We start from the raw sequence: 123,812 nt of genomic DNA on the forward strand, positions 1-123,812 counted from the left end.
TTAAATAATAGACAAAAAACTGCCCAAAGGTTATTGCTTTCACATTTGGCTTTGTTGGGCGACTGATAATATTTCTGTCTATTGCTTCAGACATCAGGACTTTACTGCACTACATTACTTGAAAAATGAGATTTTGGGAGCCCAAACCAAGCCACTGGTTGGGTTAGCTTTCTCCTGTGCTGGTGCAGTCGATCAGCAGCCGAACACAGTGGGATGTTCATCGAAGGGAACATCTGGCTGGCCACTGGCAGCACGTCCCAGGGACAGCCCAGGTGTCACCTCCAGAGACAGCCTCACCTGAAGGAAATCACAATCACCTTCATCCTTCATTTTGCAAAACCGAATTGCACCAAAGGTGGTAATACAATAAGCCTTCACTGGTATAGCAGAAAAATTAAATTTGCCATTATTATGCCTTTGCACAAATCCTCGTGGAAGACTTGGCTTCTATTTGCATTAAGCAACTGTATTTCATATTGCACCAGTTAATACCAATGTCTTTAGAGGTCATCAAACTCAACAGTTAAAAAAATTAATCTGAGAATTTACAGCAGTTAAATACAGCTAAATAATTAATGATGAGGAAATTGAACTTCCCATTGAGATTGGATTAGGAGCCAATGTGGGACACCACTGCTGTAGAGCCTATTTCCCCAGGGAACCTCCCAGCAAAAAATCAGCTTCTTTATTGCTTTCCATATCACTAATAAAATATGAAAGCAAAGAATACAATGAGATTTTCATATCATATTAATGACCTTCAGAATGCAATCAGACTAGCGGCTCTCACTGAGCAATTTGCTAACATAATATAAAATTGTTAATATGATATGAAGGTCACTAAGACAGTACAAAAATGAGTGTAATGACAGTGTCTAACCCAGACCTTGCAGCAAGAAGAACAATTAACTCGCGACTTCACTTTTGCAACTTGTACCTCGTATGCACGCACATCAGGCACAATGTCAACAAGAAGCTGCCCAGTGTCATGAGGCTCAGGGGGCTTTGTGCTCCCTGGAGTTTCGCTGGCTCAAACCTGGCATAAGAAGAGGAATCTCACAGGCTTTTAGCTCATGTTTCCCCTTCTGCAGAACTGGAAAAATACTTGTGAGAGGTCCTGCCATGCTGACCAGGCGCCCTGAGCTCCCTGAAGGGCCACGGCTGCAGTAATGTAAACCAGCTTTCTAAAGGAGGAGATGGACATCTCCAAAAAACTCGTTGTTAAGGAAAGCTTTTATCGAAAATAAAAGAACAATATTTTTTAATGGAATCGTGCATTTTAAAATTAAAATATTTCAAAGTTACATTAGTCATTTTCCTCCTGAATAGAACTGATATGTCTAGAATCTAGTTTTAGTAGGCTAAACATAACATCCAACTGAAAAGTTCTGCACAACTTTAAAATCGAAGATTTTTTAATTTAAAAAACAAAGCCTAAAGAAAACCACAAAACTTCACTTTTAAGGCATTCCTCTGAAGTAATACAACAAGAGCCTTCTCCCACATTGGTCTCCTCTTCCAGACCAACCAAAACTCCTCTCCTCCCCCGAACCCACCAAAATTTCAGCATACTCCATATCCTACGATAAAGCCATCTACAGTTTAACAACTTGTTTCATGACAAGTCATCTTGTTTTATTAACTTTGGACATTCTGGCTTCATTTGATGCCTCTTACAGCACTGACTCTACAAGGGACCTTGTCAAAAAATCTTTGGAAAAAATTAACCGCGGAGTTATTCTTTCCTCTGTAGAGTTTTGTCTAATTATCCCAACATAACCATAACAAAGTGACGATCTGATTGAAATAAATGGAAAAGTCTCTGTGAAATCTCTTCTGAACAGCAGGAACAGGCCAGATCAGGCTTTGTTTAAATACACAGAGCTTTTACACAGGTACTTCAGCATTTTGAATGGCAAATACAGTGGGGAAAAGCGTGTGGGAAGTGATTCTTCAGCTACACAGTGTGCAAGAGGGTATCTCCTCTTGGAGACTCATTTTACTGTCTGAGTCAAAGCCCCTTTTTATGTATTTTATACTGGAATTGATTGGTATTTAATTAACCTACACTTTATGCCATAGTCAATCTTTAATTAAATGCATCTTTAAGCATAGAATTTAGAGCGTTACCAGAATGACTTTAAGTGCAAGAAGCATTTTATGTTTTCCTCATAAACAAGAAACAAGGAATGAAGTGAATAGCTGCTTGAAAGGAGCCTCCTCAGCTGAACGCAAAACTGTTTGCAAGGAACCACCCACCTACAGAGGGAAATATCCCAACATCTCCCATTGGGTGCGCGGATTTACGGCGGGTGAACGTTGCAGTAGCAACGCTTTGAAGGAAGGAAGGAGAGACCCTTTTGCTCCCATGAGTTCTTTGAAGCCTCAAAGCCTCATGTAGCCTTTGAAAAACAAATTCCAGAAAGGAAAAAAAGAAAGGTGTTACAAAAACCTTTCTAATGTAAACTGCAGTGATTAATTTTAATATCTTAAGTAGCTAAATATTGTTGAAATAAGGCCACCTAGCAATGAAAAGAACATCTTACTTATAATTTGCAACAAAAGCCTCTTTCCATGCAAGCCTGCATCTGCTTCCTCTGCAAAATTCTAAGCCTTCCTACCAAAAAACCCGCTAAACATGACAAAGTTTAGAATCAACTTGTTTTCCATTGCCTTGTAATACTCATCCTGCTCTGTTTACCTGAACTTTACTCCATAAATACAGGCACTTTACTCCATAAATACAGGCAAGCATTGTATTTGCTACAAGGATCATATCACAAATCTCCTGTGTCAGGTTCCCTGTCCCCTCATCCTCCTTCCCTGCCCAAAACCTGATCTCTCCCTGCCAAAATCCAGTTGATTCCCACAGATGGAGGCTCAGATGCTGATAGTGTTATTTGTGCACAGTCTTCCTACCTCTAACTGTTTTCAAACATAACCAATTTGTCTATTCTCATTAAAAATAAATATACCCCAAAACAGTGATTCTACAGTTATTATCAATGAATGCCCATGACTATTTTCACATTGATAAAATGCTGGCTATCAGTGAACGACAAATTGTGGCAGGTGGCTCTGAGGCCATGGACATGGCCAAACCCAGGGGGGTTGCAGGAGGCCCCATGCCCGGTTGGGGTCCCAACCCCAGCAGCTCCTGGAGCTGCTTCCGCAACCTCCAGAGACCGCCAAGGTGTTTCCCTTGTGCTCAACCCTTCGTGGCTGAGGGAGATGCTCATCCCAGAGCATCCCAGCACCTGACCAGGACAGGGCATGCGTTGTCTGAGCATTAAAGTGAAGAAAATGATCTGGAAAATCCGTTCTGTGTGTACAAAACAATGGTAATCAATTTTAATAAATTTTGAACAAGTGATCAAATTTCCAGATTTGGGCAAGCAGAAAAGGACGCAAACGGTAAAAAAAACACAGGAAAAATCCATTATTTAAATCTATGTTGTTAATAACATTTACAGTTATTCAGATGCAGTCATTTTCCAAATCTCGTTTACTTTTCAGCATGAATGTTGCTCGTTGCACTATACAATGAAAATTAATGATCTAATCTGCTCTGTGATGCAGTGACGGGGTCCAAGGTTTCAAGGATTATCATTTAAATATTTCTTCCCTTACAGCTTTTGTTTTGTGAATAAAACCACCTCTTACAATAAATTATATGTAAAGAGAAACACTTGCAACTGTATCCGGGCTACATTTGACCACCTGGTTTAGGGAGTTTGACACTAAATACAGGTTGCCACTAGTACGTGTCTATGTAAGTGTATTTTTTGTGTGTCTGACCTGCATCAGTTGGGCCAAGTCCATCCAAAGCTGATGCTGTGAAGGTTTCGGCGGTGCAGCTGGAGGGGAGAGGAACAGGGTCAGGGTAGGAGGCAGCTGGGAGGTTTTGGTCGCATCCAGCTGCTCCCGAGCCCTTTGGGGAATGCAGCCAGGCTCTTCAGTCCCTGAGAGGCTCAGCAGTTCAATGCATCCCAGTGCTGTCACCTAAGAGAAATGTTAATTTTTTAAAACCAACTAGCAAACAAAACCACAACCCCTCCAAAAGACCCCCAACACAGAAAAAAACAACTCCACATCCAACAACCTGACTTGCAGACTCATGGTCTATAGGTACAATAAAATCCCACCAAACAGCTATTGAAGAGACCTGTTACAGTGTCACAACCATCACTGGATCGGCCTTGATAACTAGATGTGTCCAGGCTCAAAACATCACTTCAAAATGAAGTATCGCTTTTTTTTTTTTCAGTTAAATAATGCGTCAAAGCAAGCATGTATTTTTTTCATTGTTTTCCCCACCATCTGGAGCATAAAATAATTTACAGCCTTTAATGCAAATAACTCACTCAAACCTAAAAGTTTTCCACTGCTCAGGAAAAGATGCAGTGAAACCCACACACGAGGCACCTGCCGCTGAATGACGCAGGTGTCCCTGCTCAGCCGGTGCCCACGGGCTCTGCCATGGACTGCGGCCCGTACAGGTGCTAAAACCATAGTACGTTTAGAGAATATGTAGGAATTTGCTACGGTAGATCTCTGAAAAGCCAGAAAAGTGAAGTACAGTGTCATACACCCAATAGTTCTTTCCATTTAATGACGCAATAATGTTGCGTGTGCCAGTTACGCTGCTCTCGGGTTCAAGCCTGCTCACAGGGGTGAAGTCTGTTGGCCAAAAAGCAACATCCATGTGGGATGGAGGCTCCTAAAGTGTAAGTAATGGCAAGAATTAACTTCCCTTTATCTCTTAAGAGTGCTTAGAGTTCCAAGATCTTACTTAGGAAACTAAAATTTGTTTTTTATACCAACTAAAGTGAGAAAATAGATATATTTGCATGCTGTATTATACTTTCAATAAATCATCTGTAATAGAAAGCAAACATTGTATACTTACATACAGCAATACCACTATACTTCCCCCACCAAAGGAGGGGAATGGAAACTTCCCTCCCTAGCTCTTATTAAAGGCCAAGAGAATGCTAAAGGCTTTGGCCAAGTTCAAAAAAGATTTCCAGTATGTTGTTAACTCATAGAAGGAAAAGTGAAAAAGGTTCTGGAGAATTCAGATTTGTTTTCTTCCATTATTAAACAAACTAAAGCATTAGAAGGTTTTCAGCATAAACCTATGAAAAAAACAAACAAACAAAACCCCCAACAAAACCAAAACACCCACCCCCTCCCCCAAACCAAAAACCATCAAAACAACACAAACCCCCCAACAAGACTTTTGATCCCAAGAGCTACATTAAAGTCCACTTTTGTTTTCCCCCCTAGATATGTTGAAGAAATTTATGAAACTTTCCAAGAAGGTGAAATCCTAGGTGAAGAAGTAACGGAAGATGTAGATCAAAGCACAACGGAGGAACCAGACTTCTTAGATGCAGGCAATAATTCCTCTCCCATGGCCACAAGTGGTTCTTCTGAAGAGCTAACCACACAACAGGGAACCACAGGAAATAAATCATGTAATACATTAAACCCTTATTGTAGTCTGACAAAACACAGAAGAATAAAAAGTTAACTTTCTTAGAGATAAGACCAATTCTGTTGCAAAGCTCCCTGTGAAATCAGGAATGGTCTGGACTGTGTAAGACAGAATACATTCCAAATTCACAATTTATAAAATTACCTGTATAAAATACCAGGTCTACTTCCCTGCTGCATTAAAGCTCTGTTTTTTAAGAAAAACCTGATATACAACAAATCCCAGCAACCTCTCCCACTGGGCTGTGGTACCTTGGGTAACTCAAAGCTCAGCACAGCTGAAGCAGAACCCATTGAGTTTACTTGGGCAGAAATGCTAATGGTTTATATAAACTGGGCCTTTTTCCACAGCGATGACTTGAACTTTTAATTTTGGATCTCTCCGGAGCTTTTAGAATCTGTTCTCTGCAATGTTGTGTTAAAATTTCTCTAATGAATAACATTTAGAATATGTCTCTCAAATTGAGAAGTATTTTATACAATGACAGTCAAGGTGTGACAGTAGAAGAAACACAACATTCCTCTTTTGGAAATGTTGCTCTTTTCTAGCCCTGGATTCAATTTTTGGGGAGTTACCACCAAAGTCACTGATCAAGACCAACCTTCTCTTCCCCAAACCTGCACCTCCCAAGACACTGACAAGATATCGTCCACCTTTCACTCATGAACAGGTGAGCAGCTGACACAGACTTTGTGTAGAGGAAGAATATTCTTGTTTGTTTTGTTTTCTTTTCTTCTAAAGCTGATCACAACCTGCATTGCACTAGAGAGCAGCCAACGAAAGGACTTTAAGTAAAACATAAGCAAAGTTTTAAAATTACAGGTCAAGCTTCTCCTCCACTATAGAGAAGACAATCTCTTCAAAAAAGTCATCACCATTCACGTGTCTCAAATAAACACTGCAAACTTAGCCTGGAAAATCCCTCATGGAAATCCAGGTCTTCTGCTCCAGCCTAAGAAATACCAAAGATGCATTTGCAGATCTATAACACAAGTAACGGAACTCCAATGCTGTGTGCAAGACAGCATATTTCAACGTAAATATATAGAAATAACTCTTTTCTTGTAATGTACTTGACATTAAACATACAAATTGTCCTAAGTACAAACGTCTCAACTGACCAAAACCTCTGATTGTTTGAATTAAAAAAAGAAAAAAAGGAAGAGAAAGGGGTGGACAAAATAGTACTGGAAATTCTGAAGATGTTTGTAAGGGTCACCAAAGGCGGTAAAGGAGCCAGAGGAAGAGGGATGACCCAGCTGGCTGCTTGTAGACCTGTTTCCCACCCTGTTGACTTTGAGCTGTAGGATGGTGATTCTCACCACATCCAATGTACAAACTCACAGTGATCATGAAATTCTCTCCCTGCCAATGGCAGCTGTTGATCCATGAGTCTCATCAGGCTCATCACAATCTCAGTCATATTTAGAGTTTGTGCTTTTGTCATTGTCATAAACATTTTGCAGCTGTCAAATACCTGATCACTAAGGTGAAAAGAGACCCATTAAATTGTCTTGAAGCACACTTCCCAGCAGTCACCGTCCTCTTTAAATGAGAGCAGTGTACCAAGCACCTCTGGGATACCAGTGCAGTCCCATAATAAGCACTCATTTCTGGGCATGCTTTGAAATTTTCTTTGTACTATAGAAGGAAAAGAATTGCTCAAGTTTTAAACCCACAGAAGCTCAGGTTTCAGTACCTTATCATAGCCCTTAACAGACTTATTTTTTTTCTCTGAAATCCAAGATCTTTCTAGGTGACAAAATAGGAGACCAGAAGTGAACCCGGGAGTCCTGAAAAACACCAATAACACCATTTCTGCATGAAAACATTCGGTGCACGTCAGTGGGATGTTCTTCACTGTATATAGGAATACAGCTTGCCAAGTGCAACAGGCTCACAGGCTGAGCAGCAACACCAAGAACATCAACGTTACCCTGCTCTGTTCCACTGCTACTCTCCCAAAAAAACACCTGCTGGGAAATTCCAATCAGACGCCATTTAATTCCAACATAACGAGTCTGAATAAATGAAATGACCTGCCTTTGTGAAGCATTTTGTCACGCTACAGGTGTCAAGTGCTAACCGTATGTGATTTTGGATGAGGTACACGAGATTTGGAGACAATGCCTGAGAAACAGTGCAGGTAACCAGCAGGTCATCTCATCCTGCTTGGTATTTGTCAGGAACACGTGGTTCCTACCTCTGTGGATTATTTGACGAACAGAAGCTCTAATTTGTGCTCAGCATCTGGACACTATACATCCATACACCATACCCACTTCAGGGTGTTCAGTATTCTGGTCTACTAATAACATTAGTCTTACTAAAAGTTTCAAAAATATTATTTTCCTTTACTATGGTTTCCATACAAGGAAGCAAAACTGCTTATTTTTTTCTGTCAACTATTAATTTCAACCTGCTAGCATATGCTAAGCAGAAAATTGCTTCTTTTCTCATAAAACACAGTCAAAACCTTGTTTTCCCATGCAGGGATATAGGGTCTTCTGTAGCCGCCTCTTCCAGGGACAAGCAAATCCAACCAGGATCAAAGACTCTTTGATAAAAAACCCCCACTCTGTTCACATCACATCCTATTTTCAAACAACATAAAGACGGCTCAACTCCTTTTCCTCGGACTGCTGCATTATGTAGAGGTTGAGAGTGACCATGTGGGTTCTGAGTCATTATTTGCCAACTTACTAATATTGACGTGATGATTTAGAAGGAATTAACACTACGGATCATTTACATGAGTAAGTGAAGTTCTTGCTTACAAACCCAAACAAGGCAGTTTCTAACCAGGCCTAGTACTTTGAGAAAAAAACCAAATAAATCACAGTATCTCACACAGGAAAGAGCCTCCTCTACGCAGCAGCGTATTTCTTCCATTTTCATACAGATTTTCTTAAAAAGACATTTCTCAGACATCCCACGGGCAACTGTTCAACGCTTTCCCTGGCTGCAGCCTTGCATACAAATCAAATCAGTGCCAGTGCACAGGACAGCCGAGTGGCCCTGCTCAGTTTGCCCCAGAGCAGCAGGGTTTCGGCATCACACCAGCCCTACTGTGAACCCAACTAGCGCCCACCCCTCCTGCATTTCAATCAATAAACCACAAACATCGATTAATGAGTAGAAACTTAAAGGCTGGCATTAGGTCACAACAAAGCGAGACACCTGTTTTCTCAGGTTATCTGTACTGATGTAACAGGGATAAGTGAATTTTGTAGGTTAATCTTGCTGTATTAACAAAACACTATATTATGGACAAACTAATTTTAATCCAGTTTTGACTTTCAATTGTTCCACCGCTTGTGAAAGGTTTGCATCCCCTAATTTGCAGCATTTGAAGAGCTGTGATGCCCAAGCACCACGTGCAGCATTTGCACAGCAGATGCAGAAAACGGACAGGATTCCCTCTCTCCTTATGACATCATGTGTGACATAAGCAAAGCAGAAGATGCCCACAGGAGCAGAGTAAGTGCTTGAGGACACTGAGCAAAGGGAAAAAACAGGTTTTGGACAAAACAGTAATTATTGAGTATTGTAAATGACAAGCAGGAATCTTATTTACTGGAAATATGTGCTACACACTAATGTTAGCCCACAGTTCAATCTATGGTAACATAATATTTTTTTCTGTGTGTGTCAAGAATGGGTGTAGGAAGGGAAAATAAAAAAAGTGGTAATTCCCAGTTTGATTAGCTATCTGTGCAGGAGGAAAAATCACCATTTTTTGCCCAGTCTAGGATAAGAGGTTATAAGAAATTACTAACCCCAGAGTTTCACCTGACAAAGAACAAGCGACGATGCTCATCGGCCCAGATCCTGTCTCTGTTAGTGGAGAAATGCCTTTGGGGCCGGTGGCCACACGCTTTTGTTGAGTTGGAACCTGGGGATTTTCCTCTCCGGACTGGTGCACACCACTCCCTACATGGGAGGCCACCAAACCGAGTTCTCATATCAAGCATTTTTCACACTTTTTCTTCCAGTATCAAAAGTCTATTTGTGCAGCTTCTAGAAAAGTAATTATATGCAGAGCTCACCTCACCCAGATTAAAAATTAAAAAGTTGCGCTGGTTATTTTCCTTAGAATATTCCAAAGCGTACATGCTCCAACTGACTTCCACATTCTATTTCAAAATGAAAAGAAAACCTATGTGTCCTGGCAGATCCGTGCTAAAATCTAGCCTCACTGTAGCTCCATATTGATGATTTTTTTCCTAGGAAAGCATCTCAAGTACAACAGCTTCCTTTCAAAACGTTGACAAACATTTCTATGGCTCCTGACTTACAGTGGTGGAAGGTCACCAGCTCAGTTCACACTATTTGAGTCTCTTTTCCACAGACGAAAGGTCTCACTGAGCACTCTGCTTGGAGACAATGATCCATGAAGAGACTCATGGCTTTCCTAGAAAATAAAGTCTGTCTAAATCATTTAAGCAGGAGAACGCCTTCTTCCTTCGCGGAAAAAAGTGTCTTTCAAGGCCTGTCTTATCTTTGTTATGAAAAAAAATGCCTTTCATTCACATTGCAGTACAATGATCTGTTCCTACCAGTACCAGACATTCCCTCTCTCCGAGGCCATGTCTCCTAGCATTGGGTCTCCAGCATGAATAATTGCTCGGCGCGGGCCTGGCAATGGGCAGAGCGCAGGTTTTCTTGACGTCTCCACAAAGTCACAGTTCACCCCGGCTGGCTCCGTTCCCTCCTGACAGGCGGGCGAGCTGGATTTGGGAAATGGTGCGTTGCAAGGGAAGGTGTCGCACAAGGAGAGATTTGCAATGCGGTAGCACAGGATCATACAGCGAGTGTTTCTGCCAGGATCCCATGATCTGTCAGTGGTGAAGCTCTGAGACTTCAAGATACCTCCAGCTGCCCCGTGCTTGGGCATCCTCCAGCCAGCCTGGGGCCACCTCCACATGCTGGTGACAAAGTAGCGCACACGGACCAGAGCCGCTGGCTGGCACTCTCTGTGGCTGCAGCCATCTCTTCTTCAGTCCCTAAAATGATCTATCAAGTGTTCAGCTTCACGTTCCTCTTCCAAGATCAGCTAGGAAAAAAAAAAAAGCCATTTTTGGCAGAGCTAATAAAAGTAGGATCAAAATAGTTGGTTAGTTAAAGGTAAAAGGTGGTAATAACAACAACAAAAATTTACATCAGTTGGAATTGCTTCACATAGCTGATACATTTACAATACAACCCAGACAGAAAGGTCCGCATTTATAAATCACCAGGTAACGTACCAACAAAGAGGGTGTGCAGGAACCCTGGTATTTCGATATTTGAAATCTTTAAACTGAAGAGAATTTATATGAAAATGACAGCTTTAGTTCAACCAGAAACTCAGCACTTGCCGGAGCAAACACGACTGAATTCAACACCACCTTCATGATCTGGCCTTAAAGCACATCATCCACAACTACTACAGTGTCAGAACACTAAAGAAAAAGAGCTTTTTTCCAGTAAACCAGCAATCTCCATGTCACTGCAGCCAGCTTCAGGAAAGGCCATTTTTTCAGGGCCAGATTGCAGCAAAACAAAAACTTTCCATCTGCCTAAAACAAACCTCCTGGGTGAGCATCTGTCTCTGCTCATGTCCTCAGTCTCTACAATATACTCAGTTATTTGCTTTGTTTTCATGATATTTAGGATTAAGTTATTACATCTCCAGGTATTTCCCAATAGACATTTTCTTAAATAGCTTACGTTGAAATAGTAATAATCCTTTGGATGGTCCGGCTGATTGTTCCCCTTATTTCTTGTCACTAGGGTAGGTCTGTAAATTAGATCTCTCTTCTCCAAAGTTCTCTTGGATGAATGGTTTCATTAATAAGAAAAGAAACAGAAATCGATTCAAGCATTCAAAAGGCTCTGGAGAAAAATAATTTCAAAGGAAAAAGAATTTTGGAAATTTCAAAGTCCAGAGAAAAAAAAATGACTTTATCTCTTTTCCATAAATCCTAGCTTAAAAAATAAGGCAAAAAAATACAGCAGGTTAAAGAAACTTGCCAAGAAATGCAAAATTTCAGAGTTAGACATGCTGATTCTCTAATGTGTCTTTCCTGACAATGTCTTTTTTGGATAACTTCATCCTGTAAGCCATTAAAAATTTTGTTTGAGGTTTTACTTTAAATTTCCCTTTCCAGTTTCATGCAGCCACTACACTGCATATGGCTTTTTATCTTTGCATCTCAAATAATCCCTTCCTGTGACACATCTTTGGAACACACTTGGCAGGGACATCTTTGTCACACCTCTAGCCTTGTTGAGCATCTACATTTCTGGTTCTCAAAGGTTTTGTGTCTTCTGCTGCGGAGGAATGGCGGCTGCAAGGTGTAGTAAATCCAGAGGTACCTCCTTGTAGAAGAGACGCTGCAAAGTACATGCACCGTGTGCATTTCTGCACACTCCAGAAAGGAAAATGCAGAAGAAATGTGTGTTTTATTGACCCCATTGATGAGCAGGACCTTCCCATAACAAGATCTGCAAGCAAACACTTTTGCTGAATAGTCTATAAAGTGTCAGCGGCAGCAAATCATCCTATTCTCCGCTCTGTATAATTTGTAAGGACATTTGAAGGCATGTGCTAGGGCATAAATCATTTACAGTACACAATTGATTCATGTGAAATTTAAGTGAGTTCACTCTGAACTCCAAACAATTACCACTGCGGTGATTTTGTAAAATGTCTCTTCCCTTGGGAAGAAAGCATCTAAATCAAGCTGGGTTTCAAGCCACAAAAATTAATGATAGGTATTCTCATCTCATTGTGCAGGAAGCTCTGCACATAAATCCCCACATCAAGATGAGGCCTATATAATTTTAAGCATTACGCAAGCCCCACATTCAAAATTTAAATTAAAAGCTCACCTAAACTAGGAAAACCTCTCTGTTCTTACAACTAGCTTTTTCACTTAAATAAAAGCAAATACATTAAAACGGCCTGAAAAAGATGGGCTTATAAAATAACATATCCTTGATGTCATACTGTTCCAGGAAAAGTTCAGTTACAACAATTGTAAATAGAGTGAACTGTCATTCATGCACCTGGCTGTGGTTCAGAGCAAGGCTGGATGAACGTGGGCACACGGACTGAGCCATCCTCAATCTGAGGACGAGGAATCAGGTGTCTTCTCCTGGGTTACAACTTCCTACAGACCATAAACGACTTACACAAAGGTCAACTGCACAACACAAAGCTCCGCAGCTCTAGACTGAGCTCTGCTGGGGCATCGTTACCACAGATTAAACAGAATGGGGTTTGCAGCAGGAGAAGGTGACAGCTTAGCAGATATTTAGCCAAAAGTGTAATTTTAAATCAAAGTACGTTTAAGGGTTGTTATGTTTACTTACAAAAGTATGCATGTATTACTTTCATTTGCATCATGGTCATTAGTGGTACAGGACTTGTTGCATGCTTAGAGCACATTAAAAAAAGTGTAGAATGAAGATATTTTTTTTTTCCCTAATTGACTTACAAATCTACAAGAAAATGTTCACCATTCAATATGTCTAGACTTGAGTGTAACGTGCAAGTCAAAACTTCTTTTTTCTGTGCTTGTCTCTACCATCTAACTTTCAGATGTCGCAGGTTTTCACTTAACACGACAGGCAGGGATGAATTTTTCTCTGGCGTTTCCAAAGCCGCGCCGGCCAGGGACAAAGCCCCGATCTAAGCCCTCAGAGTTACACAGCTGTAAAGCTACAGTAAGTATTTAAAAGGTGCTTCCCCGATATAAAACCAAGCTCAGAACACATGTGTCTCCCAGGACGGCGGGGAAGGGAGCGGGTCTTCATGCCCAACACTAAATCGAAAAGGCTGTTGGTCAATACAAGGAGCCTGGAGATGCTTAGTGACAACAAATAAATTATCTTCCAGAACCAGGACCGTCCCGAGACCCCAGATGGTCAAGCAGCCTCCACCATGCCAGCGTTTCCACCCCAGGGGCTGCCTCAGCAGGGACACGCTGGTGAGAATCCCCCTCCCCAGCCGCCTGGGGGCAGCGCGACGTGGCCATCAGCACCGAGCCCGTGGCCACCCCAGCCCAGCCAACAGCACCCGCTGGTTTTCGTCTATGAGCAAAAAAAGTCACCTCCAGCTCTGGCCACCGAGACGGCTGCTGCTTCGGCCTCACATCCGACGGCTGCTGAGGCCACGTCCCTTCCCACACCCATCCCGGTCACCACTCAGGCTGCTTCAAAGGCAAATCCTCAGGGATTTTTAGACAAAAGCAGCAAACCAGGGTGTGCAGCTACCCCATCTGACCACAGCACCTTCGCTCCAGCTGCACAGCAAAGCCCATGCATGGAAAATTGTCAGCAACGCTCCAAAAACCCACCCCTGCTCCCCTTCCCTCCGGTCCCTGCCTGGCTCCCCGTGACCCCTGAGGAAAGCCAGGGAGCGACAGGAGCTGGTGTCCCACCTCCCTGCCTGGAGATCATCTCCCTGAAGGAAGGATTCACCATCACGACATTTCCGAAGTCAAACCAGAGTCACCCACCCAGAGTCGGCATCACCGCGAGAGCCCAGGCTCAGCGCCCACCAGGGGCTGCCAGGAGGGACCCCTCCAAAACACTGGGTGCCCATGGGGGCACTCGCAGCTGCACAGAGGGCAGAGCACCCAGGTCTGCACCCTTGGTAAGGTGGCTTCTCACTACGGGTTTGATTGAAAGGGTGAATTAAAACTTGTTTTTTTCTGTGGGTGACCCTCACTGATGATGGTGGCAGCCAGGTACCTGGCTGTGCCTGAGGGAGCCCCAAATGTCAGCACTGACCAAACTCTGCTCCTCCCCAGCACCATCCTGCAGCAAAACATCCCTTCTCACTTAGGCAGAGGATGGAGGAGCTGGTTTGCCATGCCCTGGGTGGGTACAGAGGGTGACCCAGCAGTGTGGGAGGGGGATCCCACCAGTGGCAAGGCTCAGTATCAAAATACAATATGTAAAGAAGAGCTTGAAATCATGAATCTGTGCCCACTTCAGCATTAATGTCATTAGAAAAGGTTGCCATCTCTTGTTTTACAGCCTGGAGCTGAATGGGTCCACAAAATCCTGTAGAGCGAAACCTTCCACAGCACCAGCAACTCAAGAGGACGGCAGCAGCTCTTCCCCAGCGCTCAGGAGAATTTTCCCAAAAAGTACACTTCCGTTTCAAAGCAACCTTGTAAAGATGCATTTCAATAGTAAAAAAAGTATCTTCTTGTCAGGAAAAAAAAGGTAACTGTCCCAGCTGGAAAGAAGCATCACAAGAAGGATATTTCAGAGTTCAGTGGGAAGCTTGCTTGCTTGACTCAAGCCAAAATAAACTACGAAGTCAGCCCCAAAGTATGAGATATCCTAGAGTGCAGCTTTCCCAACAGCACCGCGAGGAAATGATGCAGAGGGCACTGTTCATTAAAATCAAGACAGTGAGAATTATCTTGGTGTTTCAGGAAATGTTTTGCCAAATGCTAACAGGCTGAGGAGCATCCCAGACCCAACCCAACGCTGGGAACTCTATCAGGTAACTGCTGCAGAGCGAGTGCTGCTCTTGAGTTCCAACCTCACCCCTCTCACTCCCAACTCGTCCCCTGTAGCAAGGTGACCTGCAAAAAGCAGAAGATCAGGCAGCAAATAGTGGTACGAGTCACCCAAAAGGCAGCTGAATATTTACAGGTTCCGTATTTTAAAGGTACATTCAGGTATCTGATACCCAATAACCTCCACCATAACCTCAGTTGCTTTTCTTATTCGCTTCTGTGCACTAAGCCATAGGTAATTTCCTTGTGTGTGTGTGAACACCCCCCTGTACAGACCTGCCCTATTTATTTATCACAGCCAGTCCTCAAATCGCAGTCTTCTACACAGCCTACACCAGCAATCCAGCCAGATGCCTCATCTGGAGAAAATTTATTTTCCCATCTAATACACAAAAAAAAAAAAAAAAAAAAAAAAAAAGGATGCTTGCAATAATCTTTTATTGATTTTGCTCCATTTTTTTTTCCCAGTCTCGTTGCTAGCACCATCTCAGCAGTTCTTTATGTGACAACACTGAACCAGGGCAGCGTGCAGGGATGCAGGAGATGCTCGTGAAGTTGAGCTTAACCCCACACAGCACCATGAGCTGGAGCCTCCGCACCCTGAACAAAGTGAAAACAATTTGTGGTTTAATCAAAACTTCAATTGATCCACTTTGTATTTGCTTTCTCTTTGCTTTCCAACAACTTAAGGCATTTTAAAAAATTAAATACAAAGGCCTTTCCACACTTCAGAAAATTAATCACTTTTGGCATTTATTAGTTATACATTTCTGCTTAAAACATGTTTTATAATTCATTAAAGTACCTCAAAAATTAAACTCTTAACAGCCCTAGGCCCAAAATATGTTTAAGTAAGAAAATTAAGCACAGTAATAAATAGCAAAGAATTCTGAAATATTAATTTGGCCTGTAGCATTTCAAATGTTTATTCTCAATAATTAATTTGAAACCAAGTTTACATTGGCCTTCATCAGTAGTTTGCTGGGAACTTTCAGTTATGTTACTAATTTCCTCAAATTTGCCCTTCTGGTGGCATATTCTATCATTAACAACCATTGCCAGTGCATTTAAATCAATTCAGCTATTTTTGAGTTTGATCATTTTCCATGAGGAACAGAAAATTAGCAGGAATGCTAATGGACACACTCCTGGTCTGGTGCGGGGGGAATTCGTTAGCTGAAGCTGATTATTAACGCCGGGTACATTTTCTGCTCTCCCACCTGAGTCCGAGCAGCACAATGGAAACACTTATTTTCAGACTGGCACAAGCGATGCCATACTTAGCGTCAGAAGTAAACGCACGTGCCCCACACTGAGGCAGCCTCTGATAGAAATAAGTATAAATCAAGATTAGAAAAAGTCCCATACATCCAGGAGAAGTCTCAACTACCGAGTTATTACATTTCCCCCCCAGCCCTTACAGGACACGGTGACACGGGGCAGTGCTGCCTCTGCATCACCCTTCAGCAAAACAGATAATGCAGTTTGTTTGCTGGTTTTGTTTTTGTTTTTTAACTTGGCAAGGCAAGCTCTGAAATAATTTTTATTCCTAAAGCGTTGCCTTAGTAGCCTGATTTAATGTGAACTTTTCTATTGTTGAATTTGTCCCGGATACTGAACCCTGGAGTACCGTAGCATACTACACTAGAATAAATTCCCTAATTAAAACTGCAAACATGTACAAAGTTGTATATATAAATATACACGTGTTTACGTCCTTTTTGTTAGAGTTCAATAGCTTTGAAAGATCACTAAAAATATACACCTGCTCTATTTAAATCTCAAAATATTTATCTCAAAGATCTGTGGCTGCCAGAGAGCAGGAACGCAGCCTTCCGAGCCCTTTTTTCTGAGGTACAAACACCGAAGCGATCGCACAACGAGAACAGCAAATTAAAAATATCACTAAAGCACAACGGCACTCCAGTACCGTGCTGCTGGCTGCTCACCCTCCGGCCCTGGCGGGGCTGTGGGGGCTCCGTACCGGTACAGCCCCCGCCGGGGTGCCCAGGAGGCGCCGCCGGGGCTGGGCCTGGGCCGGGCCGCGCGCCGCTGCCGCCATCTGCTGGAGAACCAGCGTAGGTTTGTCCCGGCTTGAATAGACACTGAAGGTCGTTAAAATCGTAGAATCACAGAACCATTTCAGTTGGAAAAGATCCTCAGGATCACCGAGTCTAATCACAACCTAACTCTGGCACTAACTCATGTCCCTAAGAACCTCGTCTAAACGCTTCCTAAATCCCTCCAGGCATGGTGGCTCCATCACTGCCCTGGGCAGCCTGTTCCAATGCCCGACAACCCTTCCCGTGAAGAATTTTTTCCGAATATCCAATCTAAACCTCCCCTGGTGCAACTTCAGGCCATTTTCTCTCGTTCTATCGCTTGCTGCTTGGGAGAAGAGACCAACACCCTCCATGCTACAACCTCCTTAAAAGGTGTCCCCTCAGCTCCTGTTTTCCAGGTTAAATAGCCCCAGCTCCCTCAGCCGCTCCTCATCGCACTTGTGCTCCAGTCCCTCAGCAGCTTTGTCGCCTCCTCTGCACTCTCCCTAGTGCCTCGGTGTCCTTCTTATGATGAGGGGCCCAAAACTGAACAAAGGATGTGAGGTGCAGCCTCACCAGTGCCCAGTACAGTGGCACAATCACTGCCCTCGTCCTGCTGGTCACACTGTTCCTGATACAAGCCAGGACGCTGGTGGCCTTTTTGGCCACATAGGCACACTGCTGACTCATGTTCAGCCAGCTGTAAATTATTTTAAAGTAATCCTTTTTTGTACAATTTGGTTATTCTTTCCTACCTACCTTCAACAAAATAGAAGAAATTACCACCAGCTTGGAAACTTTTTTGACATATTGCCTCCTATATAGCTTCAGTCACTTTCTTCCCAGCTCAAGGCTCTCCCACCAGGAATCACCAGGACTGTGACCACCACCATTGCTCCCCAGAGCCCTGGGACTTAGAAGAACTGAATGTACTCGCAGAAGCCCTGAGCAGGGGCAAGGGAACTACTCTCTGCCACAAAGAGCTTGGTCCTCATTTAGCTCCCTTTCCTTTCCTATTTCAGTTATCAATTTATTAACCAAAACATTTAAAGAAAAATAATCCCCCCCAAGCCAAAACGCAACCCAACTGAAACACTCAATCCTTCCCCAGTCACTGGGGTTTTGCTCACGGGCAGCTCCCTCCTCTGCACGAGCTGCCTGTGCCAGCCCACTCCTGGCGGCCTCAGCACCAGCCAGGCCTCAAAGTGCCTTATTGTGCTTTATGGTGTGAGCAAACATGGTCTGGGAGATGGACTTTCTTCAGGCAGCTGTGGAAGAATCCTCACTGTGTATTTGGCCTGCAAGAGTAACTGAAAAACATGGTATCTGTAACAGATTTTGAAGACAAATAACAACATAAGTTACCAAATAACTTAAGAGTCCAGATATTGCAATTAACTTCAACACTATTGTGGAATCATGGAGTAATTTGGCTTGGATGGGACCTTCTCAGCTCATCCAGTCCACCCCTGCCATGAGCAGGGGCATCTTCACCAGCTCAGGTTGCTCAGAGCCCCATCCAGCCTGGCCCTGAATGTCTCCAGGGATGGTTCATCCACCACCTCTCTGGCCAACCTGGGACAGGGTCTCACCACCCTCATCATCACAAATTTCTTCCTCATGTCCAGCCCAAATCTCCCCTCTTTTAGTTCACACCAAAGCATCTCCCATTCTTGTCCAGGGATGGGGATCATTACCTGCACACTGAACTATGTCACTTACCAGTCAGGAGATCAACCCCATTTGGCTTCACAGTTACAGTTCACATAGAAGACAGAAGAGTTCAATGATCTGCAGCAATTTATCAGCTTAAATCCAAACATGAAGCAGTGTCAGGACACAGCTCCTGAGATCTCATAGGGCAAATGCTGACACACATAAGCAGCTCTGAACAGGTTTGCATGTCACTGTTTTTAACCTGATTACTCTCACTTGTTACCTAAGTGGCTCATTTTCAAAGGACCAGACCTTCGCAGGAAAACTATTTCCTCCTTATATATAAAGTCAAAGCTAAACAGATACCTAAAAACATATAGAAGGCAGATCATCCCACCCTAAAGTAATACATCAATCCTAGCAGTGAATGTATGTTTTATTGAAAGTGTGGCATGAAACACTTGACTGTGAGTATAAATTTGTAAACAGCGCTTGACTGTGAGATTTTTTGGCAAGGTTTACCAAATAATGCAATTGACAGTACATTTAATTTAGGAATGTTTGCTCATTGGTTTTTATATCTATTTTAAAAAAAGGAGTTGATGAACTTCCAAATCATAAATGATGGATTTTTTTGGTCAATTATAAAATATTATGAATTTGCAACCTTTTTATTCTAGTACTCAAGGAACTGCCAGCTATTTAAAACTGTACCTTTATCATTATTCACAAAGTTTAACAAAAATAAATACAATTTTGAGGTTGTCTTTGGCATGTCGCAATTCAAGGCAATAGTATCTTTTAGCAGCACAGTGCAAAGAAAAAACAACATACCATACAATGCACTACTAGATTCAGCCTTACAAGGAGAAGAGAACGTAGTACAATGCAAACTTTAATGTCAATATATACAGAGCTTTAAAGAAAACATTTTCTTTTTAAAATTAAATGAAATAAATACAATATGATACAAAATCCACAATATGCTTAGAGAAAGAAATGACAGTTACAATATCTGATAACGGGGACCTTTTGTATAGTTCCATCTTTGAAGTACCTCAGAGAGCATGTAATTCATTGCACACTTGTTTTCAATTAATGCCCGTTCATATTTTGAGATTTATAGCCAGTCACGTGCCAGAAGAGTTTTAGCTCTAATCAGAGTAACAGTGCAAGATGCCAAAGTGCTTGGGATATCATGACAACACAATTAGCAAATGCTGCTCATAAGCCTAATGGAAAACTCACAAAATAGGAACACTTTGTCCTGCAAAGGAGATCCACCTCGAGCATCTTTTCAGTTCTCACATTAAAAACCACCAAAACAGGATTCGATGTTATTCAAACTCACTATTGGTAATAATTAAGATTTGGGCAACAGCTTATTAAGAGATATAATCAATTAAATATCTTTTAAAGCTTTCAAAAAAGTTTGCTTTTGTTACATAGAAAAAAATCTCAAGAAAATCAGTCACTGATTATTTTTAGGGGAGACTTTTGATTACATAAGTTACTATAATACTCAAGTCAGCTTTAGCTACACATTAAGGGTGGTGTTTTAAAAAAAATTGTATTAATTCTTCTGTTCCTCAAGGAAAATGTAGGCTTATCCACAACATAATCTGAGGGAGTAAATGTTTAAAAAAAATACACTGAAGTAGGGACAAAGAGTATTCAGAATGTACTGAACTAAAGGCATGTTAATGCAGAAAGATGCTATGGTATAAACGACACCGTAGGCGTGTTACCAACACATATCAAGAAAGTTTTTGAATAAAGGTTTGAGGAGATTTTTTTCTTTTAATCATATAGAGCTCCCATAGGATTACATAAGGACTCTATTATTGCAGCTTCAGAAGCCTTCTGAAAACTTGAAGAAAAACCTGCTCCTTCCTTTCCTCCCACAAATATTTGCAAACTGGACAGGACTGAAAATTTGAGTGCTACAGAAATACACAAAACCCCATGTTTGCATTGATGCTTTAGCCTAATTTCATTGATACAAATCAGAATAATTACTGTAATATTGTGTAATTCATTTAACTCAATTCTTACAAGCTATCTCAACTGTAGCATTTGAGGGCAGAGAGCTGAGTACTGGACGCAGCAATCTGTCCCTGGAAATGACCAGTTTGTAAGCATACTGCAAGTAACTGCCAATTGTTGAAGTTTGCTAGAGGTAATTTTAACTATTGGATAGACAAAGATTAGCTTTGGACAATGAATTAAAACATGGAAGAATTCAAGCTTGATGTGACTAACTTGGGTGAGGTTTTGGATGCAAGGAGAACATTTAAACCGTACTACAACATAGGCCTAAGCCAGACAGTATGCTTAGGCTACCTGCACATTAGGCCCTTCGCGTGGTCAAAGAGAATTTGCTAGTTTTCGGCATAATGGGAAGAACCACGCAACATGTTAAAACAGCATGTGAGGCCACACAAGCCACAAACCAGCAGCTTAACTGGATGCACCACGGTGATGCTCTGGTGTGCAGGCACCCTTCGTATGCACCACTGGCTGATACCAATGCCATGGCATAGTTTTTGGATATACAATAGGAATACAATAGAAGTCCTTGTTTTTTAATCAAAAGGATAGCTGAAAATGGAAACTGCAATATCCACAGGGTGAAAAACAACCATGAGCTGGCTCCAGCTGTAGCCGATGTACATCTACTTGCTAGCACCTAGTTGTAAATGCCATTACCAAATATCCCAGTAAAAGATATTTTGCTGGCAGGAACAGGAGCCTTATCCAAAATATTGTATTATTTAAGATATTAATTAGATCTCTGGAAATTCCTTGATAAATATTTCATTTTTAAAATTTTTTTTTTAAATTTAAGTAAATCAGTGAGATAGTAAGATCCTAACTAGTTTGTAATCTTGAACTGTGCAGAGATGATATGAAACAATTGACACTAACCTTTCACTCCAGCCAAAAGCATGTTGAAAATAACTGTTCTTCCACTTCAAATATTTAACTGGTTACTCATGAGCAGACTGTGCTACTGTTATATAATTGCTTAACTGAACAAAACCTAAGTTTGAAACAAAGGCATGAGAAATAAACAAGAAATTCCAAAAGACAACAATGAAATGCTATCTAGTAAGACTGAACTGCAAGTGAACTCTTTTGTATCCCTGCATATCCAAAAAGTTTCAAAGACTGATATGCTGAAATATTCATATTTTCCCCCCAATTAAGGATTAAAATTGGCATACCAGGGTACACTGGCCTGTCAGATATAATCAAGGTGTTTGTCCATATGTTTTCCTTGCGGTAAGACAACTTTGTAATGTTGCAGTCACTGAAACCTTGCTTTTACCCCACGAGTACCACTTGTGCTAAGGGCTAGTAATGATAGAAAAACAGCCAGGATAACTTTGTTTAAAATTCTTCGCTAAGAATTAGAACACCCATCTTGTTTGTGTACTTCTCTTACTGCCTTTGTTTTGCACACCAAGAACTTAAGTACCTTCAGCTGCTTTTGTGCAAAGTGCTTTTAAGGTGCTTATAATGTGGTACTTCTAAGCAAGCTAAAAGAAAATACCAATCTAAACACTGTTAAAAGATTCATGAATAAAACCATTAAAGACCAGCTGCTACCTTATGGGAAAGCTGAAGACAATTCAAGTTTGACATTTTCGTTGCGTTCATGCCTTGCATTTCCCTCTATTCCCAACACAGTTTTCTCTACCGCCTTTCAACCCACATTATACCTTGACCTTGGCTAAGGGGGCTTTATTTCAACCACTTTTGAGTTTTTTCTTAGACTGAATTCAAATTCTTCTGGCAGTCATTTGTAAATTTACAAAAAAAAAAAAATTATACTGAGAGATTGTAGACAAGAGGTTTACAGGCATTCTTGCTGGCAAAGGTCTTCAGTAATAAAAAGAAGGATGAACCAGCTGCATAAGGGGCAGATTTTGTACTGAACAAGAAGCTTTACAGGAAGCAGTTGTGTTCTTTGATAAGCTTTCAAGCATTTCAAAGAGACACCTCGAAACTAGGCACAAATGGCCCCTACAGCTTCCAATATCTACCAAACACTTGAGAAATTTAGTATGGCGTATGTTCTGCGCAATACAAATAGCACACTTACGTTTGCTATATTCATTAAGTCTCAAATCTACATATATTCTACCTAACTATTTGGCCAGATGATTTCCATCTTTCCCCACCACACCAAAAGAAAGCGGTTTATCTAATAGTGCTTCTAATGCCACCAAGTTCTTCACCAGTATAAGCAAAAACCAGCTGGCACCCTTCACCTTTTAAGGTCTGAGTTACTACCACCACTCTTGGCAGCTGGGACAGAATTCTCCTGGAAGCATTTTCCCTGTCTCAAAGTGCCAAGTTCTGCCATCAAAGGTGTCTTGTCTGAAACAGGAAATTCCACAACAGCAAATCAGTCTCAAATACATCTGAATTTTGGTCATTTGGATTCTCTAACTGCTCACTGTCTAACAGTTAGTCACTAATATACTTAGTATTTAAAATGCTTGTCATCCTACTATGATAGCACAATTGCATGGTACGTCTAAGACCTTGAAAATACTTTTAAGCTCATCATTGCTGAATGCATTAGTTCCCAGTCTACTAGCAGTTAGCACTGGTTTTGAGTCAGAAAACTTCAAGATAATTCTGGCCCTGAAATTAATTTCCTCTTTGTCACAGCATTCAGAAATAGCTGAAGTCCCAACACCACGAGAGGGAGGGTGAGTGAACGCTGGAGACAGGACAGGACATTGTCAGTAACCTGTCCAGAACTGTGAAATTTCTTGGTCAGAATTCCCTTATCTGGGCACACTGCAAGGCTTATTTATTTTCCCAAGCTACCCCTACACTTAGGCAAATAAAATTTTGCATTTATGTTCTGTAATATTTGTACATGCGGCAAGAGATTCAGATAGAAGCAAAGTTCTATAAAAATCAAATAAATATAAAATAAAATCCATGTACCAAGTTTGTTATAATAAAGTGTCAGTTTTTCTTATATGCCAAACAAACAATATTTGGTATATTCAGTGGAAATGACTGCTGAGAAAACAGCAACATAGTCATTGTACAAATGGATAGATGATGAAAATAATTTTGGATTGCCTGATGTTCAAGTCTTAAAGTGGTACCAATGTTATTTAGATCTCTAATTTTGGCAGTTTATACACACACTTTCTCCAGCTCAGTGCAGGGCACAATACCATTTGTGGTAAAAACTGGAAATGCTCATTTCCCTGTAAAGGCCATTTGTTAACCAGCATTTCTTTCGGGTCACAAGCGATCAAATTAAGTTTCTTGGTAAAGCGCAAAATTTTACACATCCCTTTTGTTTGTATTTTCACATAAACTTATCAGTTACTGGCACCATGCAAACACAGCCCTTCCAAATTAACACTAATGCAGTTCACACTGGCACATTAGTCAGCTTTTCATATTAGTAATCAACAAATTATATGAACTGAGTGAATTAAGTGCCCACTTACAAAATTAGGAATTTGTCCTTCACAACAGGATCTAAAGGTGTGGAGAAAACTTACACTGACACTTTATATACAACTTGGTCATTGGCAACGGTCCCCTAAACCATTTTTTAAATGAACCCAGCAAAACTATACAGAACGTGAAATAATATTTGCAACAGATCTCTTAAAGGACAGTGTAAAGAAATTCATTATGGTGTACCTGATGTTTAAATTAATTTAACAGATACGGCCTGTAAAACAACACAGTATGAACCTGTGGATTTTTTTTTTTCTTTTTTAAAAAAGGACTTTTACAGAATTCAAGTAGTGTAGCAGGAAACCATAGATGCCTTTTGATCACAGGTCAGGCAAAATAGAGCCACTTATTGGATTTTCCCCTTGCTTCTGTTTGCTAAGGTGTCCCAGTGGATCTATAAGTCTGTTGATGTTAGTTTTTTCATGCTCCGTCGCTGAGCTAAACTTGAGGCTGCAACAGGCTCCAACACCGGCTGAAATGTCTTGTGATTCAGTGCAGAATATGTAGCAGCCATGGCTCCCTAGAGAACAACGAAATACAGAAAAGGCTGTAAAGGTCATTTTTATCAGAAAATAAAGCAATTGAATAGTAAATTCTTAATTAACTCTATGAAAACAAACCCATGACTTGTGGCAGGTCATGCACATTCTCTAAAGCCTGTTCTGAAAAAACCCAAACATTTATTGCTTAATTCTTCAGGTTTCTAAGCATGGGTATCTGACATTTCTTTTTCTTTCCTATGTATTTCTTTTACATACCTTAGGTGTAGGAGTAACCTTTAAATGTGAGTCAGAATTAGTATCTTCCAAGCAACACTAGCATCAATTTACCAACTGTAGACGCTTACATGGATATTCAGGTCCTGACTTACAAACACAATGTAATTAAAGACCAGCTATCACAGGTCCTTGGTTTTGAATCCAACAAAACTAATGAAGTCAATTTAAAAGCTGTCTGCATACAGTAGAATGTTTTTGTAGGTCAGAATTACAGAACGAACATAAAATACTGGTAGAAAAACTGTAACGCAGCTTATTAATTTGTGTTAGGAAAGCATAATATGAGCCAGTCAGAAACAAATCCCAAAAGATTTCTTGAACCTGTGGAAGGCTTAGTCTCAGAAAACTGTCTTATCAGGTTGCTGTATGGCCAAAGCTACCTTAATCTTTGAAAACAAAACATCAAGAAAAATCTCTTCCTTTACACATAGGTTAAAAGAAAAAAAAAAAATAAGAGTTTACCAATAATTTGTCTGCTTACGTAACATCAATATGTATGTACGAGGGAAAACAAAAGAAAGCTACCTGTGACTCTAAAAAGTGACCTGATTCACTGCACATCCACCAGCTCAAGTAACAGTCTTCAGGTGGTTTTACCTTTACTAGATGTGGTGCATCTTGCCTGTTGAGTTGATAATGCGGCAGCTGGTCCCTGCAGGCTATCCACGAATGCTTCAACACTTGCTCTGCTGTGTACCGCTGATGGGGATCTACATGAAGCATATGTGATAACAAGTCCTAGATAAAAATGAAAAATACACATATGATTCAGTTAAAATAATCTTATGCAGACTTTGAAGCATTAATTATGGCAGCAAAGAGAAAAGGAGCCTATGCAGCCAGTAGGGATTAACACAATGCAAACACACATTAATCAGCAGATAAATTGGATCACTCTGTGCCTTGACACCACAGAAGTCTGAAAACAATGTGTTGCACTATTTAATCAGTTTAACAGAGCAAGCCTTTATTGTAAAGAAACTTACTGTTGCTTGTGTGTTTAATGTTTCAGTTTGTTTATTATTAATATAAGCTTTAAAAGACTAGAAATCCTATTAAAATTTAGCAGACTGATTTTATGGAAGGAAACTATCTGCAAACTTCTTTCCTCATTCATACTATACATTTGGGGTCTGCTGACTACATATCACAATTGAATTTGTATATAGTGATATCCTATCAAAGATTTCCCCTTCAAGGAACTACATAAAGAGCAAAGCCAAGAGAAATGGGCACTTGTTTTTGCCTGTGCAGAAGTATTAGCAATAAGCTACTAATTACAAAGTTGGTGAAAAGAAAAGCTGGGTGGGACAGGCACATAACAGAGACAGGAATAGCTTGAAATAAAACAAAATATGAATAAGCTGACAGAATGTTCCCTTTAAGAACAAAATGCTAAGCATTCTTAAATATACAGAAGTGAATGACTTGTGCTAAGACAGCATCAGCCAACAAGTATTCTGAATTATTCCTACTGAAATGAACAATTAGTGCAGTTCAGGAAAAGATGTAATATTAATGCCAAACTTTATGAAAGGTAACACTGGTGACTAAGATGCCTTTATTGCAATAAAGTTTACAGGTAATAATAACAAACCACCGTGTTAAAATGGTCTATTTTATGAAGTCCAGTAGATGTTCATTTGAATACTAGAAAAATAAAAGAGCAAAACAAAACACATTTACACCTTTGCTGCATCTGAAACAGTGTCCCAGTTGCCTCCACTCAAAGAGAATTTTCCGCTGCCTATCCGTACCAGGATCTCCTCTGGAGTATCGTTAGGACCATTGGCAAATGGAGTATAGCTGTCGGAAGGAAAAATAAAATGAAATGCCTCGTTATAGGTAAGAAGTTGCAAGATATTGGTAAAGTCTCATGAATCACTCTGATATCCCACTGCTGACAGAAACACACTATATGCTATTAAATACTTCTTAGCTTAGCATTTCATCTTCTAAACTATATTATTTTATTTTCCCCCATAACTGTGGTTAATCAAGTAGAATAAATGGGAAATGCAGACTAAAAAGATGTTAATATCTTAATAATGCATTCTAATCAGCGCAGACTTCCAAGTTAAAGAGAAGCGATTCATAAACACAAATTACACTGGATTACCAGAGTCTGTAAAATAATCCAAACCTGGAACCCAACAGAATGGCCCAATAAAGCTGGAGTAATATCATGTTTAGGGTATGTACATTCAATCAGAGAACGAGCACAATGTGCACACATCTATTATTTGGGGAAAAGCTACAAGAAAATTTTCATGATAGTTTTTTACTTAAGTGAGTTTGGGAGGCTTAAACCACAAGATCATTAGCTTTGGAGGCTCATAACCGTTTACAGGGTTCCCTGTAAACTGGGTTTACTTTCTACAAATCCTACTGCGAGAACTAGAAAGAAATAATATGGCAAATCTGAAAACTGATCTGAATCACTTAAACACACCTTTTAACAATGTCAAGAGTATTAGTATATCCTGGCATTTCCTAGGGAAAATAATCTGATATTTTTCTGTTAGAGCAGAATTCAGAAAATATTTTATCACTGAGCACTCTGTAGCGCTTAATGAAAGCGTAGAGGTTTAGGAAAGTTAAGAGGTTACAGGCCAGTGTGTTCTACAGCTCCCAGTCAAGCATTATAGACGAGAGAAGCCTTGAACCTACCTCTAAGCTAAGCCTAGTTTGGGTGAGCATTTACTTACAGCTTCCTGTTCCACTTCAGTATCTTTGTCATTCTGCATTCAAACCAATGAGGTAATATCTTACCTTTTTAAGGAAAGCACGGATTCATGCAGCATGCTGGAGTTTCAAGTAAACAAAAAAAGCTAAGAAATGTTTCTCACCCCGCCAGCATTGTGTAGAGAAGAACACCCAAGCTCCATATGTCACAGGCAGCATCATATCCCTGTCTCATGAGAACCTATGAAACAAAGAGTGCTAAAGACTTTTCATATATTAAAAAACCACCCCAAACCAATACCACTACACACAGCCTAAGGAAGGGTAAGTCAACCCCAGGACAATTTCAAAGGCTTGATTATTTATTTTTTAATATACAGGTTACAGTAACTATCCACGAGACTACTTGCTCCCAGAACATCTTTTCTCAACATTCTCAGGCTTACATCTTATTTTTTGAGGGTGGTTTCTGCTATTTTTAAAGCAGGTTTGTTATAAACAGATGCATCAGTGTTTAGAAAGTATCCATAATTATATTTAAGGAAAACTAGAAGAATTTTTTTAAGCACTGCTAAAAAGTATTGGACGCATCAAAAACAGTACAGAGGAAGCTCATGACAGTTTAAGATACCTCTGGTGCCACAAAGTTTGCAGTGTAGCACGGAGTTAGAAGAAGTCCATTTTCTCCTCGAAGTTGTTTTGCAAATCCAAAATCACAAATCCTGATAGAATCCGCATTATTTGAATCATCCGTATATAAAATATTACTAGGTTTAAGGTCTCGATGCACTACCTTTAAACAAAGAAATTTTAAAATCTATAATTTAGAAGTTGTGTGTACCTTTTTCTAGGTAATTTATGATTCATAACAAGTTTATTAAAATAGAGAATAATTTTTAACAGTTCTACATATTATATAAGTTTCAAATAACAAAAAATTCTAGTTCATGTAATAAAAACACCTACTGGCTCATAATGCAACTGGAACTGACATAACCACATGTCAACAAGCACAAGAACAAATATCTGCTGTTTCATAAACTGTAAAAGCACAGTTGAAAAGGTTTGCCAGAATAACAGGATGAGTTATTTACATTATTCACCTTTGTCATAAAACGCTCACAGATCATCTTCCCTTCTGCCACAAAAACAAGTCAACCAAAGCACGTAACAGGAGACATTTGTTATTTTTAAGAAGTGTGAATGAAGCTACGTCACAGAGGAATTACTCACTCCTTGGCAGTGCAGGTAGTCCACAGTCTTCGCTATTGTGTACAGCACAGCACTCGCCTCCCGCTCCGAGAAGAACTTCTGTCGGAGAATCCGATCGAGTAGTTCTCCTCCCTTCATCAGCTCCGTGACCAGGTATATGAATCTACCATCATCATACACCTGATGAGAAATTTAACAAGTGTATACAATGTAAATACACTCATATATATTAGCAAAATATCATCTATAATTATACATCCTGATATATGTAAAAATTACAGACTAAATTGTTCACATAGGAACATAAAGCACAAACAGCAGAGACTAAAAAAATGTAATTCTGCAACTCAAGACCTTTAAAGCATGAAGTATAAGAAAGCTTATGTGTCATTCTGTGAGATGCTGAGGTAACTGTCGGTTAATTTATGACTTGGCGTTTTCAGTCTAAGAACTTCTGTAGTAAGAAGAGAGTAGCACTACTGCTCCCTATCACTCTTCCCCTCCATGGGCAATTTTTAGCTGCTGACACTTTGCATATACAGGACAACACTAACTGCTTTTTCAGATTCAGATTACCAATACATTAGCTACTCATTTGAAATAAGAGGAATAGGACATTTCCAACCTTTACATCGTTTCTCACTTCAAGTTTACTAAACAGCATTTAAAAAAAAAAGTAATATCAGGGCAATGTCATATTTGGAAATACCACTTTACTATGTGTACTGCTCTCCCAAAAAATTTGCAAATGTAAAAGAAATTTAATAAAGCCCAATCAACCCCCCACACATCTACATCTATCTACTGACTACTGCGTAGTAAGAGGTAGCAGAGAAAAAGTAGTACATACATCCTTCAAAGTAATAATATTTGGATGTTGTCCATAACGCATGAGAATCTCAATTTCTTCTGAGGGATCTCTCTTACTTTTATCAATTATCTGCAAAAGATAGCAAGGAAAAACAACTTGGCTAAACAAAATCTATTTGATAAAGAAATTTTTTTTGTATTTATATTTTAACTTCAACAGAATAAAAAATGCTAGAGTTCATTACTACGTGAATTAATCATGATCAATTAATCTTCCACCTTCACCCCTTACTGTTTATTCATTTCTTTCTCTATTTTTGCAACCAGTTAAAACTGTATCATGAATGCAGTCTTTTCTGCTCCAATAGCCAAGGAAAGGCAATGGACTGTCTGAAGCATCGCTCCTTCCCTGCAGCCCAGCTCTGGCCTCACAGATCTTATTTTCTGTTGGGTGTGTTCCTCACACAATATTTCCAGGCCTCAAGATTGTAATTGCAAAGCCAGTTCTTCAAGGTCATAACTTTACCCACCAAAAAAAAAAAAAAAGAGCTAAAGAAGGCAATACTCAATTTAAAGAAGTGAAGAACACACTGTTTTTCATTACTAGAAAATTGATGCATTTAAATTTACAAACCTACTACACAATTTCCAAACTGCCACAGTAAAATTTATTCAAAGTACCTTTACAGCAAACTCCATATTTGTAGCTACGTGTATACACCGCTTGCAAACAGAGTAGGAACCAACACCAATATCTTCCTTCAGTTCGTAGACATCAGTAAACTGTGCGCTGCTTCCATGAAGTTGCTTTAAAAACAAACACATACAAGCTGTCATCTACAGTAACAAGATGCTCTTCACTATAACACTGTTTCCAACAGCAAAAGTTTCTTCTGCCTGCCCATACTGTCCCGTTTGAATTCTGCCTCCAGAAAAACAGCAACTCACCTTCTAAATTTCAAAAATATCCCATGCAAGGCATTTTAGTTATGCACATTTTATAATAGTCTCCCCAGCCAAAAAAGAACAGACCGTAAACTCTAAATGTTGGTCAACCTCTGACATGCCGAAAAAGTTTCCCCCAAAAGTAATCGTTACCTGTACTATAGGCAGTATGTTGGTGAGTGGTGATATTTTATTGTCTTCTACAGCAGTAGTTGCAACAAAACTAAATCCTTTGAAGAGCTGATGTGCGTTTGCACTAGGTGGGACCCCTGGAGAATCTGATGGCACAGACATTCAATTAGCGTGGTGAAATCCTAGCAAGGCTATTTCTTAGAATTCGGGAGAGATATGTTGGAAAAAATATTTTGAGGGAAGGGAAGCAAACACGGGCAACACTAGATATCAAATAAGACTTCTAATCGGTTATCTGCCTTATTTCAACAACACACACAAATATACTCCCGAGGTTTATCTAAAAGTGCAAAACATTGCAGAACTAATGTTTGCACACATTTTTAGGAAGAAGGTTATTGAAGCACAATGCTACTTATGAGAAAGAAATAAAGATCGTAGCCTCATGTTCAAAGACTGCATCACCAAGAAGAGTGCCCGCAGAGTTTGTGTTTCAGTGGTGTACGTGCTGCTGGCAAGGCAGAAGTGAGGCAACACAAAAATATTCAGTAACTAATACTACTGAATAATTAGAACCAATCTTTCCTCATATTATATCATGTGCACCTCTGAATTAGCTGTGTGAGATTTCCCAGTAAGCACAGCTTGATAATTCTGTGTAGAACCACAGACATTCTCCAAATAAACATGACAAGTGGCTTTAAAAATTGGATGCAGCAATAAAGAAAAAAATTCACAAAAGAAAACCTGAAGTGTAACTTGACGAATACTAAGCAATAAGTGTTTGCATAGGGCAATAATCTAAGGGATATTTTAAAGCCCAGTTTTCATAAGCTGCTTAAAACCTTTTGAGATGTCTTGGGAACAAACCCAGTACAGGCCCCAGCCCACTGCACATTTTCTCCACCCTCTTCTGCCATTGAAACACCATTTTCTCCAGAGTAAAGTCAAACCCAGCATGGATAAGTGAGGGGAACAGCTCAGTGAAAAAACAACTGTAATGCTACTTTTAAGATTTAATTTTAGTACTGATAGTAATGAACAGGTTCAAGGAGGTTACTTAAAGCATGTCATTGTCAGTAGAATACTGATCCTAAAAATAATCACTGCTGCAATCAAGTGTCGTTTACTTTTAGTATTAAATACTTCTTCCCCAAACACTGCATGTCTGACTATAAACCATGACTAAAAGCCATAATTCAGTTATTAATATTCTGGGGTGTTTTGTTCATGAATCAAAGTTTAGTAGAGTATTTCAAAGAATAGGAACCCACCCAGGGGAACATACTACTCTGAGGTACTGGAACCCTGTTGCATCCTTTCCTTTTAATTCTGTGACTGGCTTTTTCTCTTAGTAAGCTTGTTACTGTAACGTGAATTTGACCCCTCTTGTCCCACGAACCTTGCCCATTTATAACCATGCACAAGTACCTTTTGGTGTTTTTGCTGTGAATTCTGGATCAAAACAAAAGGTATCTTCTGGCTTTCCAGAAGCAGGTTTAAATGGGGGTTGAATTTCTCTTCTGAACAGTTTCTAAAGTAGAAGGATAAAGTCAGACAATTAAGAGTTAATTAAATTTGGGTGCTATAATTTTGCCAAGCTGAAGGGTAAGGAACTCAAGTGTTACTGTTGCATTAAAATAGTTTTCTGAAAGAATGAATAATGTACAGCAAGTAGAAAACCACAAATATATATGGAAAGATTGATTTACTTTCATCTACCTTTGACTTGAAATGTTACCAAAAGAGTTAAAACACACAGAGGTCTTTTTCCTTATTCTTCTGAATCTACCATATCAGTACTTTTAAAACTACAACAGCAGGCTGCTGTTATAATTATCACTAGTTCATCTTTGGCTTATTCAGAAGAACATAGAGCAGCCATAGTGCAATGTCACCTTCTATCATCAGACCTGGCTCACTGCTGTTCTGTCAGAATCCTGAAAAACCCACCCCAAAGAGAAGACATGGAATAAAGTCTTTACATTTCTAATCTGGGTCTCAGACAAGAGTGCTCTCAAGTGCCAGGCACATCCCTCTAGGCAAGGAACTGCCAATTCTCAAAGCTCTACTCCAGGTTTTTCCTAATCTACAGAACTAAGTTAGGGGCGGGAAGGGAAAGCAGAACGATGGTTCCTCCTTTTTTAATCCTTTCCGCAACATGCTTTAGAAAATTCATTGCCCAAGTGATCTCAAGTCAGCAACAAGTCCCTTTTACAGTTAAGAAAAGAAAAAGAAGATTTCATGTCAAATACTGTTGCAGCCCCATGTAAAGTTCAGCAAGTTCTGAGAACATTTTCTTGGCATTTCTCTCAGCCTTTCAGACTTCTTTTTGGTGGTTTGTTTCATTTAATCTTCCTGCACGCAATGTGTTTTAATTAAAAAACAAACAAACAAAACCCCCAAAAACCCAAAACCAAACCAAACCAAAACCAAGACCAACAACCAGGGAAGAGGGACCCGAATTATCCCAAAGAAATAATGAGATAAAATACACAAGTGGTCATCAATACCACCATAGTGAAATAACTACAAAGCACTGCCAAATATATGAATTTAAAAAAAAAAAAAAAAAAAGAAAAAAAAAAAGAAAAACTAAAGAGTTAGAACTGCAGATCTTTCAAAATTCCTTGCTGGTATTTATTTCAACATCAGTCCCTTACAAAAAATAAAAAGTAGATAATCAAGCAATAACAACACAGCCTTGTCTTATGAAGTGTACTCACATAAAAGAGTGAAGACCTGCTGTTACTGAAAACTCTACTTGCTAATCAGGACTCTGTGGCAGATGCTGCATGAACACAGCTAGAAAACCACCTTCTCAGCAGTAAATAAAGAGAAGGATCATGCCAAGAGGCTTTAAAGAAGCAGTTGAGCCCGGTCTTGGCTGGCATTGCAGGTAGTCCCATCAGCACAGCAACATCTTTTTTATTGTGTCTATCCCTTTGTAGGCATTATAGCAAAGAAGTGTTTTCAGAGTGGATTTATTCAATATAGAGCATCTCGGTTTTATGAATGTTACAGGGGAAAAAAGATCTCAAAAGCTTAGAGAACCGCAGAGGAAAAGTACCATGTTGCTTGTTAAAAATTGAAGCAAGCAATCATGAATTCATAGGGACTTCTGATCATCTTGGAGCACCAGAGTCAATACTTTGACTGTGAAGGGAATATGACTGATAAAATAGGAATGTGCCGTGGTTAACCAGAGAGAAATCAAAGAGAATTACAGCAAAAGCGAGTTGCTGCACCCTGCACGGACGCACCAGACGGGCACTGACTGAAGAGCAGGATTCTGGCACACAGGGAACACCAGCATCCTTCTCCCACTACAAAGGCTCTGACAGGCAATTTAAGTTTTAGAATGCTGCAACTCTTAATTATTTAAAAAGTAAATGCTCAATTTATAATTAATACTCTCTATACCATAAATACTACAGCTCTAGGTGCCAAGTAAGATTACAGTAGAAGGCAGAATGTAACAGTCTGTAACAGAATGTAACAGTACTGCAGCGTTTACTGTGTCCTATTCAGATGCAAATACTTATAATGCTACAACAAAAACTAAAAACAGCTTTATCATTCAGATAATTTGTTACTTACATTCCAGTCAACAGTAGAAAAAAAAGGATGTCTCTTGATTTCTTCAACTCCATCTGAACCAGCTCCTGAACAAAGAAAATACCATACTTAACATACTTTGGGGTAAAGTCTTTGAAGAAGATTGCAATAAAAATGAACCCACCTAATCTATTTGATGGGTTCCTTTTAAACAACATCCTCAAAAGACTTTGTGCTTCAGGGCTGAGGAACTGAGGCATTCCAAGTTTTGCTCTAAAGGAAAACAGAAAACAAGTAAAAGGAAGAAATGTATCTTTCTAAAAATTGTCTACATAGACTTCATCACACAACCTGAGGCATCAAGCATCTACTTCCAAGTCTTGTAGAGTGTGCACATTTAACTCATTAGCTTTCAAGTTTCACATTATGAGTGGTTAAAAGAAAAAACAAAACAAACAAAAACATAAAAAACCCAAACAAACAAAGCCACCCCCCCCAAAACATAAAAAACCACAACAAACAAACAAAAACCACAAAACGCCCACTAACTAGAACCACACCAGACCAAAACCCTCAAGCCCCCAAAACAAGCTTTATGCTAAAATAAAGTAAACCAATACTCTCAGGAATACATCTTTTCAGATATCTTCATGTCACCAGTAGGTTATCACCAAAATACCTCTACCAGAATCAACACCAGAAGAGACTCACCAAATCCCAAATTACTTGCCCCTGAAGTGATTGCTATTAAATAATAATATTTCTCTAGAAGCAAAAGCCTCAAACAGTAGAGCTCATTAAGCCATCATGTAAAAGCTTACTGACTTTCCTAAGCTGATTTTAGGAAAACAATTACACTTAGGCAAGAAATTCTTCTACAGAAGTGCAGCATCCCTAAGAGCTCCAGGTGAGGCCAGTGATCTAATCCTTTAACAGGTAATATCACTATAAGTTCAAACCATCATACATTGGTAAGAACAGAGTTTCTCTCTCACCCCCTTTCCCTGACCATCACCCCACAAAAGGCACAAGGCTCTTTCACATGGTCTAAAGGAAATTATTTGCTAGCTAAGCACAAAGAAAGATGAGAACATGTTTGCCCAACAACTTCACTTACTAATCACCAGTTTACCCAGTTTGTCTTGTTAGACAGCTTCTGTTGCAACTCAGGCAATTGAATATGGAAAATGCGAGCATGTAAGGGCACTCTCCACATATACGTACACAAATAACATCAGATTAACTATTGCTTACAAAATAAGCTGTGCTGGAACAGCAGCAAGAGAGTGTAATAACAACATGAGTGGTAAATCATGCTGGTCTAATTCACTGTACTGATTTTATCTTAATTACACATCTACAATAAATACACAATTTCATCCCTAAGACTTTCATTCCTGCAGACACTCAACAGCAGTTCCTTGTTCTGGGATCTGAACATTATTGGGATGATGGGACTCAGCTGTTTTGTTTCTCTTTGCTTAATGCTCTTCAAGTACAAGGAGTTATAACAAGTTGCTAAAACATCTTTAAAAAGTACATTTACTGACTTTCCAAAAAGTAAGAAGATATACTTACTTCAGTATCATATTCATAGTTTCATTTCGATCTTTACCTTGAAATGGTAGTGTACCAGTAAGCATTTCAAACTGAAAAGAACAAATGTTAATTTAAATCAACACTTCTTGCCACAATTGCTCAAATACAGTGTTAAGTGTTGTACTCTGCACTCGCACTACATTAGACATACTGGCTTGAGCTTGTATAAGTTATCAAAAAACTTCACAAATGTCAAATTTTGCTTTCATTGGCAGTTTACGTGATAACAACAGCAGCAAGTGCAATGTAACAATGATATAGGAATATTTTACATCCATAAGCTACTTCAATTAAACTAATAAAAATCCTCTCCATAACCTACTTTTAGATGTTGCTGTACTATGAAAATAGCAGTATCCCTAATACTCAAACAGTATTTTAATTTTAATGTCAATATGCAGCCTGATGCTCTGATACATCATGAAAAAGCCTAAGTGCTAGCGGTGAATGGCTTATTTCACTCATTAAGGGGCTTACTCTTACAAAAATGCAATTACTATTCCATCAAACGAAGTATTCAGTTTTAACTATAAAGTACCATGTGAAATCAATATACGAACTGACTGCAACTGTTCTAAACTACTAATGGACTACACGTATCATCTTTGTGGTTCCTGATGTGTAATACTTACAGTGCTAAGCAGGTGAAAAATAAAATTTAATCCCATTACTTGCTATTTCAGTAGCAATTCAGTTATTGATTTCTCTCTTACCCAACCATTCATATCTGGCCAAGCTTATTCTAAACACATTATTTGACAGTCCCATTAGGCAAACACAGTGTATTTGTGTTGTTAAGCGAGGTGACAGTACCATGAGAACCCCAAAGGACCACCAGTCCGCACTCTGGTTGTGCCCGCGCCTGTTTACCACTTCGGGTGCCATGTACTCTACAGTACCACAGAAAGAATACGCCTTCTTCTCTTGATCTACTGATTCTTTGCTGAGTCCAAAGTCTACAACAACAGCATTACAAGAATATAGCCAGTAAAGAACTTTAGGAATAACAAACAAACCACAACACACACACCAATATTGCATATGGTATTTAAAAAAATCAAAGCGTTGACAGCTTTTGTTTTCTTTCAGGAATACTGTGCTATCCTAGATCTTCATGAAATTAGAAGCTGGAGATATCTAGAGATACCTCAGATGTTTAGTTTACTATATATCACCAAAACCATTCTGTAAGTTGCATTAAATCAATGGTTAGGAATTAATAAGACTACTCAAAATAACAACAACTCAATATTTGAAATTTTACATATTTTACATATTTAGAGCCTTATGATAACCAAACGTTCTTGTTTTCTCTGTTTATTGCCTGCTTTATTCATGCAAAAAACTGGATACAAGTAAAAGTGAATTTCAAAGAGAACCCAGTCTGCATGGTCTAGCATTACTGCATGATGAATAAATAAAATCAGACTAAAAATAATGTTGTTATATAAGACAACATGGTTCTGCATCCTGACTCAAGTTCTATAGTTTGGCACATCTGCTCACTTTACTCCCAGAACACTTCTCGTTTGAACGATGCCACTGAAGACACAAACCCTTGATCTCAGCCCGACTCGCAAGAAAAGGCTCTCACAGTTTCCTTTTTTCAAAGGGGAAAGGATCGCTAATCAACACCACCATCAATTATGCTTCCCACTTCCAGAAGGAAGGGGAAATTTTAGGATTGACTTGGATTTTAATGTATCACGCAGAATTTTAAAAATGACATTTTATGAACATGTTTTCCGTTGCTATTATTCTATCAATTCTTTGAAATTTTTTTTTTAAAAAAACACCTTTTTCCCTTAGAATCTAGTAGCAATATTTATCGATTAAAATATATAATTAAATTTATATTCCAAAAGTATCACCTGAACTGTAATTAAAGCATTCAGAAATTCATCGTAATTTGTGTTCTGAATAGTCAGTCTTTCCTATATATCATTTCCTACAATATATGTATTTCAGTTGTTCCTCACAGAACATTTTTCTGCAATTTTACATGCATCTAAAAATGATAATCCAGAAATGCAAAAAAAAAAAAAAAAAAAGGCGATGTTTCATATGTCTTATTGTGCACTGAAATCTCTTTAAACCAAAAGCAATTCTGCTCCCTTTTAAAAGTCTCACAGTCAGCAGCTTCCAGCCTGGTCTATAAAATGTTGATCTTCAGCTGGTAAATGGCCAAAACCATCACATACAGTCTCTGACTACCTGAAATACTTCAACAAAAGTACTTAATGCTATATAAAGAATCATTATATAAGGAAGGGATACAGATTTATTATTAAAAGTCTGTCCAATAAAAAAATTCCTAAAGAGCTAACTACTGGCTCACACATATTCCAGCCATCACTACATATCTTAAGCTTATAACTCAAATCTTATACAGAAATTTGTTCAGAAAATACTGTAATAAGTGTTACCCACCTGTTAACTTTATATGTCCTGCTTCATCAAGCAAAATGCTGAAAATTAAAATTCACATTCACCAACACACATAAAAAGGAATGTTTACATATAACATTTAAAATATAATAGTTTGCAATTTTCATCTCAAGCTTGTTATTAATTTAACAAGCCAATATTATTTCAATTAATTTACAGGGTTTTTTTTTTTTTACATTTTATGTTTGTTTACATAGTCTCACAAAAGTATTTTTAATTTTTTACATCACTATAAGTAGAAAATGCAAAGCAACAAGCAAAATACACGTAATAGTGGTAAAATACATTTTACTTTACTTTTCTGGCTTCAGGTCCCTGTATACAATTCCCAAGCTGTGCAGGTGATCCAAAGCAAGGGCCAGTTCTGCGAGGTAGAATTTCACATCTTCCTCTGTAAACATAACCTAATAAGAACTGTATAGATTTACCTTCTGATCTTGTCTTCAGTTTTAAAACTGCAATCTAAACAAAACAGTCCTGTCTGCCTACATTTCACAATAAGTTTCAGAAGCACCTTATGAACTCCTAAGTCATGAATTCACCTAACAGAAATTAAATACTAATAAAGGCTAATCATCACATTTACAAAAGCACTACCTGCAATACTTAAAGAAAAACATCAGCAGTTACTGGAAAGCATTAGCTAACTTCTAAGGTAATAAATTTAATTGTTATATTTGGTGTTACTGACCCCAGCACTCCTTCTGCCACAATCCTATACAGACTGTTTTCCACTGCATTGTAAAATTTAGTATATGACTGCAGTATTGGGTGACTGTCTCTGTGAATTCACATTATTTAGAAGGAAAAAATAATAATAAAAGAAAATTTTGAAAAAAGCATGCAAAATAAAACACTTCGGTGAAAATAACAATAACGTGAAAATCTGCAGTGGAAGTTGAAGAACCTCCTCTGCTCTTCTTAGGAAAAGAAATTTGAAGAACCCAGATGAGATACTGAAAAACTGACCGATGTTGCATATGGAGCATTTGAGAGACGCATTTCTAACCTAAACGCTTAACAGATTGCGTCTCATTTTATGTATAAGAACCTGCTTTGGCTCTTGTCATGTTCAACAAATTACTGCAGCAGCTAATAATCTTTAAATTACTGGAACTGAATTTGCAGTTTAAGTGAACTATGCCTTTATTTGTTGAAAATACCAGGAACAAGGAGAACAGCCATCTCAACTGCAGATTACAGTCTCCTAACAAGACTTAAATTAAAGCAACGGAGCTTATTGCTTTAGTAGTACACTGATCTGTACTTCAAATTGCACAGATGTAATCTGTTCCACTGGCAACAGAAATATTCCTAATTTCCATAATGATGGGTATTAATGTTGTATGAACAATAACGCTGTTACACTACACAGTTTCACCTTGATTTTCCATAGATCAATGTTGATAGTGTTTTTCATCTATAACCAGAAGAGCAAGGGGAAACCTGTGATAGCATTTGGAGCTGCCAAAATGCACGTCTCAGAATGATGCTAAAATGGTAATCTACAACCTCCCCATAACAATTTCATTTAAAACTGCTTTCTGTGTCAAATTAAACATGATGCAAGTCAACTTCATTAAATGTTACCAATGAAAACTTCATTACACACTCATTTCACTACTACAGCTGAAACTCTCATACCTGCATCAGAAGTGTTTAAATAACCTCATACTAAACCCAATTAACGTAAAATAATCCTTGTGCGGAAAGTATGAAATGCTATGGGGAGTTTACCCTCATGTGGATTGTCTACTGCCCTTGTTTTACCAGGTACCTTTGCAAATACATTTTCTTCCTACCAGAAAATAAAAAAGTCTGTTTTGTTTTTTCTCCTCTATAGACAAAATAAGTGTTTAAAAGCCATCACAGAAGGAAAAAAAAAAAAACATGTAGAAACTTAACAGTGAGCAAACCTGACAATTATTACTTCTTCATTCACAAAGGAATTGTATTATAGTATTAGGAATTGCATTATAGTAGTATTATGGACAGGCTTGCATCCCTTATTTAAGAATGTTGGCCACTCGGTAATCCCAGCTGTGTCAGTGCAAAGAATCGTTCTTCCTGCTATACCAGAATTTCCTCTATAATTAGACATCCTATATCAAAGCAGAGATTGACCTCTTTCCTGCCTACTGCTCCAATAACCCTTTACAAGTCAGTTTGTTTAAGCTTTTAACCTCCATTCTAGCCTGAAGGTTAATTAATTTTGAGCTCAGTTCTTAAACATGATCGCTGTTTTACCAAGATCAGCTTTTTATAAAAAAGGGAAACAAAGATCCCTTTAAGTTCTTCCTTCTCTTTCGCCCATTCCTAAAGTAAAGCTTTATTTTTTACAAAAAGCATATGGGGAAAAAAACTAGCTCATGGCCTTACATACTGGGGATACAACAACGTCCTTCATGTCATGAAAAATCAAAACCAAAACCAAACCAGTCAGATATCCAGTTCTCTCGTTGCTTTTCCTATGCATTAGCAATATAAACGTATTTACACTGCTGAAAACACTGAAAAACTCTTACTGTGAAGCTGTTGAGAAATTGCCATTAAAAATTTACATCTTTTATAAAAGGTTTGCAGAATGAAAATCAAAGTCTTATAAGTGTGCTCATAATACTTAAGGTAACATATAATAAATATTTGATGACAAACGTTTTAAAAAAATAACTGGCTGAATCATATTCCCTCCTCTGAAGCTCTCTCTCCAGAAAACAAAAATAGAAATGAAAAATTAAAGTTCCAGTAGTATTCCAATGTTAGATGAAGGGAAGTGGTCTCAAAAATACTCAGTCTTCATACTTTGTGAGATTAAGCATTCGGATTTGTGGTTACAGCACCATCCAATTTTACAATGCAGCAGAAATCTTGTAGGGATGTGGGATTCTAGGAGCACCTAAACCGACTATGAGCATCAGAACTACCCATCCGCTTCCTTTATTGCTAAATCTTCATTTACTTCAATCAGGTTTCCAAGCAACAAAACATTTTTAGACAAAAGAGCTGTACTTTGCAGATACCAAATTAAAACTTAGGCTACTAAACAATACACACTTATGGTTCTTAACGTTGCAGAATATATTGCAGGATATGTAAAGGAAGTCCAGCTAAGTTAAAGACTTGACTATGACAAGGAATATGGGGAAAATAGCTACAGAAGACAATCCTATAGTGATAAAAAAACCCAACTGTCTAAAACTGAGTGAAAATAAAATGTTAAGTACTTACCTCTTTGGATAATCGCGTGAATACATCTCCTCCCCTGAGAAAATCCAATATTAAATATAGCTTCCCTTCAGTCTGAAAGGCTTTAAGAAGAAAATAAAAATTAAAATTAAAAAAAACCAAGAGTCGTATCACAAAGATGATCTACAAAACAGATCTGAATGCTTTTACAACCTGGAAATGTCAGTGAAAGGCAATACTTTTGTTATGGAACTGAGAAAATTCCAAAGCACATGAGGTAATTTATGGAATGATTACTTGCTTCTTCACAGAAGACAATCTTAGTCATAGGAGATCATTCAAATACTGTTCTTTTACTTCTCCTTTTGTCAGACAGCGAAACACCAAGTATGTGAATTACTGTCTTTGGGTTTTACTCAGTGAAAAGTAAAAAAATAAAAAAAAAATCCCTTCAGAACTTGCAAGAATTTTCCAAATCTTTTATTTCAAGAGAACCTAAAACTTGTCTACACATGTGTATTTACATTCCTTTTTTAGCCCTGCAATTTGAAGTTGCTAGAACCTAATTTAGATACTAAAAATTGACCCTGTAAAACTGAGAAATGACAAGATCAGCTACACCTCCAAGTAATGAAAGAAACTGTACCAAAAAAAAGAAATACCAACCATAGTGCAGTTTGACGATAAATGGATGATTTACTTCTACTAATATATCTCTCTCCATTTTTGTACGAACTCTATCCCGAACTGAGGGGAAAAAGAAAAAAAAGACTAGTATCAAACAAATGTATTTAGTGTAATACAAATGGAGCAGAAATTAGCACATAGAAAGCCTTTGCTGTCTAAAGAAATACTTTTTCTTGTTACCGTATTTGTTTGGAACTTTCAGGTGTCCCACAAAGCACAAGCCTTCAGACAGCAAAGCTTCCTTATCGTCTTCGTTTTTTTCCAACACATTCCAGTATTTTGTGAAAATCCATATTATTACCAGAAAAATGCTCATATCTTCCAGGCAGCTAACTTCAACCTCGGAATTAACTATCTGTACTGAATATATATTCTGTCTTTTAAGATTACTTTTTCCTCTTCCACTAGTAGAGTCCCTGTTTACACACAGTAGATTTGCACCCACTCAAGTGTCTTCTGAAAGCCAAACCAGCACGTTAGCTTGCTATGGCACCTATAACTAAAGGGAATGACTTCACATTTTTGACCAGAGTAGAGTTCTAACTTAATGAAAGGAAAAAGGAAAATGGTTTGTGAAATTAATTTGGTTTAATGGAATGAAAAGACTAAACAGAACTAAATAATGCAGTTTGAAACTTTGAAAGAGTACTTTTTACCACATTATTAAAGTTATTTGGCCAGATTTAAAATAGTTCTTAGACATGAACTTACAAGTTACTCTTGAAAAAGCTACTGTCAGAGAAGACTTATGAACTCACTGAAAAATATTTAAGATTAAAAAAAAGCTCTTAAAAATAAGTATTTGCAAGACTCATTGAAGATATACAGGTGCACTGAAAACATTTGCTGAAGTTCCAATTCAAAAGGTGCACATACCTTTTAAAGAAGCTTTTTTCAACACTTTCATTGCATAAAGTTGCCCAGCATCAGGACCGATTATTTTCCGTACAAGGAAGACCTGGTAATATAAAGCCCATTTTGAAAATTACTGCTAAAACAACCTGAAAAAAAGCATTACTACAACTTTACTTTTAGCTTCATTAACACAGACAAGGAGATAACACATCCCTGGTCCCATCCCACTCCCCAAAAACTCTGAGGAATAAAATACACCAAATATTTATAGCAAGTCTTTTTGCAAGAGTAAGCTTAGCAATCCTACATGCAACTATCACATGGCATTTGCAAACCTCCTATGAATTTCAGACAGCTTTCAGTGCTCTTTCCTAAGAGCACACCTTGAAAGGAAGAGCAAAATTGCGTTTCCTTAATCAGATTAGATTACACGCACCACATTACACTGAAGCATTCAGATTGCTCATAAACTATACATTCTTTCCTACAGCAAACAGTTTAAGTAAGTACTTATCAATTAAGTTCTTATATAAATGTGGGGGTTTTTCACATTACTTTCTCAGAGAATGACAAATCTGCCTGCTCTGCGACTTCCTAAGAGATTTTTGAGGTTTAAGACCCAAGTCTCAAATACATAACAGGCTATAGTAATGAATTCTGTGAGAATGGCAGGACGAAAGCGAGGAAACATCAGCGTTTAAGATCAAAACACCTTTCCTCTGGAATAGCAACTCCAACAGGTTTTTCTACTCTTTTCTTTCCAGAGGAGTTTTAAAGATAGATGGTATATAACTTGACACTAAGAAAAGCATAATATTAGAGTAATGCAGTGCGAACACATGTACCTCTACTGACAAATATTCTAATTACTAGGCCTTTCAATTTACAATGTCTAATGTCTATTTTTCCCCTGCTGTGATCATACAACTCTATGCAGGTTTGTTCCTGGCATGAGATAGAAAAAAAAAAAAACAGCAGAAGAACAGGAACATGGAAACATACGTAAAGCTGATTGTTTACTTTCTAGGTGTTTTGAAAGATCTAGTTGAGAAGTCTGGTTTTAAAAAAGAAATTAGTTTCTTATATACTAGGATTAATATTTTAACTAATGTGTTTCGAACTAGTGACTAAGACATTTGATTTTTAATTTCACTTCTGCAAAGTGACACCAAGTGGCACATTACAAAAAGAAATTACTGTAACAAAAAATTGCCATATTTCTTCTGCATGCTATTTGAATAATTGTTTGCTTTGTCTTTTTAGCTGTAGGCCACTTGACAAATAGAGCAAAATAAAAAACCTGAAATACATTTCTCAGGTTATTTACTTCATTGTTACTTTGGTTCCAGTTCCAAACCACCACAATCATTCTTCTGTATCTATGTCAATACAGACTTTATATATTGAAAAAAGTCAAACATTCACAGCATGTCAAGTACCATCATTAAAAGACAAATTGCCATCTCCTCCAGAAGTGTCTGTTGATGTCTGTACCACCCTGGTGCCTCCCAAGCATCAATCTGAGCTACTGAAGATGTGAGGCAACCTCTATGCCACAGATATATTGTCTATTCTGATTTCTCACTAGATGCTGCAAAAAAGTCTTGAGGCAGTTGAAAACACTTATTTTATTTCAATTTATTTCAAACATTAGGTGAACAGAGCTTGTCAACACTAGAGCTGCTGCATAAAACCCCCCCTAGTTCTGCACCAGGTGAGATCCCTGGCTGTTGGCACCGCTGGTCTCACAGAGCTGCAGATGCCACTCCAGAGGAACCACAAATGTGTCTCTTCAGTTCAAACAAACCACAGCTCTCCATGGCAGACCTCTGAAAATGTGCTGCTGACTCACCCCTCTGTCTTTGACACAAGCTGGTGTGCTGCTATAAACAGTGCTCTCTTGGCACCAGAGCAAGACTGCAAAAAAGATTCAATTTGTCAATAACTTCTCAAACGTTCCCGGGGACTCGACTACAGCACTGCCTCCCTTATCCAAAAATGTTCTTGAGCTAACCCCTCCCAGGCTGACTGTCTGGAAAGGTCTATGGCTAAAGACACTGCTTTTCCTCTAAAAAACGCAAAGTCAGAAATGCTGTCATAGTAAAAACAAGCAACAAATACCCCAGACCAGCCAGCTGTAAAACAGGACAGATAACTTCCTCCACAACAACGTGATTTCCACAAACACACCTACCTATGCTCAGGTTTGTTAGGTTTATACCTAACCTTGTATTACAGAAACAAGGGAAGCAAAACATCAATAAGACAACGCTGGTTCCAAGTGGACATCAGATAAAACCAGAGTTAGTTATCTTACCTTTCCAAATGATCCCTGCCCAAGAACTTTAAGTAGTTCAAACTGTGCTGGATCTGCTTTCTCACATCCTTCTTTCACATGGTGTGTAATAGGAATTTCTTTTACACTTCCTACATCCTATTGTTTCAAGGCAAACAAAAATACAACAAAGAACAAGCATGAATTAAGCAGCTCTTGTTACAAGTACATGTAAATTCCCCCTCTTTTTGTTTGGGTTTTTTGTTTTATATATATAAAATATTTTAAATTCTAATAAGGCGCAAAAGAAAGCTGTTTAAATTAAGAGTTTTCTCATCCATTCTCTCAAATAACTGCATCTAAGATTTCTAAACTTAACATAAAATTCTCAAAGAATGCTCATTTCCTTTTGCCACAAATATTACAACTACAGCAAAGACCGATTTTCTTACATGAAAGAAATAAATACACATTTTTAAACCAAGTTTAAAATGATCCTTCTGCACTTCACCTCTGTTTTATCAGCCTTTAGTTTTTCCAGTTATTACTTTTTTCATCTTTTTCTTCCCTGAAAGAGTCTTAATGAAAGCTAAATTGGATTTCATCATTTTAGGTAACTGTTGCTTTTCACAGCAGCAAATAGCAAATATGGTCACCCAGTTGTAGCTAAAGGAATACACCTTATTTGAAGAGCATAAATACGATATGAATAATCTTAAGAACTCTGCAAATTCTTGCATCCAAGAGAAGCAACACAGCTCTGGGGTGCAGAGCTCATGGAAAGGCTCTCCCGTGTGGAGACCTTCAGAAAGCCGAGGGTAATTCTGAGGCAGGTAAAAGATTTAGTGTCCTGTTGACATTTTCCCATTAACGTCATCTTTATCAAAGCTGGGCACAGCAGCTGCAGTTGTGAAAAGACAAACATCCATGGTGAAAACAAATCAGATGACGTATTGCAGCTTTTGTGGTGCAAGAGGAGTTTCTGCGAGCCAAAACAAATGAGGTGTCAAAATAAGCACCCTTGAAACTAAAAACTGCGTGCCAAGGCCTACACCAGCAACCTTGGCTGGCATGTAAAAACAAAGCAGCATCCCTTAGCCTGACTACAAATACCAATGAATTTCTTGTACACAGCAAACACAACCCAGTCACAACAGAAAATCCCATTTGATTTGTGGTACTCTGCTTTTAAGGTATCCAAATGATTAACTGTCCTATCCTCTCTTTATATCTTCATCTTGAAAGCTGCTCTTAGTAGAGACCAGAAAAATCAGCCTCCCGACCTACTGTGTCTTGCTCTCCCTCAATGGCAAGTACAAACACCACCAGAAAAGCACCTGGCCACCTGATAAACAGTTGGGTTGAGGGAAGAACATGAGTCTATGGTCAGGTTAACTACACACAGTCTTGCTGTCCACAACCACACATTAAAACTTACAATCAGCGTTATCAGACTTGATACAGAAGGATCTAGATGAAAGTCTCTTGCTGGGTTTATACAGAAAATAAGGGTAGAAATCTGGTCATCTAAATGTGTACATACTTAATGCAATAATTTTTAAAAAAGGAGGCAAACATAACAGTGCATTAGCTGTCTATGCCTTGATTGCTTTGTTTGTCCTAAGGGGGAAAGGAAGACCTCAAACTAACATCTTAGTATATTCACAAACTGTAGTATATTCACAAACTGCAGTCCAGCTGTTACTGCACAAGTCCTTTCCCCTTCCCTACATCTCTTCTTTCACACTCTTTCTGGAAAAGTCCCGTTTGTTCCGCCTGTTTCCCATGCAAAGGTAGGTATTAACAGATGACACTGCTGAATAACACAGTTAATTCTTTAATTCACACTCTAAGCTACTTTATTTCCCTATTCGTTCACAAAAGAACAGCTGACATACACTGATGATACAGTGTATACACCCCAACTGCATCTCATCCATTTATCTTGTTGACTCTGCACATATGTATTCACAGGAAACATGCACAACTTATCATTTTTTAAACTTTTTGAAAAAATATACCTGGAATTTAAGGGAGGTAAGAACACTAGAATGTCAAGTCATCTGACAACAGATGAAAGCAGCAAGTTGTCTAGTTTTACACAAAGTTGTACAACTGACTTGATGACTGGTTCTTTCTACGAAGTATGTAAATACTCCATTTAAAAGCCTTTTCACTTCATCGTCTTAATTTGTATTCCTTAACACTGTGAACCTTTGCATGAGAAAAGACCTTTAAGACTTCACCTGCTCCTCCTGTTTATCACCCAGCTCAAGTCGTTAGCTCTGACATCACATGTGGTTGCTGCGGAGACTGACACAGGATTTCTAAATGTGAACTGAGAAGAAAAAATGTTTTCCATGCAAATAAAGAGTAACTTGAGATGTACTAAATGAGTTATTTTTTATGAAGTGTTTTACTTTCATAAAAGGTGTCTGTATAATTTCACCTACTTAACTATCATTAAAGTACTAAAAATCGGCATGACTGAAGTATAAAAAGACCTCTGCATCATGAGCAGGTAAAGTTGAACAGATGTATAAGCCAGTTTAATCCTTGTTTCTCATTTGGCCTTCAAGGGCTGCAGATTTGGTTATCTGATTTTGTGCTTGAGCAGCAAATCCATTGGAGGGCTCAGGTACCAGCTCCCAGGGAGTCACCTTGCACGAGAGGTAACAACTCCCAGCACGTTCGACAGAAGACAAAGCTCTGTAAGAAATCGGTGACAGATTCGTGCCACACGACCTGGTGACAGCGGGACTGGTTTGCAGCTCTGAGCACCAAACAAACACGATCAGCAACATTCTCTGGTTCAAGTACAGAGACTAAGACAACCTATTGCTCATCTTTGCTAAGTGGAAGATGACTTTGACATTGACTGTTAATTTGCTTACGCCACACCAGGAGATGTCCAAGAACCACATTTCTACTCCCAAGAATTTATTCTCCAAATCACTTCCTTAAAAAGTTATTATTGCAGTACAAAGCAGTGGTTACAGCTGGCAATAAGATCTACTTGATACCTTCTTCCATGATCCTGTTCAAAAACATATGGATATATGTGTGTGGGAAAACAATGGCCAATTTCTCCATGCCAAGTCAGGCATTTCACCACAAGCAGAATTAGCCTGGAGTTTAGTCCAAGATTTACCCAGCACACAGAACACGGATCTGCACATCACCAAGGCACTGGACAAAAAAAAAATATCACACGCAGCAGGGTCTATCTAGGATATTTTTATACAAAAGTCAAACTAAAATACCGGTGTAAAAACTAATTCTGTTCTAAAATAGCAGGAATTATGTACTTCTAGGTGAATGTACAGCAACTACATTAAAAAATAAAAAGGAGGAAGCGTCAACAGTGTAGTAAAAGCAGCATTAAGTACTCTGTTTAAAAGGTTCAAGGTTGGACTGAACATTTTTGGAGGGCGAGGGATCTGCAAACGCACTCTCCAGAATGCAGGATCTGTTTTCCACGAAGCATCGCCTCATGTGGCAAACCTTCCCAAACAAGGCACTTGCAGGCCCTACCCAGCTACTAATTTTCAGAATCAGCTCTGAGACTTGGAGCCTTTTAAGAACTGGTCAAATAAAATCATCGGTTGAAAAGTTGTTAAAGAGCAGGGAATGCATAAATTTTGCTTCAAAAGGAACTCACACTAGTGAGTGTCTAAAACCGACATTCATCAAATCTACTTACATGGTAGGAATATGGTTCACCTTCCTCCATGGGCTCATCTGCCATTTTAAGGCCATTTAGCTGGAGAGGGGAAGGAAGAGGAATTTGGGAGAAGAAAAAGAAAACAAAACATTAAGACCAACAATTTCAAATAAGCAGAGCTCATAATTGAACCAATTTACATTTCAGAGCACACAAATGAAAACTGGTGTTCTTGCTGCTCTAATTTAAAACTGTAGTTTCAGACAAGTACTTCTGCTTAGTAGTTACATTTACCATCTCCCTTGTGTATCATTCAACCTATCCCTTTGCAAATGCCATTCCGTAGTGTTACTTAATTGGAATGAATTAAAAATTCTTTCTTTAAAAGCTACAGATACCATCCGTACAAGATGACACTAATGTAAAATTCTTCTGCTATGCACAAAATTTATGTTGCAAATGCTTTTCATAAGCCTAAAATCTACTGCTGAAAATTAATTTGCAATTTAAGGATAAAACACTCAAAAGTGATTTCAACTATTTTTGGGCAAGAGGGAGAAGTGCAAGGACCGGTAGAATGGAGAACACATACCACAGAACTCTTATGCATGAATATAATTACCTATTCCCTTAAATAATTAGATTCTTCTAAAAATTTGCTTGCATCAGAAGTTATTTCAATATCCAACAAATGGAACACTTAAACTTTAATGAAGTACTTTAGAAACTGTAGGTCTGTATACTAAAATATTTGTGGATCAATTTAAAAATTACACTTTTAAGAGGCAAAAAAGTAGGATATGCATCTGGCCAGAAATTACTAAGTGATTTGCTCTTCAACAAGCACAATACTTGCCAGCATTTGCCTACCCCCCTTCACACACTTCAAACAACAAAGATGTCAAGCCCACAGTAGCAATAAAAATAGCTAAATTTCTAGATAAAGTTATTTAGTTTCAGTTCTCCTTAAGTAACAAACAGTTCAATGCTTTTTAACAACTGAAACAGGAAAAAAATACAGAAACATAAAGGGCATGCTCTGTTTCAACAGGTAAAGCAATAATTAAAAACTGGAAACGCCTGACAAAATGGGTGAAGCCAATTATGGATTTTGCTAGTGATAACTGCTAATTTATTTATACATTGTTTGCTATCGCTACCTTCACATGGCACAGATCTCGAACAAAAAAATACCAACTAGAAAAAACATAAGGAAACTCAAACTACTTTTTTCCTGCAAGCAGAAGTTGAAGCAATTAAGTTCTTAGGCTGAGTAATTACTTTTTTCCTTGTACTTCTGAATTTATCTCAAATACATGTCTGTGTGTATGTATACATACTGCAATGTGGTATGATTATCAGTATGTGAACTGGTAAAACACAGGACCACAAAATCTTGAAACGCCACATAGACCATGCCCCTCTTTAAAAACAAAACCAAAAACTTGACAAACGAGTCAGGCTGAAGGGACAGGTTTGTACAACCCCGACTGTGTCATCTAAACAAATCCAACCCTTCCAAGCAGAGCTTTTAAGAGCTAAGTCCTAAATTGGTGATTTTGATAAAACTAAATCTCCAATTCTTCAATTCTCCATTTTTTAATCAAGATACTGGCACTTATTTTGGACTATATCCTCACTGGAAAAAAATACATACATAGATACATATATATAAAGAAAAGTATCATGAGGCTTTGGTTACTTTCACTCTAAGTTTCTATTTTTTTTAGCCACAATTGACACAGATACTCTTCACATTAACTATAACCCATCAGTCTAACCCAGTGTCAGCATATCCAGCATGTGTTCATCAGGAATATATATCACACATTGCTACCCTAATTTCTCAAGGCCAAAACCTATTACCCTATTACCTATTAACCTATCACCCTGGATTCCGAAAACTCCATACACTTATAGAAATCAATGCTACTAATTTGCTACATAACATTTCTTTTTAAAGACATATTTTTTTCCAAATTTGATCCCAGGAGGGACAGGACACCCACTATACTTGTCATTGGATGAATTAATTGAATAATACCAAAGTTTGGATCAGAGATGAGCTCCAACATCATTTCAGACACACCACTGCCATGCAATTTCTTTCCACAGTATCACTAGATTACTTTCAAGCGTAAATCAACGTGAGACAAACTAAAGTTGTTCCAAAAACTTGTTCAGATCTAGTAAGAAAATGGGTTTCTACTCCAAGTGCTCAGAAATATGATCCAGTTCCTCACTCATGAACTTGAATTTGGTGTGCATTTCACCTTTTCCTTCTTCAAATATGGTCAGTTTCCAAGGGTTTTTTTTTTTTTACTTAAATTTAAGTTCTGAAACCGATACCACCATCTAGGAGAACTGCAGATACACTCAAAACAGTAGTTAAAGAGCAGGCAATCGGTCACAGAAAACTGTGGCTGCTGGAGTGGGGTTTTGAACCCCAAATCAGTGTGTTATTTGATGTACATAGCTCCTGAGCACGCCACGTAGGCATATGTTCAGCTTTCCGGCAAATCAAATATAGTAAGTTACTGAATTTTTATGGCAGGTAATCAAATGTCATCTTAATTAACAATTTCCTATCGTACACTTTTCCCCTTCATTGTTGCTCATGGTTTGTTTTGTTGTTGTTGTTTTTTTTTCCTGTCCAGTCTCTCCATAACTACAGAGACTGGGATGTCTGCCAAGTTTTAGTCTGAATAATTTTATGTTCAAGTGCATGAATCTACTTTTATCCCCGATATACACAACTACACTTTTGCTTTGTTTGTTTGTGGAGCCTGGTCACTGTCCATTAAAAAAAACCAAAACAACAACCACCACCCTATTGGATTTCAACCCAAAGTCTAGTTTTAAAGAACTAGTAGTTTGTTAGTCATTCAGTACCAAAATTTAATGACAAATCAAATTATTCCTGTTCTGTACAGTTACTTATACTGGCCAAGTTTCAGCAACTAGAAGTTTCCACTATCTCTTGTATTAGGCAAAAAATGAACATCACAATTAATGCTTAATTCCCACCTTTATGGAAACCAAATACAAAAGTTTGCTTCCACAGCCAACTGGGACCCCTTTTCATAATTTCATCACAAATATTTATGCACAAACATATATAGAACAGAAAAATTCTGATGTCTAAGTCATTACTAAATATCTATGAAGGCACAAGCTGAATTCATTATTGAGAATTAGAAAGCATGTCTTTTTATAAAGGGAACAGGTGGAAGGAAGAAAGTATCATTATTTTGAGGAAGATTCTTTCATCCTTTAATCATTTTGCTGTTCAGTAATGCTAAACTACAATTAACTAAACGTCTTAAATATTAACATTCATTAAGACACAAACTAAACTCAGACATTTAGGCAAACGGTATCAATACTTTCCAAATTAAAAAAAAGAAGTTAGAGAAAGCATTCTGCTCTGTTGTTCAGTCTAAAAATAACTAAACCCACTATATATACATATATATATATATTAAAAAAATATAAAGTTAAGGTCAGACAACCTAGCAGGTAAGAAACTTAGCTCTTCCAGAAGTGGGGGCTGAGCCCCGATCCTCTGATGCCAAACTGTCCCCAAGGTAACACGGCACAATGTGCTTTCTGATTTAAATATAATCGCTGTGATGGATCCCAGACTGTACCCATCACCTTGGGAGAACATCCAAAGGCTTCTGTGGGCTGGTAAAAGGCTTAACTACTATTGCACATGTTTTCCTTCTGACAGTTACAACAGAACAGAGTAATCCCAGCATTACCAAAGATTAGAACCGTCTTCCTCCCTATTAAGGATGTTTTAAGAGTTTCCATGGTAAATGCATTATGGTTTGGTGGATCTACAGGTTTTGGCCAAAAGCAGCTAGACAAACGGTCAGTAAAATCGTTTAACTCCATGGAAAAACAGAAGGAGATTTAAAGCTGGTTCATTCTGCCCTGTTTTCACGCGTCTTCATTTAGGCATTCAAACAGAAATAAAAGTTTTACAGAAAAAACAGAACTGGCAATTTTACAATCATAGCATTACTAGAAGCAGAAAGAGTTATCACCACTCACGTATAATCTTGCTTGGCTTCAAACATGTAGATTTCTACATATAGATCAAGAAAAGCTCCTGCACCCTCCGTGGTTTCTCCTTCACTGTGCTTAATTTGCAAAGTTACTGCAGGTCCAGTCACCAGACCTACACCTCTCAATGCTTCCAAATGAACACCAGACAAACCAGTTTGCTTCCCCACATACAAAAGCATTACTTTAAATACTTCTTTCAAAAATCTTGGAGTGGAAGCTTACATTAGAAACCCCACTTGTTTCAAAAAGACTGTGTAAAAAAAAAAAAAATAATTAAAAAAATCCTTTAAAAAAAACAAAGCCTGTTAAGACCACATTTATTCCCCAGTTATTTTGAACTACATCTGCAGAGATTTTGCATCATTAATTTAATTAGCAACACACTAGCCTATTGAATCTTTTTTCCTGAGATAGGTTTGAGAAATCTGGGGGTGCTGTGCACAGCTAAACAGGTGAGGGGGTTTACTGATTTATTTTTTAATGCCTGGAAGTGCCAGCAGGCACCCAGGGGAAGGATGCCCTGCTGATGGCAGCACCCATGTCAGACTCCGCAGGTCTACGCTGAATTTTCTGCTCACCGCCTGCACAAACCTCCATTCCTCAGCTCCTCGTACAAAAGGAAGATTCTCGGTAACTCAAGCTCTTTTTAAACATACCAAGTGAAGGAAGAAGATAAAGCCGTCTACCTTAAAAACAAAAAACCCCCAAACAAACAAAAAAACTTAAACCCATAATCAATTACTAGGGAAAGTTATAAAGTTCTTTTCCTGTGGCAAATAAATCACACGTTCAGACAGGACACCAAACCTCCAGCAACATATAATTTTAAAAGAACATTTTGATCCTTCCCATTATCAGAGATCAGGGAGAATTACGTGTGTCTCAGACTAGTCATAGCTATGACAAGCCACAAACCTGACCTCAAGCACAGGGATCATTCAACTAGTGAAGGACTTGGGATCTTTCCACTACCGCCTGTCCAGGAGATGATTTTAACTCCATAATCAAGGGCATAAAGCAGCCACTCGGGTTTATTGGCAGATTAGAGAACACTGGAAAAGGGTCAGATTTAAACCTAGTGAAGATTTAACGTAGTAAACGTAGTAAAGAAGTGCATCTATATAAATATTTAAAATTCTACATATTGACTTAACAAATCATACCATTCTTCTGAATTAGGGTTATGGCAAAGTCTCTCCCAAGCTATCCTGCAGGAACTGAGATGAGCGACCTCGACCAGACCCCCACCTCCTTTTAGAGATTCAGAATACCAAAGCAGATTTCCAAAACAACCTTTAAAAGTGGTATACCAAACCAGAATTATTACTATTATTGTAATGCAGCACTTTTCAATGCATAAAGACACTCATTGTTTTCTATTTAAGAGTATTAATGTGCTTACTTTTTTTTTTTTTCTTTTAAAGGCACTTTGTTCCCCTGAATCTTTATAAAAACTGTACATTGCTGCAATGGCTGAGGGCACTTAGTATTGTGTGTAACTTGAACATTTCTTTTTTCTTAGCATAACACCACCTAATTGTGGAGATTTTCGGAGATGCACAAAACTAGGTAGCTGAGTCATCCACGTCACTGCCAGTAATTACTCACAGAGGAGTTATGCAACTCCTAACGCTGACAAAATGCAGTGGCCTTTGATAGACCAGGCTCAGAACACGCTTAAGAGGATGGACTAATTGCCCAAATCAAAGATGTATTTATTGAAATTGGCATGGGCTACCAATTAGGTACAACAGCAGCAAAGCTCAACTGATGAACATGCCCTCTGGAAGGCAGCAACTTCCAACACAGCCCACTTTCCTGGCAGAATAATTGGATTTTTAGTCACTTGGTTGTTTCAGCCTTTTCTTCCTCATCACTGTCAGCCCATTAAGCAATGGATTTCTGAAGTATTCATTTCATAAATAAATATTTGCGTATGAGGTCAGGTTTATGCAACTCACAATATCCGTGTACTGCAAACAGGAGGCACTTCACTCAATTACACTTCTTTAAATGCAGGCAAAACTACTTCTATCAAACAGGCAGAAAAATACAAAATGACTGTAATTCTGCCCAATTCCAAGGATTTTTAAATTTCATTCAGCTTGGTCTATAAAATGTTAATGTTTACTTTCACGTTTCTTTGTAGACTGCAATATTTTAATAACCTGTAACAGTTGATTATAATCAACATCCTTGTACCTACTTCTATTACCATGAAAATACTTCTTAATCCTATATTTAGGAGGAAAGAAGCTCACTGAACATTTGAAGCTTAATCTGCATGATGCCGACCCTTCCTACCCATTCTTAAGGAATTCCCACAGTCGCAAAATTGCTTCCCAAGTGGCATTGCCCTAGGAATGTAAGCCCAGACAGGAACAGGATAGCATACAGCCCCAAATGTAATTCTGGGCACTTCAGAGACAAGCAATGTGGAAAAAGGGCAAAATAATTAATTCCTAAATTTCTTCCAGCAGTTCATTTTGGTTTTACGCCTTAAAGCATGAAAGTGTGTTTCCTATCTTCAAGATTACATTTGTTTTTCACTGGAAACAAAGTTATTTCTAACAACATAATCCTAAACTTAGTCAAGGAGCAGATTCCCCAGAGAACTGTTTCTCTGCTTTTTTCCTCCTATGCTGCAAATAAACACTGTCAGTCAGTCTTCAAACCATAGGACAGTTTCACAGGAATACTGTTGACTGTATTTCCAGCAAGTCCAAGGTCACTGACACCTATCAGATTGCCAATGGAAGGTTGTAGTAAGTACTATAGGCTATAATTAATTCCATAAAATTAAAGTGAAGAATCCAAACCGAATTTAACTTCAATGCAAAATAAACCTTTGTTAAATCCCCAAACAATGTGAATGGAGAATTCCAACAAGTGAAAAGTACTACACATCCCTGCCACACACTTAATATAAAGCATTATGGCAACAACAAATATTTGTTAATGTAATTTGGGAACTTCATACACAACTTGAAGAAAATGGTTTCGGTAAAATGAAGCCTCAGAATGCCGTGAGCCAAACGTAACACAGATGTAACAAACGCGATGTCTCATTTTAACGAGCGCACAACTGCAATAGTTTTATGCAGACCCTGTTAAGCAAGTAGCTCATGTATGGGCTTGAGGAAAATACAATTTAAAGAAGGACTGTTGCAAACAGTTGCCTCCAGATTGTACAAAAACCATTTCACTGGGACCTCCATCATCCTCTGCTCTGTTGGTTTCAGGAGCGTGACTTCAGAACCAGTCTCCTACAACAAGCTCACGTCTCTTTATCAGCCCAGGCCCAGTCAAGTTTTCAAAAAAAAAAAAAAAAATCACTGAAATGTAACAACCATCAGCAGAACCACCTGGCTGAGCTTTGCTGGGCTGGTTCCCCAGCCTCCTTCTAACTGCCAAGACAATATTTATGGCAAAATCTGTACACAAAAGCAGCACTGAACACAACACTCTGAAAGTAGCATCAGCCTCAGTGGAGGGGTATCTGTCCAGTCAAAAAATACTGACAGATGCACAATAACCGTAAGTGTCTACATTTCAACTGCAATACTCTTAAGTTGTATTATTTTTAACATTGATGTATCCCAATATTCTTCAAGAACAGATCAAGGGGGCTAAGAAAGTTCTCAGACCTTCAATAAGCTTCATACCTTAACTATTTTTTATATTCATATCTATATTATTTTTACAAACCACTAGATTAACAAATAAGCCATAATACTTCTGCTGACTTTTTAATCCTTACATGTAGCTTCACTAGCTTAATTAGGATTTCTCTAATATTACGGTACAGAGACTGCATCAAGCATTATTAGATAATTAGAATATTTCAAAGTATTAAAAAGTCTAGCAGCCACAGTGTAGAAATGCATGTCCAGTAATTACACTACTTGAAAGTGGAACTCTGTAGACACAGCTACAGAAAAGAGATTTCTTAAAAAACCCTAAGAAATGTAAAACCTCATGGTTGTATTCCTATCGCAAATTACTGGGGTTTTCCTTTATATGTATCATTTTTTATCAGAAAATAAAATGTCAACAAGATTATTTACAGGATATTCTTTCACTCTTCCTAAAACTTTAACCTATGCCTGTTTTGTGTACTTTGTACTTAGAGATGAATTTGCTACAACCTTTTTTACTTAGGATAAGAAAATCCTACAGCATCCCGGAAAGCAAGTCTGACCAGTTTTAGGGAGCTTTATTTAGATAACATCTTCTGTGTGTCAAATACACCTAGGTGTAATCTTTTATTTGTCATACTTGACGATACCTGACATGCAATCTTACGCTTCTGATTGAAAAGTGCCAAAGTTTTAACATACATTATTACAGCATAGCCAGTTTTACCACTTGTTTTTTTTAAAAATAGCATTTGGTACTTGCTTACAGGTGCACCTTGAGTGCTAAGTAATACCTCGAAGACACTTGAAGTCTTTCCTTGTTCTTTACAATGTTTAAGCATCCAAACCTCTGCCACACACTCCTGATTCTTTATTTTAGTTGTGTGTAGAAGAGTTATGATATGGTTATTCAAAGAAAAAGCAAAGAGACCTCTCCTAGTGCCAACTTACCTGGACACGCATCCAGATCAGTACAATCAAATTTTCAGAAGTTTAAGTAACTTTCTACAAGAGCTACAGCCATAAAACTGAGTTTACAAAGAAATCTCCAGAGCTGTATGTTAACTGGGAACAGACAACTGACGCTGACAGGGATAAGAAGGCGACACGAAGCTGGCCGGCCGCTGGCGCTCCCTCACACGCACCATCCCCACACACCGACTCGGTCCCCCCGGAACTCCACACGTGTTCCCGCCGCCCCGCAGCCCGCACCGGGAGTGGACGGCGCTTTGTGGCCACCTCTCCAGCCCCGGAGCCGCGGCCGGGCTGCGAGGCGGCGGGGAGGCCCGCGGGGACAGGCCCTCCCGCAGCGGCGGACGCGGGGACGGGCCGCCCCGGGCCGAGCTCGCAGGAAGGCCGGTGCCGGCGCGGCTGCCCCGGAGGTGTGAGCAGGCCAGGTGCCCGGGCGGGCAGGCACCCCCCGGGAGGCGGGGAAGCGGTGGCGGCGCCGGGATCCGGCGCGGGGCGGGGGGGTGGCGGACAGACCGCGGGCAACAAGGCGAGGAGCGGGGGGACCCGCGGAGGGGCGGGGGCCGGCGCGGAGAGGCCGGAGCCGGGGGCGTTACGGTCCGGCCGCTCCCAGGCGGCGGCGGGGCCCGGGGAGCGGGAGGCAGGTGCCCGGAGCCCCGCCCGGCCCGGCCGCACACTGACCTCGCCGCCGCTCACGTACAGCTCCATTTTGTGGCAGGGCTCCGGCTCCTCCGCGTCCTCCAGCGGAGCGAACGGCACCATGTCCCGGCTCTCCTCTCAGCCGGGCAGCCGCTGCACATCCCCCGGCCCGCGGGCCGGCTCAGAGGCGGCGGGCGGCCGCGACGGGCCCCGTCCTGCTGCCCATGGAGCGCGGCGGCGGAGCTCCGGCTACTGCTGCTGCCGGCCGGCGGGGGCGGCTCCGCTCTGCGCTCCCCCGCGCACACCCCCCAACATGGCGGCCGGCGGGGGCGGGGCCTGCGCGGCATGGGGATGACGTCAGGGCGGGCCGGAGAATCCCCTGCATGGCGGGGGGGGCGGTGACGCGCGGTGACGCACAGAGCCGTTAACGGTCCCTCGGCCGCGCTGAGGGGACAGGGGTGGCGGAGGGGGACACACGCCGGTCTGCGGCACGGAGAGGGCTGCGGTTACCGGGCGCTGCCCCCTGCCTGAAGGCCGGCGGTGAGGAGCTGCCGGGGCCAGTGGGGCGTTCCGCCTGAGGGATGGGCTCGGAGAGCGGCGCGGGGGCGCTTAAAACCAAGCGAAAGAGGGCAAAAAGAGCTATCGTGTTACGTCAGTGCGGTGCCTCCCAGCTGAGGGATCGCTGTCCCACAGAGAAGTGCCCGGAATTCCCCTGCCGAGCTCCCTCCAGGGATGGCGGAACCCGGGCAGCCCGGCCCTGAGGAGAGAGCTTCTCCTTCCCAGTGAAGGGACAGAGCGGGGGAGAAAACCAAAGAGTTTAGTTTTTCCAAATTCGGTGGTGGCAGGAGATGAAACACAGGCTGGGAAGGGGAAAGCCACAGCCTGGATCCCCCTGGGTTCTTGGTGAGGTGAAAAGCATGGAGGGAGCGGAGCTGCTGCTTCACCCTGGTTACTGACACCGTGGGTGGATGCCTTTGTTTCCAAGCATGTGTTCAGAGAGAAACACTACAGCATTCCAAACCTGAGAGGGCAGGAAAAACAACATGGATGAAACAATAATATTTCTCCATCAGTGTGTGATCGTAGGAGATGGGAAACACTAGATGATGCTATCAGAAATACAGCTTTTTAAGGCTACGAGTCAGTCATCATACAAGTGTGTAGTGTAAGATGCTGTGTGGCTGTAGCCCTTGATTAAATGAGAATGGCCTGTTTCACCACGCCAGCTGTTCCCTGCTGAAGAGTTGCCCATTGTGAATGTGTCGTTGCAGCACCCACCAGCGGGCGCCTCAGCTTCACCATCGCAAACCTGGCCTTAAAACCCTGCAACTCAACCATGGAAGACAAACGTTTTGACTTGAAAAGGGGAGTGTGCACCAGGAATGTTCATCCTTCAGAAAATAAAAAAATATGCAAGAAAATGTATTAATAGGACCAAAGTAACCAGTACTTAATATCAAGAGAGAATTTATGCTCTAAATATAGAACTGTTTAGGCTAGGTCACTTGTAAACATTATTTTTGCAAACATGGAGCTTTTAGAGCAAGTAACTGAGGGAAGATGAAGGGTCAAGGCTCAGCTGCATGGGTCTTTGCTTCACCCGCGGCTCTGTTAATGTAACTGGTGAACGTCCACAGCGAGCCCAGGGGCCAAATCTTTTCTGTGAGATGAAATATGTATGAGCTTGAGCAGCGCCATGAGGCCGATCTCAATTTACATATAAAGGAAATCAAGTGAGAAGTGACTTTTTGAATGTGCTTGAGTGCTCAGCAAGAACTTGTGTCGACAACCGGTGTTGCAGATGGCATTTCCCTGCATCTGACTTTTCCCATTGCCTCAAACAGTAAGAGATTGCAAACCAGTTTTCTGCATGCCCAAAGCTCAGAGAAAAGCAATAATCAAGTTAGGATTGTTATTCATGTCAAAGACTATAAAAAGGGAAATTAGGATATGTGTCGATATAATAAAGAATGAATAAGTAAATTCAGAATTTCTTTAGGTCTCACAGCCAAAAAAGCAAAAGGTATTCAATTAAAAGGCAACAATAGGTCACTGAAATTTAAAACTTAGCAAGATTCTACTCTCAAATGCTCTTTTATAGAGAAATGAAACATCAACAATATAATAGCAAGTCATTAATTTAGGAAGACCAAGGCCTTTTGTCTTTGGTTTCAAATGAATATTTAAATATTATATATTTAGATATTTTTTGTGTCAGATCTCATTTGGTGTGCAGTTTTCAGATTAGGATATCGGATCTCATTTGGTGCACAGCTTTCAGCTGAATATTTTTTATATTCCACTACCTTAGTTTGTTCAGCAGGTTCTGCCCATTATGTTCGTCACCAGGTCGTATCATCAGTGTGACATTATAACCACTTTTTCCTCGGTCAGGTGCTTTTATTAGATGAAAGTTTCGAAGTAACCAGTTTCTGAATATTTATTCACTTTAACATTAATTCAATGACATGGCAAAGTTGCTGAGAATGCTCTTTTACTGAGCCTAATAGGGAAGGAATAATAATAATAAACAGGATCTGCAGCTTGTTCGGTGTCAGTAACACAGACTCCAACTATCAACTTTGTCCCAAACCAAGATTTCTTCAGAAGAATCCTGCAAACTTTGTGTTCATTCACCCAGAACGTTTTTCAAAAAAGGAAAAATAAGAATGTCATCATCCTCCCCCTAGTTAATGATACTGGAATCCGAACCGTGCTCCCCACAGCCAGGACAGTGCAGCTCCACCCTGGAAAGCAAAGCAGAAAAACCAGCGTGAATCAGGGGATACGTGAACAGTATCTGGTTCAGTGAGATCTCAGAAAGGAAACTACACAAAAAGCAAAGTTTGAGGAAACTGCCCAAGCCAAGACTGAAGGTTTTATTCTGTTTTACTACAATAGAAAAGCCCCTGAAAGAGAACGGGTACAAATTTAGCTTTTGTAGATTATGTTTGAGGCAGACTGTTAACTCTGGTATTTATTGTGAAGGTAGTTTGGGGGGGATACAGTTAATTTTTCAGGGCAAGTTTATTCCAGTTCACCATAATTTCACCTTTAATCTTTTGTACGGCGCGATTTAACAACACTTGCGCAGCTCGAGCAGCACAACTCTTTCCTATTGTGTGGATGAATTTACGTGGGTACAAAGCACACTTTTGTTAGCATGACTCCTTCCCAGACAAGGAGGAAAAAGAACTGTCCTGATGCATCAAAAATGTATAGTTGTGTGCCTGTGTCTGTGCCAGAATTGTTCCAGAGGAGGAACTGGTCTGTATTTGGATTAAGTTTACTGTGGCAAAAACTCTAGTCAATACTGAGTTAGTTTGAATACAAAATAGAAACGTTAGAGTCCATATCCCATCCTGTAGATACTGATATTTAAAAAATGCAAATAGAGCTAAGTTTGTTTGTATTTACAGAAATGTGATGTAAAATCTAATATAAACAGTGTGATGTTGTTAAAGTTTATTGTGTGCTTTGGCCCACCCTACAGGGGCAAGAGAAATCAGTTATGTGAAGGAACGTGAGGAATCACTTTTGTACTCAGTTATGGTTCTTCTGAGTGTATAAAGCACAAGTGAAGAGGCCCTTAGTGAACCCCCACTTTGACTTCATGTTTGTATTTTTCCATCTACATATTTCATCCTTTTGTAGCAAATTTTTAAAAGCTCGCTTATGGATAAAAAAGGAAGCCAATTTGATATGATGTTCCTAGATTAACACCTTAAGAAAGATCCTTGGTACTTGCTATTTCACTCTCACCTTCAAAGCAACACTCTTCTCTCAGGCTATTTTAGGACCACAGGACAAATGTACCAGCAAATTTTGCCACATTTGCCCAAAATGAGCTAAACAAAGATCTCAGCCATATGGAAAATACAATTCATTTATCTCTGCTGATCATATGCATTACATAGGGAATGAAAACCTCTGATAGGCACTAGATTTTTTGATGCTCACCTTTATTTTTTTTCATTTAAAACTTTCTAGTTTTCCTAAATTTCAAAATGCATTTTGAATTCAAATGTTCTGCAGTTTAGTTTCCTCCTCCCCCTCAAACTGAGTGAAACAAACCACCCACTGACACATCTCAGAAGTTGTGTGGTCAAACGAAAAGCTACATCCAGTCAAATTAAAGATCCAGTATCCCATCTCCAGCCCTGACCAAGAAAGCAGGTACCAGACAGAAAATCCAAATAAGGTATGCAGTAGCTAAGGATACTTCTCCAAAATTTGTTTCCAGCCTCTAGCAGTTTAGGTTTCCTGAGCTGGAGGTGATATCTTGTACAGAATGGTCTCGATGGATATTTCTTCCATCAATTTGCCCAAATCTTCTTGAATGTTTAAATTTTCAGCAACCATAACATTTTAAAACAAGTTCCACAACTAAACCTTCTTGTAAAAATATCTCATTCTGAGCCTACTGCTTAGTTTCATCTGATGTTTGCAAGCCTTATATTGTAAGGGAGAGTGATTAATCGCCTTCTTCACATCACATATATCCCACGTCCACATCCTACCGTGCTCTGCTCTGCTTCCCAGGCTGAAGATTCCTGGGCTGTTTAGTCACTTGTAAATGAAGGGTGGGGATATTCTGGTTTCTCTGCACACATTTTCAGTAGTGATTTGGAAGTAAATATAAAATCACTATCAATAATGTGCACAAATGACATAGAAAAAGGAAAGTAATGAGCAGTCATTAGATATTGATGTCCTTTGGCAAGTGACTTGAAATAAATTACAGGCCTCCTGTGAGGATTGGGTGCACAAGCAGTGATCGAGTAAGGAGGCAGTTTGGTTTACAGCCATGAGCAACACCGTGGAGATGGGCACTCAGGATTTGCATACGGTTTTTAGAAAAGCCACCACAGCTGTGCTCCAGCCTCCACATGATGACTTACCATGAAAAAACCAAAGGCCCAGCTTTACCAAACCTCATTCTAACTACTCATCAACAAGAATTTCTTTGGTAATGCAGCTCTTTCCCAAAGACTACCAAAGAGAACTTCAGCAACTGTATTTCTCATATAAACTCCTAAGGCTAAGTGGGCCAAATACAGGTTAGAAAAAGTAATTAAATACTGAAATAAGTTACTGCAGCAGTGTGCATACACCAACAGATGGCAAATCTACCACAAACAATGGATTGTTTATTAATTTATTTTTTTAAATCCAAATCTCACATACTTCTGTATTTTTCAAAACTTGCTTTGTTATTTATCTTCAAACCTGTTTAATCCTTGAAACTGAAACCAAGCCTGAAAATTTCAACTGAAATTCACAGTGAATTTTGCCTCAGAGCACAGAATAAACCTTCATGATGTTCCAATATGCAAATGTATCAACAATAATGAACACTTAAGGAATCAATTGCATCCCAAATGATCGTGATCTCAATCTTCAAGGAAGTTTTTGTGACAGTAGAGGGTGTTGCTTCTGAAATGATACAGAGCCAAAGATGTTGCCGGTTCCTAACTTTAGCTAGGAGCCCACGTATCATGCCTCAAAACAGTGTCCTAATCATCTCAGGTGAAAACTCTTCCCATTTTTGGAAGATTATAATTAAATTCCTACTGAACCATGCTTAGAAAAATGTCTCAGCCTGGAAAATTATATAGGGACTTAGTATCTGTCAGAAATAATTCAGTGGTAGCTGTTTGTGTCTTGCAGCATAAAGGTACTGATTTGAACTAATATATTTAGAAATTGTTTACTCCTTATTGTGGAACGAAAGGACTTGACTGCATGACTAATAGGTACATTAGTGGGAATAGCGAGCTGGTTGCTGAATACCACTTCAGTGATATTAGTTTAGGTCTTCAGATAATTGCTGCAGCAGTCGTACTTAAAGAATCCCTGCTCAGGAGGAAGAGAAATCAGCCTGCCTGCCCAACGCACCACTGTTCTGCCTCCTGGGGGTCACCACAACTCGGATTGATGGCTGTCTCTTCTCCACTATGAGCAAGGTTATTTTCAAGCCATCTTGACTTTGCTTCTGTTCCAATTGGGGCACGACTTGACTCATCAGTTCTTTATTTGGAATGCACATCACATTTCTGCACTTCATCATTTCTCCTCCCAGTGAGGTCACTTGTTTGTGGCCATTCAATACTGCCTGTGAGCGCCTGTTTCTCAGCCAAACTCATTTTCATACTGTCCCGTGCAAAGAGTCTTGCTTAAAGCCACCGTTCAGCCACGTGTGCGTTTTGTGGCAGTGTGACTTTGAGTTCAGCAGGATAAAAGCACATGGTGAAAGCTGAGGACGTTCTGAAGTACATGTCAGAAGCATTAACCAAAGCCCAACTTCTTTTTTCCATTAAAAATGGTGAAAATATTCATAATAATTTCAATGGGAGCATGATCATTCTGTAAGTAATTGCTATCAGGAATTTAATTTAAACCTCATTTGACTGACATTTCTTGTTTGCAAGAGATCTATTTTAGGAACAATGTCTTGCTAGTGTATCTCTCTTCATCTTAGTCATGACTGATAACAGAATAATCATCTCAACTACTTTCCTTTTCTTTTCCTGCATAATGGCTTTACTGCATTTTTACCTACCAAACATACGAGAATAGAAACAATTAGACAAATAACAGTATTACATGCAGATGAGCAGGTAAGTAGCTAGAACTTATTTGAAACTTTGTGCTAGGCTGGGTGTCGGGCTGAGAAGCCTTTACAGTCACATTCTGCTTTGTTTAAAAGATTAAGGAAGGATGCAATTTTGTCTCTGAACTGTCCCTCTGCCTCATGTTAATACACATGTATTGAATACAGCATCTCTATGTACTGTAACTCCGAACTGCTCGTTACTTATCTTTCTAATTAACTCCTCCGCCAAGCTCAGTCTTGACTGTTCAATCTGATACCACAGCACCAGCAAAGGCAGAACTATTTCTCCCAGTCACATTGTACTTTCCCTGGACAAATCTGAAGCAGTGATTACAATGGCAATTTATCTTTAAACCATATCTTTTATACCGGGAAATGCCACAAAATGCTTTTCAGTCATTTTGTTATCTTGTTTTTTCTACTGCTTTAGTGCAAGCCAGCGCTCACGGGGCAGCCGAATGCTAAGTTAAGAAAGGACACTACTTGCGACTGTTCCCAGTTCTTTGTACTATTTTCTCATTTGCTGTAAATCTACGAGGATGAGCGATTATGAGGAGTTTTCAACAAGCTACTTTGACACTGAAAGAGCTGCTTCTCCTTTTAATGATGAGCTGTCACAGGCATCGATCAGTAGCCATGGCAGAACAGATGAAAGCAGTAAAAAATGACAGAAGAACAGACTTCTTACTGATAAGGAGAAAATACAGTCCAGCCATCTGAGAGGCAGATTCTCACCACCTTTAATGGGAGGGGTTTTTTTAGTAAATGTTGTGTATTGGCTTCAGTGAGAAATGGGAGCACTCAATGGAGGAAGCATCTAATAGAATGAGGTCAGACTTTTAAAGAACGGCTATTACCCAGCAAACCAGACCACTACGGAGTAAACAAATCATCTTCTGTTAACAGCAAGAATAATGCTGGGAGGTGGTACCTTGAAAACCCTAATGAAGCTACGAAAGCTCAGCTCCAGCCTGGTACAAGTTTACGACATTTCACCGGTTAGTGGGGTTTCACCAACTTTAGAAATATCAGAACTGAGCCCTATAGCTGCCATAAGAAGATTTCGAAGATGACGGCAGCAAGGAGCCAGGTCTGGATCCTCCTGCTGAAACGCCGCTGTCACCCAGGAAGGGGAAAAGGCAAAGGATGCATCAAAATGAAATTCTACAGCAATGACCTGGCCGTGCTGTTTCTTTTTAAAGCCTGGAGAACTTCGTAAACAGACTTGCTCCTGCTTGAGCAGTGTGAAATGACTTTTTTACCCCAATAATCCCTCTGTCCAAGACTCTGTGCTGGACCCCTGGACCACGCTCTAGGGCTGGTTTTGCGTCTTCCCTCTTTTGAGCTACAACCGTAGCTCAGCTGATCCTGACCCCATCACGTACATGGACAGATGCTGAATACCCAAGAGTTTAGAGCCATGAGTGTATCTTATAGCTGGGAACATAAAGCCCTACTTTTATGCAGTGCTGTTTTTTTAAAAAAGTCTTGTAATTCTGAGCATCAACCTTTATCTAATAAAAGGAGGAGGAGGAGCCCTTGATAGTTTTTCCTGCAGCCAACACAATCTAGTACCATCTTGGGAAGGACAGCAAAAAGTAAGACTCTTAAAAAAAGAGGAAGATCTGATTTCTTAATATGAGAGAATAATAAGACTCACTTTTAAAATATGTTAACAGCAATAGAAAGAAAAAAAGAAATAATGTAGGGTTTGTGTGGGAAGGAAGCATATTTAAACCTAAAATGAATGACGTACCTTGTAATTATAGGAACCATTGAAAAAGATAGTCAGAATTAAAATACTTTAAATTATTCACATTGAAATATTAATTTAAAAATTTTAAAGTAACTATAAATGCACATAAACAGAGGCAGATGATAATGGGCTGAAGTTCAAATTGACTCAAAGAAGGAAGTTAAACGAAAGCTAAAACAGTCGCTGAGCTCAGCCACGAGGGCTTTAGCCAGCACGTGCCTGGGTGAGCAGCTCCGCAACTTTGCATTTAGTGCTAAATTGTGTATTTTAGAGCACCACAACTGCCTTCCAGCCATGGTTTTCTAAAGAACATGAACTCTGAGAACTCTTAAAAATTTAAATCAAAACACCCTTCCACATTTTGAATCACCAAACAATGGGTGATTCAGCATAATTATTAAGCTTGCAGCAACAGAAGTAACATATTTCTTGTGTTATGACAAAGTCCCCGTTGCTTAATGTGTTTTTATTAGACAGTTATAAAGTATTTTATGGTTTTACAGATATTTTACATCCAGCTATTAATGTTGCTTATTTAGCTTAGTATATGGAAAATGTTTTACTCAGAGATGGTTCTGTCCATATTAACAGCTACATATAAAACTGTGGACCCATTTAATAGTAAGAAATGATATTTTTTTTGAGCAAGGTTGATGCTTATGTGAGCCCAGCCCCTTGCAGTGCCCAAGTCCCATTACCAAGTTAGATGGGATTTCAATGGGGTAAACATGTTGTATCATTTTCCTATACAGGAGAATATTTTTCGTCAAATATTTTCTTCCTGAAAGATTTTTTCCTCCATAAAACGTCGGATTGAGTGCTCAGTATTTCCTTCTGACTCCCCTCATGTCACACTGATAGATCTGCAGAAAGCTCAGGGGAAATGAAAATTGTCGTTCCTGGTTTGTCTGCTTGTTTGTTTAACTTCAACCCCGCAGTTCTGGCTTCTCCTCAAGTTGTTTTGAGGCTCTGGGGGTGCTTTTTTAATGCTGTCGGCATGTCAAAGTGATGCCTACATTTCATTATTGGAAAAAAAGCTGGAAAAAAGAGAGCTTACCTACAAAGCACCTTGGCTGCTGAGTGTGACCAGGCAGCTCCTCGCCCAAGTGCGGCTCCAACGTGGGCGATTAATCTGCACAGGCTGGTGGTTCCTTTTGAAAAGCACCTGCCAAAACAACGGTTAATGCTTTTTCTTTTCAGCATATTGAAATATTCACATGGACTGAGTTATTTTCTATTGACACACACCCCAAGGACCTCAGTCCCTCCTACCTCAAAATGTTTCTGGGCAGGAAATTGTGGTTTGAGCTTTTCCCAGGGTCCTTAGCCCCCCAGGTGACAAGGAGGTTGATCAGCCCTAGTGCAGCTCCCAGCCCTTCTTTGTTTCTATTCTCATCCCACCCTCTATCTAAAAACATCTTCCTTCCGTTTTCTCTCCATTAGAGTACAGCGCTTCTCAATTTGTGTTTTAATTTCTTCTCAGTTCTACTGAAAATTATTAAGCACATTGAGTTCTACAGAAGCGGCTGTTTTGCCTCCAGACTGTCCGTCTTTCAGCTGGCAGCCCTTTCTGAGAGCTGCAAAAACCTTTTTGCTTTGTCCTTCAGATTTCCAGAGAGATTCAGACTCCTCGGGGAGCTCCATTTGTACACGTGGGTTATCGTAATCCTGGTGCAGCACGTGCAGAAACCTCTCAGCAGCCGAGGAAGGTCAATGTCAGCCAGAGAGTGAGCTGGAGATGCTCAGCTTTGCTTCCCACCCGTGCGGCACAGCATCTACTCCGCCAGAGCTGGATGGTCCTTGCAAGACACCCTTAGGGATACAATCCTTCCTTTTATTACAAGTAAGAAATACACATTTATAAGCCTTTGGTTATATTTTAGATGACTAATCAGTTGAAGAAGTCACCAAAAAAAAAAAAAAGTAAATTAAAGTTATCAAGTCTGATCTTGGCTAGAAAATGCTGGAGTGAGTCGCATTCTTTCAGGGCATGAGCTGAACCAGTTCAGTATCTCTGTCCTTGAAATAAGAAACACCTTTAGAAAAAATACTCATCAGTGTAAAATTTTGAGCATATGGAATATAATCTGTAACCCAACATTATTAATAGATAAAGGTAAAAAAAGCCTTTAGAATTCTTGAGCAGGAGATTTTCTAATGGATTGTATTTGAATTTTTGCTTATAATTATTATACTGCTTTTAAAAGTCAAATCCAAATCATGGTGGTCGCAAACCTTTGTTTTATCTCTGTTCTTAACATATTTTACACCTTGTCTTGGCCTCAAGACAAGGCAAAACTGCGTTGCCGCAGCGCGGCTCATGCCAGAGCTCAGGATTTAACTGAACAGTGCTCTTGCTGCAGCCGCCTGGAGCAGGGAGGTTGGGAGCTCTGCCTCTGAGCACGTCCCCTCCGAGCACGTCCCCTCACGCCCACAGGGCCAGGCCAAGATGAGGTGACCCATGTGTCCCCATCTGCCTGCCAGGGTGTCCCCTCCCCTCCTGCCTGCTTTAGAGCTTTCCCTCTTCCTCTACAAAAACAGCTCACAAAGATGTATGTGCAGCTCTGGGGTCTCATCATATTCAATGAAACCAACCAATATTTAAACATCTTTTTTTTTTTTTTTCTGGAATGCCAGACGGAGATCATGGCCATTTCCTCTCTTTTCTTGAGACATTTCCTTTATTTAGGAAGCCAAAGGCAGCGATCCCCATGTAGCACGTGGCAGCCGCTCAGTAACGTGGGGTCGGGAGGGGAACCGCAAAACCAGCAACAAACATGTACCTTGCTGAGCTGGAATCTGGTCACTGCCTTTTAATTTTTTTAAGAAAAATCAGAAGTTGTTCTTTAATAACTTGGTGTGGTCAGGGTGTTAATTAGAGCTGTGGTGCAAAGCCCAGGGCAGCAGAGCCACCGAGGCCACGCTGAGACATGGAGTGTGTGGTGACTCAACCAGGGGCCACCCACGCTTCCCTGCCCATCTATCCCTTTTCAATTCACACAGAGGCCTATGAGTGTGTGTATATAAATACACACACATCATCCATCGACATTCAAATATAATATACTGCCAGGGTTCTGATTTTTTAAATATCTGAAGGATGTGGTATCTTGGAAACCGAATGCCTTGTGTTGCCCAAATCAATTACAGAGTGAATCAACACATTGCTGCAGCATGGGAGCAGCGAGCAGTCGGCGATGCCGGCTGTCCCTGTCCCCATCCCTGTCCCCAGGCTGGGACCTCCTCAGGGAACAGCTCTGTCACCTCCCCACTATGGCAGGACGCCCAAGCCAGCGGCTACAGCAAATGATTGAATATCCATTATCTTAAATGGCTTCTTCAGCTGAAAGTTGATTCAAAGGGCGGAAAAAAATTGAAACATAACATACAAAGGCGATAAGACACTTCATTGTGAATGTTTGCATGAAATCAGGGGGGTTTATTATCTGATTGTTGAGCCAGGCTTATTTTATCACTGTTTTTTCAATGTGTCAGACAATAAGCAGCACATACTCTGAAAATTGTCATGTGTGTTCATCCTGTTTCTTGATGAAGAAACAGATCATAGCAGGTGTCGGTTGAGCTCATAGCAGCAATGGCAGCAATAAGTGACTTTTCTAAGCAAGCGCTCAGGGGTTTCTGAGAAGAAATTTTAAATAAATTAATATTTTAAAGAAATGAAACTCAGAAAGCATTAAAATTAAGAAGCCCACCCTGTGCCAAGCGCCTGTGCCAGCCAGGGCACGGAGCTCACCCAGGCTGACTTGGTGAGACCCAAATCCTGCCGCCTGGCAGCCCAGACTGAGCCGCGAATAACACAAACGAGAGCTGAACATGTTCATTTGTTTTAGTTCTCTCAGATCAGTTTTGCTTGTTTGGCCAGCTCTGGGAAAATGCCAAAATTTGAGAAAATGGTCCAAAAATGGGATTATGTAGCTAGGAGTGTGGGTTGCTGAGAGAAGAGATTGCTGAGCTAAATATTTGGCAGAATTAAGAAAACCAGGAAAGACATGTGGGCATAAAGAAATAATTCAATATTAAATTTCTGGCAGAATTCGTGAAATCTGTTTATAGTTCAGATCACAGTGAGCCATTCACTTCCTATTATTGGAAATAAGGTCTGAGGGATTTTGGTTGCAATGGTTTTGCAAGTGTTACAGAGTGGAAGCATTAATAGAACATTGAACGCAGGTAGATTTCCCTGCCGTCCCGTGGGGCGCAGCCGTGGGGCGCGGTGCCGCAGCCGCTGTGCACAGCACAGGACGGTGCATTTCTGCTCTCGGGTACCATGTCAAGGGCTCTGCTCTCCCCAGGTGTGGCCTCCTGGTGCAGTTGTGACTCTCCCACTCAAGGCTCTGTTCATCTGCGATGAGGGTGTTTGTGCTCATTGTCTTTTTTTAATTCACTTTCAACTCCCCTCTGTTCCAAGAGCTTCCATGGGGTTTTTGTTCTTCTCCACCACCCTTGATCTCCACCTCTTCTCACCTCTTTTCACACTTTGTTCTGTGCTGCCTTTCTTTCCCGCATTCGATATATTCTCTTTGCTTTTAGCCTTTGCTCCCCTTTTCCCCGCTGGCCTTGCTCTCGACCTCACACCAGCATCACTTGTTCAGTAAGGAGGGGAAAGAAGCACCTGTGACACAGCTGTGGCCTTGGCTTCCTGAACCAAATGTCACCTGGGAAAATGAGACAAGTCCACATGAGACTTCCCACCACCTGCTCCTGTCTAGACTGCTCCAATGCATAAGCCTCAAACTGGTAAGAAAGTTCTTAAATAGGGCATTATTCAGAAGCAAACTTAGTTTAAGGAGAAAAGAAAACATCCTCTGATTTGAAATTAAGCAGGTGTTTTGGGAGGGCGTCCCCCTGGACCCGTCCCTGACCCACGGAGCAGCTCAGCCCTGGCACAAGTAGCGACCTGACCATGCGTCCCTGCTGCAGGATTTTTGTTTGCGGTTTTGCAGGGTGCAGGATGGCTCTGCCCATGGATCGCTCCCTGCCTTAGAGCTGGAAAACATCTATTAGTGCAACTGGGGAGGGGTGCTGGGGATGGCAAAGCCCGGCTGCTGCGGGGACAGCACGGAGACACAGGGACACCCAGTAAATAGCAAGCACACGCTTTCTGCGTGGTGCGTATAGCGTGTCGCAGTTTTCCTGAGTAATTAATTGATATGGGAGAAACAAGGAACTAGCAGAGCCAGAGAGAAAGTTCACCTGGTTTTTGATTTGCGTGGACGCGATAGATGGAATCTGGTGATGCTGCTGCCGGAGTCGCGGCTTTTTGCCTGGCTCCTCCATCCCCCTGCGCGCTGGTTCCCCTCGGAGCGGGCAGATGATGCAGTTGGGCTCCTGCCCAAGTAATAACAGTGCGCTCTTGTTTTTCAGACCTTCCAGACCAAACAGCAGTGCTGACTCAAGCAAGTGTCAGTGCGTGATCCCTTCCCCTCACCATCGCCGCAGCGTGAGGTCGGTACCCAAAACCCTGCTGAAGGAGAAGGTAACAGACCAGCAGTTGAAAATTTGCATTAAACAGGAAAGAGGAGGAGGCTGTTGGGAGACTGGAGTTACTGAGAATTTTTCTTTTTAAAATAATGTCAAATGAGCTTTTTTCAGTGAAAAATTTTACACAGTCCAAGATTATTCCAGATTTTCAGTGAAAAATGACCAAAACCCCAGCTAAAATAATAGATAAAGCCTGTTATTTTTCAAATCTCCCTGGCAGGAAAACAGAGCCTCCCCTTTCCTCCTCCTTTCTTCCCCAGTGAAATAACACAGACAACTGCAAGTGAATAACCAGAAAACCCCCTTTTTCCTGGTGAAAAAACCTCCTTCTGGCTGAAGCCAACAGTTATGGAATTTTTCAGACCTTCATACACCACAGCAGGACTCCTCAGATGACTTCAGACAATATTTTATCTTCTTTTTGACAGCATCTTTTACAGGCATTTCTTGCAGAAACATGATGTTCAGAAAGGGAAGAAAGCAAAAGGGCTGGAAGGCTCCACATCGGGCTGCAGGTCCCTGGGTGCTCCACTTGAATTTTCCTCCAGGTTTGAACAAACCCAGGCAATTCCATGTTCCTGAAACGTACTTGCATGTTCTTCATTGGCTTGGCAAAAATACCAGATATTTAGTCATGACTTCTGCCCAGAGCTGAACTAACAAAACAACAAAACAAAACAAAACAAAAAACAAAAAAACAACTTTACAACTGATTTGGTTACTTGAATGCTCTGGTTCAACTTCTGCAGATGATCTTGTTAAAACCAAAGTCAAATCTGAAAGCGTCATTAAGCACAGAGAACTCCACGTCAAACCTTCCTAGTTTTATTCCTTTCCATGCACATTAGTGGAATTTTCATAACTCAAAGGGCAGAATTAAGGCTGCACTTTCAGTCTGATCTGTCTCCTGATTTCTAAGTGCCAGATTCTTTAATTTAAATATTACATTTTTCATTTAAATGTAAATAGTTGCTTATTTTCAAACATGAAATGTGGGGGCAGTTTAAGGCATTTTTCCCACTTTACTGGGCTTCTTCGCCACCAGATGGCAATACAGCTCCAGTCACCGTCCCCGCTCGGCGTGGTTTTGTTCTTCAAAACACCCAAGTTCAGTGTCACCTACAAATTTGTCACTAAATGTTCATATTTATTTATTTACATATTTATTTTTCTGTTTTCTGTTTCCTACTTCTCTTTTTTTTTTTTTTTTTTGTCCCCTACCTCCTCCTGTGCAGCCACCATTGCAGAAATTGGATGTGGCCTCAGCTCCAAGTTTTGCGAGAATTCAGTTGACTTCAGAACACTGAGGATTTTATTATTTATCAATCTCTGCAGCTGAAGAGCCAGGTGAGCGCAGGTGTTTCTGCACGATCCATGGAGACACGGCCACAGTGCCAGCTGGCAGTGCCTGCGAACAAAACCAGCCTTGACTGAAGTCAGGATTAGGCTAAACCTCGTTTAGCTATCCTTGTTCCAGGGAACCTGTCCTGGACGCATGGCTGGTCTCAGGCCCAGCCTGGTAGGGCAGCACCCGCCCACCAACGCCGCTTCACCTGGGATTCCTTACAGTGATTTTCTGGCTGGTCCTGCTCTTGAAATCATGTTAAAGTCTTTCCCATAGTTGTGATACTGCGCTGTGGGCTCTTTGGACAGCTCTGGTTTTATTTTCACCACCTACATGTGCTCAAAAAGCAAATCGCAATCAGCACTAACGATTTTCACCAGATTTCAATGAGTGTGCCAAACCAATGGTGTGGATTGTCGGCTGAGGTCAGAGGCAACAGGATTTAGCTCTGGAGATTTTCAAGGTAGTAAGTGCTCAGAAAGAGTATTGTGATTAACAGGAACGGAGGGCACACATTTCTCTTTAAAATAACCAGAAAAACCCAGCAGGAAACACTTAGGCATTGACAGTTCACCTGAATTAGTCTAAGCTGTTATTGTTGTATGTTAATTGTTTTCATTAGACATAAATTCATGTTCGGGAAAGGGAGAACACTTTAGAAGTACTTCCAAGGACAGAAGGTTACAAGTTAGAGAAAACTCTGAAAAGCCTCTCCGTAAACTCGTAACAAACCAGTTTAGGACATTCCTAAACTCCTCGCAATGAACAGTTGATCTCTCACAGCATCTGTGTCCCCCAAAGGTCCCTGATGGCCCCAGCGCTGTGTCTCTCCCACATGGCCCAAACCAACAAAATCTCCGTACAAGGGCCAGCTGCAGTCAGTACAGGGTCTCTCTTACAGGTTTGCTGCAAAATTCACCTAGGATGTTTTGTCCCGATTTCTGTTTTTATAAACACAGAAAACTCTGTGGGCTGCTGAGAACCGCAGGTTGGTTACAATTCAATATTTTCTTCTTGTTAAGTCCATGTGCTGGGTGGCAAATGACTCTGCGGCCCAGCACAAGGACAGTCCCACAGCCCTGTTTAACCTGTGCGGAAATACAAACCATCTCCAAGTTCTACCTGGAAAATGATTTTATTTGCGTTTGCTGGAGATTCCGATCGCCCGGCGATAGAGTGAAAAGTGCCGACCCGGGGACGCAGCAGGTGAAGGTGCCGGCTCGGACAGTAACCAAATTATTGACACTTTGACCAGGACTGAAATTTTACAAGGCAATAATAAATACAGAAACAGAGAACTTTGTATAGGAAAAGGAGTTAGTTAACCTTTATTTCATTTCTCCATAGTCCCAAACTTGACAGACGTAGAAAAATATCCTTGAGTCTAGTAGACAAATTTACCAATGCTAAATAGCCCTTTACTCTGACCGTTTGGGCCATTCTAGATACATTTGTACAAGCATTACTTCATTTTTTCCTTCAATTAAAGGTTTTTCTAAACTAGAAACAATAAACTACAGAGGAAAAACCTGACCTAGCAAAGCATGCATACAAAGGTATCTTCCAAAACTGAACAAAAAAAAATTAGGAAAGCAAACCAACCTTGAGACGCATTTGGAAGAGAAAACGATTTTGAACAATTTGAGGAAAAATTAATTAACTAAAGCCAAGTCAACGCAAATTCTGTAAACTATCTGCAGATAAGTTAAAATATCTATGGCACGACTTTTCACCAAAAAAAAATTAAGGCGAAGACCAACATTTTATAGAAAAATAGCTGAGCAGGCTTCTAAAGAAGGAAATAAACATTTCTCATGGTGACTCTGTTAATACAAGGTTATAAATATCCTTATATATACAGAAAAAAAAAATCAATACAAACATATGGAATATTTCACTAGGCATTCATCTTTCAAATAAGCCAAGATCACAGTCCTGGACCATAGTGGAGGTACTTCAGGTTAAGATTTATAGCAGTTTCTTTGCTACACATACTGACACAAATAATAGAAATGTAATTTAAATCCTGATTTTCACAGAGAAACTCAGTAATACACTCAGGTTAAAGAGCTTAATGAATTGGTCCAGAAATGATACAGGTTTTAAGCTAATGAATTACGTTTTGCAGGCTAAGGAAAACATCCAAGTGATACAATAACATTTAAACTTTCACAAGTTTTTTTTTTTTTTTAAAAAAAACCCAAACTGATAATTTTAGTGAAACTAAAGCAGAAATTATCATGGCAGAGGATTCATTTCTCTTCATAAATACAGCAGTTTATTTGCCAAGGTCAGTTAGAAATCCCCTCATTATGGGCATTTTATTAAATTTCCAAGCCTAAAAGTTACTAGTTTTGCAAGGAGTTAAACTAAAACCAGTATTTGTATGAATGCATTTGACTAAATTTGAAAACTATATAATCAATATATAGTAAGACATAAAACTGAGAGCCAATAAAATATATTTTAGAAGAATTACATTAATATTTTAAGTAAAAATACCTTTTAGATGCTAATCTGATGATCAAGTTCAGTGTATCTGTGCACATTATAAATATGCATTCATGTAGTCATATACACTCAGTAATTCTAGAAATAATCATAAAAAGGCTAATTTCCCTTGGAGAACACAATTTTTCCCCAATGCAATCCAGCAGATTTGCCAGATTTTTGAACCGTATTTCACACCATTTGAAGCCAAAGCAGCAGCTCTTGTCTCCCAAGGCGCTGACAGTTTTTATTGTCATTTTCTTGACTAAAACCCCAGGATCTTCATTTTTGCTACTCAAGGGAGACGCCCCCGTGTCCCCGTCCCTTCCTGCGCATTTCAGAGCGAGAAGTGAGGGGGAAATTACGGAGACCCTGCTCAGACGAACCTTCACTCCAAAGCCCGGTCTGCATTTCCATGAAACCTCACCTTGCTGCCGATTCCTTCTCATTTAAATCACAACTGCTCCTACGAGGTCTTTCTACATATTGCTATGCAAAAAAAAAAAAAAGCTGAAATAAAATTATAAGGACATATTTCTGAACTGCAATAGCTCAGGAAATGATAAATACTATTTCTTCTCATTACATTGCTGAGACTCATTATCTGACTCTCTGATAAATTAGTTTACGATGTATTACGTTACAATAATCATTTAGTACCAGAAAAAAGGATAACAACCCTTCCTCACAGTACCTGTACCAAAAATCGCACAGCTGACCATTTACTCCAGCATCCTTCAGCTTTAACAGAAATATTTACTACCATTACTAAGCTTTTCTCCCCAATATCACATCTTTGTTATGTCCTTGTCCATAGACAGTGTTTAAGACAAATACGCATGGTACTAAAACAAAAATCCAAGTGAATGTCTCACACTCAGCTAAAAAACAAGCACAAAATTAAAGGATGTGTGTTGGAAATAATTTATTGCCTAGAAAACATTAAAAAAATGTTTTAAGTTCACATTTTCCATGTAGTTTTAAAGGTGGTGTCATGTTTCAGAGGTAGTGTGTGTAAAATGTAACACAGAATTTAAAAGAATTCTTTCCTTAGTTCAGTAATACAGTAAAATGGTCACCAGAACCAAAGCGCTGACCTGAAACCATTTTCCGTACAGGAGCATTCTGAAGCATCTCTGTTACAGAAGAGGATTGTTCATTGTTTAAAAACAACAACCACCACAAGCCCAAAGTTCTGCCCCGTTTGTGTCTGTCGTCTTTTGACCAAAATGTCAGCTGCTGCCTTTCCGAGACAAATAAATACTCTGCAGTCAGAAGAAAACCCTATTCTGCCACGGAAAAACCCCTATTTTGTAGTACCGCTGCTTATTTCCCATTTGGCCAACATGAAGGAGCTGGGCAGTGGGACTGGAGGTAGGAAATCAAGCGTTTGCTTGTAACATTACAAGCTACAAATTCTTTGTGTTTCAGTTATTCTGTGCTATTCCATTTACGCCTATTATTGTCTTTCCTTATTCTGTCTGTATCCTGAGCCCAACAGTCTGTACCCCAGGACAGGTCAGTGCTGCACACCGGCTGCTTCGAACCATCATGACTACGGGAGCGCAGCAGAGATCCCAAATCGGACAGCTGACCGACTGGAACCAGTCATTTCCATTTCCACAAGAAAGGTTTTCATGATACTGTTGGTTTCTACTGTCGTTTCAGCTGTACACCCACAGCAGCAGATACGGACTCAATAAGCTGCTTCCCAACTGAAGACAAAGATACACCCAGTACATTCCTTTTTGCACCCACAGGACTGCAAAACCCAGGATCTGCTTGTTGTTTTCAGACTTGTTATTGCCTTAGCGAAAAAGAAATACTTGGAAAGATTAAAGTGCAATGCTGCTTCACAAACCAAGCGCTCAAGAAAACTGACAGTTGCATGGTACCTCTGTTCGTGTACTTCTAAATCTGCCAAAAATGCACCTATTAGAATATTTACCATTACTCACTCCTATTAGACTTGACAGAAGCATCATCTGCAGGGAAACGAAAAGTGTCACAGCTCCAGGAAAAGGCTTTCATAGCCATGGGAGAGCTCGCTGCCATCAAAGCCTTTCATTGCTCCCCCAGGAAAGCCAGCGCCCTGTCTTGTGTTTAAAGTGTCTCCTCCAAACTACCTTTTCCCACTCTGGTTTCCTCAGAAAGACACAAGTCATCATCCACGTTCTGACAGATACATTAGGAATAAACAACATCAGGGAAACCATCTTCCACGGACAGAGCAAGTGAGGGCCATCGCAGAAAAACAATAAAAATATCAATATGTGGCACTTCTGCTGAAGCGGTTATTCGAACTACAGAGCCAAACCACTGAAATAGCTTGTTTCTGTCATCATAACACAACTTAGCTCTGTCATGGAAAATCTATGCAAATGATGAACTAGCACTTAATGAAGGCTTTTGTTAGTATCCTACAAACAGAGGAAGTGACCATAAATCAAATCCTAATGCCCTGGGCCCAGTGAGCCACCCCCAGCAGGTTCCTTCATCTGAAGAACTCTCAGAATTTCATCTGGAAATGAGCATCCTGGTGCCTGCGGATCAGAACGCAATGTCCGGCAATACAGTGCTCGCAAATTACCAGGATGAAGCTAGAAAGGAATCTGCCAAGTTCTCCCCTATTGTTCTGAACGCGCCAAGTTCTCTCCTATTGTTCCAAGGTCCAGCTGATGGGACCCAAGTGAGCGGGACTGGGATGTCACCTGCAAACCTGATGAGCACATTATGCTGCCCTGGCAGGGACAGAAACAACCAAGCCCTAAGTGACAAAGGATGTGCTAGTCTGAAGTGCGACACTTGGATATGTATTTTCCTGCCTCTCAAGGCTGGTTAAGTGTTGTGTTACATGACCTCACGAGCAAGTGTGCGGCTTTTCAGCCACTGCTGCTGCAACGATTTCAATAACCAGCAATGGTAATATAGCATTAAGCTTTTTGTTTTACACATGGCAGGAAATATATACTAATATATACTAACAAATAAAACATGGACCAGCTGTACAGAATTATTCTATACAGGCCTTCGTTATGTAAGTTATACTCTTCCTGAATATCCTGTAATATTGTCAAGTGTTTCAGGGTATGAAAGCATGACCACTTTGCTGTTCTGTCTTGTCACCTACAAGAGAAAAGGACCAAAGGACACCATGTCCCCGGGGATGAGGAGGGTGCTGGCTACAGCTGGAGCTTCAGCTGCACATCCTAAAGAGGGATCCAGCCTCCTTGAGAAAAGGGATCTCCAGAATTGCTTCAACTTGGTAGTAGTTCATTCAAAACTAATGCCTTCAATTTGTTCGGCATATAAAACAGAAGCAAGACATAGCAAAATATGAATCATCAATGAAAGTTTTTCTGTATAAGGGTAGATAACTCAGTTGACCATAAAAATCAAGACCTCTCATGAAGAGTATCCTGCCTTCTGTCATGGGAATTTAAGTGAAAGCAGCAGGAAAATAGGACCCAAAGAGTGGCAAACAGGGTCCAAACAGTGGCAAATTACACTACTATATTTTTTTAATTTCAGAAAAGCTTCGAGGAAACAAGAGGTTTCATTGTCAGTGGCACAAATTTCCCATCTAGAGAGAGCAAAAACAGAAAGCATTGTTAACCCAGTAGAGAAAAGCCTTTGTAAATGATGTTTTCAGGGCAAGCAGAATTACAGTTGAGCCCTATCTCACATTTGAAGGATAATACTGTGATCTTTGCTCACAAACCTGTCAGTGAAAGGATGAGTAACCTGCCACTTACCTCCTGCTTACACACAGTGTCTGCCTTCTCTCTTGGGATTCTACTCTGAGTTTTAATGCCTAAGCTCAAATACAGGCCCAACAGTTTGCTTTTGTGGGGTTGCTCTGTGGAAGAGATGGTAAGAGGTCTTTTGGGAATTAACGGAATTGTAGAGCAGCCAGAACTGTGAAACGGTTTTGTTTTCTTTTTTAAAAACTGCTGCTCTCCGTTATGCAGTTGGCAGGTAACCATGTTATTTAAAGTTCCCCATGCCCAAGGACAACACAGAGACGGAAAAAACCCTGAAACAGAGCTCACTACTGATTCTAAAATAAAAGGTGGACAAGTGATTAGGGATGAACAGACCAGACTGAGAAAAACCTAAAATTGTGAGTTAATCCCTGTATTAAAGAAACATTCTGGATGTTCTGAGCTACACCTTGGGCTTCCCACTGAAATCACAGGGATTACTTACTGTACTACATGAGTAAGTATTCACCAGAGTAAATAATTATTTGGCATAAAATCGAAAGTTCAGGCTTTTCACCAGACTGTGAAGGTATCTGCTTCAAAAATGCTTGCAGAGGAATATTCGGATTAGAAGTTATAAAGCATCAATAATATGGGCATGCACCTACATGCCCTACTCAACTGATCTGCGTCTGCACATCCATTTAATCAGATGAGTAAAGGGGGTCAATGCCAATGACAGCTGGGAAAGAAGAAATTCATTTCATCCCCTGCCTGCAATTGAGCTCAGTGTGGAAATGGCACCTGTAGCCTGGCAGTTGCCAAAAACTTCATCAGACAGAGCTTCTTCAGAAACAGGTCACATGGAAATCTCAAAGCTCAATTCCTAACACTCCAATACCTTTCAGAACACAACAACAGCTCTGACTTTATGACAGTGTCTTGATAAAATGCAGCAAAGTTTGTGGAGAAACATATAACCAATACTGAAAACCATGAACAGAACTTTAGCATTTAGACTTGACAAATAAAAACTATAACTACATTCATAAACCCCTAAATAGTAGTGTAAACATCTAATGCCATTGATACTGTGAGAACACCAGAAAGTTGCATTCTGCAGCTATCAGGTTTCCCATATGCATCTAATTTGTTATAACACTTATAACTGTTTCTGTACATTAATAATTTATTGATGATAACTCAAATTTTTCAGTTAACCTTTCAAAGTTTTTTCAAGCTATTTTAGTCAGAAAATGGAAGATTCAACAATCTGTAGTCACATAATGAAAGAGAGTTGAGTTTAATTTCAGATTTTCAAAAGGGTTCAAGCACAACTCATAAAAAGCCCATTATTCTATTTGGATTGCAAATTTTTAGTCCACCTACCTGAGTAAAAAAAAAAAAAATAAACAGGACTGGTGAGCAAACGACTCTGAAAGAGAATGACCTGTCTGTATCATGGGACATATTTTTTTCCATTCTTGGATCCCTGCTCAAAAAGACTTTGCTACAGAGCAAGTTATTCTGGAAAGTCAGAAGTTATCCTAATCAAGGCCCAACTCACACAGTTCTTTCATTTACCCAGAACAACATTCGGAATCTCGTGACACTGCAGACTGCAGCCGCGACGCACTAACTACTGCCACCCTTCAGCAAGGGCTGCTTCACCTTGGGCTTGCTTGTTTGGACTGAAGAACACCGGATAGCGAAATGTCATTCTCTTGAAACCTACACGTTACGTGGGGTTTCCTTTTTGTCAATTAAAAAAAAAAAAAATCACAAACTGTCTGAGGCATTTTTCTCTGATAAAGACGACAAGCTGAATGAGGTATCATCAGGCTCTGGGGACGCGTGATTGAAATCCATTTCTTCTAGTTCAGGAGGTAAGTCTGAGAGCAGTGCCTGTAAGTAAAAAATATTACAACGCAATATTAATATGTATTTTATGTCAGCATTAAACGTCTGCTAAACATATAGTGAAAAAACTTTGCTGAGCTTTTCAGTGTTAGTATTGGATGGGCAAAAAAACCCCAAGTCAATACTGATAGATATTGAAAGGAAAAACATTGTCCAAGATGACATACCTTATAACAACAATTCCAGAAGTTACTTAAGTTACTTTAGAAACAGCTCAGAACAAATTTCCCCTTCTAAACTGGATGAAACCAAATGATCTATATTCATTCATTTTACTCAGATATTTTTAACATGCAAAAGCTTTAAAACATATATACCCATGCTATACTGCAATCATGCAGGAGACAGAACTAGATGCTGCATACAAGATCATTCCAGTGGCTTATTTACTTATCTCAAAAATTTCAAGTTTACTTCTCTTTATATGCAGTTCATATGGTTTTATGAAAAAAATATGGAAAACAATCATCAGCCAAATTTATTTTGGATGTAGAAGTGTTCTAAGTTTCTTTCTTGCAAGTTAGCTTCTACTTTCACCCCCTGAAAAACTGCAGATCATAAAGGTAAAAGGAAAAAAATAAAACCAACAAAATCTCTTCCTAAATGAAGCACAGAATATTACTGATCCAAGGCACGATCTACCCAAGCATTAAAAGAAGTGCTCCGCATTAAATGCAGTGCGGTGACACCGCAGAAGCCTGGCTTTCTTCCTAGATCTCACATCTGAGATCTCCCGACAGCCAAATCCCAGTCCCTCTGTGCACCCTGGTGCTCTGGTTGTCCTTTGATCAAAGTCACACTTCTCTGTCCCTGTCACCGCCTGTCTAGATTGCAAGACCTTCCTTTGTTTAAAGTTCAGCTTTTCTTTGTCTGTAAGGTGTTCTGCCCTAATCAGAATTTGAGCCTCTGGGCACTATGAACAAAATCAAGGGAGAAACAGCACAAAATGACAAACACCTTCCGTGACTAAAACTTCAAGATTTACCTGCTGCTGCTCTTTATCATCTGATTTAATAGCAAGTATCAAACTCCGAGTGAACGTCTGTAGTTCAAAATACTTCTGTTTGTGGTTCTCCAACTCATTCTCAATGAATCGGACTTCTTCATTCTGCGGGGGAAAATGACATGAAGTTCTGGAAATCATAAACAGCGCTGCATCACTTTAATGCCACCTGAACACACCTGTGTTAAGACTAAATGGTTTTAGTGAAAATGAGTAAAAAGGTGTTTATTATGATTCCTGCCAAACCCAGTATTACGTAAAGCCAAAACACCTACAATTGTAGAATTACAGAACAGTTCACGTAGACTTTGGATAGGAATAGAGGTTTTTGATAAAAGTAGCATAACACTAAACCTGCAAATGTATTATATGACATTAATTTCTCATTATCCTCCACAAGAAACATGTAACAGCAAATTATGTTACATGCAGACAATGCATTTCAGAATGACTGACCATCATTAAAGCATTAAATACTTGAGCCAAAGTTTACGCAAACCTTTTAAAAAAAGCCCTGCTTTTTATTTTACAAGGGTGACCTCTAATTCCACTTGAAAATAAAGAAAATCAAGGCCCAGGACTCTTCCTAGAAGTGATCTTGAACAGGCAGACAGCAACTAAATTCCTTTATTACAGCCGGACACTTAACAGAAAAAACAGGGAAAACAAGCTGGTAATTCCTCAAAGCTGCCACAAATTACAATACAACCTCCTCTGGTGCAGCTGACACGTATCTTGAAGTGTCAGCTCACCAACCTTCCCAGCATCTTTCAGCTATGGAATAAATAGGAATGTATTTACAAAATGAAGAAATATCAATAACGTGCAAGCTGTGGCTAAGAAGGCATTTTTCCAACCTTTGCAAAAATCCGTGTCACTTAAGATAAAAATAACAAACTTCTTAATTAAAAATTCAGATTTGATAAGTACTTCAGTTTATTCCGAATATCTCTTCTTCAAAATTACTGATTAGTATGCAAGATCAAAACGCCAAGTCTGTTGATCAGTGTAGAGCCAAAATTAACTTCCTCTGGTTATTTACCTTTGCAAAGATCACGTAACCTAAATAAACAGTTGGCTTTTCAAGATCAAAGTCATGGTGCATTTTTGCAAAAGGTGTCTGCATAGCAGCACCAAATGTGCATCCTTCATAAGACAATAATAATATATACATACAGAAATTGTTAGCAATGCACGATGCACACAGAAAATGAGCATGTAGGTTCACAGGTATTTCACGTGAAGTGTTGCATTTGCCAAGGGATCTCAGAGGCAAGAAAAAAACCACCCTTATCTATGCAACCATAGGATTAAATAGGTGGGCAGTTTTGCCTAAAAAACATTCCTTGATGGCTTGTTTTGGTGGCAGCAAATAATTACATAAGCAAATTTCAATAGTGAACTTATAAGATGGTATTTTGTTTTAATGATGAAAATATATTTGTTTAACAACATAGAACTATGCTCTGATATTCCTGCTAACATTTGCTAGACTGGCTGTAATTCAACTTTAGCTGAAAACGTTAGACTACACGATGAACTGGAAGGTCTGCAACAAGACTTTAACAACTATTTCTTATTTCTTCCACAGAAAATCCACATTTCTTCAGCCAAAGCATTGCTCACCATATAGTTTTGGGCTATAACAGCTCAGAGAATAAGAGAGAAATATTTGGGCTCTCACAGAAAATTAACAATGCATTTCTTTCAGACAGAGACTTAAAACTTGCCCATTTAGCAATGCATTGTGCCCATCCAAAGAAGAAATTAAGATTTACACAGAACACACATAGGCACCAAGACTAATCACTAATGTCAAACAACAAACCAACCACCAAGGCTCTGTAGGACATGCTGCCACAACAAGCCTTTCACTGTGGTGACAGGTGACATTAAGAAAAGGTCATTTCTTCTCCGTATTCATCCCCTGCTGTCCTTACCAGGAAAACACCGCTTGAAGGAGTATTTTTTGTTCGGAAAAGATGATCTATTTATTATTTTGGGAACTGATTATCAGTAGTGGAACATACCTGTTTTCTAAGTAAAAACATCAGCTACATAGGTAAAAACATGCTCAATATATAACACAAACAGCGGCTGTCAGGTGTCCAACTTCCCTCCCTCCTACAACTCCTGCTTCCAGACACGACTTCTCAGATCCCTTGTTTTATAATATTCAAGGATTCCAGCTGTTATGTCGCTTCCCAGAGCTGGCAGCATCCTGCTGCACACCCAAGCGTGCTGTAACGCTCCCATGAACAATTCTTGCACAAAAAGGATGTTTTGGTTTGGAGTTGAAATAAGTTGTTCTGGGACACGTGGTGGGAGCTGCAGATGGCGCCAGAGAGAGGAACGTCACTGCTCTATAAAAATGGGATTTTTCCTGCCTCCCTCTGGGTTGAAATACGGGGGATGTGTCTGTAAAGGGGATGAGGAGACGCGATGGAGGGTGTGACGTGCCCTACCACAGGGACAGCAGAGCTGCAGGCTCCCACAAGCCTTTGCTGAATTCCTTGCAGTTGCACCCATCCGCGCTTTGTGGGAAGGGTTATCTTGCCTAACATGATATAGCCTAATTACTCACCTTATAATCCAAAAGAGAACTCATTTGATCCACTTCAGAATTACTTATCATATCACTTTCTTCATCATCTATAATTTCTATTTTCTGAAACAGAAGTAAAGGGTTCATTCCAAATATTTAAATGCATGGATCAAACAAAAAACAGCCTGTATCTCAAACTGGCACGAAAAGGATGAAGGTAACAGGACCTTTTCCTTGCTTATGAGAAATTCTGCCTCGTGGAGCCCCCGTTAGATGGCAATCACGCACCTCAGCTGCGTGATGCAGGAGGAATCCACGGAACCGTCCCTGCTCAGAGCTGCTGCCGTGCTGACCTGGGCTCTTCACAGAGGAGCAGCTCTATCTCACCCCACTTTTGGCATTATGTTGCACGTTATTAAATCTCACTACAGCCTGCAAAAAAGCTGCATTTCATCCTGTAAGGCTTTTGTTGAAGATCTCCCGCGGGGCAAAGAAGGCTGGGGAAGTTTATTCCTCTGGAGCAAAACAGACATTATGGCAAGTGCCAGCCAAGTCCTGACTGACCTGCTTCTTTCCTAAAAAACAAAGAAGGTTTCCTTTGGCCTTCTCTGGCCATAGAGCAAGTCAAATGCCCTAATGAGAAGAGGATGCTGATATAAAGAACAGATCCAAATGCATCCATAGGGACATTTTCACTCAATTCTCAAAAATTCAAGACCTTTTTATATTGGGTTTCTAAAGGTATCTCAAGCATGGTGTTAAAGGCCAAACTTAGTTGCTGTTTAGAACTTAGAACCTCGAGTTTTAAAACATTCACTTTTAAGTATTTACAACTTGCGCGTTCTGTTTTTCTTCCCAACAGAAAACCTTCTCGTGTAAGAAAATGATCTTAAAATATTATTCTGATAGGAGAAAACAAAAGTTTACACATTTTCAGTGCACCTACACGATTTTAATTTTTATTCATACCTAAGCTAGATCTCAAAGAGATGGAACAAATTTGAATTAGATAGTGGTAAGAATAGCATTTTGTTTACCAAGAACTCAAAAAGATAACTGCACAGATGAAAGCAGAGATTTCATTGAGTTTTGAGAGGGAAGCAGTGGTTCTGTAAGAAGAGAGGTGGGGTTTTTTTTGGTTATTTTTCTTTGTTTTGGCAGTTGTAAGCATTTATGAGAGTGTATATAATAAGTTAAAGCAATTTTATTCTGTTTTTTAGTATAATGTTTAATACAATGCAAGCAAGGCCCCACACTGGCAAGACATTTTAATGGTTAGTTCTTGACGTGTTATTTTAGAGGTTTCTTCTCGGCAGCCTGTGTGTCTGTGTGTGTGTCCTGTCAGCCTGCAGACCAGTCATCACAAATTTCCTCCTGATCACATGGAGAAACCCTTCAGGAGAGGTTAAAGTCTCTCACTCGTAGTACCCACCAAAATCACAAGTATGTGTTGAGGGTAGGGAGGGGCAACCACATTTTCTGTGTTTCAGTGCCTGACAAGCCAGCTGAAGTGATAATATTTCAAAGGCTTAATGTCATGAGGATCTGCTGCTGTATCGTACCCTGAGTAACACTGCGATTCAAATATTTTTGTTTTTAGACTCAGCTTGAGGAAAGAGTCTCTAAATAAATGTCAAGCATTCACACACTCTTTCTTATAATGATACATTTTAAGATAGTAGGGAAGAGATTAGAATTTCAAATAAGAAAAGGGTATCTCTTATGCAAGTTCAATGTATATTAGCCCAATTTTAACTGCATACATTTTAAAAATTTTGTTACAGTGTTTTCAGAATAGAGTATGAAAAAACTACTCTTATTTCCCCCTCCTTTTATTATATCAAATTCCGCAATGCTGGAGTTTGGGCAGACTGGAGAACTGAATCTCTTGGGTATCCTCTTTGCAAACCTTTTACCTTTTGTCATTTTCCATTCTGCACCTCCACGGTACGTGCATCACCAGCCTGAGCCTCCGCGTGACGGTATCTAAGGTCACAGCAGGCCACTCAGGTAAACAAAGGAAAGAGGCAGCTGCTTCTATTCAGGCAACCACAGAAAATGTGGCCACAGGATTCCAGTTTACGCAAAAGATGCTCATATATTACCAAAAGAAAGAAAATGTTCTCTCTATATAAAGAGAATCTCCTGTTCGCTTTCCCACTTCAGGTTGTGTGTGATTAATTAACACAAATGTTCTCGTTATGTTCTGAGCTATTGTTCAACCTCTGACTGCAAGAAGAGTGCAAGTGGGAACAGGAAGCATCACCTGTTCATTCTGTAGATAACTTTTAAGATAAAAATTACCCTACCACTTGGGGTCTTCTCTCCTCTTGCTCCTTTCCTTTCTTCTAATTTGAGAGAAGGCAGGCTAAACAAAGGGGATATATTGCATTATTTGCTGTGACTCCTGCCTCTGTCTTTCCTTCCTTGTCTCACCACAGGCAATTAAAAATAGCAAGAACAAGTAACTGTGTTTGACTCAATGCGAGTGAGAAAACAAGAAACACCTAAATAAGAAGATACCTGACTTTCTTACAGTACACAAAACCATTTTATATTATTATTCTGGGGTTTTTATTCTTGCTGTTTTGCTGTACCAGGTACTTATAGAGCGCTACCCAAGCATTGTGCTTTGCGCTCCAGAAAAAGAACACTGGATTGTTGTAATACAGAAATCTGTATAATTCAGTTTCTACCAAATGTGCATAACTCCGTGGTTTAGTATTTTAGTACAGTTTCTTTTAGTGCTCAGCACACTCAGCCAAAGTTCTCACCTAGTAAAAAACACCAGTGTCAGACAATAACCTCAACAGTAGCAACTAAGGAGGGTCATGTAAGTGGAAAAGGTATACGTACCACATTATCAGTAGATACTGGATTCTGGTCATCATCTTTGTGACCAATTTCTTCATTTTGAAGAGATTCGTTTGTCTCTTCTGCAGAAATAAGTTAGTTTTTCAGATTTCATTCAAATTTTACGCTGAAGAAACATTAGTAGTCTTTACCACTAAATATGTCACATCTACTAGATACAAAAGCAAAATCATATTATCAATGTCTATTCATAAAAAATACTGGATGTCTTGTTAATAAAGACATCATATCACAAGTATTTCACAGCAAAGCCATGCCAATTGTTACTTGAAACAACAGAAAAACTATCAGTTACTGTACTGCAATGTAGCAAAACCTTCCTATTTTTAGGTTCAGGTCGGAATATTCAGAAGTGATAAGTTTTACATCCAGAGGTGTGCAGAACTTTTTTTTTTAAATTAAAATAAATGACTACACAAAACATCCTGCATGGCCTGAAGTTAAAGGGTACACATCAGAATCCCATCTCCTTGCAGACACCGATTAGTTTTAAACCAAAAGCTGATCAAGCAGATTATTGCATTCCTGTACAGCAAAATATTTATTCCTAGTGAACCTCAGCTGCTTCCTTATGTATTAACAAAGTACGCACTTGAAAGCAGAGTCAATCTGATCCTAAAGTTTAAACCACAAGCACTAAATGATTCCATCAGGCCTATGGGCACGGTGAAAAACCAAGAAAGAAAGGCCTATTTCTTCCTGTATTTCTCAGGTTTACTTCAACATTCCACATTAATATACTGTTATGAAGAAAATTATTGATAGAAACAGCAAATCAGGAAATAAAACACAGAGGCAAAACAGCTATGATAAAAAACTTAATGTCATTAACAGCTAGCCTATTAATTGGAAAGAAACTTCTCCTAAGTTCTAGTAAAATTAGTTCTGAGGGCAGAGCTTGCACTGCAAGGGTCCAACACCTGAAGGGGAAAGGAGGAACAGGGAGCAAAAGGGCAGGTGTTCACACGGGACACTGACAGCAGGGACAGATACTGGTGCAAACACAGGGGGACGAGATTTCACTGGAGATGACTAATACTTGCAAAAAGAGGATAATGTTTAGGCCAGACTATACGGAGACAGTTAATAGTTTTAAATAACTTTTCTACTAGTTAAACACCTCTAAATTGAGCAAATTTGATCTGAAGTTGTTTTAAATAAACTTAATCTGCAACTGGTCACAACTTCAGAGGAAAATTTCCCTCCTTAGCTGATATAAACCGGCACAGCCATAGCAGCCTACACAGAGCTGTGTTCTTTTACTCAAAGTATGCATTCAATTAACATATGTTTAAAAAAGGTGAGGCATTACGAGAACTTTAATGCTTAATTTTGTGGCAGAGTACAGATTTTTTAACATTTACACAATACATTTTAAAAGCAAGTGACATCAACACTTTAATTAGGTGACTAAAAATATCCTTTCCTTGTCTTTGAGAGTGTGTGTTTTTCTGGCTGTTTTTTGTTGTTTGTTTTTTTAATAAACTAGGACCAAAAGTTACAGTTCTCAAACACTAAAACAATCACGTATCTGTGGCTGAATAGTCCACGTGATTACTGGTGGAAGCATTTTCCAGGAAGTTCACAATGAGCTGAGCTGCAGCAGTGAAACCTACTCCTTTGAACAGGAGAAAAGAACAGAAATAATCCTTGTAGTAGAATAAAGGAGTGAAAGTGGGATTCCTGGACGCTGTAGAAATTCTGTAGTTTCCTTGTACTTTCTTAAGCTTTGGCTCTAATGTACTCAGTCTTACAGCCTTATTTTATGAAAGCCTCGTTGAATAAGTGAGGTGTTATTCCTCACTTGAAGCTACAGAGACTTCTGACTCTTCCCCTGTCACCATTTTCTTTCAAGCAGATGTGAGTAAATCAGTTCCTTCCACACCTCAGGCAAATCGAGGACTCTTAGATTCTGCATCTCTCTTGGCTTTCAATCACTTGACCCATTTCTTTATCATCTTATTATCTTTGCAGTAGAATATGACAAAGCTATCACAAATTCGTACCCAGCAGTTCTCCATTTTCCTAGTTCTTTAAATTGTTCAGACAAAATGACAAAATCAAGTCTGGCATATTAAGCTGCAACAGCATGCACTAGATCAGACTTTCTTTTAGTTTTGAGAGCAAAGGCTTTATTGATCTTTTCTAATCAGAAGCACTGGGAGCAATTAGCTGAGCTTGCGAGGCTGGTGAACGTGCTGAACAGCAGCTCGTCGGCCCTGGGCCCCCAGCGCTAACGAACCAAAGGGAAAGGGAGAGATCGATTTAATGTGGTCATGCGGTTCTGGGAGGTAGAGTGAAAGGGAATTAAGTCTGAGACAATTATCACCCAAGAACATGCAATTGACTGAGAACACCCAGGCACCCTGTATGTGCAGTTCTACGGCTTCGCGTGCTCCCCTGCTACTGACTTTGATCTTTTCTGTTGGTTTGTTCTTGTGGTCACAGGCCAGACACGCAGCGCAGGCAGCTGATGGCCGTTCTGCTGCACTGAGGTACTGTGGAGCTCTTTTAGCTCAAGACTAAGTCTGAGCTAATACATCTTCTGAATGTCCCTCATCAGTTTAACATCAGGAAAACTGCATAGCTCTGCTCAGCTCAAGGAGGGTTCGCACACATTTAGACGGGAATTATTGGTGTGATTCAGGCAAACCGTAATGGATATTCACGCTGGTTGTGTAGAACTGGCCAGTTAACAGAAAGCATTTTTTAAAACCTGGGAAATGAGACTCATACATTTGTACTGTCTGTCCATCTCTCAGTTGCACCAGCAAATTGTGAACTTGTCATATAACTTTGGATGAATCTGGCAGAAACGGAGGTCTTATGATAAAAGGTTTCTGTGAACTTTGTTATAACAAAACCAAAAAGAATTAATACAGAGAGAAGAAAAAGACCAAACAGTACCTTCCGTGTGGCCAGGGTAGATAATTGTGACTGGCAGACACTCTTTCAGACGTTTTTGAATGTGTACAACAGAGAATCCAAAGCATGCACACTGCACAAAATTAAAAATATATGCACAGTAGTAACTGCATTTTCAAATACCTTGTGAGCTTCCTTCAGATAAGCAGATTGATACTTCATCATTCCTATCATTATCATCCCCCACTTCAGCAGCAGTTTCCTCTCCTGGATTAAGTGCTGATTTAGAAACAAATTCAGATTGATCAGAGAAATCAGCAGGACCTCCTCTAGGGGGTGGGACCTCAATCCCCATTAAACGATATTTCCGTCTTCGATTCCCAATCCAAGTCTTGTAAGAGAAATAAACAGGAATGATATCAGAAATTATAACAAAAGCAACAGGCCCACAACCAAGTGACAGTAGCACATCTATATTACAGGGACAAGAGTGTAGGCAGCAGTTCAAGGGAGGTGTTTCAAGTCTCAGCAAGAGAAGTTCTGACTGGATTCAAGAAAAAAAGAAAAAATAATGCTTTATAGTGAGGCACTGAGACAGTTTGTCCACAGGAGTCTTGGCATCTCCAGCCTTGGAAGTACTCAGCATTTTACTGGACAACATCCTGAGAAACCTGACCTAACTCTGAAGCCAATCCTGCTCTAAATAAAGAGTGGGACTAGGTGACTTTGTCAGGTCTCTCCACACCTAAATTATTCAAGGAATTTAAGATAAGATCCTGGATCCAGGTTCTGCCACTCTGCAGCTTCCACAAGAGGACTAAAGCATCCCATAACTCAAGGAGCCCACCTGTTCTAGGACTGCCTACAGCAGGGAGGACATCATCCAGGGTGGCAGCTCTACATCACTACACTTTGATGACACAACATAACTTGGCAGAATTAAGTTCAGAGCAATATCATCCTTCAGCCCTCTTTGGTTGGAAGACAAATCTTTAAGAAACATTCCTTGTAGTGAGGCATACAAGAGCATTCTGTAAACAGTGGTGGGAGATCAAACAGGTCCAGGAAGGACCAAGGAACTTGGAAAACTATTCATGATCAGAAGGGTATGGATGCTTGAAGTTCATTTTACATCAATAAAACAGTCTCAAAAAAGAAAACAAATTCATATTCAAAATTCTCCAAGTGGATCTGTATAACTGTTAATTAACTTGCTTTGTCTGATAAAGTCTACACTAAAAATTATTAAAAACTCAAACCAGAGTTTAACATAATGTAGTGAGAATTGTCTGCAACTCTTCACCTCTTTCCTCCCTCACTCCCTTTGCACTCCTCAGACGTTTCACTTCTCATCCAATTTCAGTTCTCCTGAACAGTTCTTGTATCCAGACACTTTGTTCCATCCAAGTCAGTTCCCTTCCATACGGTCTGTGTTCCAACAGAGTTTAGCAAGCATGTTAAAATATTATAGCATTTTTTCTTTAAAGATACACTAAACAACATTACTCTGGCTTTACCTCAGAAATACCTGCATTATTTCTCTTCCCTATCATACTTTCTTTAACTACAGTTCTGACAGCACGAAAAAGTTTAGTAAAAAGTGTTTTTCTTATAATACCTTGATTATCAAATAGAAAAATGAAGACATATTAACAGCAGTCCCAGCTATTAAAGATAGGCTCATGCTGTGTCAGCTTTGAAAAACAGAGTATTTTTTAAGGCTGAATCTTTTTAACTAGCTAAAAGATGACATGGTTAACACTGGTTTTGGTACATCATTTTCATTGGGTGATATTTGCTTTTCCAGCTCGTTGACTCTCCTCTTTGAAGAATGCAAACCAGGTACACAGAGAGCTACCTAGATATTTTTGTATGTAGTTTACATTTTTGGAAAAAAAAAAAAAGAAAAGAAAAGAAAAAAAACCCCACACAAGTGTTCCCTTTCAGACCCTTCCTTTGTAGTTCTAGGAAAGCAGCGTTTATCTGGATAAATCATGAATTTCCATTAGGAAAGAGAATAAAACGGAAAAATGAGGACATCTATTTAATTGAATTAAAACAAGTGACGTGATATGTATATATAAATATTTTGCAGTTATATAAGCTTATATATAGATATAAAATGCTATTCTTTATATATTATATTTGTTCAAGTGTATTATCTGATGTATATACATTAATACATACTTATAACTATTTTGCATATGCTCCTTTTTTTTTAATAGCACAAATGGAGAAAGAGTTGCTGGTTGCACACTACCCATAATTCAAGACACAGTGAAACCAAAGGCAAGAAAGCACAAGAATCGCACGTGGAGAGCTGTATGCAGGAGTGTCCGTCAGCCGAGCTGCCCCGGCTGCGCAGTGATGCTGCGGTTCACCGGAGCCTCCGAGCCGCCTGCACCACTGCTGTGTCCTCACACTGACCTCCAGAGATCAGTGGTTCCTACTGAAGAAAATGCAGGTTGGCAGATAAGGAGAGAGGCACGCTAAGCTGTGCCTATATGGATTCCAAAACAAATTTAGGACAGATCCCACAGAGCACGTGACAGAAAATCCCTGTCCTACAGTGGGGACACGCACGCTGTGCCTCAGAGAAAGGACACCACACCACTGATGGTCACACACGTCCTGTAGCATTAATTCACCCTTACAAAGCAGCAGCTGGTGCTGGACCAACCTGCGCCTAATTCTTGCTACAATTCCCAAGTCAGCCATGTAGCAGAACCAGAGGCAAGAACAGATACTGGTAACACCACCAGCTACTATGAAGAATATCATCCTTTTGTTCATTTGTGTGTGTGTGTTCTAATACAAGTAATGCTAGAGAGTCTCCTGGAGTCGATCAGAGCCTGGTACACCTGCTCTGTAGACAAAAGTGTTTCAAGCAGATGCTATTGAAAGATGCGTATGGAAATTCACACTGTCATCCTGCGTGTGCCGATACGGGTGTTCTTAAGGGAACTAAGCAAGGGAGGTGAAGCACGAGCATCAGTCTTACTGTCCTGTGAACAGAGTATTTCACATCCGGGAGTCCACTTTGAGATGCTGTCAGTGGAAACAGCTTCACCTCTCAGAAAGATAACTGAAGAACTTGGAACATGTGGAGAAGCTTTGTTCTCTACAGAGAAAAGAGCAATTCTTTTCAGCCTCCAAAACTACAGTTTCATTTTTTCGTAATTCACATTTCTCAAGAAAACAAGCAAGTAAATAACCAGACTAGTGTTCAATACTGAAAGTAACTTGGATCCCACTTATAGATACTAACCCAAGAGAGACCTTCATAAAAGAAGAGTTCCAAATAAGGGCTTCTAGTTCCACTTTTGTAGCGATGTCAGAATGGAAAGAAAGAGGAGGAAAAAAGAGAACAAAGGCTGAAAGGACTAGTCACAATTGTCATGCCCATTTTGAGGGAAAGGAAGACTCCAATCATGTTTTTGTACTGACTGCAAAGACAGTCGGAGCGTTTTCCAAAGAATGGAAACACTCTGAGTGAATGAGACAGCCCCAGTTTGAGAGGGACAATGGATGTTCTGTAACTGGGAAGACAGTGTCAACAACCAACGCTGTACCCAACCTCCCAGTCTCTGGAAGAGTTCTCAGGAATCAGGTTATCTACACCAAACCTGTACTTTCTAAGGCAATCCTTCCTCAACACCACCTATACAGACTATCGAAGTGACCCAGAATTCTTCACAGTACCCTTTGCCCTCTAGCACATCTCACCTTGGCTTCAAGACAGTCTTGTAAAATACCTTTTTCCTTTTTTTAAGCATATTCTTCCATAAGTTTACAATGGCTTTTTCCTATAAGCATTCATGAGAAATGTTTCCCATTGTATCTTTAGAAAGGCTTTTTTTGTATCTTATTAGCAATATAAATAGCACTTTTGAGGATATCCCTAAAAAAAATGTAACACTTTTACTTAAAATCTTATTCAAGTCCAAAGAGAATGTCAAACGACTCGTAGTGCTACTTCTGCTGCTGATCAACAAGACTCTTACCTGAGGGCTTTCTTCTATATTTAGACTGCAGAAAGAGCAAAAGAGCACTTCCCAACATGGTCATTCATTATGTAATACGTGAAGTCTATTTCAAGCTTCCTCATGAAATTTTTAAAGGCTTTCATCTGTCCTATTTTTGCTTCTGCGACAAGACAGGGGAAGACTCTAGATTTCTTACCCGCACTATTTCACAGTCAACATTTAATTCTGCAGCCACAGCTTCAATTTTCTCTCTGCAGACTGAGCCCAGGCTGGTCATGCCATTGTCCCAGTATTTCTTTAGGGTAGCTAAGTCTCGGTCACTAAATTGTGTGCGGTCCTGTAACTGTAAGATAAAAAAAAATACTGTTAGGTTTTTAAAAATTCTGCTTATGCTGTTCATTTGATTTTCAGAGGTCTTGCATACAGTAAAACACATGCTATTTTCTGTCTCTATGGCTTTTCTTCTCTTTTAACTCTCCCTTAAGAATTAATTTTTTTAAAGTGTTTTGGTTTTTTTTAAATAATTTTTTAATTTATTTTTTTTAAATCCAGGACATCACCGAGTTCCCTGGGATTTGCTTTAAAGGCAATGGCAGCGCTAACTCAAGTTTAAAGCACTGCAGCTTTGTTTCTACTCCACCTGATTTTTAAATTTGCTTTATCTCAGTCTATAAGGCCTTCCTGAAAATGGCATTTCTTCTTCTTGTGCTGTTTACACTCTCCACCCAATTTATGCAAATTATTCCTTAAGGCTTTTCAAGTTTCTCACTCTCCCCCACCTAAAGTTCTTTTATCTTACTGCAAACTACAATACATGCATAATTCAAAGGATTCTGAGTTCCTAAAGGGAATACTTTAATGTTTATTTGGTGAGCTTCAGAGTTTAAATTGGTTCCACTGTTTATTTGAGAGCTGTCTAAACTCAGCGTGTATATTTCTCAAAATATGTGATAGTGGATTACTGATCTAAGATGTAACACTGAAACAAATCCTAGACATCCTGCCACTCCTTGAGCTGTTGTGGGCACACAGCAGCGTTCGCCAGCAGAATTCACAAGTTTTATCAGAATTTTTTAGCCCAGAATTTTAACTAAAATCTAGTTTGTTTATACCAGCCCATGTCTGTCATCTCTCCTGCTATTAGGAGTACATAAATGCAACCATAAAGTCTGCTCTAGTAAGTTGTAGCCACGTGCTGAATTTGTCACTATTTCAACAGTTGAATCTTTTAAGACATAACAATGATGTTAATATCTGAAATCTGGGTTTGCTTGTTTAAAAATTGTTAAGGGTTAGAATGAAATAACTTTAAAATGGAGTAAAAAGACATTTTGCAGAACTAGAATAATTTGAAAATCTTATACAGTTACCAATTTCAATTTTTGTTAATCTTCAGAATACTGTCAACCCTTGCAATCAGAATATTGTAATCCTTGCAATTTTCTTCATTTAAAAATTACTATTTCTGGAAATGTTAGATGCACTAGAGTGTTTCCTTAATATATTAATATAAAATAGGGGTATCAAAACCTTGCCTCCTTAAAATAACCCCAGGTAAAAAACAAACAAACAAATGGTTATATTCAAATATGGTCCATTCCTAACTGCTACCAGGCACTCAGAGTTTTTGTTGGCTGTCATTTCACACATTCAAGTACAGAATTAGAGAGGCAGTTTCCCCTCCTGCCCATCAGCAGCTGATGGTTGACGCGGGGAGCCGGCCCCGCAGTGGCTCACACCAGATGCGCTCCCAGCCACGCTCCGGCTATTTGAACCTTAAACAAGTCCAGTTGGCACATTCCCAGGCTGCTCTTGGCTGAGCAGCAACGGGCACTAAGTGGCCTTCACCCCTGGGGCACCCTGCTGAGCATTCACACTTCGCCGATGCTGGTTTTCCCTGAGCTCCAACCTACAAGCCATTTTCTAAGAACAGAAGTATAGTTATCTACTGAATCGCCATCCCCTTTTATAGCTGTTGGTAATACAGACCATAACTTTGGAAAGCGATGGGAAGAGCTCTTGCTCTGCACAGGGAGAGGCAGTGAAGCGCTGAGGGAAGTCAGAAAGGAATGTGACAACAATACTCAAACATCAAGAAGAAACAAGTCCTTCTGGCCTGGCCTGCCTTCCCGAACACAAAGCAAGCTCAGGGCAACTCCACCTTATAAAGTATACCAAGTGTTTTTATAAATATCAATAAATAAGTAACATTTTCTGTTGGTTCTGGAGAGTTCATGCTGCCAACACTGCTGCGACAACCTGCCACTCACACAGCTTACTGCAGTCTGCACTTATCAGGATAATAAAACAGAAAATGTATTCATATTTAAAATGCACAGCTTAAAGAAATGCCCTGGAGTGTGGGGTGGAAATCGCCCTGCTCCAGCAAGTGGTGAAATGAGACATGCAAAATGCAATATGTTTAATGTTACTTCAGTTGTAAGGATGTAAAGACCCCAGTTAGTGGTGTCTTCTCTCACCTAATTTGTTGCAATGGGCAAATTAGAACAAAAACCAAATAAAGTACAGCTGGTGCTGGAGTAACTTCAGATTTCTGCTTGCTACATGATTTTCCAGTTAGGTAAGAAAATGCATCTCTACTGAAAGAATACAGTGCAAGAATACTCTAATTGAAAAGCTTTCTATCTGCGATATACAAAGCATCTCACGTTAGACAAAAGAGACACAATAACTGACTATAGACAGTTACCAAAGGGACAGTATCGCAGGAAGGGTGCGGCAGCTGCTCAGCTTTTACTTACTAAATAAAGGGATTTTAAGTGGAGAAAGCAGTGTTTCGTAAAGCCACCTGGCCTTCAGAGATTTTACAGAAAGAAGCAGTGTGATGTCTTTTCCATTTTAGGTGGATATATGTAATTCTGATGATCTACTACAAAAGTTTCAATATAATTCTTATTGGATAAAACACCATTCAATGGTTCTCACCTCGCAACTGCTATGTTATTTTGCTACAAGACCAGGGTTGCAGAGTCAGCCTCAACAGCTTAGATCAAAGATGATGTTTTAAAGTTAAGGGAACTCTCCTGTAGCTACATCCCCAAAGAAGTCTTTTGCAGCCACTTACTGTGGAAATGGAGGGGATGGTGAAGAATTACAAGTTTTTGTTCTACCTCCTTGTCAAAAATAACCCCTAGTGCTTCAGGTGACAATATGTACTCTTTACTTTTTTGTCGCTGTTAGTGCCACACCAGGTACTTTATCTTTGCACTTGTTCCTGAAGAGAATCATGCTGATATGGATTGCAGGTCACAGAAGGAAATGAACAAGTTTTTTCAGTCACCTGATATGAAAGAAAAAACAAAAAACCCCCAGAACAAGCACCACATGAAATAGTCCAAAAAAGCAGGAACAAAACCAAGGGAAAAATCAAGTGCACATAAACACAAGATGGTATGAAAAGCCAGGTCCCCTGCAGGGTTGAGGAGAGCAGCCTCACCGAGATGCCTGGCTCAATTTTTGGTGGTTTTTCCACCCAGATCAGCACCAAGTAACCCACTGAACACAGCCAAGCAAGTAGGAATTGAGCCTCTGAGAAGATGAAAGCACCATCTTAGGAAGGTAAGTCTGGCAGCAAAGCAATGACTGTAATACAGCTGCACAGCCTCTCAGGGAGCGCAGAGGAACATCCACCATCACAGGCTCAGCCTCAGCCCTTCGCTCACTGGACGTGAATAAGACTTCAGCTTGTAAAAAGTCTTGATCCAGACTACCTGCCTGTGTGTAACTGGTAGTGCCATACGCCTTTTCTTGAATTTCTTAGGGAAATCACAGACTATATTAAACTACAGAATCATCCCCTTGACAAAGGTTACACGTAAATGTGACTCCTGCATTACAAGCTGCTCAAAAATTACGTCCTGCTTTTACAAAAGCCCATGTCTTTTGTGAGAAAATGAAGCATAGAATTTTTACATTGAACGTATAACTGCACTTCCATCAATTTAGTTAATAACTTCCTCCTGCTCAGTATCATCAGAGGAACAGAGAAAACGAAAGAAAATCTTACAGTCCTACAAATATCATGTTATGCATCAGTTAGCAGACAAAAAAATATCAAAAGATAATAGTGAAGAGTGTCATATTTAGCTCAATACTTCCCATAGCTCAAGATGAGCCAGTAATTCAGTTCATATTTTTACTTCACTATAACAACTATGATTAATACAATTCTCATTTCCTCTCTTCAGAGCCACTGCTTGCTGATTCGAGCTTCACCCTCACAAGTATTAACTGGTGAATTCTTTACATTTACCAGTTCTGTTGCCCACAGTTTGAAAAGCAGAGAAGCTGCTTCCAGCAGAAAACAGACTCACAACTGGCCATGGAGAGCAATCCTTGGGAGCAAATTGAATCAGCAGTTCTGCCAAGCGCAGGGTTAAACCCCGCTTATCCCCTGACCTCTCAAGTGTAATAACAACATTCTTGTAAGAGATGACCCAGTTTATTACAGACATTCCTGGCACTCTGCCGAGTCCCTCATAATATCCCCCGTGCATGCAATATTTGCGGTGCAAATCTAGTGTCTATAATTGGTATGAATAATTGCATTGCAGTGGAGTGTCCTCATCCTGCCTTTTATCAGAGCCTGCTTTTTTAGATCCGTTTTTATGCATCAGTTGAAAATGTTTCAGGCCTCATGCACAAAAGCTATACACAGTGTTTAGATTACTAATAAAAGTGAAAAAAAGAAAGAACTAGAGCCTTAATATAAATGTAATAACTACTGCATTTATGCAGCAGCTTGGCACTGGACATTGTTAACAAAAGTTACATTTATTTAAACTGCAGTGAAATCATATTAAATCAACAGTTCAGTTCTGATGCTCTGTGATGAAATGTTCCAAGGTAATGACTATTTCTAGCAAACAAACCTCTCACAACAAATTTCAGTCACTACCGCTCACATGGAGAAACAGCAAATCTCACAGAGTAAGACTTTTTTTTTGGTACATTTAAAAGGTTCTTTACAGTTTAAGTAAAAATTAAAATAGGACAAGCAGTAAGACTTATCTCTGATACTCTCTAAAAATCCCAGTATGCCATAAGTTGGAAGAACTTCTTCCTTTAAGTTACTCCAAATAAACACATCCCATCTCCTTGTGAGCCTGTCTGAGGCCAGTTTCTTTAGATAACCACTCGTACACTGGAACTAATGAGTCCACATCTGCTTCTCCAGACTTTTCACGTTTTTAATGCTCTCCATCACACTTCTCCACTCCCTCCCAGTCATGTCTTTTCAAGTAGGAAGAGATCTGGCCCATGTGGCTGTTCTGTGCCTTTGATCACTGTCACTGTTGTATTTTGAGAGGAATGGGAAGATCAGAAGTGCACACAGCATTAAAGGTATGAACAAATCCTAGATCCTTTTAGACAAGCATTGTATTATTTTGCTTTGTTCACCACTCCTAACAATGCCAGCATTCAGCTCTCTGAACAGACACTACTTAATGTCTAACTGATTTTTTCAGAGGACTTCCAATTCATATCTCAAGATCTTCTTTGTATGTAATATTAGTTATTTCTGAAGCAGACATGCTACATATGTTCTCCCTTTGCCACCTGCACCATTTATTATTATTCTTACTCTTCAGTTTATTTCTTTATTTCATTTCCCATACATGAACTTTGAAGGTTTGTATCATCCTTTAACACTACCAGGATTTTTAACTTCATTAAAGCTACACCAGATTACACATTCCTTCAGTCTGTGCTTTTGAGTTCAAGTTTCCCAACTGTCACAAACCCAACCCCATTTCAGTGGTTCCCGTTCTCCTGCTACAGACCTAGCCCTGCTGCCTTGGGTAGACCCTGAAGTGCATTCAGTGCCGTTCCCCGTGCAGGAATCAGAAGCACCTTTGAAAGCTTTGTTCTTTCTGCAAAAGGCACACTGCACCCATTTCTACTCGGGAACACCCCAAAGACTCCCTGGCCAGACGTGATTCTCCCTAGGGAAAAAAAAGAAATTAAAATAGAACGCAGCTGCTATCTGTAACTGGAGCAATTCAGAGAGCTGGTTTCTAGATGCTGCCTTTCCCCAAGTCTCAGCAGTTCTCATATCACATGAGCACATGGGTACCCACCACAAGATACCTTCAACCTTCTTAGGACAAAGACGTATCAACCTGAAGGCCCCGAGCAAAGCAAACGGTTAGGAGGGAGTTGCTACTGCCAGCACAGGGCAGAAGCTCCAGCAACAAGCTGCAAAAATGGGTTTGGAAAACAACTGCAAACCAAATGGCTTCTGAAGGCACCTTTAAACTATTACTGCTAATGCATTATTAGTGCAAAAACTCTCAGATTTCTGGAAGAGAGACTTTTTGTGTCTTTTCCCCACTGGTTAGGTAAGCATGGAATTTGCTCTGATGAAAGCAAGACTGATAAATATTTCATAGTACCACAGCTTGCAAAGAGCTGGAACTGCTTCAACACTCAGCCAAAATTACACCTATTCTGTTAATACATGTTTCTAAACCAAACACAGCTAAGAAGAATTAAAAAAAAAAAAAAAACGGGAAAAAAGAAAAGATATATCAGTGCAATAGAACAGTCTAGCCAAAAAAATTAAACTCTGAACTCCAGCCACTCCATAACTCCATGAACTCTCCACTCCATAATTTTCAAAACCAACCTCCAATCCAAACAAACTGGCAACTTGCTCATCTTCTTAAGCTTCTGAACTAGTTTGTAAAATAGTGAATGCTCAGCCTCAAAGTAAACTGGTTTTTAGACAGCAGTTATCATGATTTTTACATAATCTATTAATGTCTTCCTCACACTAGACTCGAAAGTCTTCTTTTTCAACTCCTGGCCAGATAGGACATTCTTTCCAGCCTGCAGGATCACAGTGTACAATAAGCCTAGGTGATTTGTGAAACTTAGGTAAAGCATGTTCTATATTAAAAAGATGTATTTTGTCCGAAATGATAAGACTTGAAGGACACTATTCAATAAGGTATCAAAGGCATCACTACAACACAGTGCTGCTCTAGATCTGGGAAAAATACAAGCCCAGCGTTCCATTGAAACCTTGCATGAACTAGCCCAGATGTTAACATGAAAGACAACTGAAGTTTCATTTAAAATCCCATCCAAAATACACACCATACATTTAACGTGATTTACTATTCCTGCTTCTGAAGGGCGATAAGCAGAAATAATTGCAAGACCTTAATCTTGATGACTTCATGTTTCAGGCTTGATATCAAGGCCACTAGAACTGTTGCTAACTAGAAATTTAAAAAAGAAACAAAAAATAAAAAGAAGCAAAACCAAACCCTGCTCTCCCCCCCAAATAAAACTTCACAGCTAAGCCAGGCAGAGCTTACCTGGAGCCAATGTTTTTCATAGTTAGATACCAAGTCGTATCTACTACAAACACCAACCACTGTGCTAAGACATCAGGTGACACACAACCTAAGCATAGTTAGTACACTCAAGACTTAAATGCAAGGACAAAAGTGAAGATACTTTCCCCCTTTTAATTCTCTTTTAACCAGTATCTTCACTTCTGGTTTTGAATCCTTGTTATCCTTCCACCACCCTGTGAAAAACCAAAAATCAATGCAGTTGTAAAGGCCAATGCATTGCACACACGCCATGACAGAATACAGAACTCTGTAATTTCCAAAGACATTCTCATGAATAACTAAGAGGGTGATATTTCCAGACTAATACTCATGAACAGTCAGGATTACGTCATCTTACAGCATAGCTGAGCAGACTAGAAAGTGTTTCTGCAGAACTACAGAGTTTTTATTTCTCTCTTGATGCAGTTGAAGGACAGGGCAAGGAAAACAAAACATCAAGGCAAAAGATTAAAAATTCAGAGCATCTAAAAGATGATCTTCTCCATTTTAAACAAAATACAGATTAGCCTTTTTACTGTTTGAATGGCAGTAATTGCCATAATCGTAGTCCTACAACCCTATCCATTCTATTTCTGTTCCCTCATGGTCTTTCTTCAAAAGAATTTCACATTTGAAACTGAAGTTTCTGAAGGAGGGTTTTTCTCTTTTTTGTTGTCTTACACCTGCGTGTATACAGCAGTTCTAGAATACCAGCTCCTAAACTCATCTCTTTAAGAAGGCTGATTGTGCATTCAAATCAGAGAAAGTACATCCACAAATCTGGAAACAAATGTTGCCAAACTGGACTCTATTAACCAGCAGCGTTTATGCATTTTATTGATTAAAATGACACAGGATTAAAGGTCTAAGAAAAAAAATACATCATAATCATTCTCAATAAATAGGCACTTCCACATCCTCAAAGTTTTGAACTTATTGTGGAAATTTGTTCTACAGCTTGTGTTAGCATGTGTTAGCATGACCACATGCCTCAACAACGGATCCAGTGCTAGACGGCAGGGGACAGCATCATATGGAATGATCAACAACAGGATTTGTATAAAATTACTGGTTCCTCTGGGAGATGCTCTTATAAAGTGTCCTCTATACAGTCAGAACTAAGCAATACTGTTAAGGTCTGCAGAAACTAGAGGTGTGCTACAGTTGAGACCTGGCAAAAGTCCAAGAGAAAACAATTAATATGATGGTCCTTTGATCCCTACTTATTCAGGAGATGCTACCAAACTCACAGCTTTTGAAGACTTAACAGAAGGACTAAAAATACCTAAAAAAAAGGAAAAAAATACTGGGTACAGCAGGGAGGAGAAGGCAAGGAAAGGTTCTTCCATTACCAAAGCAGCACACGTGATGCTGCCAGCTCAGTGGTTTGGGGGATTTGCTGGGATGAGTTCTGTCATCACGACAGTCGTCTCCCTAGTTATTGCTTCTGATATAGCTGGACTAATATGTAACAGTCTCTTGAAAGCTTGGCTGTACCACCCACTTGGCAGGTTTAGGATGTATTTTCATGGTAAGCAAGCAGAATCGACCTGCTCTTCAAAGAGAAGCTTGCAGACTACCCGTGAATGGAAATGCTGAACAAATTAAAGAGTTGATAGAGGTATTTTCCTGAAAAAAGCTGTTTCATACCTCGTATTATGCTTTGGAGTAATTTGTGAACTGAGGACACCAACGTGGCTGATTCTGCCTAACATAAAATGACATTTTTTGCAGATAAAATAAGATTTGAGAAAGTTACTAGAGATAGCATGGACTGATTCTGTGCATGTGCACAGAGTAACTGTAGAGGGAGTTACTCTCTCAAGCATTTGCTTGTGTCTCTCAATTAACAACAATTTCACTTTCATTATCAAAAACGTGTTTTGAGCTCTAAACTCTTCATCCTTATCAAATGAGATGTTATATTGCAGTTAATAGCACAATTCACATACCTGACTCAGAATCATGACCTTGTCCTGTGTTTAAAGATACACATACATTTTATGGTAACTAAACCATTCTATCTGCAGATAATGTTTGTATTAGTTGAAGTATGAATGGAAAAATAATGAAACCCCATACCACATAAACAGAAAGGACATTTTCAATAGTACAGTTAGATAAACTTTTCATTCTATTACTTGACGCATTAGATATGTAAGTGGAAATATACTTACTGCTCTTTTTCTGGAACAGCCTGTAATCCAAGGCACAGTAAGGTTTCCTGAAATCTGCAGAGGAGAAGGGGGAAACAGAACAGAAAACAACAGCATCTTAGGTTGCTATGATAGCTAAAGAGCAGCTTTCACAAAACTTCAATATTGTGCACTCAATTCTGATAAGAATGTCTTTAAAACAGGTGAAGATTTAAAACCAAAACAAAGTCACACTCAGACTTACTGTTGCAAGACTAAAACTCTAATGACTGTTACTTTGGGTGAGGGTAAGATAACACAATGGTGACTTGGGTGTTTCTGTACTTTTGCTATCTCAAAACCTGTGTTTCAGAACACAAGTTTGCACTTCCAATTTGTCACAAGATTAAGCAGACTGGAGTTGGCCAGGGCCAAGTGTCTGACAGAACTGTCATTACATATTTTCCAATTATATCCATTAAACTTTCAGAAAAAATACTATCACATTAGTAACTAAGCTATTCAACATCAGATGTTAGAGATTCATGTATTAGCAGAAAAACTAGGGACTTAGGCTTGAGAAGGAAGAGGAAAGGGTATGAAGGGGAGGTCAGCTGCCTTGATTCCCATTGCTTCTCCATCCCTCTCAGAGGTCAGACGTTATTTAATAACATCCTTGGACTGTTTTCCCTGGTCATCTGAAATGTGTCATAGCTTGGAATATTTTAGGCTTATTTAGGATTCCATACTCATCTTCCGCTGCAGGCAAGCTATGCTTGGGAGACTAAACATGGTTCTTAAGAGATGAATCAATCTCAAATCATTACATGTCCTATATGTGTGAGGAAGAAAAATCCACATGCTTCTACTGACTGTATCCAACTATGCTAAAAGTTTTTGTATTTGGGAAGTGCTCCACCAATGAATCCTGCAGCATGAGCATAGCCAAATATAGAATACCTGGTACAGTTTGTCTAGTGTACAAGTACTTAAGATACTTTTATTCTTCAAGCTTTTAGCTGGAAGTGCTTGGAGGTTACCTAAGGTTAGGTGCTTTCTTCATGGTGAGTTGAGGAGGGCTAGAAATGAACACCCTCCCCTCCTAAGGGCAAGTCTACATCAGCTTTTGTGTTTAAAATATTAATTTCTTAGTTGCACACACATATCTCAGAAACTCCGCACAAATAAGTTATGCCTATTACAATTCTGTATCTCCCACAACAGCATCACCCACAGAATCTGCTGTAAATGTGTCCTCGGTACCCACCCAGATGGCTTCCCTTCACCAATTTCAAGTGGGACTACAGAAGAAAGTGTTTTTCTAGGTGAAGAATGCAATCAGTCTGGCAGAGCGTTAAAGGGTTACAAACATTACATTAAAGGAAGACAAACACACATAAGTTCTGACAGGTATGATGCCAAATACAATCTCCTTTATCTCAACAGAACTGCTTGAAAGACAACATGCACAGGAGTATTCTAAACTGGTTCTAATAAAAAGGCACCACAGTTAGGTTTTTTTGTTTGGGTTTATTTTATGAGATGGATAGTTGTCCTGCATCCACAGGTGTAACTCCAGTCCTAGAGCACCAACGATGGCTACTGTGAGTTGCAAAATGACAACCTGAAACCCCCATCTTCTAAAAACAGCAGCTCTGGCAGATGCTGGACAAAATTCAAGGTACTGGAACACTCACCTGTTGCCAGGTTCTCCCCACTCATGCAGCTGGAAGTATTTCATCCCAGAAATAAAGCGGAGGGAAACCTATGGCAACGGTAACTCTGCTTCTGTTACAAGAATGAGTGTCAGGAAAGATTTTGTCCAAGTCTCTCCAGAGAAGACCATGCGGCTTCCCCAAGCAAAAAACTGTGCTTCTCAGACTTAGCAAGAAAGTCCTCCTCTTGTCTTCAAAAGTCTCCAGGGAAGAAAACAAATCACTTTGAAACATTAAAAAATAACCCAATTTCTTTAAATAAAGCAAACTTGCAGCTCATTCATATAAAGCAGTATCCCTAAAGTGAATCTTAAAAAGAAATAAATATACATTATGTCTATATCCTATTTTGATGCACTGGCTGCAAGGCTTAGGATTTTCCCTTGAAGAAGACAGATACATAAATTAGATAACCATGCTTCAGTGTGTATAACAAAATAACTAAAAATACACATAACTTTCAACAGTATTTTTGTTCCTTGGGGTTGGGGGGAGGAAACCAAGACTAAATCATGATTCAGCCTCAAGGACCATCAAGAATAGGCTCTCCAGTTCAATGTGCTTAAAGCCAAACTAAGAAAAGTAAGTAGGCTGAACAATTTGTTTACTGAAACTGCTCAGGCATTAAAATTGATCACTTTATTAAATTTACTCTTAAGTTACACTAACATTAATTTGATTAAATAAATGAGTAAGGAAGCTATAACTAATTGCTAATTAGATACCAATGTACGACAGTAATTACTTCATCAAAACACAAATCACAGAGTCTTGACCTGGAAGAAGCATCTGCTTGGATGTTTAACTACTCCAATGATCATGTAGCTCAGGTTTAATCTATTTTTAAATTCAGGATGATTTCCCTAAATGTAAGGATTTTCATTCCTATGCTGATGGACAAATTGGCTAAACATGGGCAATAAAACTAACAGAAACTGGCTACATATGAAAGTGTCATCCTGTGTAAGTTTAAAAGAATACAGACAGACCTGTTACAAAAATCTGTCTCTGGAAGGTTAAGATACAAACATTATTAAGCTATAAGGGGAGTGTCTACATGAAACAGCAGTCATACTGGATGTAATTTTAAGGGGAGGACTTGGAGTGCGGTTAAAGTAGTGCAGAACTAATGGTTTCAACAACATTGGTTATCAGCCTAGTAGGGTACACTATTTGTTATACTGACTTCAAAAGCAGCAGGTGAAATTTTGTCAACATGATGAAATGAGCATTGGAAGTGCCACTGTCATGCAGCAATAAGTAAATTAGTAGCAACCTGTCCAGTTTTTCCAAGGTTTAAAACTGTGGAAGGGCAAGGGATGACACATGAAACAAGAGCTCTCTCAGTCCAAGGTGCATTCCCAAAGTCAAGGCACACGGGGTGTCTGAGAGACAGGTGTGGAAGTCAAACGGGGTACAGATTATTCCCCACTTATCAAAAAATAGGTACATTATTATAACAGGGGAAGAAAAAAACAAACAAACAAAAAAAAGAGATCTCCCTGTTCTGATCTATATCACACCACCCAGAAAAAATATCACCTACCATGAAACGTTCTAGCTGCTTAGAAAGACACTGTCCCTATGCCCCAAAAATCCCAAATGAAAGATATTTAACTTTTCATTAAAAATTTTGAAAAAGTGGTAAGAAATTAATCTCATTGATATTTTTCCAAGAGTGAAATAAAGTACCAAGGGCACACAGCTGGAGGTATAAATAATATATTTCACTTCATGAAACTTAAGAAAAATTTTCTTAACTCTATTGTATGTACTTTTGCAGCTTTACAAGCCCTTTATTGAAGAGACGTGCACATTTACAGCTTTTCTTCTCCTATGAAACTGGGATGTCAAAAGTAAACAGCACTTAATGAATTTTATAACTCAAGTAAGAACAGTAATAGGAAGAACAGGATACGAACAGCTCATCTGAAGTGCTCAGCTTACAAAAGGCCATAAATAAGAATTGCAGATGTCCCACCTATTACATAGAATATAATCGAGAGTATATGTGCTCCTTGAACCTCATGTTTACCAAGAAAAGCAATAATTCTGGTGAAAAGTGGCACTTCCTTGGACTCAAAAGCTTTCTTTCTTATCCTCACATGATATAGGTGCAAGTTAGAAAAACAAACAAAAAACAACACTTTGCAAAGTATTGTTCCCCATACTAGTCAGGAATGCACAAGAAAAGAAGGTATGTTCTTTACGTGGTTCACTTCCAGGATAAAATAAAAAAGTAATTACAGGCAAATGCACAAAGGTAACACATGCAGTATCACATCCTGGCAGTCTTTAGACTTTTAACTCGGTGTCTCTAGACTATGTTGTGCCAGATGGCATAAAAATCCATGAGCAAAAATCAATTTGGATGTGTCCTGCACAACTATCTTTTCTCTACTTATAACAAAAAGAAATTTAAAAACTGTGTCAGTGTTGTAGCTTCTGAACATCTTTTAGTTCTCCAATTATCTGTGTTTTCCCCTCTCAGTATCACTGAAGAGGTTTTATTACAGAATAAGGAAATTATGAAACTGAATTGTGAACTGATATTTGGATTAGATGCTGTGGGAGAGGAAGAATATTTGCTCACTTATCATCTCCCACCATCTTAACTACCTTGCAGGAGATCCTAATCCCCAACACAAAACAGGCCCAAGACATTGGCAACTGCACAGGGGGTACAGGCAGCGCTGATGGAAGGGCTAATCCAAGGTGACATTAATTAGAACAAGCAACTGTACAGCTCACAAACGACAGCATGAGCCCATGTCCTCCCCTGTGCTGCATGTGAAGCGTATCTACAGAGGAACAACCAAGCACTAGAGAAGTTCTTTTTCCCTGTGATTCCCATGGCAGAGAATTGGGCATGGATTCAAGAAAGTCTTCTACACTTCTCTAGCACAAGGCTGTTGCTGTGACACGCACTGGTGAGCCACATCAGGACAGCACAGGCCTGAGAATGCATCAGCGATCATCAGGATGTTCCTCATGTGACCAGAGTTTACCTACTGAATCCACGAAGCCCACATGGGCCTTCAATATATGACTACTCACTGCAGCTGCATGTTCAGCTGCATCTTAAGTGCTGCCACACTATAGTCCCACCTGTACTTGTGTTTACACAGGGGTTATCTCTATGGAAAGATGTAAACGGAGCACAGCCCACAGAAAGATGAACCTATTGCTTATTAGTTGCAAACTTTCAAAGTAAACAGTACTTATCTACAACCTTGTCTTTAAGGTTTGAAGGCAGAGAGAATCTGACGGATTACCTGGTAATTATTTTGGTTTTGTGACAGCCTCAGTTGACTTGAAGATGTAAAATGAGGAGAAAAGGTACTTCTTGATGGGTTACCACTGTTATATAACGTACTGGAGGTTGTATGTAAGGAGGTCCGTGCAGGTAAGTGGTAGTCTCTGTTATGATACAGAATATTGTCAGGCACGTCCCTGGTGCTCACCATCTGTGAACTACAGCTCACGTTTCTTCCTGGCCCAGACAAGGCCGCACTTTGGTTCTCTACTCGAACAGAACTGCTGCTTTCACAGTATCTTGAATAGCTTTGTATTTGTGCTCCCATGGACGCTAGCTCTTCTTCTCTAGCGTACTCGTCATCCACGTCTCCAGTTTCCATCGCGATGGACAGACAGCTGCCCTCCACCGAGCAACGCTTCTGCATTGCGCTCCCTCCCACGATTCGCTGAGGTTGATCTGTAACGGCCAGAGAAAACACTTCACGGATTTCCAGGTTTTGTGTGCTACAAGCAGGGTCCCGAGAATTAGCCCTTTGGCCAGGGGGCACATGTGACACAAGAGGTGCGTGTTCCGTTTTTTGTAACCGTTGACATCCCACAGGTTCAGCTTTACAGGGTCTGTGGCAGATCATGGGTTTCTGAGGTAACACCAACTCTGCGGTCTGGACTGAGGAACCGCCGTAACTTTTTTTAGTGTGACTATATATGGAGTTCGCAGAATTCAGTACACTTGTCTGCCTAGATAAAATAATAGTCTTTTCCCCTACTAATAGGGAAGCATTTTTACAATGTGGTACTTGTCGTCCTATAGGGATGTGATGCTGCTGCTGAAACTCTGTATCACTTTTTCCTGGTAGCCGTGGAATAGAGGTTTTATGGATTTCTGCCATAGAAACGTTTGTCTGTTTGGTGGATCCTTGCCTACTGGATGAACTAGCAGGACTGTATATACCAGTAACTATGACATCGTTATTAGAAGAGGTCCAAGAAGACTGCTGGCTTTGGGATCGAGCAATATTTACCACATTTCTAACAGCTGCTTCTGGAGGTACTGAGGGAGTAGTAGGGACAGTCCCTGGGGGAGTGCCGCCAGATTCTACAGCACTCTTGCTGCTCATCTTCCTCCGCTTATTGCCAACCCACGTCTGCAAACAACAAACAATGACAACACACAAAACAAAGCATTAAATAAGCAGAAAAATCAGGCAATTCCATTTTTAGGCAGATCTGATGAAATGTTAAGTGTTCAAGTTAACGACCTAAGTCTACAAATACGTAAATCATTTACTGATTATGCAGACTCTGAACAACACAGGGTGGAAATCCATGACTGTCATGCTTGGGATTCATACACTGATACACATGAGAACTCCAGTCTCAATTCCAAAGCCCCAGTTTCTCATAAATCCTGAAACTATATCATGCCTCCTGTCCTCAAGTTACTCTTAAGATTTATTTAATTGACATCCCTGTGACTGATTCCCCCCAATTTACGTTTTTAATATTTAGTACTTCGGGATGCAGAACCATCACTCAGGTATGTAACTGAACTTTCGCAACCAAGTAACAGAGATATGACCTTTAAAGCTGCCCTGAAGAGAAAGTGCCAATTCTTGAATTTAGATGAGAGGAAGAAAAAGAACTCTGTCAGACAATTACAAAACAATTTTGTGAAGTATTTAGACCTACGGACTAAGTTCTCCTCTGTCAGCTGCACAAATCAAGATCTGATGTCAAAACCCACTTTTCAAAGACACGGATAGACCAGATTAGGACTACTGGGATTAGATTCCAACAGAAGTTTGTATTATGGGCGTTTCCAGAAGTGACAATGACAGTATATGCTTTTGTGTAAAAGCAGACGAAAAAAAATGAAAAATGCCAGTACTACAGCAGTTGTGCACAGGTTAAAGCATACTGCTGTTTTAAACACACAGGAAAGTCTGTCCTGCAAGTAACACACTAAGATACAGCTAAAATAACTGAAGGGGAAGTATTAATTTCAGTATTTGAAGAAAAAGAGTTAATCTGGTGGAAGCATCAGCACTAACACTGGAAGCATAAGCACCACTCAACTGTTCCTGGCAGTTTCCATGATCAGAGAGAGAAGGCCTGCTCAATTCTTTCACCACGGTATGTCTGTACTGAACATGAGGACCTAGGCGAGCAGGATGCACGTGCCAAAGAACAAAAAATAAGCTTTTCATCTGCTTAAGCTGGTTATGAAAAAGATCAGATACACATATAGAGATACAAAGATAGTGTTTTCTGCACCACTCCAGATATCATCCGCTGCACACCTAAAACTAAACCAAAACAACAGCTCAACATCCAGCAACCAAAATCAGTTGATATAATCAATAAACTTTCTGACCTCACAACAAGCAAACTGCACTGAGGACCTGTCCTGGATTCCCACCTCATCACATGGAAGAAGGGAAGTACCTTCCTTACCTGCTAAGGACGTAAACACATTTCTCTACAGGAAAATACACATCCCTGCCATACAGAAGTATGCTTAAGTCTCCATTCCATTCTACCCATTTTTGTTGTCAAATTTTATAAAATGTCTACTTTGAGGCATGATCTATTGCATGCAATCAAGTCTGTGACTAGTGATATTTTTTTTTCTTCTCAAAAGCAAGTTTAAATACACAAATTATAGCCCCAGGTCTCAAGCTGCTTTCCTTTATTACACAAAACAAATTTGGACAACCAAATTTATTTTTTTCTAATTTTTGCTCAGTCAGTAAACTTTCAAGAAAGAAATTATAATTAGAGACACTGCAAATTTTGGGCCAGGAAAAGAGATTTCAGCCCCAACCTTTCTAATTGTGTAATACTAAAATCTGGAGTTTTTCTCATGGTTTTCCTGAAAAGATTTTCATTCGAAAAAAGCCAAATAACTTACTAGCAGTACTATTCACTTGGGATGAAAGCACAGTTTCATTAGACAGCCCAAACCAGATGTGCAACAGCTAAGGAGTCCCATTCTCCTGTGCACATCTCCAGTGTCTTGCTGCCACCATTTAAGCACACACCCGAATGATCAACAAGTGCAACTCTTCAAAAGGCATAAAACTGACTTGGGGAAAAAAAAAAAAAAAAAAAAGAAGAAAAGAACAAACATTTTGGTGAGGTTAGCACATTTAACTGGGTTACTCTGAAACTGAATAAATGCAAGAGATGAAGATGCAAGAAGAAAGACAGAAAGAAGAGAGAAAGGAAGTGATACAAAACCTCCCATTTTTAGCACTGTGAGATATTACCCTAGAGAAGAATTATGGGAAACTATACTTTTGGACTGAAAAGGTAGCTCCACATTGTTACTAGCTTGATGGTCATGGTATTAATTTGGGATGTGACAGAGTAGCCATTAAATACAAAATATCCTAAGAAAAGCAACATGAATCTTTGTTTCAATCAAGTTCCCCAACTGGTAAGTTTGGGAAGCACTTTCACTAACACTGGAAGCATTACTGAAATTCTTAACTTCTGTTTAGGATGAGAAGAAGTTCCCAGAAGAAAGCAAAAATCCAAATGCTAAGAACTTCACCTGGGATTTATGAGACCCTGATTTTACATTCCCAGTTTGAATCAGGCAGAGCTGGAACTTCAGACTGTCCTGCAATCCACATAGACACCACAGCGGGGACTGTGCTTGGCCATTAGTTTTGACCGTAAGTTTCACCCTAAATCTGAATATCAAATCAAAAATAGGACTTCTATTTTTTCCAACCCAGCTCAAGACTGAAAAACTGGTTGTAGTTCTATGGCACAAGGCTATAGAAATCCTGATTTGGGGAAAGAATATATTCATAGACTTATGACATTTGAATTATAAATCACATTTAGGGAATTCATGTTCCTATTACAGTCATATCTGCAAGTGCCAGCTGCAACTCAAGTATCATTTTGCTAGACACTGTGCAAAGAAGCACTAATCTCTGCTCAAGAGTTCTATAGGAAAAAGAAAGGAAAAAAGAAGAAAGGAAAAAAGGGAGGGATTAAGAGAGGCAAAAAGGAGGAGTGTAAAGAAGAAAAAGGTAAGGTCTTAGAAAAATGTGACAAATGCTGGGTCTTCTTCCATTGCACTTCTCAAGTCAGGAGAAAGTAAGTATTGCAAGTGAGTGCTCAGTAAGGAAACAAAACTAAAGGGAAAAGGTCATGATACATTATCGCAGTAAAGGAAAGGGAAATATGAAGATGGAGAGTGAATGAAGACTGCAAGAGGGGAGAGACTGGCTGCCTCCTCTAGGGCCTTCAATCAGAATAAAAATAGAAACCCAGGCCCTGACTGCATCATCAGCATCCAGATTCCTGTTACATTTGCCTGTCTGTTCCAGGGAGTCTGAATTTCTGGCTGACTTTCAGGACTTCCCACCACCTAGGGCTGAGGAAGGAAGTTTTAATATTTCCAGAGTATTTTGAGGAAGGGGAATCCTGGTAAGATCCGGGAGCAGAAGGGGTCATTATTGTCAATATATCACTGGTATACCACTTAAAAAAAAAAAAAAAAAACTAGGCTAGTCTTACTTCTTCCTCTTCAGTGTCCAGTGTTGCAGCAACTCCTGGTAGCTACATTACCATTGTTATTTTTTCAGCTAATGCTTCATGATTTCTATTTCTGCTCTGAGACAACAGCCATTTTGTTGTCTAGTGTTTCACAAAGGGATTATTATTTCCCTTCCCATGGAATTCATAGACTTTGGAAGAGCTCCTGTTCACACTAGTGACATTCTTCTTTTATAAGAAAAGAATGTACTCACTGTAAATAACCATGAGGGAGCACAATATTTATGACTGTGATATGGAATACAAGTGAGACAGAGTGTCAAAAGAAATCTTTCCACCATTATTCCCCCAAATTCATTAGGTGATAGCAATTTGTTCAACTTAAGAATAGCTTCCTAAAAACATGACCTTTCTTTGGTACAATACATTGCACAAGGTTTCTAATAGGCAATTTAATAAAAAACAAACAAACAAAAAACCCCAAAACAAAACACCATCAACAAAAGACAAACAAGCAAAAAACCCAAACCAAACAAACATCAGTCACTCCCTGTGCAATCCAGGCCCCTGCTAAAAACAGCAATCATGTGAAGACATTTCAGTGAAAACAAACTATAAACAGGCTCACTGGATAAAAATGAACAAGTCACACAAGTGTACTGAAGTCTGATTTAAGACAAGTATGAAGTAAGAGGCTCCAGTCCTCTACACAGACTTTACACAGAGAAATGAATGTGTGCAAATTTAACATACAAATTTGGAAGGCCTCAGTACTTACCCTGACTACACTGAAGTCCAGTTTAGTTTCTTGTGCACACTGTAATATGAGCTGAAAGCAATTTTTACTTTGATTTGTCATTCCATTTTCATAATAACGCTGTAATATCCTTTGTTGTTCTACAGTAAATACAGAACGCAGATTCATCTAAAAATAAAAGAAGATACTCTGAAAATTTGTATAAAAACTGTAATACTTGTAGAATGCACAGGCTCTCATTTATGTTTATTGTGATAAGGCTAAGTGTTGACTTGTTTTCTTTATGGAGTACTTTACCAACACTTTTACTTACTTTCCAAAAAACCCTGTTACAGTCAGCAATAGTGATTCCTTTGTGAGGGACTCAAGTTGAACAGGTGAACTACATGTTTGGAACAACACTGACAGCCTTTCATAAATAAATATCACATTGCATTGCTAAGTCCAAGAGCCTCTAGTTTCAGACAAAGTTTCCCCCTTAAAAAAAAAAAAAAAAAAGGCATTAGGCAAAACAGAATAACACCAGCGGCTCCAACAGTATTGGCAGGTTTGTTTCCCCTCCCCTGCCAAGAAAAGAGACAAAATTTGAGATAAAGCAAAGGTGACTGTTCGGCACGAGTAAAGTTTCCACAGTCTCTGAGTTCAGCAAATCCTGCACTCCCTTATGGCCGGTCATGCTACTTCTCCGCTGTGTCAGCACCAGCGCTTCCCAGCTGCAAAGTCAAAGATCAAGGACCAGGACTGAAGACAAACAAACAAGAAGAGAGAAGGGTTTGAGGGCGTTCTGGTCATCCAGCCCACTGTGATGTTAGTGCACTAATATTAACATGGAGGGACCACCCAAATCCCAGCCTGTGTCTAGAAAGGTTCAAGCTACTGTGAAACTGTATCCTGACGCTCTAAATCAGGCTGGCTTGGAAGAGGCAGACAGCTGAATGTTACCAAGTACAGAACAGACTCCCTAATCACAAACTGAAGTTTTACGCTCTTGTTATTTGGTCTATGCAGGCAAATATAATCCTCTGGTTATATGTAAGAAAAGAGCCCCAGCACCACAGGATTCCAAGAACGGGGCCTTATTTTATCCCAAACAGGAGGCTGCCAGCTGAGACAAGCCAAGTGCTGGCCAGAAAAAACCTGCATCAAACTTTGTGTCTTGGAAAGAAAAAAAGTGACCAGCCACAAGCGATTTTTATCACTTTCAGCACATGTATCAAAATAACGCAGAACAAGCTAAAGAATGAGAAGCCACACCACCACCTTGCGGGAAAATAAAAGGAACAGGGGAACCCTTTGTAGCTACAAAGCTTTTAGTTATTGTGTTTGGAAATTTCTGATGGAAAGAAGAGCAGCAATATATTTAACCTTTGCACAAGAACTGCTTCGAGTTCAGAGCAAATAAAATTAAGAGTTCAAAAGCATGAGCAGACACCCAGCTCCTTTCACATTATTATAATCAAGATCATTATCCTACGTAACGGTAACAGATATTAGACTTCAACAGGCCTCTATGAAGGAAAAGCACCACATACAACAGGACAACATCCAATTTCAGACTCCCTGCCCAAATCCACTCACTCACCACCTATTCATGTCACCAAACTCTCTCCTCTTCATCCCACTGTAATCAGAAAACTCACTGATGTAGAGTGAAGACGAATATCCAGAATTTGGAGTACAATGCTTGTAGCTCAGAGCTCTCACTTTGGAGTTTACTTTCCTCCATATGTCAATAGACGGTAGAAAAATCACTAACTACCCAGTTGTAAAAATTACAGTTTTCACACATTACAGAAGATGACTTTTCAACCACATTTTAAACTCTGTTCCTAATTCCTATTTACCCTCTCACTCCAGTGCATTTGTAAACGCAGCACTACCAGCTGCATTACAAATGAGGCTTTGCCCAAGTTGTGCCTCCCCCAGAACCTGTGTTCAGTCAAAGTCAGAGCTGGGCAAAGGAGACTCTTGCTCTGAATACTCTGCTGTTTAAAGAAATTTATAGCAAGCAACAGAGGAGATAATTATTAGCCCATTAACAAATCAATAAAGTTAATAAAAATCTACTTTATGAAATTAAGAACAGACTTCAGATCGCCCATGTGGATATGCATGACAATGCAGCCACCAGTTGATTTATGCTATTCTTAGAAGAATCACAAAATCAACACATGTTCTTCTCCTCCCGCACAACCGGCAGGACCCAGCTTACGCTTTTGTGCCTACTGTTCTTTCAGCACCAGTGGTCCTGTTTTATTTAGTTGAGATCAGTGCCTACAAATGACCTCATCAGAAATAGTTATGAACCTTCTATCTTTCCAGATCCAGATGATGCCCATGATCCAATAGCTTCAGCATTTCTATACACAGGCTCAGCAAAAAGCAGCATGCTCTCCAAACAGCTCATCAACTGCAATAAAGACTCCTCCAATTGCAAAATAATATTATTTTGATCTTCAGATAACCTCATATGCATTGCATGAGAGACTTGGCCTAGCTAAGCTCAAGAGAGGTCATGGTCTGCTTTAATAAACATCTCATTTTTGCATTCTCTTTTAATCACTTGTAAACTACACCTGCCAGGCAAAACACTTGTAAGATTCTTTAGTAGCTTCTACCTTGAAGTCCAGTCAAGTGCACTTCAGATATTCTTGCATTTTCTCTAATACGGGAGACCCCTGGTGCTCAGTGGAAATACATAGAAATGAGAGAGAACTTACAAAGTGCTGACATTACCAAGTGTTACTACTGCTATTAGTATCAAGTGAATCAGTAGGTCATACACTTTCAGAGTGGACTCAGTATTATTTCGAACAATTGCAGTACCTTCAAAGGAAATAAACTCCTTTTCCCCAACTTGTGTACCTATGAAGCAGTCCAGTTTCTTCAGGATTTCTCACCTTTGTCTTGAATCTCAGATGCCAAGTAAGAAATGGACATGGATTTTTATCATAATTTCATTTTGATCTTGACTTGCCAAACTCAGAAAACATGCAGTTAAGCTTTTGGTAAGCCACGTGTCCAGCTGGTTGGCAATACACTGGCACTGAAAAGAGAGCTTATTACAAAAACTCTGTGAAATTTATTAAATTCAGGCAAAGCAATATGCAAACTGAAATTCCATGAACAAGTCTTTTTTTCACTTCAATAAAAGATGGGGGTGGCAAAGCAGTATTTTTAAGGATTCAACACCTGCCTGTTCTGAAAATAAATAAGGTAGCTTTGGCCAAGTATCTTACTTTCTATGCAACAGTGCAGAGAACAATCTATGACAAATGAAAAAGCAGTACTTCCTACAACCCTGCTGCGTGTCCTAGGCCAACTAACATCATCCAACTTTCCACTTAGGCAGCCTCCTACTTCTCAGCCTTTTGTAAACCTATCAAGACAGAGGTGTTGTTCCTCATTCCCTTTCTAAACTGAATATAAAAAAAAAAAAAATTAAAAAAAAATCACAGTAGCAGAAGAACCCCTTTGCTGTGTGTGGTGGTCCAGGAGATGTAAATGTAGTCTAAGTGAAAAGTCAGGGGCTGGGGACACATGAGAGATGGAGTCTGGGAAGCGATGAGAATGAAGGCAGGAACTCCATGCCCTTCAGTTTCTGCGCATGAGCCTCATGAAACACAATCACACCAACACACTGTGACCTGTCACACTGGCTCCTCCTCAGTCGAGATAAAGGTTCTTCTAACAGATCAGCTTCTTCAGATTTCTTTAGCTGGTTGACCAGCTTTTTCCACAGTATCCACCTTCCTTCCCCTGCTGTGGCAGGAGCGAGCACAAGTGGAGAGGGGAGAACAAGGAAGAACCAAAGCCAAGTTTGCTCCTCACACAGAATATTTGCTTCATGAAACAGGTACTTGATGTAAGACTTATCCCACGTGTTTGCCTGAAATGCCCAGTCCTTCCACTCCAGTTACTTTATTCAACTTCCAAAATTAACAATCTCTCCAGGGAGACCTGGTGAAGCCGAGATGTATTTTTAGAAACTAATGAAAACAACTTGGTGTCAAGGAGCACCACAAAAGAAAGAACAACAATAAGAAAATAGGAATAATGCTGTGTCAGTGAATATATGTAAAGCAAAAATAAATTCAAGAGCTAATTAGCTGTTCTGCATTGACTACTTGAAAGACCTGGAGGCAAAAAAAAAAAAAAAAAAAGACAAAAAAAGCAGCACAAGAAGGAAAAAAAAAAAATTCTGTGGTCTAAATTCTGCCTGGAGTGTACAGCATTATAGCCTTAGTGTCAAAAAGTCTCTAAATATTAAGATCGCTGAACCAAGTAAACTTACTTGCAAGGTGACTCTTTATAGCATACTACATTAATACTAATTAATCTAAAAATAGGAAATAAAAATTATACTCTTCTCCATTCAAGCAGTAACAGAAAACAGCCTTGTATGTGAAATTATAATTAATAAAAAAGAAAATTCACTCAGAGTACAAGCCACCGCAAAGTAACTAAGTGTAGAAATCTTTACAGGATAAACCACTATAAAACTGGCAGGGATTAACACACAGTGATAAAGGGAACAAGCAGTTCCTGAGAGGCGGGTTTTTTTAGACTCAGCACCAAACATGCACTTGTTTGGAAAAAAAGTTACTTTATAAAAGTCTGTAAGCCTATTACTGTTTTAGCCTCTCCATCCATAACAGGTACAATATGAAAATCAGCACACTCCTCAATTTATTTCATTTCCCTCCACAGACCTCCATTGGTACAAATTAAAAAAAACCCTGTGCCAACATAAACCTGAAACAAAACTGTAACTAAAATATGATACTATATACATAAATAAAACCAGACTGCAGCAGTGAGGCTACTACTAGAGCTTCAGAAACCTGAACTGTACCAGAGATCAGCTAATTCATTTGCCATGTCCCAAATGCTCATGATTTTTTGCACACCCCAAACCGCAAGAAAACAACCAACCAGCCCCCAAACTACACACCATGTGTGGAGACACTGGATGTATATAAAGCAACAACGTTCAATAATTTGAATTTGTAGGTTACTGCCTCCTTCCTACACAGGCCAAAATAGTTACAACTACACGACTGTAAGTGTAATACACAGACCAGCTTGTAAAACTACTTTTAAATATCTATGACTCACAGTGCAGTTGCTTCCTTCTCCACTGCGTACAGCATTTGTAACATTGTATTACAGTTCTACCTACAAAATTCAGCCCTTTATTAGGGACAAATTAGACAGCTCTCAATAACTTAATAATAACCTACGACCACAACCCTGCAGGCGTATGCAACCCATCCTGTTTTATTCATGCAACTGACACTTCTGACTTCAGCTGGATTAGCCACATGTGTTAACTTAAGCATGTACACAAGCATTTTTAAGGCCTATGTCAGAAAAAAAGGAAAGGAGTACTAAAATGCAGTTTTACTCTGAAAACATAACTCGCTTCAACACTCTAGTTAGGAGGATAGAGAAGTACTTTTGGTTACTTACATGTGATCTTACTTAGAATATCAGAAGCCCCATGCTAACCGAATGCAGGGGGAGAGGGTTGGGGTTTCTTGCTATTCCCTGGAATGGGGCAACCTCACGTACAACACAAGAATGTCCAGAGGTGAGACAACTCCTGGCACCACCAACTCCCCACAAACTGCACAGCCAGCATGCTTCTTCCTCCTCATTCCCTTTCAAATACTTGAGAACTAAAATGTGACAGGAAAAGGACACCTCATTCAAGTGCCACCATGACTGGTTGTGTTTGGCACTGAAATTGGGCCAACACGACCTTTGAGAGGTATAAGTCCTGAGGGGAAACAAGGTTTGAACCGCTGTGTAACAACCCCCTACTGCTGTCCCTGTGTGGAGCCCGCAGGCCTCACACCGTGAGGCAGCGACGAGCTTTCCTCTTACCCCTCCCCAGCTGCCCCCTCAAAGCCTTCAACTCCACCAGCCCGGCCTCAAGCCCTACCCCTGCACTGACCCGGGGGCAAGGAGGGGCTCACAGCTCAAGGAAGCGGAAACGGGAGATAAAAGCCCCCCCGTGACCGGCCCGGCCCCGCGAGGACCCCCCGGCGCTGCCGCCTCAGCCGCCGCGCGGGGCACGCGCAGCAGCGCGCACGCGCTCTCTCCAGCGAGCCCCCGCCCGAACCCATTCACGCGGCGGAGACGCGCGCGCGCAGGCGCAGTGCGACCGAACCGGCGCAAGCGCTCGCAGCCCCGCTCCCCCTACCTCCTCAACGGCGCGCCGTGCGCATGCGCACAGCGTCGGCAGCGGGCGCCCAGCGCCTGCCTGTGCGGGGCCCCCCGGGGAGGCGCAGTGCGCATGCGCGCCCGAGGCGGCTCGGCAGCCGTGAGCCCGCGCGGCCGCCCTCCCCCACCACCGGGCCGCCGGGCCTGAGGCATCATCATCATCACCATCATCATCATCATCACCATCATCATCCTCCACCGCCCCGCCCGCCTTGCCCCCCGCGGCCGGGGACCCAGCCGCCCCCCCGGGACCACTGATGCCCGCCCCCCACCCCCGCGCGGCGCGCCGGGCTTGCCGGGCTTACCGTGCTGTGCTGGGCTGGCGCGGGGGGCTCGGGGCTCCGGATTCAGCCGGTTTCGGCTGGGTCGGTCCCGGCGTCACACAATGAAATCAGCGCCTCCGATCATTAATTCTCATCATGATCGTGACGTCAGCGCAGACAGCGGCCAATGGCAGCGTGAGATCAGCGCCGGCCGGGACAGCGCTCGCCCCCGCCCCCCAGCCCGGGGGGGCGCGCGCTGCGGGCAGCGCGGGCCGAGGGGCCGCGCGGGGGAGCGGCCGCTGAGCGCGGGGAGCGGCGGGCGGGGCAGCGCTGCCCCCCGGGCCCTCAGCGGCGGGGCCGCCGCCGCGCGCAGCCCCGGGCTCCCTCACGGCCCCGGCTGTGCCGCCCCTCCCGCTCACCTGCCCCGAGGCACTGCCGAGGTCACCGGGCCGTCCCGCAGCCCCGCCCGTGGGCCGGGAGTGGTGGGCATGTGAGGAGATACCCGCCTTTTCAGAGGGAAATAAACTCATAGAATGTCCTGAGTTGGAAGGGACCCACCAGGGTCATCGAGTCCGACTCCTGTCTCTGCTCAGGACAATCCCAAAATTCACACCATGTGTCTGAGGGCGTTGTCTAAATGCTTCTTGAATAGTAAACTAAATAAAATGTACCATGTTTTACAGCCTTTTTAATCGTGCTGCTCTCGGCAGGCAAGTAGGTGTTTCTAGTAAAATCTGAAAAGCTCCAGGAAGGGTCAGGATTTCAATTATGTGAACCTCATGGCAGCCAAGAAATAAACTTTTTATTGCTTGGGGCGAATGTGTTTGGTCTCAGAAGAAAGGCAATATCCAACTCTTCAGGTGGGCAGCACAGACTCGTCCCCTCAGGGAGGCCGGATGCCTCCTCGCCTGTGTCTTGTCCACATGCTGTGGTTGTACAAACACCACAACACAAACTACTACAGGCTCGTAACACTGTGTTACTACAGGAGTGCACAGTACAACCAGGTGTACTGAAGCCAGCCCTCTGTCAGGCTGGGTTTCCCATCCAAAAGGAAACCCCGTTAATGAGCAAGCGAGAAGTTCAATGCTATTCATCCCTACTGATGGATTATGTGATAGGAATCATGTAAAATCATTATTTATTGGCTCAGCTGTAGGAGCACGAAGAAGTCTGAGTCAAATACGAAGCCTCATTGTGTTAATTACAAAGCCTCTAGATATGTCATGTCCCTATCCTGAATAGTTTACACTATAAATTGCAATGCTAAAATATTAAAACAGGCAATTAATTTTGTGTAATGACTTGAATCAGAACTACTGGTAAACATTTCTGCAGGACTGAAATAAAAGAATTGCTACTGGTTATTTTTAGGCAGGGAGGAGAAAAGTGCTCAATGTGGTAAGTATATTATTACATTATGGTAAGTATATTGTTTAAAGATTTTAGCACAGACTTCTGACATATTTAACTCTGTTTCTCGCCACCTAAAGGTTTTGCTGTGGTTTTCCACACAGCAGCAAGATGTGTTGAATGATGTCATCCACAAATAAAATACATCCTTCTAGAGCATCCCTTAGTAGTTGAATAGTAGTTCATGTTCTGTCGACATTGTAATTACATTTCCTTCACCACTCTGGAAAGTCAATCAACCAATTAATAAAGCTTAATCTGAACTAAAGATCTTGGATTTCCTGAATCGTTGCCGTAAAGCGCCAGTCTTAATGCACAACTCTCCTGGTGTAGCTGATGTTGAGATCTCCACCTACTTCTGGCAAATTAGGATAATATGTTGGTGTGGTATTTCCTTTCTATCTCCTGCAGTGATCATGTGGTGCAGAAGGAATTGGATGAAGGAGCTGGGCCAGCTGAAAAGATGGTGTTTTTCTGGCTGGGACTGGTTATGTAATGGCTCAGCCCGTTGGTGCAGCACAGTTGCTCAATCCAGCACAGAAAACCAGCCTGAGGAAGCAGCTGAGGAGGAGGAGAGGGAATCCCTTTGGGTAGCAGCCCCAAGAGTATTGGGTTAGACATAGCAGTAAACACCTTGACTTTAATAACAGCAATTTATGGATGGTCCATGTGTTTTAAACCCTAAATCTTGTACTATGCGGCTTCTTTCCCTAAATATCTTCCCTTTTTCTGTGTGCCGTCCACACTCACCTTGTAAAAATTAAATAGAGCGACCATAAAAACCCTACACCACTTCTAGAGAAAACAGTGGTTTGGAATTCATGATGGAATGACTCCAGAGAATTTTGGTACACTTTCTTCTTGCATTATCTGGGGGCTGGGAAACAAAAATGGTGAGACAGTCTCTCTAAAATCCTTTGAAAAAGCTACAGTGATGTTTGATAAAATATAGCTTATTAAACTCTTTTAAAATGTTGAATAATAGAAATATTTCAAGGGCTCTTATCTGACTAACAATGGGCTCACAGGTGCTTTTTTATAGTTTATATCAAAAAAGTGATAGAATTGTTCTTAAAGGAGACATCAGGTGTGTATTTAAGTTATCAAAGAAAGCAGTGTGCAGACTTGTGACCACATAAAAGGTTTATAGATCACAGTAACAGGAATTTGTCT

At 40.0% G+C, this 123,812-nt stretch overlaps 2 protein-coding genes and 1 long non-coding RNA gene across 15 annotated transcripts; all 3 read right to left on the reverse strand.

The window, feature by feature from the left end:
* Nucleotides 1–19,421: 19,421 nt before the first annotated feature.
* RPS6KA6 (ribosomal protein S6 kinase A6) lies at nucleotides 19,422–58,656 on the reverse strand. Its single transcript, XM_082061568.1, has 22 exons — nucleotides 58,425–58,656; nucleotides 49,102–49,161; nucleotides 45,441–45,557; nucleotides 43,145–43,226; nucleotides 42,248–42,328; nucleotides 41,624–41,703; nucleotides 38,693–38,799; nucleotides 38,378–38,415; nucleotides 36,761–36,903; nucleotides 35,927–35,997; nucleotides 34,533–34,621; nucleotides 34,391–34,455; nucleotides 32,222–32,324; nucleotides 30,812–30,936; nucleotides 30,395–30,520; nucleotides 29,754–29,843; nucleotides 28,925–29,083; nucleotides 28,323–28,484; nucleotides 27,856–27,932; nucleotides 26,695–26,812; nucleotides 25,604–25,744; nucleotides 19,422–24,747 (listed from the first exon to the last, which is right to left on the reverse strand). Exons 1-22 carry the CDS (start codon nucleotides 58,503–58,505, stop codon nucleotides 24,622–24,624), a joined length of 2,241 nt encoding a protein of 746 aa, XP_081917694.1. The 5' UTR covers nucleotides 58,506–58,656; the 3' UTR covers nucleotides 19,422–24,621.
* Nucleotides 58,657–67,831: 9,175 nt separating this feature from the next.
* LOC309444302 lies at nucleotides 67,832–72,716 on the reverse strand. Its single transcript, XR_014184986.1, has 3 exons — nucleotides 72,621–72,716; nucleotides 71,969–72,239; nucleotides 67,832–67,919 (listed from the first exon to the last, which is right to left on the reverse strand). It is a non-coding gene; the product is annotated as an uncharacterized lncRNA (long non-coding RNA).
* A 4,285-nt stretch (nucleotides 72,717–77,001) lies between these two features.
* On the reverse strand, nucleotides 77,002–121,394 carry HDX (highly divergent homeobox). 13 transcript variants are annotated; one of them, XM_082061602.1, is made up of 11 exons: nucleotides 120,683–120,761; nucleotides 115,049–115,212; nucleotides 114,757–114,903; nucleotides 109,481–110,608; nucleotides 104,533–104,586; nucleotides 95,185–95,331; nucleotides 91,186–91,393; nucleotides 88,120–88,199; nucleotides 85,303–85,386; nucleotides 82,701–82,823; nucleotides 77,002–81,700 (listed from the first exon to the last, which is right to left on the reverse strand). In XM_082061602.1, the coding sequence occupies exons 3-11, from the start codon at nucleotides 114,901–114,903 to the stop codon at nucleotides 81,575–81,577; spliced, it is 2,097 nt and encodes a 698-aa protein (XP_081917728.1). In that variant the 5' UTR covers nucleotides 115,049–115,212; nucleotides 120,683–120,761; the 3' UTR covers nucleotides 77,002–81,574. The 13 variants fall into 13 exon arrangements, 11 of the variants coding, with proteins under 11 accessions (XP_081917728.1, XP_081917727.1, XP_081917729.1 ...); XM_082061601.1 differs by lacking the exon at nucleotides 120,683–120,761 and adding an exon at nucleotides 120,208–120,612; XM_082061603.1 differs by lacking the exons at nucleotides 115,049–115,212; nucleotides 120,683–120,761 and adding an exon at nucleotides 121,269–121,394.
* Between the last annotated feature and the right edge of the window lie 2,418 nt (nucleotides 121,395–123,812).

The sequence above is a fragment of the Streptopelia decaocto genome, assembly GCF_964273445.1.
Source record: "Streptopelia decaocto genome assembly, chromosome: 10".
In the NCBI taxonomy this organism is placed as follows: domain Eukaryota; kingdom Metazoa; phylum Chordata; class Aves; order Columbiformes; family Columbidae; genus Streptopelia; species Streptopelia decaocto.

What these genes read in the sequence shown, in the direction of transcription:
- RPS6KA6 (XM_082061568.1), bottom strand. Translation starts at nt 58,505, where the DNA reads ATGGTGCCGTTCGCTCCGCTGGAGGACGCGGAGGAGCCGGAGCCCTGC. An exon ending in AGGACATATAAAGTTAACAG is followed by an intron (nt 36,904 to 38,377) that starts GTGGGTAACACT and finishes CTGTTGTTGTAG; the next exon opens with ACTTTGGACTCAGCAAAGAA. An exon ending in ATGCACCACATCTAGTAAAG is followed by an intron (nt 24,748 to 25,603) that starts GTAAAACCACCT and finishes GTTGTTCTCTAG; the next exon opens with GGAGCCATGGCTGCTACATA.
- HDX (XM_082061603.1), bottom strand. Translation starts at nt 114,903, where the DNA reads ATGAATCTGCGTTCTGTATTTACTGTAGAACAACAAAGGATATTACAG. An exon ending in AAAACCAAAATAATTACCAG is followed by an intron (nt 104,587 to 109,480) that starts GTAATCCGTCAG and finishes TCTCCTCTGCAG; the next exon opens with ATTTCAGGAAACCTTACTGT. An exon ending in ATCTGAAGGAAGCTCACAAG is followed by an intron (nt 88,200 to 91,185) that starts GTATTTGAAAAT and finishes TTATTTCTGCAG; the next exon opens with AAGAGACAAACGAATCTCTT.